General features: G+C 57.9%; 3 protein-coding genes across 14 annotated transcripts in view; all 3 read right to left on the reverse strand.

Annotated features, from left to right (window-relative positions):
- MBD3 (methyl-CpG binding domain protein 3) overlaps positions 1-3997 on the reverse strand; it is a 16029-nt gene extending 12032 nt beyond the window's left edge. For both annotated transcript variants that reach the window (XM_068997199.1, XM_068997198.1), the window contains exon 1: positions 3797-3997. In XM_068997199.1, the coding sequence (XP_068853300.1) occupies positions 3797-3810 (14 nt within the window). In that variant the 5' untranslated portion in view covers positions 3811-3997. The remainder of the gene's footprint in view (positions 1-3796) is intronic.
- A 5626-nt stretch (positions 3998-9623) lies between these two features.
- UQCR11 (ubiquinol-cytochrome c reductase, complex III subunit XI) lies at positions 9624-12912 on the reverse strand. Its single transcript, XM_068997330.1, has 3 exons — positions 12804-12912; positions 11527-11661; positions 9624-9854 (listed from the first exon to the last, which is right to left on the reverse strand). The coding sequence occupies exons 1-2, from the start codon at positions 12851-12853 to the stop codon at positions 11541-11543; spliced, it is 171 nt and encodes a 56-aa protein (XP_068853431.1). The 5' UTR covers positions 12854-12912; the 3' UTR covers positions 9624-9854; positions 11527-11540.
- Positions 12913-15435: 2523 nt separating this feature from the next.
- TCF3 (transcription factor 3) lies at positions 15436-99675 on the reverse strand. Of its 11 annotated transcripts, none has more exons than XM_068997422.1 (20): positions 99502-99674; positions 97225-97326; positions 90180-90252; positions 56713-56786; positions 55587-55680; positions 46211-46278; positions 43128-43257; positions 41470-41519; positions 35706-35808; positions 35021-35160; positions 34768-34894; positions 33828-33886; positions 33039-33117; positions 31104-31177; positions 30264-30467; positions 28713-28836; positions 27829-27976; positions 26667-26905; positions 22764-22908; positions 15436-21866 (listed from the first exon to the last, which is right to left on the reverse strand). In XM_068997422.1, exons 2-19 carry the CDS (start codon positions 97297-97299, stop codon positions 22766-22768), a joined length of 2004 nt encoding a protein of 667 aa, XP_068853523.1. In that variant the 5' UTR covers positions 97300-97326; positions 99502-99674; the 3' UTR covers positions 15436-21866; positions 22764-22765. The 11 variants fall into 11 exon arrangements, with proteins under 11 accessions (XP_068853523.1, XP_068853514.1, XP_068853516.1 ...); XM_068997413.1 differs by having other exon boundaries at positions 27814-27976; XM_068997415.1 differs by having other exon boundaries at positions 55587-55683.
- Positions 99676-139836: the final 40161 nt, after the last annotated feature.

A 139836-nucleotide genomic window follows, 5' to 3' on the forward strand; every position in this document is an offset into this window, starting at 1 on the left:
GGCTCTCTGGGACAACAGCAGATCAGGGAGCAAAGCTATGACCAAAAGGTGACAGAAAAAGGAAGGGGTGGGGTGCCCTGGAGCTCCTGGGGACCCCCTGGCAGGACCATGCAGGACATTGGGGCACCCACACACACCTGGGAGGGTCAGAGGTGTGGGGGGAGCCAGAGGAACCCAAACCTCGAGCAGGATTCCTGCTGCACACCAGGACACACAGAAACTCCCCCGACATCACGGAACTCTGAGCCCTGTTAAGGCGCCCTTTAAATGTCACAAAACACAGAATTTACCTCCTTCCACTCCTCCTGCACTCCTGGTTTTGCACAGAGATTTTAAAGAGGCCCAGAAACGAGACATATTGGTACAAAGCTGCAAACCCCAACCTCTGCTCTGTAACACCCCCCCAGGCAGCGACGCTTCGAGCCCGGATTGATCCCGGGCTCCCGAATTAGGATCTGTCACAGTTCCCCGAGTGTGAAAGGCAAGGACACGGCCAAGTTGCAAAGGAGTTTACAAGTTGCAAAGGATTTTACATGCTCGTCCATCAGCAGCTCCGGGGCTTTATCGCTCGGCCCGCCTGGCTCCCGCTAACAAAACAGACCTGGCTGCTGGGACCCACCCCGAGCCACCCCCAGCTCTCATTCCCAGACTTCTCCGTGCGGATTAAGCCGCGTTCGGGGCAGCCTATTGAAGGGCCAGGCCTGCCAGGTGCCCCTGCTCTCCATGTGCAGCTCACCCTTTGTTTCCTGCCTTATATCCTTAAGGAGAGAGCGGCTGCCCAGGCCCTCTCCCCTCCTCCCTCATCACAGTCTCCTCCCCTCCGCTCTCCCATTTATCCTGCACAGGATTCTGCACAACTTGGGAAGCAAGGGACAAAAGACAAAAAAAAACCCCGAGCAAACCCAGCCACCGCCTGCCTCGGGAAGAAACGGAGGCAGGAATAACCCAGGGGAAAAGGGTCATGGAAAGCAGACACTCAGAGCCTCGTTTCCTCGCTGGATGGGGCAGGGGAAGAACACAAAGTGATTCTCCTTCTTGCTTTCCATTGCTCCCTCCTCTCACTTCTCTCCCCAGCTCTGTTCCAGGCAAATCCCGGCACGAGGGGTTCCTGGAGGGCTGCAGGACCCCCCGACAGTGCTCCGAGGGAGATGGGGACCCCAGGACACCGCACAACCCACCACTGTCAGTGTCTCTCTCGCAGCATCCTCACGTTATCCCTGGATGCAGCATCCACACCCAGCCCTGCCTCGGGGTCCCACGCTCCAGCTGGGTTATGCTGGGATGGGCTGGCACAGCCATAAAACCATGCCAGACCAGGTGGGCGACACCTCCAGCTGCCACAGCCCACCCCACACCCTCACACATCCACAGCCCCATCCCGGGGCTCCGCTTGGAGCAGCCTCGGGGACCCGACCTGTCCCTTCCCACCGGGGCTGTCCCAAGCACGTGGCAGGGATGACGCTCCCAAGGGATGATGCTCCCTGCCCCGCAGGGCAACAGGGTGCGGGGGTCTTCGTTCAGCAACTTGGACTCCAACCATACCAAAAAAATAACCCCAAAACCCCAAACAAAGCACTTTGAGACACACAGAATCTCCCAAGTTTCCAGAAGCATCACACCCCTAAAGAAGAGCCCAAGTGGCAGCTCTGTAACACAGGGACAAACACAAATACAACCAGAAGATTCTGTAGGGCTCAACTCAGGCATCATGGAATTGTTACGGATGGAAAAGACCTTTAAGATCATCAAATCCAACCATCAGCCCAGCATCACCACCGTGTTCACCACTAAACCACGTCCCCCAGTGCCACATCCACTTGTTTTGTGAACATTTCCAGGGATGATGACTCTACCACTGTCCTGGGCAGCCTGTCCTAATCCTTCCATGAAAAAAAAATCCCTAATACCCAACCTAAACGCCCCCTGGTGCAACTTGAGGCCGTTTCCTTCTCAGGAGAAGAAATCATGAGCTTCCATGCAGGCAAACCAGAGCACCAGAGGAAAAGCAAAGTACAGACTCAGTAAAAGCATTCTGCTCCACAATTTTTTTTGGAAAAGATCAAAATATCCTTGGGGGAGTGTTAAAAACATTCCCTTCCAACTTCTTACATTTGTGCTGCAAAGGTAAGGAATTCTCAACAAAATAAGTTTCACACAAGAGTGTGAAGTTTCCCAGCACAGTGATGTCAACAACCTGAGGCAGAGACAAGCAGCGATCCCAAATTTCTGACACTTGGTCATCAAACCTTCAGGAGAAAAACATTCTGAAGAAAAGAGCCCCACATAGCAGCACTAAATTCTCCTTCCTCCGTGTGGAACCCTGAGTTTGAAGAGAGCCAAAACTCTCTCAAAGACAGCTCTGCCACCTTGACAAAATCCCTGACACGGTTTTCTTCCTGAAATCCTGAATTTTTCCTGCTCACTCCGAATCCAACCCACAGGTCCCACCAAATCAGTCAGAAACCCTCCTAAGGATGAGGTTCGAGGACTGGTTTTAAAAACCTGCCCAGGTACTCACACCTCGAGGAAGGTGTAATTTCCAGCCAGAGACTGGCTCACACACACATCTCACAGGGGGCTTTCCACAAACCCCCCCTGTGTCTGTACATCCCCGGGAGCTGGACAGAACAATCACCCAGGTAAACAACAGGCAGAACTTGCACAGGCATTACTGAACTGCCACACCTGTATTTGCCACTCTGAGGTAATGCAAAATGCAACAGAAACCAAAAACTAGCGCAATAAAGCTCTATTCTACCTTTGATCTCTGTCCAAATTGATACAAAGGGAAAACCCATAATAATTTGGGAATAAAAACATGCTACTTATCCTCTCTCCCCTTTTTTTTTTAAAGTTCAGCTCTGACACTACAACTTTACAAACAAGTTCTGGGAAAAACAGGGATCTTTGAAGCTTTCAGCTGCTGCTGGTGGTGGTCTCATCCTGCCCTCAGCCCCCGAGCTGCAGCAGCAGAATCAGCTTCATGCTCTCGAAGATGGCATTTTCTGGTTCACTCACCCTTTTCTCACAACCATAATCTGATTCTAAAAATGAAACCTGAAGCTAAAGCTGTGGCTGCCCCTGGATCCCTGGCAGTGTCCAAGGCCAGGCTGGACCGGGTTTGGAGCAGCCTGGGACAGTGGAAGGTGTCCCCGCCCATGGCAGGGGGTGGAATGCGATGCCATCCTGTGAGGATTCTGTGACAGATGCAGAAGTTGATGGCATGGATTTTCCCGACAAGCAGGGCCAGGTGAGGACACAGGGACAACTCCTGCTGCGTTCCCAGCTCCCGCTGGACCCGAGTTTCACACCTCAGCCCGCGGGTGCGGGGAGGATCCATATGGCCACCTACAGCCATATGAGCCATGCAGGGCTATAAATAGAAACCCTCCAGCTCCCGGGCCATGTGCTCCCCCACAGCCACACTCCCGGGAAGGCGCATCCCGAGCCCGCCCCGGGGCCACCACCGCGAGCAGCCGACGCTCCCTCCCCAAAATTCCTAAGTACACCCAAAAAGCAGCAGAGCGAGCCCCGAGAAAGAAGAAACACCACCCCGGCTGCTCATTTGAGAATAAAGAACCCAAGGCGTTCGCAGGGCATGAGCCGCTCTGAGGGGACGCGGGGGGCTCCTCACGGCGCTCCCCCATCCCTGAGGGGGAAGCCGAGCATCCCCGACCCCCCCAGCGGCTACGCCGGGGCAGGTCCCCGCTCCCTTCCCCTCCACCTGTGGCTGCAGCCCCGGCCCGGCCTCCCGCGGCCCCCCCGCGCCCGGGGCGGCCCCGCCGAGCGCTCCCACCTCTTCCGCTCCATGGCGGCTCCTCCCGGCCCGCTCCCGCCTGGCTCCGGCCGCCTCCCGCTCTTCCCGGCCGCCGCGCTCTCCTCCCGCCGCCGGCTCTTCCGCGCTCCCGCTGCCCCCGGGAGGCGGCGCCGCGGCCCCGGCTCGTCCCGCTCCCGGTCCCGCTCCCGGTCCCGCTCCCGGTCCCGTTCCCGCGGGCGCCGCCGGACCCTGGCCCCGCTCCCGCCGCCCGGTGCGCGCCGCTCCCTCCGCCCGCCCCCGCCGCTCCGCGCCCGCCCCTTCCACCCACCGAACCGCCTCCCACCGCCCGCCGCGCCCGGATCCCTCCGCCCGCATATAGTCCCTCCCCCCGCCACCCCCACGTGGGACCCCCCCCTTTCTCAGCCCCGCTCCCCCCGGCGAACCCCCGCGGTCCCGGCCTTACCCCAGCGCTGAGCGCCGCGGGCCCCCCCGGTGTCCCGGCAGCGCCGCTTTGGGCATCTTCCCCCGCGCCAGCCTCGGCCGCTCTGGCGGCCCCGCGACCCCCGGCCCCGCCCCGCGCCCCGGGGACGCGGACCCGCCCGGAGCCCCGGGGGAGAACCGGGCCCTCGCCTTGGGGCTGCCCCCGGGGGTCCGCGGGGTTCGTGCCGCGCAACAGCAGCATACCAAAAAAACGCCCCCCCCCCCCCAAAAAAAAAAAAAAAAAAAAAAAAAAAGGAAAATCTGCACACGAGGAGCTGGAGTGAAGACAAAGCAATGAAAAGTTCTTCAGGAAAGCGTGTAAACCAACACCTACTGTAGCTGCAGTGGCCAAATTCCCCACTGTGGTACCGCCAGGAGAGGTGTCTGCCTCCCGCTGCCAAGGAATACCCACCTGGGAACCCCAGCTTTGGGAATGAGGCACCACCCAGCAGCTGAATTCCGGCAGCTCGTGTCCCTCGCCATTCCAGTATCCACATGCTGGAAAACACCAAACACTGCAAGGCAGCCTCCTTCCCAAAGCAAGTCAGAGGAATCAATTTTCCTTTAATGAATGATATGTTAGATTTTTGTTAAGAATCCTGCTTAGAGCAGCAGCCGGGAAGGGATCAGTGTCGGACTTTACAGCAGGGGTGTCCACATAGGAGTGCGTCTGCTCTCTCCAGCCATTGCTGTGGTCTGACATCAAACTTGGTTTGCGTCAATAGCCAGTGATTCCTCCAGTCCTCAGCTGGCAGTAACTTAGAATCCTGGAGTATCCTGAGCGGGAAGGGACCCACAAGGATCATCCAGTCCTGGCCCTGGCCCTGCCCAGACACCCCAACAAGCCCACCCTGGGCATCCCTGAGAGCGCTGTCCAAACGCTCCTGCAGCTCTGGCAGCCTCGGGGCCGGGACCATTCCCTGGGGAGCCTGGGCAGTGCCCAGCAGCCTCGGGGGGAAGAACCTTTCCCTGAGCTCCATGCCCAGCCCTGACCCAGCTCCAGCCGTTCCCTGGGCTCCTGTCCCTGTCCCAGAGCAGAGCTCAGCCCCTGCCCCTCCGCCTCCCCTCGGGAGGAGCTGCAGCCCCCAGGAGCCTCCCCTCAGTCTCCTCTGCTCCAGCTGAACGAGCCAAGTGCCCTCAGCCGCTCCTCAGACCCTTCCCCAGCTCCGTGTCCCTCCTTTGGACACTCTCCAACAGCTTTGGACCCTTCTGATCTTGTGGTGCCCAGAGTGCCCCCAGCACTGGAGGTGAGGCTGCCCCAGTGCAGAGCAGAGCGGGACAATCCCTCCCTGGCCTGGTGCCCCCCAGGACACGGTGGCCCTTTGGGCTGCCAGGACACACCGGGGACTCAGATCCAACTTGGACCGACCAGGACTCCCAGGTCCCTTCCCACGGCGCTGCTCTCCAGCCTCTGATTCCCAGTCTGTCCCTGCATCCAGGGCTGCCCCATCCCAGGGCAGGATCCAGCACTTGCCCTGTTAAACATCGCATGGTTGGTTATCACTTATCACCTTTTTTTTTTTTCCTAAGTCAGGGCTCACTCGTTTCGAACTCCCTCGTTTGGAAAGCAGCAGGAGCTTGAGGGAGGATGTGAGACATGTCACGGATGAGAGGGAAGCCCACACTCCCACAATGGGGTGCAAATTGTCCAAACTTGGGCGTAGAAACTAGAAACAATTTCCAAGAGCCAGGTGTGCCAGTAGGTGCTGGGTTACATTTGCTTTGTTCAGAAAGATTTAAGATCCATGAGGGTGGAGGTGTTGTCTTTAATTTGATCAATGCTGAGCTTTGCCCTGAAGGCATTCCAGCTCCCCAGGGATCTGGTCTGGGGTTTGGTAGTTCATGTTGTCACCTCTGGGCTCACAGGTAGGAAATGTCTCGCTCTGCTACTGCTGTTATTTCCTGCAATCTTGCACAAAGGAGATGGAAAACTTCCAATACCCACTATTGATCAAACCCACACTATTTTCTATAAGTGCACTTCCCTAGTTTTTTTTTTTTTATAAAACACCCCAAACCTCACAACCCAGCTCAACTGATGCTGTTGTAACCAAAAACTTTTACTGACATGGGGCTTTGGAGTGCAAAAGGGAAACTGAAGCACGGTGAAACCTTCAGTGGTTTTATTTCAGAATGAACTGGCAGAACTGGGAGCAAGTGGAGCTGTGGCTTTGGATGTGGAAGGGGGTCCCTGCAATGTCCTCTGGACCTCAAGCTGAGGGTATCAGGAGGTAGAAAATCAGTTTTCACTGGCACCAATTTGTGCAAGGGAAACACTTACTCTGTCCAAGGACTGCGTGAAATGTTTGGGTAGAAATGAACTCTTGAACCCAAGGGAAAATATTCCAGTGTTCCTCTGGGAACACTGCCAAGGTGAGGTATTTGCAGGTATAGCCACCAGCTGAAGGTGGATTCAGCTGCCAGAGACTCCGTGTTGCCCCCCCAGCATGAGCAGATAATCCAAAAAATCACCAAAATCAGTTGTTGTCAGACATGGAAGGAAGCGGAAGGATATCCTGACAGAAAAACTCTTGATTTCACCCTGCAGGTATCCCTGGTTTGAAAATTCCTACTCTGCACTCCCAGAGCCAACAGAGGAGCTTATTCCAGAGCAGGATTTGCCACGGAATTCCCAGGAGCTGGGAGCAGGAGCCCCAGCAGAGGCTCTTCCAGGAGAAGAGACCAACAAGGGCTGTTGCAGGCTCCCAGTGCCGAGTTGGCTGCAGTAAAAAACCCCTGTCCCATCTCCACTTATACATTCCACGGGGAAAGTCAAGGGGGGACCAACAAGAACAAACACTTGGAAGAGGCAGGCAGGAATGCAAAGCCTCTCTTTTCTTAAAGGCTGTTTCAAAGTTACATCATCAACCCAGAGCTTGTTTGATGTCTGTAAATCCAAAGGAACCTCTGTGCCCTCTCCAGGTTTGGAAGGGGAAGCTTTTCCCCCTCTGTCAGGTTGTTGTCTTTTAATTTGCTCCTCTAGCATATGTGCCATTCATAGCTCATTATGAAAATAATTAACTGTTAGAAGAGAGGCAATGCTAGGATATTAAAAATTAGAAAGATCACCCGTGCCACTTGAACAGTAATTATTTGAATTTTAACAGAGTTGCCCAAGAATGCAGAAGGTATTTTCAAGAGTGTTTCTTGCTCTTGTAGCAGGAGAAATATAGCAATTAAATTAGTTATACACTAATCCTAGGGTTAATTAACAATAAATCCATCATTGGAAATGCTGCACGAAGAACAAGCAGCTGAACAATCCCCAAACAAATCCAAGGTCTGTACACTCCTTGCAGTGCTGCCTGTGCACACGGCTGGGATTTTAAATACGTTTTTCTCCTTTCAGTATCTCCCAATCTCACCTGCTGGGCACACCTCTGTCAGCAGGGCTGTGTAAAGGTGACTGCCACCACTGACTGGCAGGTCAGGGACCCCAGGGTCCTCAGAGGGATGGACACCACAGACCCCCAGCTTCAGGCTTCCCAAAGAACTCCAAGCCATGGGAACAGGTCACTCACCCATGGGAACAAGGCAAAACCAGGAATTTCTGAAGCAGATTTACACCCATCCTGTCCAGGTGTGCTACACAGGTAAGAGCAGGGACTGAGCTGTTCAGACCTGAGCTTACAATCCTGCTGCCCTGCAAGGACAGGCTGACAGAAGCTCCACTTTCCAGGCATCTCCACTTTCCAGGCATAATTTGGCTGGAAATGGATCAGTATCAACACCCCAGTGTATGGCAGGGGGCAGCTGTTGACAAACCTACATCCTCAGTATCCTGAGGTTAAGGGGAGGCTTTGGCCTCCTGCGAGTCAGCCAAGAGCACTGCTGGAGCAGGGAGTGGGACAGCCTGAGGAGACAGCGCCGTTATCCCATTATTCCATAAGCTTCTGTCCCATTGGGCTCCCCAGGGAAGCTGCCCCGAGGCTGCCAGAGCTGCAGGAGCGTTTGGACAGCGCTCTCAGGGATGCCCAGGGTGGGGTTGTTGGGGTGTCTGTGCAGGGCCAGGAGCTGCACTGGATGATCCCTGAGGGTCCCTTCCCACTCAGGATATTCCAGGATTCTGTGATTGCATCTTACTGGACACAGCAGAGCAGCAAAGGCAGTTTTTGCATGTGAAAATGATATTCTTTGCCCCCAATTAATTAACAGCGATGTTGCTGAAGGAACACTAAGAAATTTTACTGTTAATTAAGTAGTCCAAGTGTCCTGCATAGTGCCACTGTTTGGGCAGGTTTTCCAACAGTTTTCCATAGAAACATCCCTGAGGGTGACACAGCCCTGACAGCAACACACAGGCAGCACAGCTACAACTCGGATTTTCCCCTGAAGAGATTCAAACCTTGCATTACAGCCAAACATTCTAGCAAGATGAAATTGGGCACGAAGCAGTGAGAAAACAGTGACCCTGTTCTCACACAGAGGAAGTTTGTTTGTAAATTCTGGTCTTTGTGAAAAGGGATGAACTTTTCTTCCCGAGTCTGAGTCATCTGTGACTGAGTGGCAGAGACCAGAGCAAAATAATTCTCACTCTTCCTTTTTCTAACAGCTAAAACCTCTCATGTAAAGGGGTTGTGGGAGGGGTTTTCTAACAGCTAAAAACTCTTGCCTAAAGGGTTGTGTTTGGGGGTTGTTTCATCACTGATTTATGTCCACAAATAAATAGATCTATGAATTGAGGATACAGGTTCTTTTTCTACTCAAACCCCGCCTTAAGAACTGAGCAGCTCTCTGAATCCCTGGTTTTCACCCTGGTACAAAGAAAGACACCCAGGATTTGGGGCCTCCCTTCCTCAAGCCCCTAGATTAAGCCAGAAAAGCTTAAAACCCAGACCATTTAAGGGGTCCATGAATTGATGTTAAAAACCCCAACTCCTTTCTTCAAACTAAATTTCAGGAATCTGTTACCATGAAACTATGCTAGCTATGAAAAGCTAACTGTATCCATGAGGCCACAGCGATCTAGGAATGATGAGCCTAAAATCAACACATCACTAAGAGTAGCTCAAGAGCTGTAATTGATATAAATAAATCATCAAACCCAGCATCCTAGCAGCCAGTGGTTGATTCCCAAGGAACCTGCACAGGAAAAGAGGCAAACACATGGCAGATCTGCCTCAGGACACACAGTCCAACAAGCTGAAGACATAACACTGTGCCCAGAGCAGCTGTGGCTGCCCCTGGATCCCTGGAAGTGTCCAAGGCCAGGCTGGAGGGGGCCTGGAGCAACCTGGGATAGTGGAAGGTGTCCCAACCCAAACCAGTCTGTGATTCCACGGTTCTATAGCCCAAAACCAAACCAGGAGTCTGGTCTTAAGAATGTGGACTAAGAAGGTAACACACAAACACACACACACAGAAAAAACCAACCCAACCCCCCAAAAATCATTCACTTGGTTTATTTTGTACACCAGGTTTATAAATTACTCCCATCAAGGCAAGACGTGCTGGGAAAGTGCTCAGAGGAGGTGGTCAGTGAAGATGAGTTTGTTCATGGGAGAGAGAGACACACACACCACAACTTGCAGAATCTGTATTGGGCATTTCAGGGTCACCCCCAAGCAGGGTCTCAGCGGACGGACGGCTCCAAACACTCCCTCCAGCAATAACATTCCTACAACAAACACAGAGCAGTCATTAAGCAGAGCTTCCTGCACAGTGCCACAGCAGCCAACATGAGAGATTTCAAAAGCCTCCAGTACCCAGGTTAGAAGTTTCTGGTACAGGAGCTGATCCAGGTGCAGGTGTGCAGGCCTGGAATGGCTTTGGAAGGGAGCACAGGCCACCACAGACATTCCCTTTCTCGGCTCCCCTTCCCACAGGGTTGACACAATGTTCTTACTCCACAACAGAAAACACAAACTGTTGGCTCAGGAATAGAGCTGCGTTCCTACTACTGACCATTTTTAAGTAAAGAAAGCCCTTAAAAGGTAATTTAATTGCCTCTACATAACCTGAGAGCTTTTCCACTTGAAAACTTTTCGCCATCCAGGTTGGATGGGGCTTGGAGCAACCTGGGGCAGTGGAAGGTGTCCCTGCCCATGGCAGGGGGTGGAACTGAATGGGCTTTAAGGACCCTTCCCACCCAACCCATTCTGTGATTTTATGGTTCTATGACTTGTCTGTCAACATCCCGATGACCCAAAATGCTTCCAGTTCAGCTGACTTCCATGACAAGTTTCATTCCTCTTTTGGTTACAGAAGGATCTGTGCAATACCAAGTCTACAAACAAATTGTTTAAACTGCAACAACTATTGCTGAAAAAAGACTTTAAAATACTGTTTGTGCTTTCCAAACTGACTGACTTCCCTACAAAATACAGTGAAGCTGGAACACAAATAGCTCACTTTCATTAATCAACATTTAGATGTAACTGTTATTCTTAGCAGAAGAAACAAACATTGAGGTAGACAGTTTCCTCTGGACTCAAGAGTTTTCCCATTAGCATCCTTTAATGACAGGGAAAAATCCTCCTGACTCCCTTCTACCTGCAGCAAGGAATACAGAAATCCAAAGCCTGCCTACTAGAAAAAACATGCAGTTAGAGCCCCAACAGAAAGATTGTCTAATTGCTGCTCCAGCTTTAGGAGGGGTCAGACTTCCAGAACATTCAGAACAGCACTTCTGATACACATCTAAAGAAGGAAAATAACCAAAACCTTGAGAAAGCAAATCTTCCAAGGAATTTGTGGAATACAATAACCAGCTCTGAAAAGTCAGTTTACTTTTAATGCCAGTTACAAGGAGCAGAAAGGAGTCTGAATTTGCCTACTCACAAAACTAATGCTGAGCTCATAGCCCTTCTGCTCAGGAACAGAAGTAAACAGGTATGTCAAATGTTCCAAATAAGCTTGATTTGACCTCTTAAGAACCACATCATGTTGTGGAAAACCCACCACTTGCAAAGTGACCACCTGAAAAACATATGCTAATGAATATTTCATCCTTCTGGTGCTCTGTGAAGCTCCATAAAAAAAAGAAAAAAAAAAAAAGAAAAAAAAATCTGAATAATCAAATTGAGAAGTTTTGGACAAAAAATATGATCATGCCCCAAGCACAGAGGAAACATCCACTGTCACACCAACACAGGGTTATTGTGTTCAAGTGTTCCAAGCCAGGTAGGACAGGGCTTGCAGCAACCTGGCATAGTGGAAGGTGTCCCTGCCCCTCAGGGGCAGGGGGTGAACAGGATGAGCTATAAGGTCCTTCCAACCCAAACCTGTCTGGGATTCTGTGATTTTATGATTCTATTACTTCAGCCAAGAGATGCACAAACAAAACTCACCATTAGAGGGAAGCTCAGTCTTCAGTTTTGTACTTGCCGCCGATGTAGGGAACGTACTGCAAGACCAGCTTCCAGTCTGTGGCCCAGATCACACCAACACCGGCCACACCACCCCATGTCAGGATAGTGGGGGTCCTAAACAAGAGACACACCCAGGTAAACAACAAATTACCACTGTGAAAGGCTTGGTGGATGCTCATGGCTGAGGTACCTGAGAAAGTCACTTCAATCAGAAAAGAGCTTAGAATTCCAGAATATCCTTAGTTGGAAGGAACCCTCAGGGATCATCAGTGCAGCCCCTGGCCCTGCACAGACACCCCAACAAGCCCACCCTGGGCATCCCTGAGAGCGCTGTCCAAACGCTCCTGCAGCTCTGGCAGCCTCGGGGCCGGGACCATTCCCTGGGGAGCCTGGGCAGTGCCCAGCAGCCTCGGGGGGAAGAACCTTTCCCTGAGCTCCATGCCCAGCCCTGACCCAGCTCCAGCCCTTCCCTGGGCTCCTGTCCCTGTCCCAGAGCAGAGCTCAGCCCCTGCCCCTCCGCCTCCCCTCGGGAGGAGCTGCAGCCCCCAGGAGCCTCCCCTCAGTCTCCTCTGCTCCAGCTGAACGAGCCAAGTGCCCTCAGCCACTCCTCAGACCCTTCCCCAGCTCCGTGTCCCTCCTTTGGACACTCTCCAACAGCTTTGGACCCTTCTGATCTTGTGGTGACCGAAGTGGATACAGAAATACTGAAACAACCTCACAGACATGGAACAGCATCAGTCCTCAGGGCAGCCAAGATATTTTACAGGAAAAGAGTCATAGTCTTTTACTTAAAAAGACTACTACTCAACAAAGAGAAGACACACTGCCATACAGTGCTGCAGCCACATCCCCTCGGTTCTGGCCCACCGAACAATTCGTTTTGCCTCTCACAGCCCTGCAAGGGGCACCCACGGGCACTGCTATACTTATAGATGTGAAATACAGCCAGCGCCGGGTGGGCCGGCAGCCCTTTCCCCGGCTCCTCAGCCCCGGCCCGAGGGAGAACGGGGAGGCCGCGGGCAGGGCTTCGGGAAGCCCTTCAGGCTCCCACAGTGCGCGCTGAGGGCGCGGCCGTGCCCCGAGGACGCGGTGAGGGGAGCGCGGGCCGCTGCACCCCCGGGACCGCGGAGCCCCGGGCCGGACGGACAGACCCGGGCGGAGCGAGCAGAGCCCGGGCGGAGCGGGTAAACCCGGGGTCGGGGCGGGCAGGCCCCAGGCAGCCCCAGGGCTGGGTGGGCAGCCCGGTCCCTCCTCACCAGTTCTGCAGCAGCTGGACGTAGCGCGGCCCCAGCAGTCGGTTCAACATGGCGATGGCACCGCCTCAAAGTGACCCCGAGCGCCGGGGCGGCGGCGGCGGCGGCGGGGCCGCTCCGAGCACGCGCGGGGTGGAGCGGGGCGGGGCTGGGAGCGAACCGGGCCCCGCGCGGTGCTGAGGAGCCGCGGCAGCACGGGCCTGAGGGGATGTGGGGACTGGGGAGACACGAGCCGAGGGGACACCAGCCCTGGTGACACACGGGCCTTGATGGGACACGAGTCTTGAGAGGACGGGCTTGTCTCTATGCTGGAGGGGGGACGCGAGCGCTGAGGGGACACGGGCCGAGGAGACGGGTTGTCCCCACACCGGAGAGGGGACACGAGCCCTGGAGGGACAGTCTGTCCCCACGCTGGGGAGGGACATGAGCCGGGACACGGGCCGAGGAGACGGGTTGTCCCCACACCGGAGAGGGGACACGAGCCCTGGGGGGACAGTCTGTCCCCACGCTGGGGAGGGACATGAGCCCTGACACGAGCCCTGAGGGGACACGGGCCGAGAGTACGGGCTGTCCCCACACCGGAGAGAGGACACCAGCTGCCCTGAGGGAACAGGCTGCCCCTGCCCTGGAGAGGGGACATGAGGCCTGTCTTCGCACCAGAGAGGGAGCACGATCTCTGGCATGAGCCCTGAGGGGACAGGATGTCCCCACCTGGGGAGGGGACACCGGCCCTGAGGGGTGGCATTGTTCCTGCACAGAGCTGGGACTGTTTCTCAGCCTCATGTGCTGGAGGGAAGTGGCCCCTTCCCAAAGTGGTTTCCCCAGAGCCCATCAGTGCCTCCACAAACCCTCCTCTCGTGGCCACTCAGTCTCCCCCAACAGGAGAGGGAGTTTCCAGCCAGATTTTTCAGGAGAGGGTCATAAAATCACCATCAATTCCATAATGTTCTCCAGGTTCTGCTCAAAGCCTGCTCAGCAGAACACCGGAGCAGATATCCCAAGGAAGCTGTGGCTGCCCAATCCCTGGAACTGTCCAAGGCCAGGTTGGACTGGGCTTGGAGCAACCTGGGATAGTGGAAGGGGTCCCTGCCCATGGGATGAGCTTTAACGTCCCTTACAACCCAAACCATTCCATGATTCTGTGATTCTCTGTCCTGCATGACATGGTATTTTCCCACAGGATCTGGTAGTCTCATCCCAGCTCATCTCCAGCTGATAGTGACTCATCTCCAGGGAGGGAGTGCTGGCAGGAACCTCCAGCTCTGCCTCAGTTGGTGGCCGCTGCTCAGGTCTTGGGAAGCTGTATGCTCTCAGCAACTCCTGTGTGCTGCTCCTTGTTCCTGTCCTCACTGGCTCTCCCAGCCCAAGCCTGCTCTGGACACCAGCACTCGCCTGCTTTATTCTCCACTTCGTACAGCTGTTGGGCATCCATCTTCCAGGCTGCTCCCAAGCACACACTTCTCCCTTGTCTGGATCTGAGCTGTAAACTGCTGGCACCAGCTGCCCAGGGCAGTGGTGGAGTCACCATCCCTGGAAGTGTTCAAAAAATGTGTGGATGTGGCTCTTGAGGACATTTTTAGTGGTGAACATGGTGCTGCTGCTGGGTTAATGGTTGGACTGGGTAACCTTCAAAGTCTTTTCCAGTCTTAATGATTGTGATTTTATGATGGAGTCTAAGGAAGGACTGTCATTCCATGCACTCAGAGCAGCTTGGGAAGGGCAGAGCTGGCTCACTGCTGAGAGGGGGAACCCAAGGCTAAGGGAGATTTAACCAACCACTGCCAGAGCCACTTCTCAGTCAGTCTGGACTGTTTGTCCTGCTCTGTGCAGACAAGCCCCGAGCCAGTAAAACACAGGCAGCAATTGCCTGGGGAAGGAAGGCTACTCCAGGCAGATGCCTCATCTCTGGAAGTGTCCAAGGCCAGGTTGGATGGGGCTTGTGGTCCAGTGGAAGGTGTCTCTACTTGTGGCAGGGAGTGGAACGAGATGGGCTTTATGGTCCTTTCCAACCCAAATCAATCTGCAATTCTGTGAAAGTCCTGGGGATCGTTGGAGCCTGAAGGACAGGAAAATGGAGCCGGGTGGGAGTCGGGCTCTGCTCCCAGGGAACAGGGACAGGATGAGAGGAAACGGCCCCAGGTTGTGCCAGGGAAGGTTTAGGTTGGATATTAGGAAAATTTTCTTCCCAAGAAGGGTTGTCAAGTATTGGAACAGGCTGCCTGGGGCAGAGAGGAGCAGTCACCATCCCTGGAAGTGCTCAGCCAATGGATGGGGTGCTTGGGGCATGGGTTAGTGGTGAGCTGACAGTTGGACTTGATCATCTTAAAGGTCTTTTTCAACCGTAACGACTCTGATTTGATGAATTTCTCTCATCACCAGTCTGTGCTGGGCTCCTGAGAGGGGCTGGGGGCATTTAACTGGATTTCCCACTTGTGGCTGCTCCCCAGGGACAGAGGCAAGGAAACAACAGTGATACAGGGGGGCAGGATCCACACCCAGAGCAAGTGTCTGAAAACCTGTCTGGTGTTTTCTTTCTTTTTTTGTTTTTTTAGTACAAGGCAAAGCCTTTATTCCAACTTTTTATTCCTAGGGATACAACATCTGAAGGACACACATGGGGAAAAAAAAAGTAATATTGTTATAAAATGTCACATTTATTGCTACATTACTGTTATATACAGGACAGTTCTCAAAATCTACTTTAAAAAAGTTAGGATTATTTAAAAATTCCAAATAATCCAGCCAGCTGTTTTGACACTTGTATAAAATTATTTAAAAAAATGAAAACAATTCATATCTTGAGGCACTCAGAAACACAATTTCATCCCCCAATTGTGATTCATTTCAAAGAGCAACGCATTTCCCACCCCCAAATACTTTATTTTTTTATTTTTTTTTGCTGGGTTAGGCATATATATATATATATTTACTATATATATAGTTCAAAACTATAATGTGTATCTGATTTAAGAACAAGGATTTCAGCCACTTAAGTACATCTGGATTTACAGGTAGGCAGCATAAACATCAAAAGCAAGGACCATTTTTTATTTTAAAGGCCAAAAACCAAAAACAACCCAAAACTTTCTACAGGGTTAAAAATAACTTCCGGAGGCATCTCCCATCTGCTCTCCCACCCCCCATTCCTACAAAAATATAGAGAAAGAACATCCCAGGAATGCTTTGTTTCCCCGGAGAGCTGGAGCCCTCGGCACCCAACGGGCCATTCCCATGCGTGGGCTTGGGATCCTCCCTGTCCTGCCTCACCAGGTGCCTCTTTCCCCTCTCCTGGCACACGGCTGGTGCGTGGCTTGCCATGGCTCCTTCCCTCCCTAGTGGCTCCATGTTACAAGGTTTGCTCAAAAGCTGGTGGGTTCAAGTGATTTGGGAAGACGTGGGTCCGGGAAGGGGGACCTGCGGTGTTCCCAGCTCTGCTGCCAGGAGCTCCACGGCTCCCCCGGGCACAGCCCAGGGATGCGGGGCACGGGGATGCTCTTTGGCAAAAGGCCTCGGTACCAGGACACCCCCTTTGGAAGCAGAAACCCCTCTGCTCTCCTGAGCTGGTGCTGCAGCCACGCTGAGCCAAGGTGGGAAGGGAGAGCCCTGAGGAGAAGGAGGGGTACAAAACCAGGGGAACAGAGATACCACTGTGGAGGGAGACCCACGGCAGGACTGCCTTTGGCCCTGAGCTGGGCTGCAGATGGACACACAAGGTTTGGCAGAAGGTCACGTGGAGCCTGCACCACCCTCCTAACCAGAGCCCAGCTCGCCGCGGGAGTCCTGCAGGCCAAGGCACAGCAGTGCTGGCTCCCCAGAAGGGCTGAATTGTCCTGGGAATCAAAGTACAGAGCACCAGGTCCCCCGACACCTGCCCCAAAGGCAGGAAGAGGCAGCTGTGCTGTGGGACACTGGCAGCATCCATTCCCAAATCCTCCTGCCTGCACCCCAGCCGAGGGGCAGCTGCTGGCTTGGGCTGCTCCTCTGCAAACAGCTCAGAGATGCTGGCTGGAGAGACTGGGGAGCATGGGAGGAAGGGAAACACTCCTTCAGGCCTGGGGCAGCTGAAGGAAGAGCAGCCCAGCCAAACCTGAAGCTCAGGTGTTAGAACAGAGCAGTCTGGGCAGCAACAAGGTGGGACAGAGCTTCTCCCTTCAGGGGGCTGGGGGGACGAAGGATGCTGGCAGCGCCCCACCAGCATCGAGCAGAAGGCACAGGAGGGTGAAGGGTGCGTGAAGGAGCCCCAGGACCAGGCCTTGCCCCCTCCAGTTCAGTGCTCAGTATGAGCTGGTTGTTCCTACAGTCTCATCTGCCCCCTCCCAGCTCCAGGGCACAGGTCTTGAAATGCTTTTGGAGCTGCTGGGAATGAAGCTGGACCCTGAGGGCAGCACGGAGCAGGAACTCGGCAATCAGGGACAAGAGCAGAGTGAACAGGCTGGGCTGGGATCTGCAGAGCCCCGGGAGAGGGGAGAGGGATAAGATTTGCATAGGATTTAACAGGGCAAAGACCTTGTGCAAGCTCAGGGTACAGAAAACAGGCCTTGCTATTGCTGGTGTCAGGCAGGAATGGGGGAGTCCAGTGGCCAGGGCTTGCTCTGGGTTAGCCAGCACTGCAGGCTAGGGGCTGAAGGCTTGTTCTGGCCCAGCTCCATCCCCAGCTTTGCTTCACCTCCCAAAACCCACGGGTGGAACTGGAGCTGGCCCGGGGTCCCCAGGATAGCACAGCAGGGCCTGCAAGAGGAACTTGGGTTCCACTGGCCCCAAAGTTGGCAGCAAAGCTCAGGGGGTGCAAGGGATCGGGGGTTTCCAAAGCCTCCTGTTTCTCAAGCCCCCACAACTGGAATCACCCAGCAAGGGCCCGAAGGCTCTGCTGGCTTCAGTGGAGACACTGGTGAGAGACAAAGGACCTTGGAGAGCAGTTTCTGCACTGAGTCTGGAATTGCAGCCTCCTGAGGAAACCCCAGCTAGGTTCCATCCTTCCTGCCAACACACCTCTGTGGGACAGCTGTGAAAGCAGGGGAGCAGAGAGCCATCACAGAGGCTGGCTGGGCCTGAACTCCAGGCAGGCTGTGAGTAGGTCTGACAGAGGGTCATGGGCAAACAGCTGGAATTCTGCTCCCTGGGGCTGCCACCACTGCCTGAGCACCAGCCCATGGGAGGCTGCAGCTGCTTTGCTCTGGGACAAAAGCAGGTGAAAAGTGAGAAAGAACAAAAATCTGCAATTTGACTGTTCGTAGACTGGATTCCAGACACTCCCCAGTACTGTGGCATGTACAGCTTGTGTGCAGGGAGGCAGGGGGCTGGCTGAGGGGGGCAAGAGGAGGCCCTTGGGCTGGGGACCCCAGACATAAGAAATGTCCCATGGCAGTGTCCCAGTTCTGCTGCTTCACTGGGATGCAGCCTGGGAAAAGAGGAACTAGAAGCTGCCCAGAAGGGCAGGCAGCCCCCCTGTCTGATGAAGGAAGCTTTGGGGGGGCTCAGTGGCCCCCAAAGAGGAGGGCATGTGTCCCCAGGAGCAGCCATGCAAGCAAAGGCTGAGAGAGGAAAGAGAAAATGGAATAAATGGCACCCTACAGCATGTCACCCACCTGTGACACCTCTCCTGGCACTGGTGTGGGGGACACGCAGACAGGCAGGTTTGGGGATCTGTAAGATCCCAAGTGGAATGGAGCAGAGCTGTGGGCTGGGCAGGGCACAGACCTGGCTCTCACTGACCACAACACCTAAAGACAAGAGTTTCATGGCTACAGAGTGACATTTTGGGGCTGGGCTGGTGCATTTTGGGGACAGCACCCAGCAGTGGTCGTTTTCAGAAAAGCCACTTCCCCTGGCAGGTTACAGGCACCATGTTCACACCGAGCCAAACACGCTGGCAAGACAAAGGAATTTTTCCTTGCTGCTCTTCCCAGTTGTTCCCTGAGCACCTGGAAAGCAGAGATGCCACTGAGGCCACACTGGGCTGGCACACAAAGCTCTCACCCGGTGCCATCGAGGCAGCTCCAGAGACAGCACTGCCACCCCCTACATTGTGCTTTTGAGATGATCTCTCCAAACCCTGGCTCTGAGGGCTTATGCTCAAGGATCTTCACCCAAGCCTTGCCATGGAAGGAAGCTGGCCGGGCTTGCTGTCAAAATAACATCTTAAACCACCTAAATGCAGCTGAAAAGCCCCATTTTTGTTGCAATGCCTGGGGATTTGGGGATGGTGAGAAAGGCTCTGGCTCGTCAGGATTCCCTCCTGGCCTTCAGGACTTGGAGGGGATGAAGAAGTTCAGCAAAATTGTGCACAACTCATAAATCTTCTCAGATTTCCAATTTTGTTGCATTTATGGATTTTTCTTGACTAGTCCCTTTAAGTCCAGTTGTCCATGACTGCCACCTCCAATTCTTGGGGCAAAATCAAAGGGTTTGGGAAGCACTTTTAAATATTTTTTGTAGGGTTTCAAGCTTTCCAGGGCCAGGACACTGCTCCATCCCTCCCAGTCCTGGGGAATTGTTCCATCCCGCCCTGGCCTGGGACACTGCTCCCTCCCTCCTGGCCCTGGGACAGGGGCACTGAGCCAGCCAAAACCCCTGAGCAGTGGGTACTGTGCAGCCCCAGCACGGTCTCACCAGTGCAGCAGGAGCTCTCATGGATGAAACAAAAAGCAGCTGCTGAGCCCTCAGATTTGCACTCCAGAGCATGAATAGGAGTCAAGGCTGTCACACACAGAGGAAAACCTCATCCATCTCCCTGTGCACTGCTTCGGCAGCCAGAAGAACCCAAGGGAGGGAAGTGTCGTAACCTGACGAGCTGATTAGGCCAAAATGTGTCTGATGACACAGGCAAGAAGAACCTGGGCTACTGGAACCACTGAGCTTTGCTGGCCTTCCCAGGGACAGAGCTGGGGCTGCTGAGGTCTCACTCATTGGCAGCAGCAATCTGGGGAAAGCCAGGAGCACCCAAAAGCTTCAGAGCGATGCTTGGATGTTGGGGAGCCCCAGGGCAGGGCCAGGGGCAGCAGGGACAGTCCCATCCTGCCCTGGCACTTGGAGTGGCTCCGTTTGGAGCTGCTCTAGGCGCTGAGGCCACAGTGCCCAGGTGTGGGTGGGAGATAAGCACTGCCCTGAGCACTTCCAGCAGGGTTTGCCAGAGCACAAAGCACTGCCATGAGCATGGAGGAGCACCAGGTTATGCCAAAGCCTGGGGTTGCTGGGAAGTGCCATAGGACCTAATCCTGTTTGCCAGTCCTTCCCTTTCCCCGTGCCAAAGCAACACAGCTTCCCCAGGAGCCCAGGCTGGAGCAGCACAGGGGAGAGACGGACCCTGCAGGGGAGAGGGGGGTCCCCACATCCCCCCAGACCAGCACCCGTGTCCCATGCACCATCCTGCCTGACTGGGCTCTGCAGAGCTGGGAAGAACCAGGCACAAAATGTTTCAGAAGGGGAAGGAGAGGGAAGAAACAAGAGTAGATTCCTGCTGGATGTTTTTCCATGGCCATCTCCAGACAGGCTGCTGCAGCTCAGCACTGCCCAGCACCTCTTCGTTTGCTCCACACCTCTGGGGCACCCAGAGGGGCTGCCAGGGATCCTCCTCCTGCTGAACACACCAGAGTGGTCTGGAGTGACTGGGAATCCCTCGGAGTGAAGGGATGGCTGGCCCAGCTTGGCTGCTGGAGCACATGGTGCGGGACAGGCGCTCCTGCTGCCCTCCTTCTCAGTGCCGAGAGAGAAGCCCACGTGCAGGTGACAGTGGCCACTCACATCCCATGGCACCGTGCTGAGCTCAGTTTGCCTCCAAGGATGCTCGGGAGATGTGACAGCAGGGTGTGAAGCCACCCCTCTCCCGGAGCCAGCATTTTGCATTTCCGAGGGTGGTGGCTCCACTGCGAGGAGGAGGGATCCTGCTGCTGGTCATGGCTTTGCCGAGGGCTGGAGTGAACCAGGTCGCTGCTCCTTTCCTGCCTCCAGCACCCTCAGGTCTGCTGCTGCCCGGCTTCCTGGCCCTGTATCCTGCTGCTGCTGCCGTGCTCCGGCTGCCTCCGCCTCTTGCCAGTGCTCCAGCTTTGTTCAGTTGGTCTTTGTTCAGCGCTGCTCCTGGAAGTGCCTCCGACAGCTCTGGCATGTGGGAAGAGGCTTCCCTCGTGCATCCATTGCTGCTCTGCTCACCTGGAAGCGCCTCAGTCCCTTGGTTCTCCTCCACTCGGGGCCTGATCTCTCCCAGCAGCTTGTCCTCCCCACGGCGACGCTCTGGGACAGCCGTGGCCACGTCCTCTCCCACACGGAACCGCGGGGCCTCGGGATCTCCGGGAGTAAAGCAAACCTCGCCGAGCACCTCGGGCACCACCCGGGAGGAGCACGAGCACTGCTGCCACTTGCTTTGCTGTTTGACTTCCTTTTCCCAAATCAGAAGTGGCCGAAGCAAAGAGATGGTGAATTCAGCACATGAGTTTGTTTGTTTTTTGTCATGGAAGGTACAAGCCAGGCAAGGAAGAACATTCCCTCACTGTGGCTACATTCGCTTTTAGTGGCTTTCCGAGCCGAATCTGAGAATTCCTCTCTTTATATCCAGTCTCTCTTAATACAATTTTAATATTCTGGTTGATCCTAAAGATGCAACGTTAACTATAGAAACAGCAGCAGAAAAGCGGAGGGTACAAGACATGTTTTTATACAAAAAAAAATTTTTCGTTGCTTACAAAACATATGCAAAAGAAGCTAAAAAAAACCAAAAGGCATTGCTATTTGTTCTACATAAAAAATCTCATAACTAATGTTCTTTTTTTTTAAAAAAGAAATATCAAGCTTAGGCACAATTTTGCTGCTGGCTGCTTGTGAACAAGCCAAGAGAACACGCCACCCCCTCCTAACTGAGTGATATGTATTGACTGTTCTGCACTTTATACTTAAGGCAATTTTTTTGTTTCCGTTTTGTTTCTGACAAAGTGTTTTTTCCACCCCTTACGTCACGCCAGGATCCGTCTGCGTGTGTCAGTATGAGCAGTACTACAGTTTATGGTTCAACAAGGTTGCAGGTCACACCGAGGGTTTTCTTCCTACAGATCTCCGTATCCAGAGGAACAAAAAGATCTACAAACAAAATAATAAAAAAAAAAGGAAAGTCCAAATGAGAATAAAACTGTGCTCCTTGCACAGGGGGCCCCAAGGCTCCTGCTGCAGCTTGTCCCTGCAGGGCTGGACAGGGCTGCAGCTGAGCTTTGTTTTGGTCAGGCCATCCCCAGGCACCCACTGGGGCAGGGGACACCAAGGGACTGTGTCCTCTCTGTGCACTCCATGGGATCAGCTCCTGACCTGCCACTCCTGGATCTGCTCAATCCCCCCACCATCTCTGCACTGCTTGGATAAACAGGCTCAGATGCTCCTGGGTTCTCTAAAAACGGGAACAGCCCATCGGAGCCTGTGCCTGCCACAGCCTCCCTGGGGGATTTTCACCTTCTCTGACTCTCTTGGCATTTCTGGGACCTGCCCATTCCCTCTCATAGAGCTGCAAGGAAAAGGAGTTGCTGGTTTTCAGTAGCCAACTGGGGCAGGACTGGGAGGTGCAGAGCAGAGCTGAGCCCACTCAGAGAGCTCCAAAATCCCCCCATCCCAGCAGTGGGGCTGCACCCTCCTGTGGGCCAGAGGCTTTGGGTGTCCATGGGGCACATGACACACAGAGAGAATCATGGAATGGGTTGGAGGAGACCCTGAAGTTCATCTTGTGCCACTCCCTGCCATGGGCAGGGACATCTTCCACTGTCCCAGGCTGCTCCAGGCCCCTCCAACCTGGCCTTGGACACTGCCAGGGATCCAGGGGCAGCCCCAGCTGCTCTGGGCACCCTGTGCCAGGGCCTGCCCACATGCGAGTCATTGATTTCAGGTAAATGAAGCAGGGCTGGTGCTGAGGGAGCGGGCTGAGCAGCCGGAGCAGAGCAGGGCATGTGGGCACAGGGCTGGGGATGTGGCATCACAGGTGGGGAACGGTACCTTTACATGTGTCCAACAGGGTTGTGACCGTCTCCTAGACCAGGATGTGAAGCTGAAAGTGTCATCTGGGGGTCTCCTACCACTCCGGACACTTTCTCCTCTTCCCGACGCTTCAAGCAGGCCGCTTTTGGGTTCAGATTGCGCTCTGTGCCCAAAACAGGAGGCGAGGGGAGAAACCTCAGTGTGGGCAGCAGCACCCCAGAGGGACAGTGGGGACAGAGTCCTGGGCAGGCCCATGGACCGTGTGAGGAGATGAGCTCCGTGCACCGCTCGCTGCTCCCCACAGCGAATCTGGCCAGGCCCCTGCTCGAGCAGAACCCACCCCCACGCCAATTTAAACATGGCATCATGGAATGGTTTGGGTTGGAAGGGATGTTAAAGCCCATCTTGTTCCAACCCCCTGCCATGGGCAGGGACACCTTCCACTATCCCAGGGTGCCCCAAGCCCCCTCCAACCTGGCCTTGGACACTCCCAGGGATCCAGGGGCAGCCACAGCTGCTCTGGGCACCCTGTGCCAGGACATCTCCATGTGCTTGTTACAGGAACCCCCAAGTGCCTCAGCCAGCACTCAGAGCTGAGGACTGAATTTTCCAAAGCTGCTTAATGGGATCCAGGTGCCAAATTCCCATTAAGCATGAGCGGAGAGGGAGAGAGGAGCCTCAAATCCACCCTGGGCCGGGGCTGGGGAGAGATCAGCATCCAGAGGTGCTGCTGGCACTGCAAACACACACCTCACACCGAAAGCAGGAGTCAGGACAGAGAAGCACGAGCATGCAGAGACAGGGGGAGAGACAGGCCCCGAAATGCACCTGCCAGTGGTACCATACCTCGTACTTGCTGCTCCAGGCCCAGAATGACCTGCACCGCTTGCTGTAGGATGATCAGTTTGGTCTGTGCTTTGTCCGTTTTTAAGTGCATCTGGCACATGCGTCCCAGTTCTTTAAAGGCCTCGTTAATGTCCCGCACACGCACCCTTTCCCTGGCGTTATTGGCCATTCTCCTCTCCCGGTCCCTCAGATCTTTGTCCTCCAGTGACAAGGCCTCGTCTGTACTGCTGGGTTTATAGCACCACAGGGGTTAGTCAGGGGGTGGCACCGAGGGGGGCTCTATGTTGCCGTGCTGGGAGTGCTCCGGGTGTCCACTGGAAACGGCCCAAACGGCCTCACTTTGCAAAGCCAATTCCTCCAGGTGCTTCCCAGAGCAGCCCGGGCTGTGTCACCTCTGCGAGCCAGGGGAAGGTGCTGCCAGCACAGGGCCAGGTGCCCAGGGGGCTGGAGGGGGCACTGGGGGCAAGGGCAGGCAGTGATGCAGCATTGCCACCGACACCTTCTACCTTCTGCAAAATTATGCCTTCCAGTTTGTTTTCGACTGAAAACTCACAGTTTAGGGGAGGATCTCCACCAAAACCATAAGGTTTGTCCCCCAAGGAAAGATTTTGGCAGGAAGCAAATCCCTCTTTGTAAGATTTCCTTCCCAGATTCCATCTGCAGCTCCCAGTGCAGGTGTTTGGAGCAGCGGTGGTGCTGCAGCAGCAGGAGCAGCCTGGCCTGGCACCCTCTTAGGGGCTGGGGCAGCATCGAGAGCAGGAGCCAGGGCTGCTCTGAGGATCAGACTCGGATGCAGACACTGAATCCCGATCTTTCCACACAACCAGAAGCCCCCAGAAGGGGTGATTGTCTTTTTCAGGCACAGTCAGAAGCTCTGGGAGAGCCCCACTGCTGACAGCTCCCCAGGGATGCCCAGCATAGGCAGGGATGGGGGGAAACAAAGTTGTGCTGGCAGCATCTTGAACCGTGGCCTTGCCCATTGCCTTGAAACCCCCAATTTAAGCCCAGACGACCTTCTCCCCCAGAGCAAAACTTCTTGCAGGAAGACACCTATCTGAGGAGGGTCCTTGGGTGAGAGCTGGCACTGGGACAGCCTGTGGGGATAAGCCTTTAGCGAAGAGGGGCCGCAGAGTCAGAGCCTTCCTGGAGAGCCTCCAGGAAGTGTAGGGCCGTGTGAAGGGGGAGCAAGGGCTCCCGGGCAGGCACTGGCCTGTGTGGGACAGAGGGCTGCCCACTGTTCCTGCTGCACCCTCTCCTCGCTGCCTTGTCCCTGCCTGTGTCCCCTCCTCGCTGCCCCAGCTGGCACTGCCACCTCCTCTCCTCGCGCCCAGGATGGGCGGGGGGATGGGGCCATCTTGGCACCTGTGCCCCCCACAGCAGGATCCCAGGTCCTTCCTCCAGCACAGGCCAGTGGCTGCAGGTCCTTGCTGGTGGCCACAGTCCTGGCTGGTGGCTCCCCCAGCAGGGACAAGGCTCGGATGTCACAGCTGGGCCGGACAGAGCCGTCTCCCCACCACCAGCACGTACCACCGGCAGCTGGTACTGTGTGAGGAGGGGCTGCTTCGGCTGCCTTGAGCCCCCGGGGGTCACCAACCAGCCTAAAACTCCTCAGTCTCCTCCCTTCCCTTCCTGTAGCTGCTGTGGCAGAGAGAGGATCCTGGCAGCCCTGGCTGGGTGCACAGGGACCTGACGGCCCCGCTCCCACGGCAGTGCTGCCAGAGGGGTGCGAGGGTGGGATTCTCTCCTGGAAAGCAGCACAAACCCACAGAGGGGACACTGCCTGTCTGCACTAACTGCTGAGGGAGCCTGCAGGGCTCAGCCACCTCCCTGGCTGCCTCCAGGAAGGGTTTAAAAAGGGACAAGCGTGGGAGACCAAAGTGAGCACGGTGCCAACTCTGCCTAAGCCCTGCCCCACCCTCGGTCCTGCCTGGCATCAGCGAGCAGCAAGTACAAGGTAGAGTGGGACCACCGAGAGGTCACGGCTGGGGACTGTCTGTAGGAGATCGGAAAGAACAGAACCAAAAAATAAAAACTCAAAAAAAAAAAAAAAAAAAAAATCAAAAGAAAGGGGAAATTAAAAAAGAAGACAGGAAAAAATATACATGTTATGAAAGGCAAAAAATTACAAACTGAAGAGAGGCACAAAGGACTCCAACATCAAGGCACAGCAAGGCCAGCAGAGAGGAGCACAGCCAGGCACAGCCCCCGACGCGTGTTACGACAGCTCTGCAGAGAGAAAGGAGTTATCCTGCCCCGGCACGCCCGCCGCGGGCCGGAGCGGGAGTGGGGGCGGGAGCGGGGGCGGGGACATGCACTGCGGGGTGCGGGACAAAGCAGCCACGTCCTCGGAGCGGGACAGCCGCCCCTCGCTTCCCCTCCCTGGGATGGGCGCACACGCCGTGGGTGCACGCACACCATGGGTGCACACGCGTGTGGAAGGAAGCGAGGGTGCCCTGAGGGTGTCCCGGTGAGGGGCAGAGCCTGCAGGTGCCCGCTGGCAGCTCCGGGCTCGGAATGCACAGTGCCCCCAGCTCGTGTCGGACACCGGCGAGTGCAGGCAGCGAGGGCTGCTCAGCCCAGGGCATCCTGCTGCCCTCACACAGCTCCCATGGTCCCAGGGCTCTGCCAGGTGCCACACTGCGGGGACAGGAGCGTAGAGCCCCGTCAGGCACACAGAGGGGACAGGAACGGGCTCTGTGCTTGGAGCAGCCCTTGGAGACGGCAGAGCTGGACCCCTCTGGGAGATTTCCTGGTGGGGTTTCTGTCACTTTGCTGGCCAAGCACGGAGCGCTCCTGGCTGCAGGGAAGCAGGACGGCACAGGCGTCCCCGCGGGACCGGCATGCAGCACACACAGTGGCAGCGGGGGACAAAGGAGAGAACAGCAGGGATGGATGCAAAAAAGGCAAAAAAAAAAACCAACATAAAAAGGACATCGACAGCCTTGGGTTGGTCCCCAAGGCCACAGGGGAGAGAGACAGTGCGAGGCACCACAGCACGTCACAGGAGACAGACAGACAGACAGCCCCGTGCCGATCAGATACGTAAAATATCACCACTCCGGGACCCTCACTGACCTCTAACTTGTTGCTCCAGGTTCAGTATGACTGATACGGCCTGGTGTAGGATTAGCAGTTTGGTCTGCGGTTTTTCGCTGTTTAGGTGCAGTTGGCACATGCGTCCGAGCTCTTTAAAGGCCTCGTTGATGTCACGAACCCGCAGGCGCTCACGGGCATTATTGGCGACCCTCCTTTCTCTCTCTCTCTCGGCTTTTTGCTCTGGGGGAAGAAGATCGTCCTCCTCATCCTCATCTTGACTAATGGTTTAAAATAAGAACGAGACAGGGACATTCCTCGCGTGCACTCTCAGCACTGGTCAACTCACAGACAAGAAACACACGGTGAGGCACCAAGATGCCGAGCCCCCCACGTGCCCTGCCAGGACCTGCTGGCCTGTGCCACATGCAGGCACATGCAGGGGCTTTGGAGAGAAGCAGTTAAGGCTCTTCTTCTGCCTCTTTTTTGTTGTGTTTTGTTTTTAAACAGCAAAGAAAGAAACCACAATGTGATTAAGGCCTGAGCTTGTTGCCGGGAGAGTGCAGGGCGGCCCAGACAAGGTGAAGGCCAACACTGGAATCCCCAGCTGGAATCTGGGACGACGAAGCCCTCTGCCTCCAGGGCAGGAGTGGGGCTGGTGCTGCCTCTCTGGGCACCATCACCCTGGTGAGGTCTCCGAGCTGGTGGCGAGGCTGCAGAGCAGCTAGCACGCTGAAGGACTCTACCTGAGCCACTGCCACTCCTCTGGCTGGATGTGATAGAGGATGCAGGAGCCCAAAGCAGAGAGCAGAGATGTCCCAAGGCAGGGAAGAGGTCAGACTGTCCCTGTCTGGGGCTGAGCACTTGCTCCTTCCCTGCACGGGGCTGAGCACTCACTCCTTCCCTGCACAGCCTGCAGGTGGGTGCAGGATAAGGTGCCTCCCTCTGCTTTAGGAGCATGAGGATGCCCCGAGGCCACGGGGACAGAAGCCAGCAGGAGGGTGGCAAGGACTCTTCCCCCTGGGGCAGTAGCAGGAGCCCAGGCTGTGTGAGACCACACCAGGCTCCAGGGTGGGCAGGGGCTGGGGGATCTGTGCCCCAGGGTGACCCCAGGCCAAACCGGGCCAAGCCCAGTGCCCCGCGGCCCAAACACCCCTGGCCTGGGGACAGAGAAAGTGAAGGGAGAGACCTGTTCAAAGAGCACCTTGTTCTGTTCCGGGAGGGTTTCAGCTCCTTCTTCTCCTCTTCAGAGTTATCTGCCACCGACGTGTTCTCTTCATCCTCCTTCTCTTCCCTCTTGATCTCGCTCGTTCCTGAGGAGACGCTGCTCCGCCCCAGCCCCCCGGACAAGCCTGCAGAGAGAGCAGAGCCACACCCAGAGCTTGAGGGGCCTGACCTACACAGCAGGCTGGGGGGTCCCCAGGCCCTGCTCCTGCAGTGGCATCCCAAACTCATCCTGCATTGTTGCTCCACACTCAGGGAAGATGGAGGGGTGCTGGCTCTGCCCTGCTGACGCTCCCTGTTCTCCCCCTTACTTCCCAAACCCTCCAACACAGGAACCCAACCTACACAGCAGAGCACTGCAAGCTGTGCACCCACATCTGGCAGGGGGACAGGAAAATACAGGTCAGACATGTAGGGTTAGATGGAATATTGGGCAGGAATTGTTCCCTGGGAGGGTGGGCAGGCCCTGGCACAGGGTGCCCAGAGCAGCTGGGGCTGCCCCTGGATCCCTGGCAGTGTCCAAGGCCAGGCTGGACATTCGGCTTGGAGCAGCCTGGGACAGTGGGAGGTGTCCCTGCCCATTGGCAGGGGGTGGAATGGGATGGGCTTTAATGTCCCTTCCAAGCCAGACCATTCTGGGACTCTGTGAAACCTCTGGAAAAGGCTCCAAGTAGAAACTGCCCCGTGAATGCTGCAAGGAAGCACCAGCCTTGCAGAGACATCCATCTCCTCCCGGGCTGCTGCTGCACAGGGCTGGACCCAAACCCCACAGGTGATCCCTAAGCCTCCCAGCAGGTGACCCTTGGCACAGGTAACCCCTGGCACAGGTGAGCCCCATCCTGCACCCGTGCAGAGCTGCCTTACCACTGTAGGTGTCCTGCTGCCTGCTGAGGTCCGGGAGGGAGCTGGGCTGTGATGGAAGTGTCACATGGTTGTGGAGCAAGCTGGGGTTGCTGGACAACCCATCTTCGGGGTGGCCTCCTCCCACCTGCAGCACAATGAGCAGAGCCGTGTCACGGCCCGTGGGCAGTGGGGACAGATCAGCCCAGCACAGCCACCCAGGGACACCCCGGGGCTCCACAGACTGGGCTGAGGCACAGCTCCCCTCACACTCCCACCCCTGGGGCTTGGGAATGCGGGAGGGAAGAGCCAGCCTGCTCCAGCACAGCTCCCCAAGGACTGTGGTGGGGACACTGCAGCTCCCTGCTCTGAGCAGGAGCCAGACCCAGCCCAGAGCCCCTGTCAGTGCTGTGCCCCCCGAGGAACAGCCCCTCTGTGCCCGCTGCAAGGCAGCACACCAGAGAGGACACGTGTCCTGTCTCCACTGAGCACCACTCTTTCTGCCACCTCCCAAGTGCCCCCAGAGCAAGGGACATCCCAGCAACATAAACTTGGCTCCAAAGGGGCTGGAAGGAAAGGGTGAGGGCCCCTTCTGAGCCCATGGCCCCGAGGCTTTGCTACACAGGCTGGGGATGGACAGGATAGAGCCAGCCCTGCTGACTCCCCAGCTGGCAGCAGCCTACAGAGGACACACATCTCATTCCCAGGTCAGGAGCAGAATCCAGGGAGCCTGGAAGGGGATCACAACTGGTTCTCTGGAGACTGGAGATGTGTCACTGTTTGCTGCAGCAGGTAAACACTTCTGCCAAAAATGTGCTGCTGTGGTCACCAGCCTCTAGACAAGGGGGGGACCCAGGTAACCTAGCACGGGACCCCAGCATCCACGTGCTCAGGGCACCCTGGATCCATCACATTCCCTTGGAGCTGGAATGAGTCCTCACACACCAGCACTCCCCACGGGCACAGAGGGACACGGTGCCTGCCCAAACCATTTAGAGCAGGGAATTCCTGGTGACACCTGGCACTCTTATACCCACTGAATCCCTCTTCTCCTCCCTGCATATCCCAGGGATGCCTTGAAGTTGTTTTGAGGGATTTCCAGTCATGTTGCAGGGAAAGAAGAGCAGCTCTCTCACCACCTCTGCCTGCCCTGAGAAGGGGCACAAACAAGGGAAGTGCACACGGAGCTTGTGCCAAGGGTGTACTCAGTGTCCCCAGAGCAGCTGTGGCTGTCCCATCCCTGGCAGTGTCCAAGGCCAGGCTGGATGGGGCTTGGAGCCACCTGGTCCAGTGGAAGGTGTCCCTGCCCAGGCAGGGGGTGGCACTGGATGAGCTTTGAGGTCCCTTCCAACCCGAACCACTCTGGGATTCCATGACTCAACTCTCTCTGCAGGAACATGGGGAGTGACTTCTGTGCATGTCACCCATGCAATGCTGCCAACACCTGACCCAAGCTGGACCACACTGAGCTATTCCTGCACCAAAGGCAACGTCCCCCTGAATGCCAGGGCACCCCGCACGTGGCACGTGTCCCCAGCGTGTCCCTGCCAGCTGCCACAGTGCTCCCACACTCACCAGACTCGGGTGTCTGTTCCCCAGGGCCATGACCGAGGCAGGGAAGGCCTGGCCCAGGCTGCCCACGGCGGCACTGTGGGGTGGTGCTGAGCCCAGCAGCCCGTGCATGTCCCCGTGGTTGCTGGGCATGGCAGAGGTCTGGCCCACGGCGTGGTTCCTCAGCACGTGGATGGCTTCGTCCAACCTGTCTTCCATTTTGTTTTGCTGGAAGGGCAGGACAGAGACAGGTCTGTGTTAACTGCCCCATCCCTGGAAGTGTCCAGGGTTGGATGGGGCTTGGAGCAGCCTGGTCTAGTAGAAGGTGTCCCTGCCCATAGCAGGGGGTGGAGCTGGATGAGCTTTAAGATCCCTTCCAACCCAAACCATTCCATGATTCCAATCCAATTCCATGACTGTAATCCCATAAAGCCAACAGCCTCCTGCTGCCCTGCACTGCAGAGTGGCTGGTGCTGGTGCCAGTCCTGGACTCAGGTGCCACAGGGCAGGGATGGAGAGAAATAACCCCCCCAGTCAGTGCCATCACCTAAAGGCACGAGGGGCCACACAAGTGGAACTGCTCAGGGCAGGGAGGCAGAAACCTGCCAGGAATTCCTTTGGCTGGGCCAGACCCCGGGATGGGCCTGGGCTGGGGCCAGGGGGAGGGTGCCAGGCTGCCGGGGGACTCCAGGCCAGGCAGGCAGCCCCGGGCTCTGCTCAGCTGCTGCCACCCCAACATCCACCCCTGACCAACCAGCTGATCCCAGGCGTTCAGGGGAGAGGATGTCACCCAAAAACCCTTCACCGCCAGGCCCCGAGGGATGAGAGAGAAAAGGAGAAGCTGGAATTTTTGGTGCCACTCACCAAAGTGTGGAGGCTCCCTTCGTAGCTGGGAGATAAGGCACCCGCTCCACTCGCCCGCGGCCACTGCGACGAGCCTGGGGACAAACGCAGGCTTGGGGACCGGCCACGGCCATGGCGGCCACTAGATGGGGCTGGCAGCTGGGGCACCGCAGCGGCCACCGCACCACGCACGGCACTGCACGGGTACTGCTCGGGCCACACCAGCAGCACACGGGGCTGCACGGGCCACTGTGGCACCACATGGCACTGCACGGGCCACTGTGGCACTGCATGGCACTACATGGATCACCATGGCACCGCATGGGCCACTGCAGCACCTCACGGGCCACCACAGCACTGCACGGGCCACTGTGGCACCACAGGCTCTGCATGGGCCACTACAGCCCCACACCATTCCCTGTGGCAGTGCAGAGGCCACCACAGCACTGCTTGACACCTCACGGGCCACCACAGCACCGCATGGGCCACCAGAGAGCTGTGTGGAATCGCATGGACACTGTGGCACCACATGGACACTGTGGCACTGCGTGGCCACTGTGGCACCACATGGACACTGTGGCACCACATGGACACTGTGGCACCGCATGGACACTGTGGCACTGCATGGCCACTGTGGCACCACATGGCCACTGTGGCACTGCGTGGCACTGCGTGGCCACTGTGGCACCACATGGACACTGTGGCACCACATGGACACTGTGGCACTGCGTGGCACTGCGTGGCCACTGTGGCACCACATGGACACTGTGGCACCACATGGACACTGTGGCACTGCATGGACACTGTGGCACTGCGTGGCCACTGTGGCACCACATGGACACTGTGGCACCACATGGAACTGTGGCACTGCGTGGCCACTGTGGCACCACATGGACACTGTGGCACCACATGGAACTGTGGCACCGCGTGGCCACTGTGGCACCACATGGACACTGTGGCACCACATGGAACTGTGGCACTGCGTGGCCACTGTGGCACCACATGGACACTGTGGCACCACATGGACACTGTGGCACTGCATGGCACCGCGTGGCCACTGTGGCACCACATGGAACTGTGGCACCGCGTGGCCACTGTGGCGCCACATGGACACTGTGGCACCACATGGACACTGTGGCACTGCGTGGCCACTGTGGCACCACATGGACACTGTGGCACTGCATGGCACTGCGTGGCCACTGTGGCACTGCATGGACACTGTGGCACCACATGGAACTGTGGCACTGCGTGGCACTGCGTGGCCACTGTGGCACCACATGGACACTGTGGCACCGCATGGACACTGTGGCACCACATGGACACTGTGGCACTGCATGGACACTGTGGCACTGCATGGACACTGTGGCACCACATGGACACTGTGGCACCACATGGACACTGTGGCACTGCATGGACACTGTGGCACCACATGGAACTGTGGTACTGCGTGGCCACTGTGGCACCACATGGACACTGTGGCACCACATGGACACTGTGGCACTGCATGGACACTGTGGCACTGCGGGCTCTGCTCTGGCTCAGCCCTTCACACCTCAGGAGGTGTCCAGACGTCCCCGGTCTCAGTGACTCGCTGTGACCTCGGGGCCAGGTTATGCTGCACCCCAACCACAGGGGGCCTGGGCACCAGCTCTGCTGGGCACAGCGGGACCTGAGCTGCCCGAGGGGACCAGGAATGGGCTTTCAGCAGGTGCTGAACATGGGTTTGAACCACTTGGTGGCTTCCCAGTTCCTGCTGCGCTTCTCCCATGGGAGGCAAATCCAGCCACAGCCTCTCCAAGATGGGACACTCAGGGACAGGGTCAGGAAGGGCAGGAGAAGGTCCTGGGGTTGCTGCCAGCCCTGGGCTGAGTGCTTGGGGCTGACCTGGGGAATTTGCTGCCTGGGAGCTCCCCAAAGCAAACCCGACCCCCCCTTATCCTTTACGTTGTCACTCACCTGCGAGGCCCTGTGGGGACCCGACCGGGGTGGAGGGGTTGGAGGAGAAGTTATTGCTAGAGTGGTCGGGGGAGTAAATCTGCAGGGACAGAAGGGGGACGGTCAGCAGTGCCACCCTGAGCTAGCTGTCCCCTCCCAGTGGCACCCACCACCCACTGGGACCCCGCTGGCATCTCTCTCCCCAAACCCACAGCCAGCACAAAGGCCGAGCCCAGTTCCCCCCAGTTCCCCCAATAACCCCGGGGTCTCTCTCTGTCCCCACTGTCACCACCCCTGAGTGCAGCCTCTGCTCTTCAGGTCGCCTCTCAGGAGGAAGCAGGAGCTGTCAGGAATTGTTGCAGGGTGCACTGCCAGCACCCCTGTGCCACCATGCAAAGATCACTGAATGGGACAGAGGCAACTCTCTGGTAACCCAGTGAGACCAGTGCCCTCCAGTCTGAACCAGCACATGCAGGGCAAGGACTACTGGGACCTGCAAGTCCTGCCACAAGATCTCTGTAGGGTGGTCTTGGCAGAGCAGCACCAGGCTGGGAGGGCACGAAGCTGGAAATGGGGCTGCAGGGCCACCACAGCCTGCACTGCCTCAGATTCCCCATCAGTGCCTCAGTTTCCCCATCCACCAAAAGGCACCAGGACTGAGAAGGCAGCACACGGAGAGGGGAAAACCCTCCCTCAGAGGCTGCCCTGGATGTGGGGTGCATTCACAGCATGTGTCCATATTCCCTGCTGGGTAGAGGGTCCCTGCAGCAGCAGGACTGGGAGCGGATCAGGACCACCCCAAGCTCTTACCGAGGCCAGAGCCTTCCCAAGCGCGTCTCCGGAGCTCCCGGCTGTGGTTCCTCTGTTACCTGCCAAGAGAGGACACAGATGTCACTGCCGAGGCCCCAGACCCCAGAGGACACAGTACCCTACAAGACTTTCTCTGGAGTCACCTGCTCTGGGGTGGAAGTTTTCTGCTTTTAGTGCTTTGCTTGAAAATTCAATGTTTGTCCAGCTCAGAGCAGCTGGGGCATGGGGCACCTTCTCTTGGCAGCCTTCAGGGGGCTGCAGGGACATCTCTCCAAGCTCTGGGCTGGAGGTGTAGTGCCAACAACAGCAATCAGACATCTCTGCTGCAGTACAGCCATCGCCATGGGGCATCTCAGACCCCCACAAACACCAACGGATGATCCCGGAGGTCTCTTCCAACCTTAATGATACTTTCATTCTGTGAATCCCAAACTTGCTTCTCCATAGAAAAACAAGGGTTTTTCTACAAATCTGTGTTGGGATCCTCATTTCCTGGGGAGCATGAGCTATTTCAGTAACAGGTTTTGTAACATGTTCAGCAGGGTCAGAGATTAAAGCACTCAGGGGTTAACGTGGTATCAAACACAGCACGAACATTCCCGTTCTGGATCCAGGGGAGCAGCTTCACACAGGTGCAAATCCTTCCCGCAACTCATCTAAGCCACAGCACCTCCAGGAGATAAGGCCAGAGCTCCTGGGCTCCTCTCAGACCCACCCCACGAGGTGTAAACCCCCAGACCAGCACCCGGGTGCTCCAGCAGCAAGAACCTCGCTGTGCCTCTTCCCCGGGCAGGGACTGCAGGCACAGGTGACACACGAGGGACCAAAGGTGTCCGGGTGCACTGGATGCCTCAGGCACCAGGTTTGCACAAGCCTTGGTTCTCCAGGTGAGCTGTGCCCGGCCGTGGAGCCAGGGGGTCACTCTGGTGACTGGCCATACCCATCATGTTGTCGGTGCCGCTGATCGGGGGCGTGTGACTGGACACTCCGTACGCCGTGGAGGCTGAGGAGAAGCCGGACACGGAGGGGAGTCCGCCGTTCACCTCTCCTGAATGCAGCTGGTAGTTCTGGCAGGGAGGGGGAGAGCGGTGAGAGGGGCCCTGGGAAAGCTGCGGGGCTTTGGCAGCCAGGGCAGGACCCAGGTGCCAGGGGAGGAGGTGCCAGGGAGGTGCCAGAGCCACGGGACACGTTACCATGCGTTCATGCTGATGTAAACTGTTGAAGCCACTGGACTGCGGGAGCGGGGACGAGGAGCTGCCCAGCATGGCACCGTAACTCGACTGGCTCATGGCACCCGGGGAACTCCACAGGTCAGGCGAGTTATGGAGTCCGTCTGCAAGGAACCCAGAGCTGAGTGGGGCAGGGACACCGGCAGGCAGCCCCCAGCCCCTGGGGGGACACAAATCAGCCTTGGCTGAGGGGCTGGGACTGTCCCCAGCATGTCCTGCCTGTGCTGAGCATCACCCGCTGAGCAAATCAGGACAAACTCTCTGGGACAGGGACAGGAGCCCAGGGAATGGCTGGAGCTGGGTCAGGGCTGGGCATGGAGCTCAGGGAAAGGTTCTTCCCCCCGAGGCTGCTGGGCACTGCCCAGGCTCCCCAGGGAATGGTCCCGGCCCCGAGGCTGCCAGAGCTGCAGGAGCGTTTGGACAGCGCTCTCAGGGATGCCCAGGGTGGGGTTGTTGGGGTGTCTGTGCAGGGCCAGGGGCTGCACTGGATGATCCCTGTGGGTCCCTTCCAGCTTAGGATACTCCAGGATTCCATGATTTTGGGGCTGCAGTGTCTCTCACACACTCCTGCCCTGAGCCCCCTCCATATTGCAATCCCTCCCATGGCCCATAACGAGCAAGGCTGCCCCTGCTCTGAGGAATAACTCACCTGTCATATAAAAGGCTCCAGGATACACAGTGCTGGGAGGTTTCGAGGGAGTATATCCAGCTGGATCCCTGCTGTAGTCATCACCTGAGTTGGATGGATACACCTGTGGGGCAGGAAAGGGATTGAAGAGAAGGGCTTGGTGACTCCACGGCCCCACATCCTCACCATGGCTGCCCCCAACCCTGCACAGCTTAAATTTCTAACCTCAAACTTCAGCAGTGTTTGACCACCTCTCCCACCACAACAGAGCAGCAAGCGCTTCACTCAACTGACCCTTCAAGGGCCTGGAGGGACAGGACCCAGGGAATGGCTTCCCAGTGCCAGAGGGCAGGGCTGGATGGGATCTTGGGCAGGAATTGTTCCCTGTGAGGGTGGGCAGGCCCTGGCACAGGGTGCCCAGAGCAGCTGGGGCTGCCCCTGGATCCCTGGCAGTGCCCAAGGCCAGGCTGGACATTGGGGCTTGGAGCAGCCTGGGACAGTGGGAGGTGTCCCTGCCCATGGCAGGGATGGAACTGGATGGGCTTTAAAGTCCCTTCCACCCCAAACCATCTGATGAGCCCAGGAGCTTTGCTGTTATTCATCCCACAGCAGATCTGGGGGGGGAACTGGAACAGCTCAGCCGAAGTCTTTAGAGGGCACAGCCCTACATGGAGCAGAGCAGAGGGGACAGAGGAGAGGGCACAGAGGACAGGGCAGAGGGCACAGAGGACAGGGCAGAGGGCAGAGGGGACAGGGCAGAGGGCACAGGGCTCCTCTGTGTTCCCGTCACCCTCCGTGGTCCCCAGAACCTGCCCGGCTCCAGCAGAAGTTTCAACTCCGCTCCAGTTCCGTTTTCCATGGTTATAACTTGTTCTGGGTAACCACAAAAGCCACCACTGCTGCAGTGACCCCACACCAGAGGGACAGGCTGGGTAGGGGCAGGGGGCACCTCAGGACCCCCTGTGCCAACCCTGCCATGTGCCAGGCTCCCAAGCACAGCCCCTGCTCCAAGCCCACAGGGAAACCAGGCTGAAGGGAAACTGAGGCACAGGGGGGCTGAGCAGCCCCTCACAGGCATTGTCACAGGGGAGGGGATGACTCTCAGACAGCCCTCGGACAACTCCTGGGACAGATTTCTGCAGCACTGCTCAGCTCTGTGATTTAACAGAACATTAAGCAGAAGAAAAAGCTTTTCCTTCCCTTCTAAATTAACCAAACCCATCCTAGAAAGCCCTGACCGAAAATCAGCTTCTGCCAGGACAAAAACAGACTTTTCTTTTTTTAAAGCAGAAATTCAACACGCAAAGAAACCGAAATGGCATTCAAAGAAACTGAAATAGCACTCAGAATGATGTGAGAACTTTTGTCACAGCTTATTTTCATCCTCTTTGATTCATTCTGAAACCGATAATCATTTTTTTTAAATCCAGCTGAAAGCAGAGGTGGGGCAGGGGCTGGGCTCTGCCTGGCACACACGGTTCTCTTTGGGAAGGAAACTTGCCTGAGTTTCTTTTTCCCCACAGCCAGCTGCTCCCTTCCAGCCCCGGTCCTCACCAGTAAAAAGGGGCAAAATTGATGGTGGGAAATAAAAGTCAGAATCAGAGAATCCTTAAGGTTGGAAGAGACCTTTAAGATCAAGTCCACCCATCAAAGCAGCAGCACCACCACGGTCACCACTAACCCCTGTCCTCAAGTGCCACATCCACACGTTTTTAGAACAATTCCAGGATGGTGACTCCACCACGGCCCTGGGCAGCCGGTGCCAGGCTTCTTCTTGTTTAAAAAAACTACCCCAAAGCCCCCCCAGAAATCCAACGAGGGACAACGGAGCTGGGAAGGGGCTGGAGTGGCTGAGGGAGCTGGAAAGGGGCTCAGCCTGGAGCAAAGGAGGCTCAGGGGGGACCTTGTGGCTCTGCACAAGTCCCTGACAGGAGGGGGCAGCCGGGGGGGTCGGGCTCTGCTGGCAGGGAACAGGGACAGGAGGAGAGGGAACGGCCTCAGGCTGGGCCAGGGGAGGTTTGGGCTGGATATTGGGAAAATTTCTTCACTGAAAGGTTTGTCAGGCATTGGAAGGGGCTGTCCAGGGCAGTGGTGGAGTCACCACCCCTGGAAGTGTTCAAACAATGTGTGAATGTGGCACGTGGGGACGTGGGTCAGTGGTGGCCTTGGCAGTGCTGGGGAACAGTTGGACTCTGTGACCTTTAGAGGGCTTTTCCAACCTTAATGACTCTGTGATTCTACAGGGAGCTTGTAAAATAAAGACCAAAAAAAAAAAAAAAAAAAGAGAGAGAGAGGGGGAAGGGCAAATCCTGACACACTGGCAGCTGCCCTTTGTGCCTCGCTCAAAAAAGAGAATTCCAGGCCCTGGTCCAGGCTGCTGCCGGGTGCTGTGGGCAGAGGGAGCCACGCGTGGGCTGGGGGGGATGGGGGAGGCAGCGGAGAACGGGAATCCAGCAAATTGACTTTTCCTATAATTTGATTAAATAGCGGGAGCCGGGACAGGGAATGGAGTGCAGCACGTCTGAGAGCCCCGCGCCATCTGGCAGGGGCTGGCTCGGGGCCAGGCGCCCGGCAGCTGCACCAACAGCCAAGCCAGGAACCCACCGAGAAAACAAGGGGGGTAAAATCGCAGGGATGGAGGGACCAGGGGTGCAAAGCAGAGCAGGGGGGAGGGAATTCACCTTGCCGTGTATCCACCCTGCTCCACCACCCCCACAACATCTCCTGCTGGATCCTGGGGGCCAAGTTGCACCACAATCCTGGCCCTGACCCCTGCTAATTTTTCCTTTTGCTGCCCAGCGCAGGGGAGGCTGTGAAACGCCAGCTCCATCCTTCTCTGCACGGAGCCGTGTGCGGGGCCGGGCCGGGCCGGGCCGGGCCGGGCCGGGCCGGGCCGGGCACTGCAGGCCGCTGGAAATGAGGGCCGGGCCCGTGCCCCAGCCCGGCCCCGGCCCGGCCCCGGCCCTCACGCCGCCGCCGGCCTCGGGGACCTCCAGGTGAGGTCATTTCCTCCGGTTAAAATCTGCCAGCGCGGCCGGCGAGAGCCGCTCCAACAGCCCCAGCGCTGGGATTCGCAGCGCTTTGTGGTCTTGGGTTGTTTTCTCCTCCCTGTTTTTCTTGCTTAAATGCAGGAGCTGGGGTGGGACTTTGGGCAGACTGAGGCTAAACAGAGCGGTGACCAGACTGGGAATGCACAGCCTGAAACAGCTCCCAGGCAGTGAACTCACTGTGGCAACAAAACCCTGCAGGAACCGACTTGCACAAAATCCCTGCCTGGGTTCCTCTGGCACCGACACCGATGTGGGGCCACGTCCAGCCCTGGATCCTGTGCCCAGACACAGCAGCCCACGGCCAGGAGCTCCAGAGCTGCAGGAAGGCTCCCAGGGGCTCCATGCCCTGAGGGTAGCCCCAACCCAGCACCTACTGCACAGAATTGTGGAATGGTTTGGGTTGGAAGGGACCTCAAAGCCCATCCAGTGCCACCCCTGCCATGGGCAGGGACACCTCCCACTGTCCCAGGCTGCTCCAAGCCCCAGTGTCCAGCCTGGCCTTGGGCACTGCCAGGGATCCAGGGGCAGCCCCAGCTGCTCTGGGCACCCTGTGCCAGGGCCTGCCCACCCTCCCAGGGAACAATTCCTGCCTCCCAATCTCCCATCCAGCCCTGCCCTCTGGCTCCTGGAGCCCCTTTAGGCCCTGCAAGGGGCTCTGAGCTCTCCCTGGAGCCTTCTCCTCTCCAGGTGAACATCCCCAGCTCTCCCAGCCTGGCTCCAGAGCAGAGGGGCTCCAGCCCTTGGAGCATCTCCGTGGCCTCCTCGGGACAAAAGCCCTGAGCCCAAAGGTCCTGGGTTCCCAGCGCAGGCACCTCTGTGCCTGTCCCTGCCTGGCATCGCTGCTCACAGCCCCTGCACCCCCTCACGCTGCTGGTGCCTCTCGATGCCTTTGGCATCACTCCCTGCTCACCCACCCACCCTCAGCTCCTGCAGCCGCTGACCTCGGCGAGTTTTCAAAGCAGCTTGGGAATTACAGATTAAAGCACTTCATTTTAATAAGATGCTGATTAACCTATTTATTTTGCACGGGGTCCAGCGATAACACGGGGCGGGCTCCTGCATGGGCGAGTAAGACAAGAAAGAGCCTTTGATCTGCTGCCTTTGAGGCCACTCCTTCTGCTTCACACTTCTCCTGCCGCCTCGGCACGGATCTGTCTCCCCAGGTGTGGAAGTTCAAAAACAAACCAGGAAGCCGGAGCTCCCAGCACAGGGAGGGTGAGGGAAAGAGGCAGAACCAGCCCGTGCTCTGAAAATTGGAGCTTTGGCATCAAGGGCCAGCCAAGGCAACAGCCAGGGCAGAGAGGGAGATTTAGGTTGGATGTTGGGGAAAAAATCCTCCCTGGGAGGGTGGGCAGGCCCTGGCACAGGGTGCCCAGAGCAGCTGGGGCTGCCCCTGGATCCCTGGCAGTGTCCAAGGCCAGGCTGGATGGGGCTTGGAGGAATCTGGGATAGTGGGAGGTGTCCCTGCCCATGGCAGGGGTGGCACTGGATGGGCTTTGAGGTCCCTTCCAACCCAAACCATTCCATGATCCTATGAAAGGCTGTGCAGGTGTCACTCAGACACGGGGAAGGGGCTGAGCTGTGGCAAATGCCAAGCAGCTCCTCCTGTGGGAATCAGGGCCCTCCAGGGCTCTGCCAGGAGGACGGGCCAAGCCCCAGCACTTTGAAATCCGAGGCCAATAAAGGCCATTTGTCGGGGGCAATGTTTTCCCCACATGTCGACTGGGGTTTAACACTCCAAATTTCACACAGAAACTCGAGGCAGCGACATGGATTGTGACTCGAGCAGGTTTTCCCTGTAAAAACACAGACTCTTGGTGCAACTGGAGCTGGTTTCTGCCTCATGCGGATCCACACGGACCCTCCAACACCCCCAGGACTGCGAGCCCAACCTGGCAAGCCCTCAGTACCCTCCTCTCCCTCTATCCTCCAAACCCAGCACCTCGGGGTCCAATTCCAAAGGCAGAGCCTGTGCTGGAGGTTACAGCTCTGCTCGAGTAGTCAGGGAATGCCACAGCACGGGGCTTCCCCCACGGATGGGGCGTTCCCTGGGAATGGGAGAGAGTCACAGCAGCTTTGGCAGGGAGTGAGGGCATATCCCCAGCACAGCCCTGGTCTGGGGACAGAGCCCAATGGGACAGAGCCCAATGGGACAGAGCCCAATGGGACAGAGCTCAATGGGACAGCACCGTCCCCCTCCAAGCACGCAAACATTCCAGCCAGGAATGCAGCCCCGGCCGCCAGACAGCTCCCGTGTTCCTGCAGGAACCCTCCAGCCCACCCCAATTAGCTTTCCTGGAGATCCCATTACTCCCAGCCACAAAGACATTGTTCAGTTCACTCCCCGAACAGCCGCGGGAGCGGGGACAGCGTATTCCTGCAGGCTGCTCAGCTTTCCTGCAAAGCAGCGCACACCTGCAGCGGGCTCAGCTGCCTGCCCCCGGCACAACTGCGCTGCTTCCCCTTCCCCTGCTGCAGGACACCCGAGCCCCGGGCTCGCCTTTCACTTGTGACATGACGTCAAACCCAGCCCGGGCTGCGGGGCACGAGGCCATGGCCCCGGGCTTCTTCCCCACTGAGCTCTCCCAAAGCTTCCCCGCTCTCCCACACGGGAAACCCTTCCCCGTCCCACTAAAAGCCCAGCCCTCGATGTTTGGGGTTGCAGCGCTGTGGCACAGGGAGCAGGGATGGCTCCCAGGGGATGGGGAAACAGGGAAGGAGCTGCTGCCACTTACCGAGGAGGGGAGTCCAGGAGGCACCTTCCGAACCTTTTTGGGCTGTCCATCTGTGTTAGAGAAGAGAGGATCTGAGTTTTCAGAGGGGTTACAGGGAGGGGAAACGAGCTGCAGCAAAAGTCTCTGGGGTTGGAAGCTGCAGGTACTGACAGGGCTGAGATCCCAAATGTCCCGTGGCCAAGGAAGCATCAACAGTGAAAATGTTCAAGGATGAGCCCCTCCAAATCTCGTCTGCACCTTTTGGGGACAGGTTTCACAGCCACACAGAGATCCCAGGACAGCAAGGGTTTGTTGGGAGAGACTGAGCCCATAAATGTAATAACGTTTAGTGTTATAACCCCTCATTGGGGTTTTTTGGGAAACACTTTAACTTGAAGTGGGTTTGCAGAGAGAGGATGCAGAAAGGGAACACGTGTAGGGCTGGGCTGTATTTTCATTTGCTCCCTATACAGGGATATACTTGGGAAAGCTTCACTGCTGCAGGAGGCAGGGATGTGCTTCCCAGGGACAGACCCCAGCCCCTCCCTCCTGTTCCAGCTCTGGAGGGGGACACAGTGTCCTGGGGGAAGGGGACAATTCTGGGAGGTGGTGGGGAAGCATCCAGGAGTGGCTCAAGGTGAAGCACAGGCTAAATTTTTTTAGAATTCAATTTTTCCTAATTATTATTTTTATAACTATTTTAATTATTTTTTTTTCATAATTATTTTTTATTATTTTTCATAATTAAGGAAAGCCCTGGCTGGGGGGTGCAGGGTGCTAACACAGCAACCTGCCAAGCCAGGGACTCAGCTGGGATGTACCTCCAGAGCAGGAATTCACCCCACAGAATGCTAAAGAATCATTTTCCAGGCTGAAGTGGCAGCACCACAGTAGGTGCCTTTTTCTGAAAAGCACTGAAAAATGCACCCATCGCTGGGTCACTTCTGGTTTCACTTGTTGGGGAAAGCCCGAAATAGCAGCAGGAAAGTGGCTCTGGAGGCTGCAGGGGGAACTGTGACGAGAAACACAAGTTCTGGGGAAGTGGAGCTTGTCTTCCCTCCGAAGCTAAACTCACACCTGACCCCAGCCTGTGGTAAAAGTTACTCCCAGGTCGATCTAGACATGGGCAAGTCCTGCTTAGGAACCCCGGAGCAGGCAGGGAGAGCTCCTGGAGCAAACATTCCCTGAGTCCCAGGGCACAGTGCCCGGACCTCCCGCTGCCTCCTACACCCTGCTCCTGCCAGTCCTGCCCGCTGCAGCTCCAGGAGGGCCACCAGCCACGGAAACAGCCTCCGAGGCAGCCCAAGGTTTTCCAGGAAGGACGAGTGATGTGCAGTGTGGCTGGAGGTGTTTTTAGAAGAACCTCAAGCTTTGCTGCTTTCAGCTAATCCGGCATTTTCCAGAAAGAGGGAAACTGCACCTGCCTCTGAGCACCCCTTTCTTGAAGTCAGATATCTCTATATAGGTAAGAGGTATTTATATGCATTCCCTCCCCAACAAAGAGCAAATGCCAAATTCATGCCAGGTGCACCTATGGCAACATCAGTCCCTCGTTCCCAACATCAACGCCCTCATTCCCAGCATCAGCTCCTCATTCCCAAAGGCAGAGCTGACGAGGGCACCTGCCCAGGTGACAACCCTGTGGCGTGGTGGCACCCGGGGGACACGCAGCCACTCACCTATGCTGCTCTCAGCACCTCTCCTGCGAGGATTGTTGGGGTAAGAAAAATACTGAGACCCCCCTTTGCCCCCGGTGGGGGAAAGCGTGCTGGGGCTGGCGATTCCCATCTCGCTGGGCAGGAAACCGGGCTGCAAACAAGGAGAGAGAAAAGCCCTTCCATGGAATTACACTGGAAAACGACTCACTGGGAGAGAACAGAGCTGCTTTGAGTCACCTTCACACCAATTCAGCTGAGGGGAAAAATAAACACGAGCCAAGGGGCCAGGAGGGAAAGCAAATCCGTAAATATGGGGGTGGAGGTGGGGGAATAGGTGTCGGGGAACAAAAGGGCCTTTCAACTTGTGCTTTCCTGCTGGACCCCAGTGAGGAACCTCTGCAAACCAGGGATGCAAACCAGCAGGTGCCATGGGGGGGGGACAGTGTGGTCCCATGGTCACCTTGATGTCCAGGAGGGCAGGATGAGCCCCATGTCACCAGCCCACATCATGACCAGAGCCATGGAACGGTGCTGCCGCTGCCCAGGGTGGTTTTCTCCTGAGTTTTATCAGGGAGAAGCCAAATCCCTCTTTCTAAAGCCAGGAAACTCCTCCCCTCGTGTTTATCCCGGCTGACCTTGGGCACGCTGGGAAGCAGCAGAGCTGGGGGAGCCGGAGCCTGGGGTGCTCCCTCCTGGGATGGAGCCTCTCCTCCAGCACTGCCCCTCTCAGCTCAGAGGAAGTTCAGTGTATTTACATGGAATTGCACAGGGCTGGCAAAGGGCCCTGAAGGCCCAAAAGCTCAGCTTTGACCCATCTTCCGAGGGCAACACATGGAAATAAAGGAGGATTTTAAGCTTTTGAGAAACTGGAAAGAAAAATCTTTGCTTCCAAACTCCATCTCCTCCAGAAAGGGGTCAGGGAGGGAAAGAGGAGCTCGTGTGTTCACAGCTGGTGACATTCCTGCAATCTGTTCCACTGCTCAGGTTTCCTTCGCTCCGGACCCGCTCTGTGCCCGGCCAAGGAAAGCACCCGGAGGGACCCCAGGAGCTGCTGCCCTGCTCCTCCTGCAGGCAGGGGAGGCACTGGGATTTTGAGGCAGTTTCCCAGAGAAAGGGGTTTTCTTCCCGTTTCCTCTCCCTGGGGATGCCCCAAGAGATGGTTCAGGGTTAAACAAGGGGGAAGCCGCAGCTCTGCCCCAGAGCAGGGCATTTTTGGGGAAGAACCTGATCCCCATCCAGGGCATCTCCACCAGACAATTCTTCATCTTTTCGAAAACAAATAAAAAAAAAGTCGACACTCCTCACTCCCCCAAACTGGAGCCAGAAGCAACAACTGCTCTGGGGACCACAGGCTCTGCTGGCCTCCCCCCACCCCCACAAGGGGGTTTTGTCTCCTCTCCGCATCAAGTGGGATTTGCCACCCGATCCCGAGCCCTGTGCCCGCCTCTCCCGGGGCCTCTCCCGGCCATTTGCCCCCCCATTTCTGTTACCTTATATTCCCCCTCCTCCACGAAAGCCCAGCAAAAGCACCACATCCAAAAGCAACACTTGGCACCGGGCCCGGTTTTCTTTGAGCAGCTTCAGTGGTAAATGAAATCCACTCTGGCACAGCCAGCACAGCTGCTCCAGCAAAGGAAACATCCTCACTTCAGAGAGGAGGAAATTATGACAAATTTGTGTAAAATTAAAACATGTAATATGTGTGTGTGTACATGGATAAAACAAAAGCTGTCCGGCCAAAACTCCTCCCTTGGCTCCGGTGCCGGGACTGCTTCCCCAGGACCACGCCGGGCACCGAGGGGGCACTTGGAGCCACACATCAAAGGGAGGTGCTCACTCCTTCCCAAAAAGCTATTTCTGGATGCTGGAGGCAGCAGGGAAGGTTATCCAGGGCTGCTCCACTGCGCTCCGGGCTCGGATTGACGCCTGTGGTATTCCCCACAGGAAGCACCGTTGCTCCCCCCAGCACAGCCCCGGGGTTCATGTGGGGTGACCCAACAGGGCTGGGCTGTGTCTGCAAGAGGTGGCTCTGCTGTGCCAGGTCCCCTCCTGGACTGTGGAGATCATGGAACCCCAGGGTGGTCTGGGTTGGGAGGGACCTCAAAGCCCATCCAGTGCCACCCCTGCCATGGGCAGGGACACCTCCCACTGTCCCAGGCTGCTCCAGCCTGGCCTTGGACACTTCCAGGGATCATGGGGCAGCCACAGCTGTGCCAGGGCCTGCCCACCCTCCCAGGGAACAATTCCTGCCCAAGATCCCATCCAGCCCTGCCCTCTGGCACTGGGAAGCCATTCCCTGGGTCCTGTCCCTCCATGCCTTGTCCCCAGTCCCTCTGCAGCTCTCCTGGATCCCCTTTAGGCCCTGCAAGGGGCTCTGAGCTCTCCCTGGAGCCTTCTCCTCTCCAGGTGAGCACCCCCAGCTCTCCCAGCCTGGCTCCGTAGGGGCTCCAGGCCTTGGGGCATCTCCGTGGCCTCCTCTGGAGTGGCTCCAGCAGCTCCATGTGCTCCTGATGTTGTTCCCCAGAGCTGCACAGAGAGCTCCTGCTGCAGGTCCCACAGCAACAGCCCCACGATGAAGCCAAAGCTGCACAGGACAGTCACTGACAGGAGCCACCCCACAGAGCCTCCCTGCCCAGGGAACTGGGAGATGCTGCTGGAGAGGGAGAGGGAAAGCCCAGGGCACACAGGGCAGGGGGAAGAAGCCGCCTGGAACGCTCCCCTGCCCAGGGCCAGCCTGGCACAGGGAAGGTGTTGCTTGGATCTGACTCCCTGGAACTCCCCAGCGAGGCAGCGTGGCTGGGTCATGGCTGATCAAACACAAACCAGGAGTAACAACAACAAAACCAGTGAGACTGGAGAAGTTTGGGAAAGAAGCGAGAGGCTGCTACAACCAACATTTTCTAACCTCTGACAACTCTTTGGAGCCAGCAACACACACCAGCATGAACCCCCAACACTCCACAGAGGTTTTGGAGCAGAGCAGAGGCTTTCCAGGACCCCGTGCATGGAGCTGGGATGTAAATCCAGCCTGGTTTTCAGGACCAGACTCTCACTTTCGGGAGCCAGTAAATGAAGCAGAAAATCTCACTGCATTTTATCATTACCTGGTTTAGTCCTGGCATCCCTGTGTCTCTTCCAAATGTGGAGTATGAGGCTCTTTCACTGCTCTTCCCTGCAGAAGGAGAAGAGAAAAAACAAAGTTTGGGGTAAGAGGGAGGTGGAGGGGGTGGACAAATCCTGTTCCCATGAGGCAGCACCTCTGCCCTCCATGAAGGGACAGCCTGGAAAAGCTCCTGCTGAAACAGGAGCTGCTGGGGGAGCTGGTCCATAAACACCAAAAGCCTGGAGCTGCAGCGGTGCAGGGAAGTGCTTGTGGCCATGGAAACTGGCAGGGTCAGCCCCGAGCCAAAACCTCCCCGCAGACAGCGGAGACCCGGCCAGCTGCACTTGGCAGAGGCAGGGCCGGAGCAGACCAAGGGCCAGGACGAGGGACCAGACTGTGGGAGCGCTTTGAGACAACAGGAAATGCAATCCCAGCGCACGAGAGCTGAGCTCTGCCCCACACCAGGCCCGGGGCACCTTCCTCCCCTCTCCTGCGGGAGATTCGACTTCCCAAAACCTGCGGGTTCCTCACAGCCGGGGCATCGCTGCCCGCTGGGATCGGTGTGGGAACAGCCCCGTGCCAGCGGTGCCCATGTGCCCCTGGGAACTTCAGGAGAATCAGAGTGGTTTGGGTTAAAAGGGACCTTAAAGCCCATCCAGTGCCACCCCTGCCATGGGCAGGGACACCTCCCACTGTCCCAGGCTGCTCCAGCCCCAGTGTCCAGCCTGGCCTTGGACACTGCCAGGGATCCAGGGGCAGCCCCAGCTGCTCTGGGCACCCTGTGCCAGGGCCTGCCCACCCTCCCAGGGAACAATTCCTGCCCAAGATCCCATCCAGCCCTGCCCTCTGGCACTGGGAAGCCATTCCCCCTTGTCCTGGCACTCAGCATCAACAAGGGCTTCTCTCACACCCACCTCACCCTGCACATACGCAGCTGAAAATAAAGTTTTGAAGGGCCAAAAAAATGAGCCCAGCCCCCTGGTGGGATGCTCCCTCCCCAAAACATCCTGGCACTCTCCTGCCTCATGGTCACTGCCCTGGGCACAGCATGGCCTCAGCCAGCAGCACCCAGAGGTGCCAGGACAGCAAAGGACACAGGGCTGGGAGAAAGGGAATGGTTCTGTGCTGTGCCCAGAGCAGCCGCAGGCACAACAGCGTCCTTTGGGATTCTCTCCATCCCCCTAAAGCAAAGCCAGACATTCTTCCAGTGGGGAACAGGCACTCCAGCAGCCCCCACCCCCAAACCCTTCCCGAAAAGGGGATCACAGATCACATCCTGCCTCTGGTCTGGCTTAGTGAGCAAAATTGGGAGGGGCAGGATTTTGCCAATCTGCTTAGCCTAAAGCCAGCCCTGAGGCCACTAAGATGCAGGTTAATGCACTGGGGCGACGAAGGGGCTGGCAGGACCCTCCCCACACCACTAAGAGGTTTTGGGGAGCAGATGAAGAGGGGAGGGGAAACAAAATGCCTCAAACCAGCCCCCTTGAAGCACAGGGCCAAGGGATCAGAGAATGCCTGAGTGGTTTGGGTTGGAAGGGGCATTAAAGCCCATCCAGTGCCACCCCTGCCACGGGCAGGGACACCTCCCACTGTCCCAGGCTGCTCCAAGCCCTGTCCAGCCTGGCCTTGGGCACTGCCAGGGATCCAGGGGCAGCCCCAGCTGCTCTGGGCACCCTGTGCCAGATGGGGAGAGAGAGGAGGCTGCTCATTTTAAAACCTTACCATGGAGGCCTTGAACTCAACCCAAATATTTTAGAGTGGATTCCCCCAGTACAACCCCCAAGCCCCAGAGCTTCCCTGATGGGAAGGTCCTGGCACGGTGCAGCCTCCCCCTCCCTCACCTCCAGCGACAGCCGGAGGCTCTGGGCGCTGCTGCCATTTCCTTTCAGAGGCTTAAACGTTAAGTAAACAAAGGTCAGAATGTCAGGGGATGGATCTCCTAAATGACCTAATTTCTAAAAGAGCTTAAGAGCTCGATCTGCTGCAGCACCGGCCACAGGCACAAAGGACTCAGCAGGTTGTGGCATCAGGCAGCTCCTGATTGCTCCTAAAGCACAGGAGAGGCAGGGTAATGCCACGGGGGTTTGGCTGGACAGCAGCAGCCAGGTCTCCTGTCTGATAACACACTGCTGCTTCCATGTGTCACTGGCGTGGGGAATCACGGAATCCCAGGATGGTTTGGGTTGGAAGGGACCCTAAAGCTCATCCAGTTCCAGCCCTGCCATGGGCAGGGACACCTTCCACCATCCCAGGCTGCTCCAGACCCCGTCCAGCAGCCTCTGACATCACCTGAGAACTCGGGCTGAACCAGGGGGCCCCCAGATATTTGTGGAAGTGTGAAGGGACACTGGGCAATCCCCAACCATGTGATGTTTAACAGGGCAAGTGCTGGATCCTGCCCTGGGATGGGGCAGCCCAGGATGCAGGGACAGACTGGGAACGAGAGGCTGGAGAGCAGCGCCGTGGGAAGGGACCTGGGGGTCCTGGTCAGTCCAAGTTGGATCTGAGTCCCCGGTGTGTCCTGGCAGCCCAAAGGGCCACCGTGTCCTGGGGGGCACCAGGCCAGGGAGGGATTGTCCCGCTCTGCTCTGCACTGGGGCAGCCTCACCTCCAGTGCTGGGGGCACTCTGGGCACCAAGAGATCAGAAGGATCCAAAGCTGTTGGAGAGTGTCCAAAGGAGGGACACGGAGCTGGGGAAGGGTCTGAGGAGCGGCTGAGGGCACTTGGCTCGTTCAGCTGGAGCAGAGGAGACCGAGGGGAGGCTCCTGGGGGCTGCAGCTCCTCCCGAGGGGAGGCGGAGGGGCAGGGGCTGAGCTCTGCTCTGGGACAGGGACAGGAGCCCAGGGAAGGGCTGGAGCTGGGTCAGGGCTGGGCATGGAGCTCAGGGAAAGGTTCTTCCCCCCGAGGCTGCTGGGCACTGCCCAGGCTCCCCAGGGAATGGTCCCGGCCCCGAGGCTGCCAGAGCTGCAGGAGCGTTTGGACAGCGCTCTCAGGGATGCCCAGGGTGGGGTTGTTGGGGTGTCTGGGCAGGGCCAGGGGCTGGATCAATGATCCCTGAGGGTTCCTTCCAGCTCAGGATTTTCCAGGATTCTCTGAACTCAGTGCCAGCTCTGCTCCAAACCCACAACCTTCCCTGGATGTCTCTCATTTCTCACTCAGCATCTGCTGCACCCTTGGGTCTGCGGGTGCCTCATGGGATGGGGGACACTGGGAAAGAGAGAGCAGCCCTGGCCAGCCCCAGCTCCTGCACCCTCCATCATCACATAACAAGGGAAAAAAGCAGTAAAAACTCAGCAGAAGAAATTTTACATTCAATTGTCTACGAAAACAAGGCAGTAGAAAGAATGGCAAACTTTTCTGGATTGGAATGTACCTAAGCCCGCTGAGATTCAAAAGGTGCACAAGGAAAGGCTGAACCTGCCAGCAGAAGGAGCTGTTTCTGTGGGCAAGGAGATGGCACAGGTGGCAAACCCAGATCCACCCGTCACCCCCTGGCAGCCACAGCCCAGGGCACCAACCAGGAAAGGTGGCAAAGCCCCAGGAAGAAGGCAAGGACCAGGGTGGGAAAAAACCACCAGGAATCTCCCCAGACGCCATCTTGCCGCCAAGAGAATTACTGAAATCCTGCAGATGGGCATGGAGGGATCTTGTGGGAGGAGGAGAAGGAGGAGAAGATAGTGGGAATAAATCCCTTGGAGAGGAAGAGGGTTTCCTTTGGAAAGGATGTGAAGCACAGCAGAGGCACCTCGAGTCAGTGCCCCCAGACACTGGCTGAGAGCATTCAGCATTTCCAGCTCTTTCTGGCATCCCCCTCCTGCCCTTCCCCCCGCCAGCTCCTTCTCCTGCCCCTCACCTGGCTGCCTCCAGCCATGCTAAGAAGCCCTTTCCAGCCTCTCTCCTCTCCCAGCATGTTCCCTCTTGCAGGATCTGGCTGCGTGGGGCTCTGGGAAGCCTTCCCCAGGCCCTGCCTTCACCCAGGGCTTTTCCAGAGAAACCCCCCACGCCGTGTGTGTGACTCCTCCCAACGGCACAGCTGCCCTGAGCTCGGGGGGAACGAGGTGGAAAAATAAAAACTGCTCTTCCCAGAGGTTCCCACCAGCTCTGGCAGTGTCAGGGGTTGGCTTTGGCACCCTGGATCACGGCAGCATCTCACCTCCACCGCAGCAAACTGCTTTTAAATAAACTCATGGCTTTGCCATTTCTCTCACAGACCACAGAGTCATGGAACAGCCTGAGCTGGAAGGGATCCACAGGGATCATCCAAGTCCAACTCCTGGCCGTGCACTTGACAGCCCGAGAAAAAGTATTAAAATGCTGCCTGCAAGTTTTTCCAGCACCCACTGGCAAAACCAGTGCCCCCACATCACCCCAGCCCCAGCACAGCCACCACCCACCGTGCACCTCCCCCGGCCCCACATTGCTAATTCCATTAGAATTCCATTAGAATTCCGGCCTGGGGGAAAAGGGGAGGCAAAACACAGCCAGGGATTAAAAACGGGGAGGAAAAAAAGAAGTTAAAAAACCAGGAGCAGCAACAAGCCCCTGATTAAACCCATTGTCCAGGAAGACCCCAATCTACAGGCGCTGACAATACCCACCCGATTAGGAACGCTGCTCTGAAAGGCAGCTAATTACTGAAATAATTACTAGAAAGAAATCTGTTATGGCTTATCAGTTTCCTCGCTGTTTCACCACCCCCCTCCCTGCCTGTCCCTGCTGAAGATGAATGGTAAATTGTGAAATTGGTGACTTCAAACAGACAGAAAAGCCCTCCTCACCCTGCTGACCCTCTGGGATGAGCCGGTTTGTCACCGTGCTGTGTCCCGGCACCACCCCAGGACAGCCAGGGACCTCTCCCCACCCCAGGCTGGGAAGATCAGAACTCCCCAGGACATTCCCTGTCCTCCAGGAGCAGCACCAAAGGCTCAAAGCTGGAAAACTCAAGAGGAGGGAGCGATGGAGGGCTCAGACATTGGTTCTGCACTTGCTCACCTGGTTCAAAGAGCCCCCCCAGCAGCCTGGGATGCTTCTCATTCAGAGCACTGGTGGTGTTTCCATCCAGGGGTTTACAATCATGGAATCCTGGAAAATCCTGAGCTGGAAGGGACCCACAAGGATCATCCAGTCCTGGCCCTGGCCCTGCACAGACACCCCAACAACCCCACCCTGGGCATCCCTGAGAGCGCTGTCCAAACGCTCCTGCAGCTCTGGCAGCCTCGGGGCCGGGACCATTCCCTGGGGAGCCTGGGCAGTGCCCAGCAGCCTCGGGGGGAAGAACCTTGCCCTGAGCTCCATGCCCAGCCCTGACCCAGCTCCAGCCGTTCCCTGGGCTCCTGTCCCTGTCCCAGAGCAGAGCTCAGCCCCTGCCCCTCCGCCTCCCCTCGGGAGGAGCTGCAGCCCCCAGGAGCCTCCCCTCAGTCTCCTCTGCTCCAGCTGAACGAGCCAAGTGCCCTCAGCCGCTCCTCAGACCCTTCCCCAGCTCCGTGTCCCTCCTTTGGACACTTTCTAATTGATTTTCTTCTTCTTTTGACAAATTTATGTTATTCCATCCAGTGCAACACAGCCCAGAGCTCCCTGCCCAGTCAGTCCTGCAGAGAGCTCTGGTTTTCCCCATCACCTTGAGGAGCTGAAGCTGTGGCAGAGGGAAGTGACTGAAGATTCCCCTCATGCTGTCCCCTTAATGAGAGCAGGGAGGGCATCCCCCACAGCCCTGGGGGAGCCCTGGGTAGGGGGAGCACCCCCCAGGTGCTGTGCCAGTGCAGCCCCTCTGGGCTCCGTGCTGAAGGTGCCTCCCAAAGCCAAGCTTTGCTCATCCAAAGAACATCCGTGAGCCCAAAGTCAACTGCTGAACAGAAATCAGTGCTTTTCCCTTCAAACTGCTTTTGGATGAGGTGTGCACCCTGAGAGCCACAAGGTCACCACCCTGAGACTGGGCTGGATTGGGGTGAGGAGCAGTGACCATCCCTCTGGCTGCTGTTCCTGCTCTGGGGCCATTGCAGGGAAAAACAGGGACTAAATCAGAGCTTTGTACTCGCCCAGCTCCACCCCAGGGGCTGCGCAGCCCCCTCCTCACTGCCCCTGGGATGGGGACCCTGGGCAGGGGAGGAGAGCTCAGGCTGGGGTGACACCAAAGGGCCCAACCAGGAGAGGAACAGGAGGCAGGGATGCAGCCTGGAGGGGATTTCAGGGATGTGCTGGCAGTGTCCTGCTCCCCCCTAACTCAGACTGGCTTTCCTTCTGTCCCGGGCCAGGCAAATCCCTCCAGCCCTGCCTTTCCCACGGAGTTTGCTGCTCATGGAGTTTGTGGCAGCAGCTCCCAGCACAGGGACACGCTGGGCAGAGATCTGGATGGACACATTTCACTGCTCCCTTATCCAGAGGGCCACTCCACCCTGCAGCTTCCCAGCCTCTCTCCTTGCTCCCTGCTCCTGCCAGATCACTCGGAGTGGTGACAGGGCTCGTGCAGGAGGGGGAGCACCAGCTGTACCCGGGATCCCCCTTGGGATCTCTAGAGCCCCAAAATGCCACCAGCCTGCAGGGATAGGGGAAGGCTCCACCTTGGAAGGGATGCGACCCCTGCTTCAAAGCTCAGGCTGGCAGGAGCTCCTCAGCCCACCAAAGACTGGTCAGAGCACAGCCTCCTTTTCCATGTGGAAAATTGAGGCAAAAAATCACCATTTGCTCCGTTTCTCCACCAAGTGCTGCCAGCCTGCGGTGTCCCTCTGCTGTGGGAAGGTGCCTGCTGTCCCTAAAGCCCATCCTCAGAGGACAAGGGGCTGCAGCCTGGCCCTGGGACATGCACGGACTCCAGGAACACAGAATCCAGAGGATGGGGGTCCCAGGAGGAGCCATCACCACCCTGACTGCTCAGAGTCAATGCTGACTTTGGGGGGCCCTTTCAGCTCAGCCTCCCCCTCTCCTGGCCCAACCCACCACTGCCACCACAGAGCATCCATGCTGCTCCCAAAATGGTTCTTCCCGCAGGTCCTGATCCTCCTTGAAGAAACAGAGGTCGAATGGGAAAGAGATGAAAATTCTGATCATGGAGAAGGGCTTAGATGTCTCAGACACCTTTCATTCATCAGCTACCACAACATGTTCATCCTCATCTGCTCCCTCCACCTCCTCAAATTTTAAAATTCCCTGGTTCCACTCAACTGCCCCATTAACATGAACTTCCTGCCCTGAGGGGCACCCTGCTGGCAACCAGGGCCTGGCACCAAGGGGACACATTTCCCAAACTCTCCTTTCCCTCCCATTTTTCCTCTGCTTTTACAGAAGCATTATTTCATTTTCATGCCCTTTCCCTTTGCATTTTGCCACTCTCAAAGTCTTCAGAAGCAGCTTGGAGAAGAGGAAGAGAAAATCCCACCCCTGCTCTTCCCCTGTGTCCTTCCTTTCCAGCACATGAACAAAGAGGAAGGGTTAGATGGGACACTGGGAAGGAATTGTTCCCTGGGAGGGTGGGCAGGCCCTGGCACAGGGTGCCCAGAGCAGCTGGGGCTGCCCCTGGATCCCTGGCAGTGCCCAAGGCCAGGCTGGACATTGAGGCTTGGAGCAGCCTGGGACAGTGGGAGGTGTCCCTGCCCATGGCAGGGGTGGCACTGGATGGGCTTTGAGGTCCCTTCTACCCCAAACCACTCCAGGATTCTTTGATTCTACAATGAAAACTGATTTATGTATTTTGGAACCTGCTCCCAGAATCGATGCTTTCTACTTAAACCACGTTCAATTTTAGGAACAAAAGGGCCTTGGAAATGTGAGAAACCCTTTTCCCCCCCTGACTGTTCCCTGTTTCAGTGGTGGAGCTCCTGGTGCTGCCCCTGACCCCCCTGGGGAGACGCAGCCTCTTGAGCCTGGGGCCAGAGTGTGGCCACTGTCCTGCTGGCCACGGGGCCACCGCTCACCCTCAGCTCCAGAGCCACTGGGAATCGCCCACGGGGGCTCCACGTGCCGGGGACCGGCCGGGCCTGCAGGGAGAGCCGCGGTGGCTGCCAGGGACTGGGAGCCCTGGCTTTGAGAGGGAGCCAAAGGCATTTGCCCTGCACACATCAAAGGGGAAACCTCCGTGCTCCTCCCCAGGCAGCTCCTTCTCAGCTGGAAACTCTCAAGGCTGCCTTGGCCCCAGGGCTGGGCTGGGCTGGGTCCCCCCCACGCACATCCCCTCCAAACCCCGCTGGGCTGCAGCAGGGCTCCCCTGTCCCACCCAAAACCTTCTCTGTGCTCCACTGACATCCTCTTGGGGCAGAGAAGGAGAAGGAAGATCCTCCCCTGCAGAGGGACAGGGGGAGCTGCTCAGAAAGGCTCCTCCCCTGCACACAATCTCCAAGGGACACCCAAGCACTGTCCCCAACAGCACAAGGGGTGAAAGGGGGGAGCAGAGCTCACAGCGAGCCCTGAGCCAGGCCAGGAGGGGCCAACGTGTGGCTGCTCCTGTCCCAGCACGACCCTGCTCTGCTCTTCCCCTTTGCCACCAAGTCCACAGGGGGGATTTTGTGCTGGGGGGATTTTCTGTTTCAAACACGATTCCCTCTTCTTACCCCTCCCTTCCGACCACGAGCGAGCCCTGCCCCGGCCCCGCTCCTCCCGCATGGGCTGGAGTGCTTTAACCACCCCTTTGTGGGCAAAGGTGGGGGGGACTAACCCCAATTCCTGACCTAATGCCATTAGAGCTCTCTAAGCCCTCCAGGAGGGATATTTTCTGCTCTTATCTCTCCTCCCACTCCCGGGCTGGCAGAGGCATCTGGGTGAACGGTCACTCGCATCCGGTCACGCAGGATCACCGTCCCCAGGCAGTCCCTGTGAGCTCCTCACGCTGCCTGCCTGGAGCTGGGGATGGAGGAGCCAGGCAAGGCTGCTGGAGCCTGGCAGGATATGGGAAGAGGCCCCTCCAAACGCCACTGCAGCAAAGGGAGCATCCCCAGCGCTCTGGGACACGGCCAGCAGCCCCTCGCAGGTCACAGTCACCCAGCGGGTCTGGTTGGAAGTGACCACAGTGGGGTCAGCTGCTGCCATCTCCCCACTCAAGCAGGGTCATGCCAAGTCCTTAATAAACCGTTAATAATGAGCATCTCTCCCTCCCTGATTCCCAGCTCCCAGGAGCACACTCAGCCCATCCTGGCAGGCATCGATCCCTGCTACTGCCTCGAGCTGCCACCATAAAGCAGGGGAATAACCACACACACAAAACAGCTGGCACAGCTGGCACTGACGGAACCCTCTGGACACCACCCCCCTGGACCACAGCTTGGAGAACACCTGGAGCAGCTCCAGCACAGGGAACAGCAATGCTGTCCCAACGCTCCCCCCAGCACGGGCCAGCCAGTGCCACGAGTCCCCTGCCCCGGGGAGCTGGCAGGCAGCTGCAGGCACTCACCCACGAGTCCAGCTCCCAGGAACGGTGACGAGGAGATGCTGTTATGGGATGGCAGATCCCGGTGCTCGCCGTAGTGGGGGCCTTCGCCATAGCTCTGCTGGGAAAACAAGGAACAGTCACAGGGAGCGTGGGGATGCTGAGCCCAGTCCCGAAACACGAGGCTGCCAGGGCCAGCCTCTCCCAGGAAGGGGCAAAGCCAAAGGCTCCTTGTAAAAAGGGCATGGGAAGGATTTTATCCTCATGCTGAGGGAGAGGTGGGCAGTGCAGAGGCTGTGGTGTTGGGAGGGGACATGGCACCATGTCCTGGCAGCTCTTGGGCAGCACCCACCAGGCAAGAGCCAGGCAGCCCCTCCCTGAACCAGGGGGGTGAAGGGGCGAGGAAAAGGCTGGATAAATATAAATGTGTATTTTTAGATACATTTATATAAAGATATAAATTCTAAATATACAAATGAGAGTTGACACCACAGCCCCAGCAACGCCGCTGACCGGAGGGGAGGGAAAGGTGCCATTGCAAAAACAAATCACACAAACCCGTTAAAACAAAAATAACCCCATTTCCATGAAGTTCATGGTGTTTCTCTCTTCCCATACTCAGGCCCCAGTCATGAGGTGTTGCAGCCTCAACTCCTTCCCTGCAAAACTCTTCCCAAGTTCTCCATCCCCACCAAGGGCTGGACAGGGTGATGGACTGCAGGGATTCCCTCCTCAAGTTCCCAAAGTCTTGGGGGGAGGGTGCCCAGGAAGCTTTGCCATCAGATGAGATCCCTCAACCTACTCAGATCCCTCAACCCACCCACCCGTGTCTCCTCTGGGGACCTGTCCCACCCCCTGAGCCCCCTCTTCCCACGCCAACACCGGGTGCAGGGAAGGAGATGCCTGAGCAGCCACAGAAGCCCTTCCTAGTGCAGGTCTGGCAGAGGTTTTTGGAGGAGGAACCTCAAGGAGACCTCAAGGCAGGAACGCCTGGGGAGATGGGGATGGAGGAAACCCTACAGACTTCCCAGGATGCACGTCCAAAATGGGGCAAGGAAAGCTGTTGCAGGGTTAGGCCCAACGCTCTGAAAGGCCCAGGAAAGCCCCCGCTTGCTTTGGTTGGAGCTGGGTGTTTGTGCTTCGTCCTTACCCTTCCTTGGTCAAACGTGGAGCTGTTTTGATCTCCCGTTCCCCAGGAACCTGATCCCGGCCTTTCATCCAAGCCTACCGAAAAACAGGAAGAACAAAGGTTACTCTTTGCTTTATCAGCAAAGCCTCAAAGGTGTTCTCGTAAAATTAACTCTTCCTTCTACAAACAAAACAATATTTTCATTAATAAACCACTTCCACTTGGCGTGACTGAGCCTCCCCTCTGCCTCCTCACCTTCCCACTCCCGCTGGGAGTTACTCCACAAACTTCAAAGCAAATCCCACCACAGGCTGGAAATGGTTCAAAACGTGGGACAGTGGGAAGAGGAGCAACAAGTATTTTAACTCCTTTACTCCAGAGAGCACCCACGAACCTCCTTCACCCACGGTGAAAGGGACTAAACTATGAACCAAAACCACATCGCATCCATTTGGATGCTCCAGCAGGACTTGAAGTTTGCCCATGGTGCTGCAAGATCACAACCAAACCCTGTTCAGCATTGCCCCTGAGCACAGAGTGCCCAGAGGTGAAATCCTCAGGTGGGAAGTGCTGGGGGTCCAACGCTCCAGAGCCACCTGTCCAGGGGTGCTCCTGCAGCCCCCCGAGGTCCCCCTGAGGAGGTGGGGCCAGCACAGCACGCTCCCGGCCTTGCCAGCTTTAGCCCTCCCAAGAATATCCTCAGCAAGAAGGGATCCAGCCCAAACCGGCAGAGGAGCGGGCAGAAGGATTTGTGATGTTTCTGCACAGGCTGCGGTGGGAAATCGGCTCCTTTCATCCCCTGCCAAGGCCACGCAGGCAGCAGCTCCTGGGCTGCACGAGGCACCCGAGGAGCCAGGGAATCCCGGAATGGTTTGGGCTGGAAGGGACCTTACTCAGCTCATCCCACCCCCTGCCATGGGCAGGGACACCTCCCACTGTCCCAGGCTGCTCCAAGCCCCAATGTCCAGCCTGGCCTTGGGCACTGCCAGGGATCCAGGGGCAGCCCCAGCTGCTCTGGGCACCCTGTGCCAGGGCCTGCCCACCCTCACAGGGAACAATTCCTGCCCAATCTCCCATCCAGCCCTGCCCTCTGGCACTGGGAACCCATTCCCTGTGTCCTGTCCCTCCATGCCCTTGTCCCCAGTCCCTCTGCAGCTCTCCTGGAGCCCCTTCAGTGGGATGGGAACATCCAGCATGACACAAAAGCCCGGGATGCTGCATCAGCGCAGCTCCCACAGTTCCAGCTGATACCACAACCACACGGAAGGAACCTTCCCTGGAAAACAGCCTCGACCTGACTCAGCTGCAGGATCTCTGACTGTGCTGCTCCATCTCCTGCTCCAGGGGCTGACCAGGGGCTGGTGAGCAGCAGTTGGTGCTCAAAGGGGGTAAATCCAGGGATTTGAGAGGGGCTGAGCAGGGTGGGGGTCCATCATCTCTGGAGGTGCTGCACAAACCCTGTGAGCTCTGCTGAGCTGGACAGGGAGAAATCCCAGATGTGCAGAAGGCCGAGGGTGAGGATGGCACCAGCCATGGACACTTCCCAACCCATGGACACCCCCCAGCCCCACACCAGGGGCCGCAGTGGCCGGGGAGTGACACCAGAACCTCCCCGTGGCAGCACCAGGGCCCTGTGGCTCTCCGGGGACCCGTCCTGTGCTGGTTCTCCCAGCAGGGACGGCACTTCCAGGTGCCCCAGGATGCCCTTTCGGGAGCAGGGAGCTGAGTGGCAGCAAGGACACGGGGGCAGGGGGCCAGGGCTCACTCCCATTTTGCTTGGCAAGGCTGATTATTATGGCAAACATGCCTCGGATTTGTCTCCTCCGCTCCCCTCACTGTTCATTTAACCAGAAACTTCTTTCAAATTACATCCTTCTATTTCTGTGCCTTTGTGTTAATCATTTCCCCAGAGAATTGGTGTTTAATTGCTGTCTAATTTGCATAATTATGCATATTAATCTCCACACCTAATGAATATTCATAATTCTCATTTAGATTTTGTTTTCTAATCAAAAATTTCCAATGTGATTACTGTGCAGAGCAGGGATAAGCCTCTAATAATACCTTGGATACTAGGGAGAATTACTGCCAATTCTCCCACCTCCTACTTCCTAGAATAAACTTTTGCTTTGCTAATGTGTTTTTCCAAAGCAATTCATCTGCAATCCCTGCGAAGCCCGGCGAGGCAGGAGGCAGAAACGCTCCTTTGAGTCATTTTGCTGTCATGGGTGCTTTTAAAGCTCCCCAAGGGTCGGGGAGAAGACATGAGCAGGATCAGCAGCCTTGGACATCCTTGGACAAGTGGTCCCTTCGGGCTGGAAGGACAAGGACTGCAGCACCACAGTCCCCAGGAGGAGCCCCAGGAGCCTCAGAGGCAGAGGGGAAGCCAAGGCGTGGGGGTCCCGAGCCTCACACCCACCCTGCCCCACGCAGGACGGGCTTTGGGGGGCCTGGGCCACCCTGGCTCACCCTGAGCTCTCACAGAGCCCTTGGTCCTGCCACCACCCCACCCACAGCAGAGCAGCATTCCCAGGCCAGGATATGCCTGGAGAGCTGGGGTGCCTGGAAGTCCAGGGAAATTCTCCTCAGGCTGTTGAGTCTCCCTCCCTCGAACGTCCCTGCAGATCTGCTCCTGAGTTATGCCAGAACAGTCTGGACACAACCCTGTGCCCTGTGCTCTGGGATGCCCCTGCTTGAGCAGGGAGGTGAGGCCACATGAGCCACTGTGGTCCTTCCAACCTGACCCATTCTGGGACTCTGTGCCAAAATTCCTGAGAAATAGAAGTAAATCCTTGCCCCGTCTCCCTGAGGAAGGAGGGAGAGGAGACAGCGAGTGGCACGGGCAGCAAAGGCTGAGGCTGAGGGTCACACATGCCCTGGACAAGGACAAACCCCTGGCATGAGCTGCTGCACCCTGTGGTGCCACCAGCATGGCAGAGACCTTGCTGAGGGGCCAAACCCCTGGGAGCTCCAACAGCGGCTGCCGAGGATGAGCCACTCGTCCGGAGCATGTCCAGGTCCCAGACCCCCTCCTTGGCCCCTTTGGGACCCCAAGTGGGGTCACAGCAAACCAACCCTTTCTTTTTCAGGAAGGAATTGTTCCCTGGGAGGGTGGGCAGGCCCTGGCACAGGGTGCCCAGAGCAGCTGGGGCTGCCCCTGGATCCCTGGCAGTGCCCAAGGCCAGGCTGGACACTGGGGCTTGGAGCAGCCTGGGACAGTGGGAGGTGTCCCTGCCATGGCAGGGGTGGAATGGGATGGGCTTCAAGACCCTCCAACCCAAACCAGCCTGGGATTCTGGGATTCTGTAACCCCTGGGGAAACCCAAAAAGTCTCCTGTACCTCCAGGTAGCTCCTGTGGCTGCCAAGGTGAAGTGAGGTTCCATTCTCCCACCAAAGCAGGAAAGAGCACCCCAAGGCTCTGGAAGCACCTCTGAAGGTGCCCATGCCAGCTCTGTCCGATGTCTCTTGGAAAATAAAGCCTTGCACCTTCCCCAAGCTGCAGCCACTGGCTTGAAAGGCACCAGCAAAAAATCTCCCTATTTTCAGCCTGCAGGTGTTTTAGGAACTCAGGGATTTCTGGGATGAAGCCAGGAAAAAGCAGACTGCCCTCTTTCAACGTCTGGCATGTGTCCTACATTCCCTGCCAGCCCACTCCTCCCTCCCTTCGTATTCCTAAGGAGCTACAATTTGGCAGCCAATGCCCTCGGCCAACCCTGCAAAACCCCAACGTTTGGCCGAGGACAGGTGTGTCAGGAGAAGCTCCCATCAGCAGGATTTGCTCCACTCAAGGCACAAAGCCCCGGCCACGGCGTCACCCCATGCACGGTCACACCCCAGCTCTGTGGCTGGACATGAGAGGAGGGAGAGGAAGGGCAAGGGGAGAACCAGAGGGAAGCTGGGGTGGGAAGGACACAGCTCAGCAACCCTGGGGATCATCCAAAGGCACCCCAGCAGCTGTGGAGGTGAGCCAGGTGCCCAGGGAAGGGTCAGAGGCACCTTGGGGCACCTGGGAATGCGTTTCCTGCCTCTGGGCATCGCCCAGGAGCTGCCCCAGGTGAGACGGAGATCCCCGGGGAATCCTCCGCACCCCAACTGTGCCATCCTTGTGCACAGACCTGCCCTAAAGCACCCACAGTGCTGGCAAAAAGACCCTAAAACCAAGGAAATGAGGGGAGATCGTGTCCAAAGAGCCACGGAGGTGCTGCAGGGCTGGAGCCCCTCTGCTCTGGAGCCAGGCTGGGAGAGCTGGGGGTGCTCACCTGGAGAGGAGAAGGCTCCAGGGAGAGCTCAGAGCCCCTTGCAGGGCCTAAAGGGGCTCCAGGAGAGCTGCAGAGGGACTGGGGACAAGGCATGGAGGGACAGGACCCAGGGAATGGCTTCCCAGTGCCAGAGGGCAGGGCTGGATGGGAGATTGGGAGGCAGGAATTGTTCCCTGGGAGGGTGGGCAGGCCCTGGCACAGGGTGCCCAGAGCAGCTGGGGCTGCCCCTGGATCCCTGGCAGTGCCCAAGGCCAGGCTGGACACTGGGGCTTGGAGCAGCCTGGGACAGTGGGAGGTGTCCCTGCCCCTGGCAAGGGTGGCACTGGATGGGCTTTGAGGTCTCTCCCAACCCAGACCATTGTGGGATTTTGTGATTCTGTGACTGAGAACTCCCATGGCACTGGGCTGAATTCTGTCTGCACGAACAGAACAGTGCTCGGCTCTGCCACCCTTCCAGTGCTCCCACCGTGAGCTCTGCCAGTTTCGGAGACGCCCGCGTGCCCACGCTGCTGGCAGGAGCCAACTTGATTTTAAAATAACCCCATTTCCCAACTCCCCAAGTTAAGGCACACTTTCCAATTGAGAAAAGACAAAAATAGGAACTACCTCCTCTCGCCATTAATACAGTTATTAAACCGCGTACAGATTAATTGTGCATTTTAATAACCCTGAGCATGAATATTCATAACACATTTCTTGCTCATGTTCTAATTAAAACATACTAATAGAATAAGATGTAGCTGTCAGACAGTCATTTTTTTTCCCTCACGGTTTTCCTGCCGCAGCCAAGAAGAGCTGATAGACAAGAGCTGTCCTAAGCTTCAGCAGGGATAAAAATAATTTAACCACATTTCGGCTCAGAAAAGCCATCCTTGGTGCAGTACTGAACCCCAGAAAGGGCTCTGGACAAGTGTCCAGTGACACAGAGCAATGAGAGCCAACCCCATCCAGGAGGAACGGAACCACTTTGGACACACGACTCCAACAAAAAACACGGGCAGAGAATGATAGGAAAGGAAAAGGGAACTGCTTTACCTAAAGGAGGACAGATTTAATTCAGATATTAGGAAGGAATTGCTCCCTGGGAGGGTGGGCAGGCCCTGGCACAGGGTGCCCAGAGCAGCTGGGGCTGCCCCTGGATCCCTGGCAGTGCCCAAGGCCAGGCTGGACATTGGGGCTTGGAGCAGCCTGGGACAGTGGAAGGTGTCCCTGCCCATGGCAGGGGTGGCACTGGATGATCTCCAAGGTCCCTTCCAACCCAGTTCTGGGATTCTGTGAGTCAGTGATTTCCCTGCTCCCGAAAGGGCATCCTGGGGCACCTGGAAGTGCCGTCCCTGCTGGGAGAACCAGCACAGGACGGGTCCCCGGAGAGCCACAGGGCCCTGGTGCTGCCACGGGGAGGTTCTGGTGTCACTCCCTGGCCACTGCGGCCCCTGGTGTGGGGCTGGGGGGTGTCCATGGGTTGGGAAGTGTCCATGGCTGGTGCCATCCTCACCCTCGGCCTTCTGCACATCTGGGATTTCTCCCTGTCCAGCTCAGCAGAGCTCACAGGGTTTGTGCAGCACCTCCAGAGATGATGGACCCACGTGACCCAGCAAACCACTCTGGGATTCTGTGTAAAGGCATTAAAAGGGGGCAGGGTTTTGTGATCCATCCCACACCCCACATCCTCCTGCTCAGTTCCCAGCCTGTACCTCCAGCTACCACCCACGGGAGCTGGAAATGCCACACCAAGAGAGGCTGCCCTGGTTTCAACAGCCAGAGCCCCCAAACCCAGCTGGGCACAGGTGCTGGTCCTGGAGCCCTGAGCTCTGAACAGCCTGAGCACAGCACCTGGATATGGTGTGGGAGGGAATGTGGCTCTGGAGTCAGCTCTGAGCACAGCCAAGAGCCCCAGGGCACACGGCCTTTGTGTGAAGAGGATGAGGCTGGGAGCTGGGCTCGAGGCTGGGAGCTGGGCTCAAGGCTGGGAGCTGGGCTCAAGGCTGGGAGCTGGGCTCGAGGCTGGGAGCTGGGCTCTAGGCTGGGAGCTGGGCTCAGGGGTCCCCGTGTGTCCCTCCCAACTCGGGACATCCCAGGAGCTGTGAAAGGTCTTTTAAAACAAGCTCAGTCCCTGACAGCTGCTTTGCTCAAAGCCAAGCTCAAGGGGTGTGCAGCCATCTCTCCGGATCCAGAGGACACGCAGGGATGGAGAACAGGATGTTTTACTCCTGAGCCCTCTCAGACACCATTTGTAAAGCAAATACAGAGTTTTTGCTCTTAAATCCTGTTCCAAGGGGTACCCTGAGGACAGCGTGCACTGCTGGAAAGCTGCAGCCCCAAATCACGGATTGGTTGGGGTTGGAAGGGACCTCAAAGCCCATCCAGTGCCACCCCTGCCATGGGCAGGGACACCTCCCACTGTCCCAGGCTGCTCCAAGCCCCAATGTCCAGCCTGGCCTTGGGCACTGCCAGGGATCCAGGGGCAGCCCCAGCTGCTCTGGGCACCCTGTGCCAGGGCCTGCCCACCCTCACAGGGAGGAATTGCTGGAATTTCTTCCTATGACTCGAAATGTCCCAAAGGCACCCCGTTTTCACTGTCAGGAGGAGGAGGAGGCAGCCAGGGACCCTCAATGGACCCTCACAGCAGCCCTGGGGGTGACGCTGGGGGACACTGCTGGGGTTTCTGTGCTGCTGGAGCTGTGACTGAGCTGGGCTGAGCCTCTCCCTCCCTCCGGCCTCCACAATCTGCCCTCCCTAATCTGATTCCCAGCAAAACGACTGGGCCAAGCTTTTTTATTTTAAATTTTATTAAAAATATTTAGGCCAAATCCCTCCTGTGGCTGGAGGAGGTCTGGAAGCAGCTGTAGCTGCCACGAAGGTACATCCTCCATCCTCAAGAGAGACCACACAGTGCCCGTGGTGGGGATTTGAGGGCCAGGAGGGAAATTCCAGCTCTGCAGCCACAGCAGCGCCTGAGGGTTGGAGCAGGAGAAGGATGTGGCAGCAGCTGGAAGTAAAAACCCCACAGCCAGCAGCTTTTCAAGCTCATGGAATATTCAGGTCCATGGAATGGTTTGGGTTGGAAGGAGCCTTAAAGATCATCTAGTTCCAAGCCCCCTGCCATGGTTATTCAAGCCAGAGAAGCCTTGCTCCCCACCTGCCTCCCTCGGGGGTGGGATGGCTCGAGCCACCACAGGCAGGGCCACCGGAGGCCCCGTGCTTTGACTGGAAGCAGAGGTGACAGAAGGCTGCTCGATAAACACTTCCAAATTAAGCGGCTTTGTGTGCTAATCGCTCTGGTGATCAGCCCCACAGCAAAATCTCTGCTAAAAGGGATTGGAAATCAATAAAATTAGTCGGCCAGTAATTAGCTTTAGTCCCAGGAAAACCAGCAAAGTTGTTTTTCCTGACAAGAGTTGGCTCCACTTGGTGAGGAACGACCCAGCTGGGCACCCCTTGGGAAAGGCCCTGAGGTGCTGGCACAGGCCCCTCGAGGGAAAAGGGGGTGCTGGAAGCAGCTCCCAGAATTCCTGTTTATTTACCAGCCCCATCCACCCCCAAATAGGAAAAAACAGCTGTGAGTGGACGGCAGCCGGGAGCTGTTTACAGGACGTCGATTGTGGACGGGACCATACAATTCCTTCACTTCCTTTTCCCGGCGCACGACAAAACAATTAAAATAAAAATAAGGCGGGGGAGGGGGGGGGTAAAAAACTCACCCTGAACACCTGGAGGGCAGCACGAGGTCCCTGGCACTGCCACCCTGCAGGGCTCTGCTCATGGGGCAGGTCAGGGGAGGTTTTGTCCCCTTCGCTGCCTTGAAATTTGAGGTTGGACCAAAACTGACTGGTTGGGACCGTGAGGCTCAGCTGTTCTGCTGCCCTGCAGTGCCCAAGGCCAGGCTGGACAATGGGGCTTGGAGCAACCTGGGACAGTGGAAGGTGTCCCTGCCCATGGCAGAGGGTGGAATGTGCTGCCACTTCCTGACCTGTCCAGGGGCATCAAGTGGGCCAGGTGGCATTTCCCTCAAGGACAGGGACCCAGGGAACGGCTGGAGCTGGGTCAGGGCTGGGCATGGAGCTCAGGGAAAGGTTCTTCCCCCCGAGGCTGCTGGGCACTGCCCAGGCTCCCCAGGGAATGGTCCCGGCCCCGAGGCTGCCAGAGCTGCAGGAGCGTTTGGACAGCGCTCTCAGGGATGCCCAGGGTGGGGTTGTTGGGGTGTCTGTGCAGGGCCAGGGGCTGCACTGATGATCCCTGAGGGTCCCTTCCAGCTCAGGATATTCCAGGATTCCACAAACAGATGCTGTGGACCAGGACAGCCCAGTGACACCATCCCCCAAACGGGACACACAACAGCACCCACGTTAAACCCACAGATCCCTGCACGATTTCTGGGCAGATTCTGCCCCTTTATCTTTGTGATGGTGAATGAACCCAGAACCCAAAGCCAGGACAGACCCCCACACCCCCCTGATCCAGGGAAGCACCTGCTGCTGCTGCCCCCTCCCCAAATGTGCACTCAGGGATAATTTTTGACTTCAAAAAGCTGATGCCACCACTTTGGTGATTGTTAATTCCTCTGCTCAGCATCTGCTCGGCATCTCCTGCACTATATTCCAGTTCAGCAGTTTCTGCACACACACAGATGGGTTTTAGGAAATGTTTGGGGCTGGGGAAAAATGGGAGAGAACCAGGGAAGGAGTGGGGAAAAATGATCCATCCCCCATCGGCTTTCCATGAGGGATAACTATGGGGGGAAATTAAAACTACACCAAAATCAAACAAAGCCAGAAAGAGGAGAAAGAGCCAAAGAAGTACTTCAGTAACTCTTGGTCTTCTGGAAGATGCTCTGATATCACTGAAACTGCTCTTGGAGGACAGGGCAGGTTCCAAGGCAGCCCCCGGGCAGGTTTTGGGGGTGCTGGTGTGGTACCCCAGAAACAGAATCCTGAAATGTCCTGAGCTGGAAGGGACCCACAAGGATCACTGAGTCCAACTCCTGTCCCTGCACAGGACACCCCAGCAATCCCACCCTGTGCATAAACAATAATAATTGTATGCAACAATAAATGTACAAAGCAGGGGTGAGGAAGTTTTAGAAAAAAACAACAAAACCCAACCAGCAAATTCAGCCATCCCTCACTTCAGACATGAATCGCATTTGCAGCTGTAGAGGAAGGTCCCCACTGCATTCTAGGGAGTGTTTTTATGGTAATCAAAATAAAAACTTGCCTTTAAGTCATCATTAAGGAAATTAATCACTTGGGCCAGCCCAAGCCTCATCAAGGCCTTGCAAAACGACTGCACAGGGTGCCCATGGTGGTACCGGGACACAGCCACCACCCCCCGTGTCCAGAGCATGGCCAAGGACCCGACCCAGGGTGCCAATGTTCACACCAGCAGTGAATTGTTGGGCTGTGCCCCTCCCGGAGGATGGGATGGATGGGAGCAGTCCTGGGGAGAAGGACTTGGGGGTGTTGGTGGGTGAGAGGCTCAACCTGCCCCAGCCATGGGCACTGAGCCCAGAAACCCCCCCTGTGCTGGGCTGAGCCCCCAGCGTGGGCAGCAGGGGAGGGGGGATTCTGCCCCTCTGCCCCGCTCAGCTGAGACCCCACCTGCAGAGCTGCCCCAGCCCTGGGGAACAACAGCAGGAGCACGTGGAGCTGCTGGAGCCACTCCAGAGGAGGCCACGGAGATGCCCCAAGGGCTGGAGCCCCTCTGCTCTGGAGCCAGGCTGGGAGAGCTGGGGGTGCTCACCTGGAGAGGAGAAGGCTCCAGGGAGAGCTCAGAGCCCCCTCCAGGGCCTAAAGGGGCTCCAGGAGAGCTGCAGAGGGACTGGGGACAAGGCATGGAGGGACAGGACGCAGGGAATGGCTTCCCAGTGCCAGAGGACAGGGCTGGATGGGAGATTGGGCAGGAATTGTTCCCTGGGAGGGTGGGCAGGCCCTGGCACAGGGTGCCCAGAGCAGCTGGGGCTGCCCCTGGATCCCTGGCAGTGCCCAAGGCCAGGCTGGACATTGGGGCTTGGAGCAGCCTGGGACAGTGGAAGGTGTCCCTGCCCATGGCAGGGGTGGCACTGGATGGGCTTTGAGGTCTCTCCCAACCCAAACCTTTCTGGGATCCTGTGATAGAAACCCAGTGAGAGAAGTGAAGGCAGGGAGGCCTTTGGGCCTCCCAAACACAGGGAGGATCCGCTCCCTGCAGCAGGAACGCCCCGAGAGCAGCAGCCAGCCCCTCTCCCAGCCCCTGGGAGAGCCAGCAAGATGCCACACGGAGAAAGAAAACAAACCTGTGACGACAACCAGAGGGAAGAAAATAAACTTTAAAGCTCAAAACACTTCCCCCAGCTGTAAAAACAAAGGCCAGCAGTGACCAAACACGAGCACAAAGGAGCGGCAGGAGAAGGGGATGGAGGATAACGCAGGCAGGGCTTTCTAAAGGTCATCAGTCTGTGGGATGAACCCACCGTGCCCCTGGTCTCCAGCCTCTCCAGGACAAACCTACCCATGTCCCTCATGCCCAGGCTCCATCCAGGCCTGACGGCCCTGCAAGAAGCAGGAGGACAAGGAGGGTCCAAGGGAAACAGACCAAGAATAACACCGGGCTGAGTCAGCCCCACAACAGGTGTCAGAGGAGTCGCTTTTCTCTGCTGTCTCTCAGATCAGCCATGCTTTGGAGGGGCAGCTCTGCTCCCTCTGCCCAAAGGGAAACAGAGACCCAGGGTGAGGTGACAGTGGGAACCCCACAGCCAGGCCGGACAGCCCTGCGGTGCCACTGCTTTGTGACAGGGACCACGGAGGCTGGGAGAGCACAAGGGGATGTCCCAAACCTCTGGAAGCAGCTTGGGATAAACCCAACCCTGCAGAACAACAAGGAGGTGGCCCAGACCTGACCCTGTGGTACCCCCTTTATGGGAGGGTGTCACAGCACAATGTCTGTCACAGAATCATGGAGAGGTCTGGGTTGGGAGAGAACTCAAAGCCCATCCAGTGCCACCCCTGCCATGGGCAGGGACACCTCCCACTGTCCCAGGCTGCTCCAAGCCCCAATGTCCAACCTGGCCTTGGACACTGCCAGGGATCCAGGGGCAGCCCCAGCTGCTCTGGGCACCCTGTGCCAGGGCCTGCCCACCCTCCCAGGGAACAATTCCTTCCCAATCTCCCATCCAGCCCTGCCCTCTGGCACTGGGAAGCCATTCCCTGGGTCCTGTCCCTCCAGGCCTTGTCCCCAGTCCCTCTGCAGCTCTCCTGGAGCCCCTTTAGGCCCTGCAAGGGGCTCTGAGCTCTCCCTGGAGCCTTCTCCTCTCCCAGCCTGGCTCCAGAGCAGAGGGGCTCCAGCCCTTGGGGCATCTCCGTGGCCTCCTCTGGAGTGGCTCCAGCAGCTCCACGTGCTCCTGATGTTGCTCCCCAGGGCTGGGGCAGCTCTGCAGGTGGGGTCTCAGCTGAGCGGGGCAGAGGGGCAGAATCCCCCCTCCCCTGCTGCCCACGCTGGGGGCTCAGCCCAGCACAGGGGGGGTTTCTGGGCTCAGTGCCCATGGCCGGGGCAGGTTGAGCCTCTCACCCACCAGCACCCCCAAGTCCTTCTCCCCAGGGCTGCTCTCCATCCATTCTGCCCTAAAAGCCCAGACAGCCCCTTGGAGAACCTTCCCTGGTTCCGCCTCTCGTGCATTCAACAACATCAACACATTTGCCACCGCAAGACTACTGAAATTCCGTAGATATGGGGTCATTCCCAAAGCCAGGGGTTATATTCCATTAAACAGAACAGAAAGCTTCAGGGAGAAGACTGAGCATAAATCCACAGCCTGGTTTTCCCGGGTCATTTATTGTACCACAGAGCTGCACAGCCACGAGAGCTGCAGACGCTCCACACTCACACGTGGATTGCTGTCCAAAGGGACAAACTCGTTCTGCTGAGTGAACCAGGGAACTCAGCAGCCTGAAGCCAGCGAGGACTGAAACACAGCAGCTCCCCTGGGACACTCTCGGTGACCTCCCGTGCTCCTCGGGCCATGGGGTGTTTTGCACACCCCCACAGATGCACGGAGGAGCTGCAACACCCCCACTTAGCAGCACCCACCTCTATTTCCGCCCTGATTTGCATCTTTCCAAGTATTGTTTAATTTGCAATGTAAAATCAAATTACAGCCTCAGAGATGCAACCGGAACACTGGGGAACAGAAATCTTCTCCCACTTGGTTTCCATTACTCACCAAGGAAGATGAACGGGGACAGAGGCTTGTTTACTTACAAGTGACCAAAAAAAACCCCCACAAGTTCGCCAGAGGGGCATTTGAGATCAAACAGGCAGGCAGTGCCAGCTGTGTGTACGTGAGCCCTCCCAGCCCTGCACCGCTGCAGCCCTGCAGGTACGGAGGCCAGGGGCTGTTAAAAATTACACAAATTAAGGATGGCTTCCAAAAAAATGTGGAAATTGCGTGGGGAAGTGGCCAAACACACGTACACCCCGCCGGGGTGGCCTTGGCAGTTTGCTTGTGAGCCTCCTCTCAGCGAGGAGAGGGATGGTGGGGAATGACTTGTGCACTAAGGCACGAGTCCCTGCGAGCTTCCTTGGGAAAAGCAGACCCCAAAGGGGTGAGGGAGACAGCCAGGGGTGGTGATTCCAAGCCCAGGGGTGTGGTCCTGCGGGGTGCTGGGCCCCTGTGGATGCCCCAAGGGCGCAGGATTCGGCCGCAGGGCCCGAGAGCCAGCGCTGGCCCAGACGATGATTCAGCCCACAGGAAGGATCATCTCAGAAGAATTGTTGGACACAATGAGGAAAACTTTCCCAAACAAAGCGTTCTCACCACCACCTGCCTCCCTCCCTCAGCCCCGGCTCCTGCTCGAGAGTAACCTCCAGGCTCCGGTCACCACAACAAACGTCGGTGTTTTTGTGTTCCCCTTTCCCAAGGTGAGCATTCCCGGGGCACAGCGGGCTCAGGATTCCATCCTGGCTCCCGAGAGCAACACAGAAGCTGTCAACAAAGCCCCTGGCCATGTCCAGTTACAGCCAGCAACCTCAGGGCTGCAAACTTCAGGAGCTGGATACACCCAAAATATACAAGCCAGGCTTCCTAAGGCATCCCTAAAGCAAATCCATGGGTCAGAGCACACCAGGTGCAGAGTTTTGGGGATAACTGCATGTACAGCCGAGGAGCTCTCCCTCCCAGACAGCAGCTCTCACAGAATCTGGTCCATGTGACACCACACAGTGAGGTATTTACCTGAAGAACAATTTAAAGACAGATGTGACCTATTTAGAGCTCTGCCAAATATTTCTGTAATTGAATAGACCATCGATTATTTAAATTGCATTAAAAAGGGCTGAATTCAATTCACTTGCTCCTACAAAGCACCATTTCCATGAACCACAACTCTTTTCTCCCCCCTCTTCAAATATAAACACTTCAAGATGTTCACTTGTCCCTTGCCCTGAAAGGGCATACCACCATACAAAGTACAACCATACCCCACGGCCCAAATTCCCCTTGTAGCCCTAAAGCCAAAAGGACAAGTCACAGGAAGAGTTGACCTGAAGACAAATCCAAACCCATCAGCTTTAAGGCCACCAAGGCTCATGGTGTGTATGGGGCAGGGCCAGCAGCTCTTGTGAGCCTGGCAGGAGTCACTGATGCATTGCTGTGGGTTCAGGCTGTCAGTCAGCCCCTGAGACCTTGTCTGCCACACACTGGTCAGGGGACACCAGAAAGTTGCTCCAGCCCCTCAGACCCTCATCCCCTTGTCCCTAAATCCAGCTCCCAACACACGTCTCCAAGCAGTGCCCAAACACTGGTGGAGAGATTAAGGCACTGAGCTGGTGGGAAGGATGGGTTTTACAAACCTAAACGTGCCACCTGCTTTGGGATGCAGAGGAGAGCCTGGGGCAGCTCCAGGGAGAGGACAGGACGGAGCCAAGGGCAGCCTGGATCCCATCTGTGTGTGATGGATGGGTCGTGGTGACACCAGCTCTGGCTGGGACGTGCCACCCTCGGCAGGGGCTGCGAGGAGCAAGGAGGGCACGGCTGAGGGAGAGAAGGGAGCCCACCCTCACCACCCCCTCAGGCTGGGCACCCACTGTCCCCCGCCTTCACCCGCTCCGTCCCCGGGCAAACGGTGGCACGGGTGAGGTGCCAGTAGATGGCACTCAATGAGTAGCACGGATCCTCCTCTTTCCCAGGACTCACCAGCACCTTTCTCCTGCCTGCACATCTCAAACCATTTCCTGGGTGCAACTTTGGCATCACCCAACAGCGGCTGGTGGGGGCTGCTGCTCCTTGGTCTCATCCCTTGTGCTGGGCAGCAAAAAGAGCCCTGAAAAAACCCCACTGCCCAGTGCTCCAGAAGCCCCACAGAGATCTCAGGAAAGCAGATTTTATTATTGTTATTGACATCTTTCACGTTACCCTGGGCACGCACTGACTGTTGTTTGGGGTGTGGATGGGTGGCCCTGGGAAGGTGGGAGGAGGTTTCCCCTCCCTGCTCCATCAGCCTGGCCTCACAGCCCATCCCAGCCCTCCCAGGGCTCACACATCAGGGCTCTGTGCTGCCCAGAACAAGCTGGAGACAAAAAGAGACCCATTCGATTATCTCATCTGTGTCTCCTCTCTCTACATGAGGGTTCGATCTCTGGTGCTTTTGTCAAGCCAAGCACTAATGCTCCTTATCAGGAATCCCAATACAGCTGTCCAGGAAAATTGACCATCAACAAGCTCCTCTGATATTTTGCTCAAAGCTTGCTTTCTTTCAACTATGAGAAGCTCAATGGAATGTTTTCCTCCATGAAGAAAAGAGCTGCAGCAGTTAAAAACCTGGAGCTGCAGTTTGCTGGGATGCTGAGAGCTGAGCTCACCACTGAGGAGGAGAAGCTGCTGTCTTGAAGGAAAGTGGCTGCATTTTCAAATGCAAGTTCGAAATAAAAAATAATTAAAATTCTACGTATAAAAATGAGAAGGGGGGAAAAAAAAAGCCATTCCCAGCCTAGTGCTGCAAGGAAAACAAGGACCAAAGTCATCTCTAGATGCCTGGACTGCATACAGCACGTGAGCTCTGCTGGCAGCTCCCACCTCTGCTCCAGGGACACCCAGGGCCACGCTGGCCCCTGGCAAAGCTCCCTCCAGATCCTCGCTGCCCCAGGTTCAGGAGTGGCTCAGGGCACGGCAGCATGGGCTGCTGTGGCAGGAAAGGGCCCTTCTCACCCTGCATTTTTCTTGAGTGAGTTCTGGGCTTGCTGGACTTTCCAGGGGCTGCTGAACATGTAAGACAGCAGGAAACCCAAAGAAAATCGGTTCCCCATTTGGAGCACAACGTGCCCCAGAAGCCCCCAAGATGGGGCAGGCCAGGATGGACGGGAAGAGGAAGATCTCAGCTGGCAGCTGGTTTGCAAAACCACAGCCTCACACCTTCGCCTCTCAGAGCCCCAGCACTGCTGCCACCTCGGGCACAGGGAGCAGGGACAGGCTGGAGGGGACAAACTGCCCTGGCTGCTCCACCAGACCCCTCATTTCCCAACAGAATCAAGGGGAAACAAGCTGTTATCAATCTCTCTAGTGCCCAGGATCCACCACACTCTGGGGCTGCACATCCAGCTCCTGCCCACACTGCTGTGGTCAGGGTGAGGAGCTCACACCAACCTCTGCTCACCTTGGGCACAGAGCTTTAACTCTCTTGAGAGCCCCAGAATTGTTTGGGTTGGAAGGGACCTTACAGTTCATCTTGTTCCACTCCTGCCACGGGCAGGGACACCTTCCATGGGCAGGGACACCTTCCACTGTCCCAGGGTGCTCACGGGAACGTGCTCCTGGGCTTGCACCGTTCTGTCCACCCCACAGTTCCCCCTGATCCTGCAGCATCCCAAAGCCTCAGCTGCTCCCTGGCATCCCAGAGAGAGCCCAGTCTGCACCCAGGATGATGCCTCACCTACACACAAGCCCATGTTTATTTAAAACCCAGAGGTGCAGGTTTCCCAAGGTGTCCTGAAGCCCACCTCAGCTCAAAGCAGGCACCACGTGCAGCAGTTCAGACAAAACAATTCCTCTTAAATTACAACTCCACACACACAAGCCACTCCAATCAAAGCCAGACCACCTCCAGGGAGCTGTGCCTTGTTTGATTCATATCTAAAACCACCTGAAATAAAAACCATCCCACGAGCCCCTTGTAGGGCAAGGAAATCCCACACCCAGGCCATGTCACCACAGCAATTAACAATACAGCAATTAACTGCGCCAGCGACGGGCTCGCGGCGTGGGGACCACGGGTGACCCTACACAGGACACCCTCAGCTGGCACCTGAACTTTGTGGCGTGTCCCCAACCTGCAGACCCCTCTCCTCCTGCAGCCCTGCCCTCGCCACAGCTGTGACAGGTTTAGGGGACTTGGGCACATGCAGTGCGGAGGCAGCAGACAAAGCCGGGCTGTTCCTGCTCCCACAGCAGGGTTGGGTGTCCTCAAGCAGCTTTAAGGCTCTCAATTCCCACCTGACAGCACTGAAAAGTACTGGGAATGTGAGGAAGAAGATCCCTGCACAATTTCAGCCTGACCCTCCAGCCCACCCAATCCCTCGAGAAACTCCCGACCGACCCCACTACAAATTACCCCTTCACACTCCATCCTCCCACCCTTTACCAAAAAACCGTGCCAGGTGTGTGGCAGGAGCACGTACCCCTGGACAGCTCGTTCTGGGCTGCCATGGCCCGGCAGTGCTGGCAGTGAGGAGCCCGGGGCCCTGTGCCCAGCCCAGGTCCCTGTGCTGAGCCCGAGAGCTCCAGAGCTCCAGCCCAGCCCCGGGGAGGGAGGAGCAGCTCCCGGTGCCTCTGGCCTGTCCTGCCCACCACTGCCTGCCTTTGTTTGGGGACTGCAGAGAGTTCGCTGCAGGGACAGGCAGAGGCAGCGAAAGGAAAGTTCATGAAGTTTATGGGGTGGATCTGGTTTACCAGGGAGTTTGTGAAGCCCTGTCTGAAGAGCAAATGGACAGAGTCTCTTCCAGGTCAGGATTGCTCCCAGGGAGCCCTGGAAAAAATCACCCAAGTGCCTCAGTCATGCTCTGATCTACAGATGAGGATGGGCAGGCCCTGGCACAGGGTGCCCAGAGCAGCTGGGGCTGCCCTTGGATCCCTGGCAGTGCCCAAGGCCAGGCTGGACACTGGGGCTTGGAGCAGCCTGGGACAGTGGGAGGTGTCCCTGCCCATGGCAGGGGGTGGCACTGGACGATCCCTAAAGTCTCTTCCAGCCCAAAGCACTCTGTGACTCCATGATGTTATCTTCTTGTTAGCTCCTTGCCAGGAGCCCTTTAAAGGCCAGGTCAGCACCAGCGCTGCAGCTGGAGCAGTTTCTGCCTTCTCACAAAAGCCACCTCCACCCAATCCTGCACAGCTTTGCCATGGTGATCCAGGGGACTCCTTTGGCACAGCCCTGGGCACTGGTTATTGTTTGGCTTCCCTTTATCTGCAGATCTCAAAACATTTTGTAAATGTTAAACCTCGAAGCCTCTCCAGGGAAGAAAACTCTTTCTGCGATTGTACAGATGGAGAGACTTGCCCAAAAATGAGGGCAGAGCTAGGGAGGCAGCAGGGCCCAGAGCTGAGCCAGCTCAGCTTTCCATGGGCACAAAGTGCAGCGACACAGATTATCCCTGGAAGAAGCTGAGTGGACAAACACAGCTCCTGGGAGCAGCACTCATTCTCCAGGTGGGAAAGCCTGGCACGCTGGAGCACCCAAAAATTTATTTACAACTGGTGCTCCAAACCACAACGTCTCACCCATCTTTCAGTTTTCTTCTTTGGGTAAAAAAAAAACCCCATCCAGTTCTACAGTTTCAACTTTTTAGAAAATTATTTAAAGAAAACAGAACAAAAAACCACAATGATTTTAAAAATACAAAGCAAGCTGGGGGAGAAGGGCTCTTCTCTATTTCTGAGCTGACCCAGGAAGGCTGGGCAGGGCAGGGAGCTGGGGGAGATGCTCCTGCCTGGCTCTCAGCTCCTGCTGCCCATGGGCACCGTGGGGAGCTCCCCCATCTTTTCACTCAGCTTTATTTCCCATGCACTTCAATTTAAAGGAGCCTGAGGGCCAGCAGGAATCGGGAATTCAGAGCCACCCAGCATGGCTTTGCCCAGTGCTCCAGGGCACTGCTGCAGTGAGCCAGACGGGATGGGATTGTACCAGCACTTCACTCAGGACATCACTCAGTGCCTGCAGGCTCCAGCTAAGGGAGAAACCCCAAATGCCTGAGTGCCTGGGATGGGAAGGAGCCAGCACAAGGGTGCCCTGGCAGCTGGAAAACCTCACAGGAATGAGGACAAGCAGCAGCAGGAGCAGCCCAGCACAGGCATCCCCTAGGATGCACAAACCTGCTCCGCTCGGGCTGGGGAGGTGTTGGGAGCGACTCTCGCAGGAAGCAAGCGAAGTGCCAGGCCTAAGGAACCTCCAGTTTTGACTAAAACAAGCAACCAAAGAGAACTGCAGAAGTTTGTTGTGAGCTTGTGACTCCAGACACCACTTCTCTGATATGCCTCAATTCCCAGGCCCTTCTCAGGCATCACCTCTCCCCCAAGCCCAGGATCTCAGGTGACAGACACTCCTCCGGGTTCTGACCCACACCTGGTGCTCTGCACCACAGGAAACCTGGAAGAGCAAAACTGGCTATGAAGAAGGCATGGAGGGACAGGACACAGGGAATGGGTTCCACTGCCAGAGGGCAGGGCTGGATGGGAGATTGGGCAGGAATTGTTCCCTGGGAGAGTGGGCAGGCCCTGGCACAGGGTGCCCAGAGCAGCTGGGGCTGCCCCTGGATCCCTGGCAGTGCCCAAGGCCAGGCTGGACATTGGGGCTTGGAGCAGCCTGGGACAGTGGGAGGTGTCCCTGCCCATGGCAGGGGTGGCACTGGATGGGCTTTGAGGTCCCTTTCAGCCCAAACCAGTCTGGGATTCTGTGAAGAGCATGTAAAAACCCCACAGGACAGAACTCAGGACTCATTTTCCACTCCAAGCCGCTCACATCCAAGTGGTGTTTCCAGCATGACAGAACTCCACTTGGACCAACCTCACGCTTCCCTGTGGAGCCAGGCAGTTCCTGGAAAGCCAGTGCAGGGACAGCAGCACCTCAGTGCCACGAGCCCTGGAAAGGGGGAGCACCACAACTTCAGCCCCTTCCATGGCTCCCCTGCAGCTCGGGAGGGAGCCAGAGCCGGAGGGGACACGAGGCAGCTCTTGGTGACCGATGGGGAGAGGCCGGGCAGAGGCATCCAGGCACCTCGGCCAGAAACAGCAGCCTAACATTCAAGGAGCCCCAGGTTTTGAGTTTTGAACTAATGGAAACCGAGAGCACCTGAGCAGGGTCTCTGCTGCCCGCAAGGCAGCCCAGGCTCCTTCCCCTTCAGCTGTTTCGCCCCCGGTCGCCTCTGCAGCCGCCCCAACCTCAGGCTGCTCGTTACATCAGGGCCAGGCAGCAGATCATGAAGGAAACACAGCTGGGACGGGCACCCCTGAGGCTCCACACTCGCCCAAAAGGGAATTGGACTCAGCCAAACCCAAATCAGGAGTCTCAGGCGTGAAGGCCAAGCAAGAAGGTGCAAAGTGGAGCTGTTGGGTGAGGAGAAGCTGAGGACGGCAGCCTCGGGGCGCTGGGGGATGCTCCCCAAGGAAGCTCAACCTGCAGGTCCCCTCCAAGGGCTCAGATCAGCTCAGTTGGCCAAACCCACCCTGCCCCTTCTCTCCATCCTGCACCTTCCCTCCCCACTGATTTCTTAATTAATTAATTAAAGTGGTGACAGCTGCTGGGCTTCATGATACCAACAGTGAATCAACAGCAGGTGGGTGGGCAGAGAGAAAGGGGCAAAAACCAGGAGAGCTCCAGGGTTTGGGTCCAACAGTGCCCCGATGGCCATCGGGAGAGCAGCCACACAGCCAGGACAGGAGCTCAGGACCCACTCCTTCCACGCCCACCAGTGCCACGTCCCCAGGGCTGGCTGTGCCAGGATGGAAATGGCTTTTGCTCCGTGCATCCCTGGGCTCAGGGATACCTTTGGATTGTCCCAAGTGACCCTTCAGACAGGCAGAGACAACAAGGCTGACCCAGAGCTCGATGGTGCAATCCCAGACCAGACCAACCCTGCTCCTGGGATGCACCTCCCACCCCAAAGCATCCACAGGGTGCAGAGGTGAGAGTCTACCCATTGATGGCAATGTCAGAGCCTCCTGCCTCAGTCCCCAGTCACCTGCGAGGTCAGAGAGCCCCTCGTGCCACGGGAAGGTGCCCCAGCCCTCCTGGGGCACAGCCCCCAGCCTTTCCTGGGAGAGAGTTTAGAGTTAAAGCAACACCGGTAGTGGGATTGTCAGCAGCACAAATGCACAATCAGGAGGGGAAGATGTGGGGGGAAAGCATCCAACTGGCGAATATAATACTTGGAAGGAAAAGCAGATTTTTAAAAAAATAAAAAATGAGGGGGTGGCAAAAAAAAAAAAATCTCAGGAAGTCATCTAGTCATTCCTGCTCTTTGCAGAAACAATAGACTCGGGATGCTGGCTAAGTTATAAATAATCCCGCTGGCTACACAACACAAATCCAAGACAGGAGCAGGGTAACTATCAGCTCCATGGAAAGTGAGTCACTACCTTCTTACAGCATTCCCAAAAAGGGAAAACACCACGGCCCCACTCCTGCTCTGCTCCACTGGCCAGGACCCCATCCCGGGGGGGCAGGAGCAGCTCGGTGACACAACGTGGCTCTGGGACACGGACATCCCGAGCCACAGCGAGCTCCAGCAGCCGTGAGGCTGATTCCAGAGCAAAGCAGGACACACAGCCTGACACAGAATCACAGAATCCCAGAATATCCTGAGCTGGAAGGGACCCTCAGGGATCATCAGTGCAGCCCCTGGCCCTGCACAGACACCCCAACAAGCCCACCCTGGGCATCCCTGAGAGCGCTGTCCAAACGCTCCTGCAGCTCTGGCAGCCTCGGGGCCGGGACCATTCCCTGGGGAGCCTGGGCAGTGCCCAGCAGCCTCGGGGGGAAGAACCTTTCCCTGAGCTCCATGCCCAGCCCTGACCCAGCTCCAGCCCTTCCCTGGGCTCCTGTCCCTGTCCCAGAGCAGAGCTCAGCCCCTGCCCCTCCGCCTCCCCTCAGGAGGAGCTGCAGCCCCCAGGAGCCTCCCCTCAGTCTCCTCTGCTCCAGCTGAACGAGCCAAGTGCCCTCAGCCGCTCCTCAGACCCTTCCCCAGCTCCGTGTCCCTCCTTTGGACACTCTCCAATAGCTTTGGATCCCTCTGATACTGCAGACACTGCGGGACCAGTGGCAAGAAAGCTCAAATTGGGGAAAATAATGGGAAGCCACCAACTCCACAACATCCTTCTCTTTTTAGAGAGGAAGTTGCCATTGTGAGATGCTTTGGCTGAGCTGTTTTCCAGATCCCTCCTCTGAACCTGAGAGCAAGCACAGAGATGAGACGAGCAAAGCACACGTGCCTCAAGATGCTGGTGAGACTGCCCCAGGCAGGGTGGGTGTGCTGGGGCCTCTGCCCCAAACACAGCCCTGCAGGAGGGACACGGCCCCTCTGGCCTGGCAGCTCGCAGGGCAAAGGGAAGATGCATCTTTTTGGGCACCCAGAACATCTTTGTGGCTTCTCTGTGTTTGTGGCTGACCAGGACACGGAGCACAAAGTGCAGCACCCAGGGCTGGGGTGTCCCTGCACGGCCACAGCCCCAGAAGGTCAGAACACGGAATCATGGAATGGTTTGGGTGGGAAGGGACCTCAAAGCCCACCCCATTCCACCCCCTGCCATGGGCAGAGACACCTTCCACTGCTCCAGGCTGTTCCAAGCCCCTGGCCTTGGACATTTCCAGGGATGGAGAGTCCCCAGCCTGTCTGAGTAACTGATAAAGGGAAAGAGCTTCCCAACTGGAGACTTGGAAGTGACATAAGTTCTCCTTTTTCTTTTTTTTTTTTTTTTTAAAAAAAAAAGCTTCCTGACTTGTTATTCCATTACCCAAATCTGGAAATGTAATCATATTAGTTCAGCTGCATTAACACAACAAAAAATCCCAACAAAAACTGTCTTAAAGATTGAATTGATCTCCAAGGAGTGAAGAGAAAGGAGAACAAAAGTCAGAAACCCGGAGCAAACAGCTCCCTCCCCTTGTGAGCACCATGGCCAGCCCAGCACCCAAGCCACTCTCCAATGACAGATTCACAGAGGATGTGAAATAATCAGGATGTGAAGTGATTTTTAAGAGCTTTTTCTGCCAGGCAGGTGAGGTAAAAGGTCACTAAGAGCCATGTGAGCTCACCCAGCTCAGCAACGTAATGCCGACTTTGTCACAGAGCTTAACTCAGCTTAAACAGACCTCAGACAAGGGGAAAACCCAGCCTCGAGCCAAGTGGGAAGTCCAGGCAGCTCGGAGGGACTGTGGGGGTGTGCAGTGCGGGCTCAGCAAGGCGATGGCTCCCAAAACCTCCAGCAGCCCAGGCAGCAGCAAAGCCTCTGCGCCTGCTCCCCGGGGAGCACTGCCCAAAGCACACCCGGTGTGGGAAGGGGCCTGGAGCAGCCACTGCTCCAGCCCAAGTGAAAAACCAAAAAGCCTCAACCCCCAGCCTGGGAGCTGTGGCTGGGGCCCTTCCAGGGAGCACCAGGAGCAACGGGAGGGGCTCCTGATGGGCTGGGAAATGTAGTGAATCCAGAGTGGTGTGAGCTGGAAGGGACCTCAAAGCCCATCCAGTGCCACCCCTGCCATGGGCAGGGACACCTCCCGCTGTCCCAGGCTGCTCCAAGCCCCAATGTCCAGCCTGGTCTTGGGCACTGCCAGGGATCCAGGGGCAGCCCCAGCTGCTCTGGGCACCCTGTGCCAGGGCCTGCCCACCCTCCCAGGGAGCAATTCCTTCCCAATCTCCCATCCAGCCCTGCCCTCTGGCACTGGGAAGCCATTCCCTGGGTCCTGTCCCTCCAGCCTGTGTCCCCAGTCCCTCTGCAGCTCTCCTGGAGCCCCTTTAGGCCCTGCAAGGGGCTCTGAGCTCTCCCTGGAGCCTTCTCCTCTCCAGGTGAGCACCCCCAGCTCTCCTAGCCTGGCTCCAGAGCAGAGGGGCTCCAGCCCTTGGGGCATCTCCGTGGCCTCCTCTGGAGTGGCTCCAGCAGCTCCACGTGCTCCTGATGTTGTTCCCCAGGGCTGGGGCAGCTCTGCAGGTGGGGTCTCAGCTGAGTGGGGCAGAGGGGCAGAATCCCCCCTCCCCTGCTGCCCACACTGGGGGCTCAACCCAGGGCACAGCCAGGAGTGGAGCTGCCACCAAAAACGAGTTGTTAGGATTAAATCTAATCCCTCTCCCTCGTGGAGCTGGAGCTCCTGCACCTCACAAGCCTTGGAATGACCACGCAGCCAGACAAACCCAGTTTGGGAGGAAAGGTGTGAACACTTTGAACCATGGACAAGAAATGAAGGAACCCTGCTTTAAATTTTTTTCTTCAAAAAGGAAAAAAAAACCCAACCCACCAACCAACCAACCATATGTGATGGGGAGGCACATCCACCTTCCCACAGCTTCTCGGGCCATTCATCATTTGGATAAAATCCAGTTTCACATTGAAATTCAGCTGGACTTTCAAATGCAAATCCGAGGAGAAGAGCAACATATGGTAGAGGTTAGTGCGTATTTTTCCTAATTAGATGGCAAACTGCTGCTTTGTATAACAATGTTAGCAGGGCAGGAGGAGCCTTTGCAAGGGACACCACATCGCTTCAGAATAAAATGTCCCAGAAAGCAGCAGGGGCCCAGGCCAGCCCCGCTCTCTGAGGAAAGGTCACGCACTCGCCGCCACCAGGATGGGTTTGTCACTTGCCAAAAGTGAGATTTGTCCCCCCCCAGCTTGGGCAGGACGAGGCAGAAAGGTAAGAGAGAGGATTGGCAACACCAGTGACCCCAAGGCTTGTCCTGAAGGACTTTGGCTTCTTCCAGGTCAGGTTGTCCCCTGGGACACCCCTGGATGCCACACACACACACCCACCTGGGAGGGCTTTTGGAGGGGGAAAACCTTACTGATTCCTCACCCCAGGGGCCAGGGATGAGGAAGGATGGGCAGAAGATGCTTCAGAGCTCCTTGAGAAGGGGAGGAACAGCTCTGCTTCAAGCAGTGCCCAGCAGCCACCACCAAACCTGCTGCCACCAGTCCCTAGGAGAGGCAGGTGCCACGGCCAGAGGTGACCCCAGAGCTTGCTGGCCACATCCAGTGCCCTCAGACAGCACCACCCACTTTCCTGGCAGGTTATTCCCAGCTAGGACAAGCCAAGGCTTATAGATGACTGTGCCTTGCCCTGCTTGCTCCAAAAAAAGCCACCTGCCCACGTCCCTTTGTGCTGGAGGCTGCCCTCCCTCCCAGCCCTGGCCCCAGAGGCTCTGATATGAAGCTCATTTATTTATTTTCAGTCCCTGTCTAACCAGGCAAACTCCCCTGCTAGAAAAAGCTTATGCCACATTAACTTCACCTCCTTCTTACTCCTGACGCAATCCCCAGCTAAATTTAGAGGAAGACGTTGCCTGAGGTCACTTTGGAGGTGGGGATGTGCTTCCCAGGGTTCACAGGCAGATGGACAGTGTTTTTTAGATTTTTCTCCCCGCTGGCTTTGGAGCTGGGCTACCTGGCGAGTTAATTGAAAAATTCAGGATTAAAAAATGAGGGCAGATGTCCTAGACTGCCTCTTTCCCTTCTTTACTGAGGGAGTGAGGCACTGGGGGCAACGTCCCTCCAGAAACATTAATCAGGGCAGGGAGAAGAGCATCCAAACAGCCACTGCAGAAACCCTCAAAAGCTGAACCAAGAAATCTCCCCTCACGGCTCAGATTTTCCCTTTCTGATGTTCGTTCAGATGTACTTGCACCCTGCAAGACAGAGACAGACAGACCAAGATCTCAAAGCTGCCATCCCTTCCCCAAACCAGAGCCAAACCCCTGTTTGGATGGCAGAGACAGAACAGCCCCAGTGAGGACACACCTGGGGACCCTGCCACCAGTCTGAGCCTTGCCCAGGAGCTGGATCCTCTGGCAGAAAAACCCCAAACAGTGACAAACCTGTGGGCACAGTGACATCTTTGGGCACTGCTTTGCTGCCATGGGGGGGCTCTGTCCCCTGTCTGTCCCCCCAAATGGGCTCTCTGTTGTTGCACAGCCCCGTTCAGGGGCCACGAGAGTTCCATGCCTGGCTCGCCTCAGGTGATCCCCAATCCTCAGCTGTGCTCCCAGGCCCCTGCACAATTACACATTCAGCACCACAATGTATTTCAGACTGTATTTCATGCCTCATTTGGCAACAAAATTAATTAAACTCTAAGTCACCAGTGAAGGAGTGCAGCACCTCTTCCCTCCGTGGGCGTATAACTCAATTTGTTTAAGCCAACGTGCTAATCAAGGCTTGCCAAGTATTTGGGGACCTCCTGGCAGAGGTGGCTCTGAGGTGTGCATGGGGTGGGCTCTGCTTGGAGGGGACCAGGCACCGACTGTCCCAGCACAGGGCAGCCTCTGAAAAAGCTCTGATTTCCTAAAATGCAATCCCTCCTCCATCAGCACCCACACATCATGCCAGGGCTGTGTGGGTCTGGGAGCTGCCCACTAGGTGGAAATCACAGAATCCTGGAATATCCTGAGCTGGAAGGGACCCTCAGGGATCATTGATCCAACCCCACACAGACACCCCAACAACCCCACCCTGGGCATCCCTGAGAGCGCTGTCCAAACGCTCCTGCAGCTCTGGCAGCCTCGGGGCCGGGACCATTCCCTGGGGAGCCTGGGCAGTGCCCAGCAGCCTCGGGGGGAAGAACCTTTCCCTGAGCTCCATGCCCAGCCCTGACCCAGCTCCAGCCGTTCCCTGGGCTCCTGTCCCTGTCCCAGAGCAGAGCTCAGCCCCTGCCCCTCCGCCTCCCCTTGGGAGGAGGGGCACCAAGAGGATCATTGCCCATCCTGGCTTCCCAAGCTGATCAGGTTGAGGCCCCTGCATGTATCCAGCTGGGCTGGTGGCTTGGGGATGTGCCAGGGAAGCCCCAGCACCCGGTCCTGACACTGCCCAGGTCCCTTGTCCTGGCCCCACAGGGACTGGTGGGCGACTCAGTGCCCCTGCTCCCAGCTTTTTGGAGGGGCTGGGAGAGCGCAGGATATCCCAGCTCAAACAGATGGGAATCCAACAGGCAGATAGACCCACGGAATGATTAGAGTTGGAAGGGACCTTAAAGCTCATTCCCACCCCCTGCCATGGACAGGGACCCCTCCCACTGTCCCAGGCTGCTCCAAGCCCCAATGTCCAGCCTGGCCTTGGGCACTGCCAGGGATCCAGGGGCAGCCCCAGCTGCTCTGGGCACCCTGTGCCAGGGCCTGCCCACCCTCCCAGGGAACAATTCCTGCCCAATATCTAAGCTAAACTTACTCTCTTTGCTTACTAATTGCTCCCCCCAGCTCCTCTTGTTACAGACAAGGCAGTGCTGGAGCTTGTCCCTGTTCTTGTGACACTGAAGGTGCACACCAAGCCCAGCTTCCCCTCAGCCCCTCCGATTTTTCCATCGGACCCACAGATCCCATCAGAGCCCCTGGAGCAGGCACAGCCTCCCTGGTATGGAATTGCCTCATCCAGGGAAGGAAAGAGCCCTGCTGGGAAGAGAGCCCTGCACTGCTTCAGCAATTCTGGCAAAGTTAAAACTGTGCTTAAACAAGGTCTGTGGCAAATTGGCAGTTTCTAAACAAAAGCTGTCACTTATCTCAGTACAGCTTTGGCTCTGGCACCCCCAGCATTCTCTGCTCTCCTTCCCAGTTCAAAATCTCAAATCCAGTCAGGAGGATTCTTCTCCAGGGTGGGAGATGAACAAAAAACCCCAAAAGAACCCCCAAAAACCTTCCCTTGAAAACATGCACCCTTCATCCCCCAAGTTAAACACACACACCAAGACAGGGACTGGGTTACATTTGCCTCTCCCCATCTGCCAGAGGAGCCCTGAGCTGCTGCCAGAGCATCCTCACAGCACTGTCACCATGTCCCTGCTCTTCCCAGACTCGCTCCTGCTGTGTCCACTAGAAACCAGCTGTGCCTCTGGCAGGACAGGAAACCCTCACTCCCAGTAATGAAATAGAATCCAAGGGGAAAAAATTAATTGCAAGGAAGAGAGAGCCCTTCGTATTTCAAGGCCAGGTTGGACGGGGCTTGGAGCAACCTGGGACAGTGAAAGGTGCCCCTGCCCATGGCAGGGGTGGGATGGGATGGGCCCAAACCATTCTGGGATTCTGTTTCAACCTCTCTGCAAAGGCACTGGAGAAATATCTGTGCAGGTGGGGAAGCCCTGGGAGCAGGACCGTGCACTCCAGGACACGAGGATCAGGGATGGGGTGTGACCCTGGATTAAGGGACACAGGTGTGAAGGTCTCCCCCTGCCATTTGTTCCCCCAAACATGTTATTTCCTGCACTCCCTGCCAACCTTTTCTTCCAGACCCTGCTTCCCATGTCCTGGGAAATGGGATACAGCCCATGGGAAAAACCGGGAGCAGGATGGGGAGGGAAAGGAGAACAGGAGCTTTCCAAGGGCAAAGACAGAAGCAAAGCAGAAAGCCCGACTGGCATGGAGGAGATGAACCTCAGTGAGAGTGTCCAGGCTCTGCAGCACACGGGTGTGTCCCTGTCACTCCTGGAGCATCCTCCTGCATCCCAGAGCGGGCTCTGCCAGCAGCAGCAGTGGAGAGGCTGCAGAGCAGTGGAGAGCAGGGGGTGCAGGGACTGTACTTGAGACCTCACAGCTCTGCAAGCTGGACCTGGCCATGGCAAGGCTCTTCACAGAATCCCAGAATGGGTTTTGGGTTAGAAGGGACCTCAAAGTTCATCTCCTTCCAAACACCTGCCATGGGCAGGGACACCTTCCACTGTCCCAGGCTGCTCCAAGCCCCAATGTCCAGCCTGGCCTTGGACACTGCCAGGGATCCAGGGGCAGCCCCAGCTGCTCTGGGCACCCTGTGCCAGGGCCTGCCCGCCCTCCCAGGGAACAATTCCTGCCCAATCTCCCATCCAGCCCTGCCCTCTGGCACTGGGAAGACATTCCCTGGGTCCTGGCCCTCCAGGCCTTGTCCCCAGTCCCTCTGCAGCTCTCCTGGAGCCCCTTTAGGCCCTGCAAGGGGCTCTGAGCTCTCCCTGGAGCCTTCTCCTCTCCAGGTGAGCACCCCCAGCTCTCCTTTGTCTTCCTTTGATAATGGCTAAACAGCAACATTTACTGTGAAACAAATGGTCACAGCAATGGGCTGGCAAGCGAATTCTTCTGCTTTGCCTTTTTCTGTCGTGGTGGCTCTGTGTTTGGCCTGCTTGGTGACAGTTTGCAGGGGCACGCCACAACAACACGCAGCCCGGATCCCAAACTCGAACGGCAAGTGCCAGTTCTAAATATCAAGCCCCATATTGCACACCTCATGTCTGCCTTTCATCATCCATCAAAATAGCAAGCGGAGCCCAGCACTCCCACTTCAGCATAAGCAAAACATGTGGGAACTCGAGGCAGTGAGTAGGAAAACGTGATACAGCCTTGCTAATAAAAGCTCCTGCTTTCCTCACTACGGAGAACAGTTGCAAATGGGTTTCTGCAGCCTGGGACTCGACTGCTGACAGCACGGTGACACAAACGCTGTGCTTGGCTCTTCCCAGCCCTGCAGCCGTGGTGTCCCTGCAAACCACGGGGCAGAGGGGAGCCCAGCACCATCCTGCTGCTCCAGACCGTGCCCATCCCGCTTGGAGCTTCCCAACCCCGGGCTGCCTGAGCACTCGAAATAATTAAACCTTCAAACAGCTCCCCCACAGCACCAATTAAAGAGACAACCCCAGCTTTCAGAGAATTTATGACTCTCAGTGCTGTTGCCACAGGTATCCACGTTTGTGCGTTGTTTAAAGCGGGTTTCAAAGGGGATCCGGGCTCGCCTCCCTCCAGGGAGAATCCATTTGCTTTGTTCACCAGACTATAACTTAAAATTTGTTACATGCACCAGCTTGTAACCCTTTGAAAAACTCCCTCCTTCACCAGCTTCAAATGGACTTGATGAACTTCCCCCGATCAAAGCAATTCCCTCACAGGGAGCCTCAGCTCACCAGCAAGGAAGCACCCAACGAATTTTGGGGGTGGGAACCACAGCACGGGCCAGGAGGGGACTCACCCTTCCCAACCCACCCGAGAGCCCAAGCAAAGAGCCCAACCCACTCCAGCACAAAGAAGGAAAAGGCACTTAATGCTGAATTAGCTTATTTTAGAGGGGAGAACAAGGAAAACCATTAGCAGAGGTTTTCCTTGTTGAGAGCAGAATAATTTGTCAGCAGGAGACCCCTGGGCTCCCATCCCAACAGGACGCAGTCCTGGCACCCCACACCATTTGGGATGGGAAGGGAGATGGTTGCACACCCTCCACATTACCCACAGGTGGAAGTGCTGCTCGTGTGCTGCTCCAGGAGATGTTTCACCTCGCATGGCCACGTGCCTTGGGTTTATCTCCCTGCTCTGCGGAGCCCAAACCCCTTTGCTGGAGCAAAGGTGCAGCCAGCACGCACCAAGCCTGCAGAAAACTCAGCAGCCACGAGGTCACAGCACAACTCTGCTGCCTGCGGCCACTCCCACTGCCTTGATGTCAATTAAAATGGTCATTTCCATGTGAAATTCAGCCCCAGTGGTTTCCTGCTCGAGGCAGGGCTCGGTGAGGCGCTGGGAGGGAGCTTGCTGCAGCTCAGATTAGTCATTTGTGAACTGTGATACGACGGGGGACGCGCTTCGGGATGTTTTGCTGCTGCAAGTAACAAACACTTTTTGGGGAGGGGATGGTGAAACCCTCTGAGGAGCAGGACCACAGGCACGGGCTGAGCACCGTGGCTAAAATAAAACCCTGGCAGCAAACAGCCCATGCTGGAAAACACTGGTTGCAGCTCCCTGCCCCAGGAAGACCAACTTCCCGCGGTGACCTATATGTGCTATAAATGCTGCAGCCACGGCCTGGGTGACGTCAGCTCCATCCTTGTGGCAATTGTTGGGTCTCTCCTTGCCAAGAAAAGGCAAAGCGGAGGTGCTGGATTGTCCATGCGGCAGGGGAGCGAAGCCAGTTCCTCCCCGGAGCATTTGAGGACAGAAACGAGGGAAACGGTGGCAGGGCTTAAAATAAAAGCAGGAGACAAAGAGGAAAGCAAAGGGATCTCAACGCTGGAGGGTTTGCATGAAGACTTTGAATTTTTCTGGCCTCGGGGAAAAAAAGGGGTTCCCGTGGTAAAGGGGCCACAGCTTGGCCAGGGCAGTTATCAGAAACATGGAATTTTTCAGGTTGGAAAAGATCTTTGAGATGTTCAAGTCCGACTGTCAGCCCAGCACCATGTTCACCACTAAAGCACGTCCTCAAGTGCCACATCAACACCTGCTCTGAACACTTCCAGGGATGGTGATTCCATCACTGCCCTGGGCAGCCTGTGCCAGTGGTTAACAACACTTCTGGGTACAGAAATGTTGAATTTGAAAAGGATTTGAATTTGGGGCAATTTTATCACTGGGATTCCCTGTTTCAAATGGCTCTGCTCCTTTATTTGCCAGCTGGACTTGGGAAGCAACAATCTCATTTTGGCCCAGACTGATCAGTCAGTGCTTTGCTCCCTTCCCTCAGCCCAGGAAAGAGCCTGGAGGTAACAGCTCCTCTGGAGGGGAAGAAGAATAAAAGCTGCACACTGCCCCAGCATTTCCACAAGGAGATCGGATGAGGGGGATCATGAATTCCCATGTCCAAGCCAACTACACCAACCCAGGGACAGGTTCCCATCCTGGGTGGGCAGAAGGATAGAACACCAATATTTCTGGCACACGAGACAAGAGCAGTTTGTTATCCTGAGGTGACCACAAGAAGCCCAAATAAAGAGATCCTGGCACTGTGGTGCACAGCACAGAGCTAAGACTCAGACAAATCAGGGTTTGCTTCTCCTTTGCAGGCAGAGGGGAAATGCTGCACTGCCTTCAGTGCTGGTCCAGGCCCCGGACTGAGAAGTGCTTGGAACACATGTGGCACATTAAAGATGATGCCCAGGCCTTCCTGCGTGGCAAGATTTAGGGTGATCACCTCCAGGTGCAGGTTATGGTGTGGCTGTGAGGTGCTCTGCTCCCCCAGCAAGTCCAGATCCCCAAATCCAAGGACCATCTGCTCTCCACCCTCTGACCACATCAGGGTTAATGATGGTTCCACTTCAAATCAAAGTTTGAGCTGGATGGCTGCCTCTGTCTTGGGGGATGAACAACCCTGGGGGTTGAACTACCTTGGGGGATGATCAAGGCCAGGCTGGCCGGGGTTTGGAGCACCCTGGGATAGCGGAAGGTGTCCCTGCCCATGGCAAGGGGGTGGAAAAAGATGAACTTTAAGGTCCCTCCCAACCCAAAGCGCTCCATGACTACAATTCTAACTAGTACCTGATTGCACCCTGCTGTCAGTCAGTGAATAAAGCTAAACCAACACCAACAAACTGTGAGAACAACCCCTTGCCATGTTCTAGGACCTTGTTTAGACACCCTGGATCCTTCTAGCAGGCAGAGCACAGCCCTGTGCATGGCACAGCTCGCTGATGCCTTACTGCAATTATCCACCCCTCCAGCAAAAAGCCAAAGATTCAGGAGCAGGGAGAAGTCCCAAAGCTGAGTCTCAGATGAAATTTGTCCCCTGATCTCCAGGTGAGGCCAAAGGGCTGACCAAGGGATAACTGTGCTGCTGGAGCAAAGCTCCTGCCCCACACCCAGCCCTGAGCTGCATTCCCAAGCCAGGATGGCCATGGCAGGATGAGGGAGCCTCTGCAGCGTCCGAGGCTGGGACAGCAGGGATTGTGCAGGGTCCCTCAGAGCAGTTGTATAACACCAGTGCTCTGTTTTCATGAACTGCTCCCAGTCAGGCTCAGAGCAGCCCAGAGGAAGGGTGGTGTCAATGTTACCTTTCACTCACCCGAAAGAAAAGAAGGGCTGGGGGAAGAATCAAAGATTCGGTGTCGTGTGGGCTGCAGGGGGGTCCGGCTGAGCCGCAGGGCCCCGCTCCAGCCCCTGCTCCTGGCCAGCACCACGGACCCGGCAGCCAAGGCAGGCTCTGAGCAGGAAATGGATTAATGGGAGCTCCTGCACTGCTCCTCTCTCCCCAGCGTGGAGCACGTCTTTTGTGGATTATTTTAACAGCACAAGGAACACTCTCTGCAAAGATCAGCTTCCATCTGGGTTAACCCGAACGTTTTCTCCCCTCCAGTTTCCTCCAGCGCCCACTCAACAGCTTCCCTCCCTGCAAAAGTGTTTGCTCCAAACCATCCTGACATGCAGCTGAACAGCTCAGTCTGAGAGCATCACGTTTCCCTGGTCCAGAGGGCAGGAGCAGGGCAGGGCAGACTGCCCATCCCGCTGCTGCAGCTTCCCCAGTGCCCCACTGGGGCATCAAAGCTGCTCTCCAGAAATCCCAGCCCAGTCTCTGGGATGCCTCCCAGTGTCACAGCACAGCCAGGAGTTTCCCTGCACCACTGGAGCCAGCCCAGGGTAAGGAAAGTCGAGTTTGAACCATTCACAAAGTGTTCAGCAAAAAGGGCAGATTAGCTGAACTTCCCTCACACCAGGGGCTGTGCAAGCCCTGCATAGAGCAGCTTCCCTGGGCATTCCAATCCTGGCACAGCACTGCCCAGGAATTCCCCACCTGAGCCTCAAACCAACCAGCACATTTTCAGTCTCCAATTGCAGGCACATCTCCAGCCCACTCCTCCCCACCACCCTGCTCCCAAAGCCCTCAGATGTCAGCATCCCTGGTCCCCTCTTGGCACCCTGCAGGGCTTTGCAGATCCCCTTGGGAATGCTGAGATCCCACCCAAGAGCAGGGAGCTGCTGGAGGGGCTGCATGGAGCACACCCCCAAACTGCACCAGGAACGAGCCACCACCACCCCCTCTTCAGAGGGGAACAGCAGAAGTCTTCCAGGGCAGTGCAGACACATCTGAGCAGCTTAGAGAACAGCCCTGTCTGCTCCCAGGCTCCTGGAGCAGTGGGACAACAACCTCCAGCTCGGGCAGCAGCTTCTTAATGGGAGCCAGATCAGCTTTGCCCACCCAGAGACACGTGGAGCAACACGGAAACCATGCAGAGAAACAGCAGCAGAGCACCACCAGAAAAACACATCACCAAAGAACAGAACCCCCTCTGCTACGGCGTCTCTGGAACCAAACACAGATTTATTGCAAGAAACATTCTGGTATAAGGGGAAAAAAAAAAAGATGACAGTACCTGATCCTCCAAACTGAGTGCTCGCAAGGGTCGTGGGTCTGTTTTTTCCATTAGCCACTGGCAAGGGAAACATCTAGAAAAACAAGGAGATGAGAGAGAAGGGAAGAGAAAAGAGATTTCAGTGTGTTGGTTTTACTGTGCTGCTGCAAAGGGGTCACGCTGGGGGAGGGGAGGGGGAGAGCAGCCCTTTATTGATGCAAAAAACTTTCCTGGTGTCCCTGCTCCATCGCTCAGGAAGGGCAGGAGGGAGGCACAGCCCTGCTCTGACACACACACCCCCACCTGCACAGCCCCTGGCTCCTCAGGGCAGCTGGAAACCAGCCAAGGAGCATCCCTGCTGTGGTCCAAACCAACAGTTTCATCCCTAAATTGCTCACCCCGGCTACAGGTGAGCCCTGGGGAAAGGCCGACTCCATTCATAAACAGCCAGCAGGATAATGACAGCAAAGCTCCTTTTATCCCTCACTCTCCCAGCTCCCATCCCACACCTCCAGCCACATGCAGGGCCTGGGCAGGACAAGGGCTGCCCATGGGTCTGGCTGGCACGGGCAGGGAGGGCTTGGGATGACCCCCAGCCTCATGGAGCAGCTCCTACCCTGCTGCTTTGGGGGCTGCAGCAGCACCAGGAGCTGACACAGCCCTGGGGCCTGGGGGGAGAAGCTGCTCCAAGGGCAAAGGCAGTTACTCATGATTTAAAAAATTAATGTATTTCACAGAATCGGTCGCTCTGGGGACTTGTTTGCTCTGTCGCTGCAGCTTCATTATCACAACTGAGCCTCTCCTGCCAGGAGCTTCCTCAAAAATACTGCACACCTCGTCACCTAACCTGTATAAATATTTTTAATAAAAGTTGGGAGAGTTTCAGAGGCTGCTATTTAATAATTTACATGCACCTGCGTGCAGCAGAAAAGAAAACTAATTCTCCTCCACACAAATGGAGCTCCAGCCAATAAAACAACTGGTGGGAAAACGTTCAGTGAATTAACATTTTAATATCCTTTTTCTACTCAAGATACTTTCACCACCAAGTCATTTGAATTTTTATTATTTTTAGCTTTGTAATGTCTGAGTAACTTAAAAGTTTAATGCTTTGAAGATTAAACAATGTAATGGCACAAGAGCCTACAGAAAGGCAGCGTTTCATGCCCTGACATAGCTGATGTCTGGCCGTGGTCAGAAACATTCCTTTGTACAGAACTGTCTGCCCAGCTTTGTTTTCACAAATGCTGGGGAGAAAAAAAAAAACCAAAACAACAACAAAAACCAGTTAAATGTGGTAGAGATGCAAAGAGAGCAGTTAAGGAACCAAGTGCCATTCATAAAGAGCACAAATTTGGGATGGTGTACGTGCGTGCGCGGGGTGTAGATGTTTTATACACCGATTTAAATGAAGGTGTAAACAGTGTTTAGTGCTCACCCCAGCTGCCTGCACACACCTGCCCTCACCTGCCTGCCCACAGCCCCCTGGCATGTGCCCCGAGGCTGCTGCTCACCCCAGGGGCTCCCGAGGTGTTTGGGGTGGCCCAGCAGCCCCACCATCGGATGAGCTTTGTTTCCTCAGGAAGTTGGGCTAGAAAATACAAACAAACCCCAAAGATTGCAGCTCCCGCTCCTCTGCACCGCTGCAGGCCAGGGGGGGGGTTCTGCAAACGTCTCCAGAAGTGCTGAAATTGGAACTGAGGTGGCTGATCCCACCCTGCCCGTGCTCACTCCCTCTTGTTCAGGTGGGGAAGGAGATTAAGATTAAACTCCCGAGGGGCAGGTCTGTGTGTGTGAGCAGGGGGGAAGGGATGCACCGTGAACAGACCGGCAGGGAGCACACACACACACACACACACAAAAAACAAACAAAAAATTAAAACAACCGCACTGCCGGCTCTTTTCAGGAGCGTTTCTGCTCAGCACTTGCTGAGGCTGAAAAACCCAAGGTTTGAGCAGCAAATGTGAGTGGAGAAAATGAACAGCCTTGTTCCATTGTGCACCCAGCACCTTCTGCTTCTGCAGAACAGGAGTGTCCCCCCCCAGGGCAGCGATGCCCAGCACCCCCAAAACACCCCCACACCCCTCTCAGCCCTGGGAACCCCTCCCCTCCTCCACCTGCTTGGAGAGAGATTTTGAGGATGATGCAACACCTTCCTGCTCTCCCTCCCCAGGGGATTTAGGAGTCATGGACCCCTTCCTGCAGCAGGGCAAGTGGGGATGCTAAAGCACAGAATCCTGGAATATCCTGAGCTGGAAGGGACCCTCAGGGATCATCAGTGCAGCCCCTGGCCCTGCACAGACACCCCAACAACCCCACCCTGGGCATCCCTGAGAGCGCTGTCCAAACGCTCCTGCAGCTCTGGCAGCCTCGGGGCCGGGACCATTCCCTGGGGAGCCTGGGCAGTGCCCAGCAGCCTCGGGGGGAAGAACCTTTCCCTGAGCTCCATGCCCAGCCCTGACACAACCTCATGTTGTCAAAGAAGGGTGATGGAGAGGGGGGAACCCCGGGTTACCCCTCCACACTTATGACTTGCCAACCCCAGGAGGTGCTTTGGGCTTTTTTCTTGCTCCCAGCCTCTTTTTCCACTGAGGTGTGGGCTGAGGCTGCCCCGAGGAGCCTGGCACAAGTCATACATGAAGTGCCTTCGCTGGCGTGTGTCGCTCACAGGCAAAGTTCATCCACCCACTGCAAATTTCCTTTCTGCTTTTAAATGCTGCTTTAAAAATAAACTGGGGGGAGGGAGGAGATGAACCGGAGCTGGCACCTACCGAGGGACCCAGGCATTGAGGAGGGACCCAGGCATGAGCTCTCAAGGGTTGTAATTGGGTCATTACTCGGCCTTTGTTAGATTTGAATAATGTAGATTTAAACGGTTATGTAAAATCCCCCACCTTAAGTCGCTGTATTTGGTTTTTCAAGTCCTACCTCCAGCCTCCCTGAGAGCTGACAACGACTTCTGCATTCCCTCCTAGCTCGATTTCCACCCCTCCTAAAGAATTTATTCTCCCTCTGTTTCTCCCAGAGTAAAAGAGGCAAATCCAGAGCACAGGAAGATCCAAATGCCTGCATGCTCCCCTGAGGAGGTTATAGCCAAGAGACCCCACACTTCATACAGCAAACTCCTAAGGAAGAAAGGGAATTTGCCAGAAACAGGGAACATCGAGCAGCATTTCATTGATTGTGCACATCTAGAAGTGCATCGCTTCTCAAATGAAATCAGTGCTCACTCTCTCCCCTCTCCCACCTGATGAACTCCAGGCTGAACCAACCTCAGGCCTGAACTCCAAACCTGAAATCTTATTTTGCAGCATGGAAAGTATCCAGCTGTTAATTCGGGGAGAAGAGGGAATTTGACTCAAAATACATTGCCAGCAGGACATTTTATACACGCTCACTTAAGACAGACCTTCCTGACTACAGCCCCAAACGCCCACTGCGGTGTGAAGTCAAACTTTAAACTCTACAACTGCTTCGCTCTGAGCAAAACTCAAGAGTTTTATCATGGAAATGCAGGTGCTGGGCCTTGGCCGGAGCAGGGCACGGCTTCAGCATCCTCCAGCAGAGCAGCAGGAGCTGCTCCAGCCCTGCCTGCTGCCAGCAGTTCGGCTCCCACCCCCGGATCCGGGGCCGGGGCCGCGGCGCAGCGGGAGCAGCAGGTCCCGTGTGACTGCTCAAGCCCCTGCCCACCCTGCGGCGAGCCAGAAAGCCCCTCTGCCAGGCAGCTCCCCGCAGCATATGGTTAATACTCTGCTAATAATCACGGCTGTTAACAGCACCTCGCTCCTGCCAGAGCCCCGGCTGGCACTGGCACGCGCCCGCTCCCGGCTCGGCTGGCACTCGGCGGCACCAACACACCCGGGGCTGCTCCGCTCCCCTGTCCCCTGCCCGGGGTGTCCCTGCCCCTCAGAGCAGCTCAGCCCAGCCAGGACACCCGTGTGGCACCCACTGCACACCAACGCTGGCACAGGCGAGACACTGCCTGGGGTAACCAGTAACCACAAAATGTCCGAGAATCCTGGAATATCCTGAGCTGGAAGGGGCCCTCAGGGATCATGGATCCAACCCCGCACAGACACCCCAACAACCCCACCCTGGGCATCCCTGAGAGCGCTGTCCAAACGCTCCTGCAGCTCTGGCAGCCTCGGGGCCGGGACCATTCCCTGGGGAGCCTGGGCAGTGCCCAGCAGCCTTGGGGGGAAGAACCTTTTCCTCATATCCAGGTTCTTGTGATTGAGCATCTCCCGACAGCACAGGCCAAGGGCAGCTCCCCCCATACACAGCCTGTGCTCATCAGGCTGAGCTGCAAAGCCTGGCAGCCACCAAAGCCCAGCCTAATCAATAGGCTGAGCTGCCCACTCGGGTCTATAGGCAGGATGCTTTCTCGAAAGCTCCTCTCCAGATCTGCCAGCCCATCTGGGCCTGCTGCCAGGCAGCAGTGGTGAAGGCAAGCTTACAAATTACCTGCACTTTGGGGCAATTAGAAAAGGCAATTTATTTGGGGGTAGAGGTAAGTGTGCTACCATGCACACCCCAAAGCATCACTGGGCCTTTCCTTTGACTCCTGCTCACTTACAGATTCCTTCGATTTCTGCCCTTTTTGGCAAATTACAGTGGCACAAAGCTTTTGGTGAGTGCTTTGGAGCCCAATATCTACCCAATGGATTTATTTACTAAAGAGGGGATGAGTCTCTTCTTTCAGGAGTGCAGGCCCAGTTTGCAGCATCTCGCACAACTCTGTCATTGACTGACCCCAGGAACTCATGGCAGGCCATGCCACCCCCTTAGGGCCTTAAAATTCCTTCCCTGCACAGCAAAACCCAGTACAGGACTGGACCACAGACTGCTGGGGCTGAACACATTTTCCCTAGAAAAAAGGAATCAAAACACTGATCTGGAGCAAACGCTTCCAGCTGCTCTGAGTATCTCTACTTTTCCTTCCCCTCTACTCTGCTGGAGAGGATTACTGAACCAATGCTCCACTCCTGTTTATTCAAAGAAAAATATAAATACACTTGAAAGAGCAAGCTTTGTGGTCAAAAATCCTGTATCCCAAGGACACAGGGAGAACAAGCCACGGAGCACCTCTTCAACAGACCCATCTCCTGTCTAGGAAGCTTTTCCATTTCAGCTCCTCATCCTCGAGGAGAGATGTTAATATTCCCTTTATGCACAGCGAGGAGATGGGTGTGCGGGGATGAGGGTTTGTGAAACAGAGCTGGCTCCGGTCCAGGCTGCGCCGGAGCCCATCGGCCAGTGGATTCTGGAGGGAATGTCTTCGAGTCATTTGCTGGCAAATGACATTTGCAGGCCCTGATGCTGTGAGCAGCTACCCCCAGCACCTCTACACCAGCCTTGGAGGAGCACAGGATGAGTTCTGGTCCTTCCCAGAATCGTACCATGGAAAAGCATCGAATCCGAACCCAAATTGAACCTTTTTGGTGGGGATTCACCTCCAGGGATGGAAACATTTGTGTACAGAGGGACCAGGTCAGGACTCCTGCAGGGAATACAGCTCTAGGCATGCAAATGAGGATGGGTGGTTAAATTGGAAAAGAAGGCCTTGGGGGTTTTTTTAAAGCTCTACATGGGGAGTGGGATTTGATTTTTTTTTTCCAAGGAGGAGAAAAAATGAAGCGGGAGCTGCTGCAGCCCCCATCAGGGAGCAGATTCTGGGTTACTGACCCAAAGTGCAGTTGATGGAAAGCCCCAGGGCTCCTGCCAACCTGCAGGACCTCTGAGAGGGACAAATAACCACAGCAAGCCCTGAGCAGATTCCAGGTTTTACGGGGATACCACCACTGCAGGCCCTGTACCCACTGTAACGTGTTCTACTGGAAAAGCCCATCACCAGCAACGTTAACAGAACCAGCCTCCCAAGAAAAGTGTGAAACTGGGAGAACTGGGCCTCTCCTGCAGGAGAGCTGCTCTTGAGGGGCTGAGAGACCTCCCTCCCCCGTGCCCCTCTCCAGCACAGAGCCCTGCCAGCACAGGTACAACCCCCAGCTGCAGCAAAGGTTTATTTCCCAGGGCTGAACCTCAGCATGTGGAGGCAGAAAAGCGGATGAGCCTCAGCACACCCACAGGTGCCACAGCCACCGGGACAGCAGGTGACCCTAGCTCTGCCCTGCCACCCCTTTTTGTCCCTTCTCCTCCAAGGGGCAGGAACATCAGCCTGGCAGGGTGATGTGGGCTGGGTGACCCAGGCTGGGGTGACTCTCACGGCCATTCCCCCTGCTGGAGCTGTTGTTTCTATCTCTGCAGCACGTTTGCTTATCTCGACAGCAAGACACACGCTCCGAGTGCCATGAGGGTGCAGCACACAACAGAGGAACCCCACAGACAGTTATTTGCCTTTGAACACCAGCTCTGCCCTCCATGAGTCACCTGCCAAGGAGAGGCGGCACCGCTGGCAGTGCCACGGTGGGATGTGCCAGGGACTAACCCCGCTCTGCTGTGACTAAAGGGACTTCTCCTCCCTCCGAGCTGTGCACACCCTTCGGGGGGAACTCTTAGGTCCTGTTTCTTTGAAAATAAACAGCTCCTAAATGCAGCTCAAGGTTTCCAGGATACAGAAGAGCAGAGCATGGGGAGCACAAGTGTCCAACTCCTGCAAAAATAACGTGCTGGAGAGCTTGGACATGTTTCAAACTGTGACAAAATAACCTGTGGGAGCAAAAGTTTAATAGTCTGGATCGAGGGAGAGGAAAAAAGCTTGATTAATCAGCTACTGAAGTTACATCTCTGCAGGGCTGCAGAAACAGTCACCCAGCGAGCATTTAAACAGAGAATACACAACTCTGTTAATTCCCCCAAAATTTCCCATCCAGAAAAGAAACCTCTCCGTCCTCCCTGCGAGGGAACAACACACGTCTGAGGGGAAGAGGGGGAGAGGAGGGGCAGAGGCTTTGCTTTAACTTGAAAATAAACAAGTTGCAGCACATGTGCACGCACACAAACACGGCACATCTGAAACCCATCATGTCCAATTTACGGGCTCACATTTCCTCCCCTGTGCAGCTCCCAGCCCCGGGGCTGTGCAGCCCCCCGGCCGCGCTCGCTCACCATACTGAAGTCCAGCAGGTCACTGAGCTCTTTGTCTGTCCCAACTGCAGCCATTCTCTGCTGCTGCTGATTCATATTCCCACAGACTCAACAGTGGCAGTCCTGGAGAAAGCGAGGGGGAGGGGAGAGAGATATTTTAATGACTACAGCAAACTACCCACCCCATTGATGAATATTTGAAAAAGACAGAGCGGAGGGGCGAGAAAAGAAAAACCCTGAGCGCGTCTGCAGCGTCCAACTCCGGGGCCAGAGCACAGTCGGAGTCCTCACACAGCACCCAGCGGCACGAACAAGCGCTCCATTGACCAGACACACTTGTATGTTAGTTTTTTGCTGCCAATTCCACTAGTTCGGGCCAATTCTGTTCCTGGCGTGTGGCGAATGAAGGGGGGGAAAGGGAAAAAAAAAAAAAAAGGGGAAAGAAAAAAAAAAAAGAGTCAACTCATTTATCAAAGGGTTCAGGCAAGTTATCACTCAGGCGCTTGTCTGGCTCGGCTCGCCCCCTCGCCTTCCCCCACGCTTGCTCCCCGCAGGAGGCTCTCTTGTCCTTGCTGAGTTTTGTTTTAAAAAAAAAAAAAAAAGTGAAAAAAAAAAAAATAAAAAGTCTGATGTTACAGCTCTTTCCTTCGGGTCGTCGAGCACCTGCAGCTGCTTTTTCAGGGGCTGTGTTTGGGGATGCCCAGCCAGGCTGTGCTCAGTGAGAACTGAACCTCTCCACTCCCAAAAGGGACTGGAAACAAAAAAATTTTGTTTTCGGAGTGTTTTTGCAAAAATAAAGCCCTCCAGGCAACCTTGCAAGATAGGTAAATATTATTCTTCCTAATTTTGCAGATTATTTTTTTTCAAAAGGGAGATTGATCTTTTTGGCCAGCTTGCTATGATAGAAAAATATTTCTTTGGGAGGGAAGAAGAGAGGCCTGGGATGAGATAAAAGATTCCTTTTTTTTTTTCAGCCTTTTTTTTTTTTTAAGGAACTCATTCATGGTTACAAAGGGCAGCTGGCCAATAAATTTAACTCATTAATCATAAGGTTAAAAAAAAAAAAAAAAGAAGTAAAAAAAAAAAAAAGAAAACTCCACACGATCCAAAGTGTTTGTAGGCTCAGCCACTACATTTCAATGAAGTTTCATAAAAAAAGGCTGAAATCAGCCCAGCGTGTAAAAAGCCTTCACCACTATAAAAAACAGCCAGGGAATTTTCTTTTTTTTTTTTTTTTTCTTCTCCTTCTTTTCATTTTCTTTGAAAAGCCTTTTTCAAAGTGTCATCAGTGCATCTGGTCAGTGTTTTTAAAGCCACTTTCCCAACCTTCTGCCCCGGTGCCTCAAGTGTGGCTGGGGGAGAAGAAACCCCGGAGAACGCGTGGAAGGAGGGAGGGGGGCACATCACTTCCCAGCCCCCCCAAAACCCTGCACCCCCGAGGCACCCGGGGACAACGTGAACAAAACCCGTGGCCGCCCCAAAGCCAGGCTGGGGGGGGGTTATTTTTATTTATTCCGCGCACACTTTCTGACCCCAGAGCAGCCCGCGGGGCCGGGGCGCTGGGCCGGGTCCCCCTCCCAGACGTCCCCGTGCCCCCGGGGTCCCTCCCCGGCCCGGACAAAGGCTCGGCGGCCGCGGGACAGGCGCGGGCCGGGGCTGGGGGTGAAGTTGTTCGCTGCCCCCCACCCGCGACCCCCGCGCCGTAGGGAGGGGGTCCCGGCGGGCAGCCCCCAGCCCCCGCCCAGACCGGACCGGAGAGCGCAGGGGGGCGAAGCGGCCCCCACGGGCCCCCTCCCAGCCGCGGGGCGAAGCCGAAGCAGCCACCCCCGCGCTGGGTCCCGCGGCTCCCGCAGCCCCCCGCGCCGGGAAGGGGCTCAGGGACCCCCGGGGGGGCTGCGGCGGGCCGGGGGCGGCCGGCGGGCTGCGCTCGGCTGAAGTTCGCAGCAGGACCGAGCGCGGGCCCCCCCTCCCCGGCGGGGACCCGCGCACCCCCTCCCAGCCGCCCCGCACGCCCCCCGAGCCCGCCCCGCCGCTGCCGCCCCCCCTTTCCCCGGCCCCGGCAAACTTTGCCGAGGGGACAATAGCGCCGAGCCCGTCCCGTCCCGCTCCGCGCCCGCAGCCGCGGGCGCACCGAGCGAGGGGGCCGCGCTCCGAGCCCCGCCACACCGGCACCCCCAGCTCCGGCACCCCCCGCGCCCGCAGCGCCGGGACCCCCGCTCCGCGCAGCCCCGGGGCGGCGCGGCCGGGTTGGCTCGGTTATTATTTTACTATTTATATATAATTATTTTTTTTTTTTACCTGTTCCAGGCCCGGCGCGCCCGGGGCAGGGGAAGCGCATGAAGGGTGTCGGGGGTCGCGGCGGGGGCGGGGGCGGCCGCGGCGCCCAGGCCCGGGGGCGGCGGCGGCGCCTATTGTTCTCCGCCGCCGGCGGATACAATGTAGCGAAGCGGCGCGATCGCCCCGCACCGGGCGGCGCGTGCGCCCCGGACCGCCCCGCGGCCCCGCCCCGCGCCGGGCCGGGCCCTAACGCTGCTGCTGCCGCCGCCGGGGCCGCCGCTGCCGCCGCCGCTCCGCCTCCCGCCGCTGTCCCGCCCGCCCGCCCCGCGGCCCCCGCATGGTTCCCCCCGCGGCGGCGGCAGCGACGGCGTCTCCCCCCCGCAACCCCCCCGCGCCCGCCTCTGCCGCCTCCCCCCGCACGCCCGCCCGACCCGCTGCCGCACGCCCCGCCCCCGGCGTATCCCTCCGCTGCCCGTACGAGCAGCGGGGAGCGGGGGGATGATGCCGCCCCGCGCGCGCCCCGGGGGCACCGGCACACGCGTGGCCGCACCGGGGGCGGCGGGATGGGGCCGCGGCGGCGCGGCGGGGGCACCGCCGTGGTGGGGACTATGTTTCCTAGCGGAGGGGGACGGTCAGCTGCGAGTGCAGCGACGGTGACGACACGGGAGCTCCGCGAGATGGACTGATAAGACAGGGGGGCTCCGACCAATGGAAAGGCTCTGCTGGTCTGATTGGCAGGTGATGCGGCCAACCAGAGCGCGGGTTGCCGCGGTCCCCGCCCACCGAGCGCGGGGGCGGGGCGGCGGGGACCGGGGGCGGCCGCAGGTTGTCGTCGCCGCCCGCAGCTCCCCCCGCGCCGCCGACGGGGCCCCTGGCGGGGCAGGGCGGGCAGGGCCGGGGTCCCCGGGGGTCCCGCCGCAAGAGCCCCCGCCCGGCAGCTGCTGCTTCGCAGCCGCCGCCCCCCGGGTGCCTCCCCGAGGGGCCGGAGGGGCCCGGCGGGACCTGTGTGACGGCCGCAGCCCGGCTGCGCCGCCCCCCCGGGAGGCCCCCGGGGGCACCTTCCGCGGCCCCTCGGCACAGCGCAGGCCCCGGGGCAGGTGGGGCCGGGGCAGCCCCGCTGTGGGTTCTGGGGTCACCCGGGAGCGCTGAGGCCTGGACGGGCCTGCGCGGTTGCGACCCGGCCCCGGATGGACCCTGCAGTGCAGCGGGGCTGGGATGGAGAGTCCGTGTGTGACATCCTGGAGTCACCTCGGAGCGGGTTGGGTGAGGAGGGGCCTCAGAGTTCGTCTCGTTCCATCTCCGACCATGGACGGGGACACCTTCTACTATCCTAGGGCGCTCCAAGCCCCAATGTCCAGCCTGGCCTTGGGCACTGCCAGGGATCCAGGGGCAGCCCCAGCTGCTCTGGGCACCCTGTGCCAGGGCCTGCCCACCCTCCCAGGGAACAATTCCTTCCCAATCTCCCATCCAGCCCTGCCCTCTGGCACTGGGAAGCCATTCCCTGCGTCCTGTCCCTCCAGGCCTTGTCCCCAGTCCCTCTGCAGCTCTCCTGGAGCCCCTTTAGGCCCTGCAAGGGGCTCTGAGCTCTCCCTGGAGCCTTCTCCTCTCCAGGTGAGCACCCCCAGCTCTCCCAGCCTGGCTCCAGAGCAGAGGGGCTCCAGCCCTTGGGGCATCTCCGTGGCCTCCTCTGGAGTGGCTCCAGCAGCTCCACGTGCTCCTGCTGTTGTTCCCCAGGGCTGGGGCAGCTCTGCAGGTGGGGTCTCAGCTGAGCGGGGCAGAGGGGCAGAATCCCCCTCCCCTGCTGCCCATGCTGGGGGCTCAGCCCAGCACAGGGGGGGTTTCTGGGCTCAGTGCCCATGGCCGGGGCAGGTTGAGCCTCTCACCCACCAACACCCCCAAGTCCTTCTCCCCAGGGCTGCTCCTGATCCGTTCTTTATCCAGCCTGTACTTTTGCTTGGGATTGCTGTGATCCCTGTGCAGGACCTTACACTTGGACTTGTTGAGCTTCATGAGTTTGGCACAATTCCACCTCTCCAGCCTGTCCAGGTCCCTGTGGTTCCCCATCCCTTCTCTCCAGCGTGTGACCCCACCACACAGCTCTGTGTCACCAAGTGCCCTCAATCCCACTGTCCATGTCATGGATAGGCCTCCACACCTCCCTGCCCATTTCCCTGCCCACTTTGCCATTGCAGCCGGTGCCGGCACTCAGAAGCAGCCGGCAGGTGCCAACAGGACCGTGGAACGTTTGTCAGCTTGGCTCTTTGGGGTCAGGGAGTTTGTATCATTCCCTGGGGTCCTGGGAGCTTCCCCTGCCTCTTCTCCAGTGGGTTTTTAGAGGAGCTGGGAGTGGGGGTGGCGAGATGGTGCTTTGTCCAGTTACACTTGGTTCAGGAGATGCAGGAGCAGAGGCACAAACACATGGGTGCAGCAGGTGTGGGCAGGGGTGCACCTCATCTCCCTGAATCCACCCTGGATCCCAACACAGGGATCATGGAGGAGCTGGGCTGCTCTCCCTGGCAAAAGCTGCTTCTCCTGCCCTGCCCAGGCAGCTCCAAGCTCATCGGTCAGCAAAGCTGGGTTGGCTTTCCCTGTGCCTGACCCTTCTGCAGCCAGATCTGGGGCCAGCTGTCACCTGCAGCTTTGGGCCATTTGGCTTTTATTTTCTTTTTTTTTTAAAGTGGAAAGAATTTCCTGCATTTAGATGGGGTCACTGAGCAAAGTCATCTCCTGTCATCAGGATGGATCATCCCAGGGGTGAGGATGGCACCCGCCCCAATTCAGCGAGGATGGGGCTGTGGGCTGGCAGAGAGGTGCTGGTCCAAGGCACATGGAATCACAAAATCATGGAACAGTTTGGTTTGGGAGGGACCTTAAACTTCATCTTGTTCCATCCTCATGCCATGGGCAGGGACACCTCCCACTGTCCCAGGCTGCTCCAAGCTGCTCCAGGCTGGTCCAGCCTGGCCTTGGGCACTGCCAGGGATCCAGGGGCAGCCCCAGCTGCTCTGGGCACCCTGTGCCAGGGCCTGCCCACCCTGCCAGGGAACAATTCCTGATCAATCTCCCATCCAGCCCTGCCCTCTGGCACTGGGAAGCCATTCCCTGGGTCCTGTCCCTCCAGGCCTTGTCCCCAGTCCCTCTCCAGCTCTGGGTGAAGGAAGGCGAGTGTTGCCTTGTTGCTGCTGCTCTGTGAAGAGGAGCCATTCACCACCTGCTGCTGCATTTTCTCTGTGCCCAGTGGCCCTTGGGACTGGGGTCACCCCCAGCACCCCGAGCCCAGCCACTCCTCCACTGTGAGGCCTCCTGCCAACATCTTCCCTCTCCTGCTGCTCCCCCTCCGCCTTCCGCTCCTGGGGATGACAGGGAGAAGATGAAACATTTCCCTAACACAATTATGTTCTAATTTTGTGTGTGTGGCCATAATTTCCCTGTCAGCAATTGTAATTAAACCTCCGAGCTTTGCTCTCCCGCTGCTGGTGGCTGGGCAAAGCCAAGTGATGGAGAGGTGGGATGGGATGGGCAGGAGCTGGCATGAGCCTCGCTGGTTTTCCACAGGCGTCCATGGCCAGGACAGTGTGGGATGAAAGCAGTGAGGAGATTTTCCTGCTCCGAGCTGTTTTGCTCACTTGGTCTATGTTGAAAATGGAATTTGCATTTCACAGGATGGTTGGGGTTAGAGGGGACCTCTGGAGATCATCCAGTTCAACTCCCTGCCAAGGCAGGGTCACCCAGAGCAGGTGACACAGGAACATGTCCAGGTGGGTTTTGGAGTCTCCCTCACTTGGACAGAGACTCCACAGCCTCTTGGTGCAGCCTGTTCCAGGGCTCTGCCATCCTCATGGATAGAAGTTCTTCCTCATGTTGGGGTGGGACTTCTGGTGGTTTAGTTTATGGCCACTGCTCCTTGTCCTGTTGCTGGGCACCACTGAACAGAGTCTGGCTCCATCCTCTGACACCCCTCGGAGACACTTGTATGGATTGGTGAGATCCCCTCTGTCTTCTCTGGACTAACCAGGCCCAGCTCCCACCAGGCTCTCCTCACCACAGAGATGCTCCAGACCCCAAATCATCTTTGGGGCCTCTGCTGGACCCTCTCCAGTAGTTCCTTGTCCTTCTTGTCCCAGAACTGGACACAGCACCCCCGATGTGCCTCACTACGGCCGAGTAGAGGAGCAGCATCGCTCCCTGCCCCGCCGGCCACTCTTCCCGATGCCCCCCAGGGTCCCATTGTCCCCCCTGGCCCCAGGACACGCTGCTGCCTCAGGGACAGCTCATCATCCACCAGGACCCCCAGGTCCTTCTCTGCAGAGCTGCTCTCCAGTGGGTCACCCCCAGCCTGTGCTGGCACTTGGGGTTATCCCTCCCCGGGTGCAGGACCCTACACTCGCCCTTGTTGAACCTCCTCAGGTTTCTCCCCACCCGGCTCTGCAGCCTATAATTAATTACCCTGTGATTAATAATGCCTCCTTCCTGGTGGGCGCCAGCATCATGGCAAAAAGTGTGTCCCCAGGCCTGCTCATAGGGAACCAGGAGGGCTTCAAACTCCTCTGACATCGTGGGGGTTTTTTTGGAAGCTGAGAAGTTCCCCCTTCCAGTTCTCAGCGTGGCCCCCTCAGTTTCCCATTTCAGGCTATTTTGGTAGGGCAGGAGGAAGCAGAGGGGATGGGGGATGCACCAAGGGTCACCACGAGGATGCTGTGCAGACACATCCACCCAGAGGTGACACCAGAGGGGCTCCAGTGACGTTCCCCACCTGGAGAGGTGCTGGAGCCTCAGGCTCAGGGGCAACCTCAACATCCCCTGGGCACCTTGTGAGGTGGGGTAGGGGCATAAAACACATCATGGGCAACGTAGAACCCCAGAACCCTGGGACCTCCTGAGTGGGAAGGGACCCACAAGGATCATCAGAGCCCAGCTCCTGGCCCTGCACAGGGCAGCCCCAAGAACCATCAAGATTCTCCCAAGAACATCTCAATTCTCATTGTTTCCATCCCCTGAACCTTTGGGATGGGGATAACAGTTTTCACCCTCTTCACAATTGGTCGTGCTGATGACAAACAACTGCTAAATAAGAAAATAATGCCGAGGTTGTGTCCAGGTGCTGGGAGCCGTGGCTTAAATGAAGCAGCTTCAGTGACTCTTGCAATGCTCAGAGCTGGCGATGCCAAGGGAGAAAAGCGTAGTGGAGGCTGCAAAGGCAGCACTGTGCAAAGGAAGGCGTGGACAGCTTCCCCCACAGGTGGGTCATCCTCCAGGGTGTCATCCTCAGCTCTGCTGCCCAGAGCAGCTGGGGCTGCCCCTGGATCCCTGGCAGTGTCCAAGGCCAGGCTGGACAGGGCTTGGAGCATCCTGGGACAGTGGAAGGTGTCCCTGCCCGTGGCAGGAGGTGGCACTGGATGAGCTTTAAGGTCCCTTCCAACCCAAACTATCCCATGACTCTGTGATGTCCCCTGGAAGAGAAGCACTTCCTCTGGCTGGGTTTTTATCTCTGTCCCTGGTCTCTGTGCCTCAGTTTCCCTCTGTGTGATGACCTCAGGGCCACACTCTGCTCATGTGGAACCCTTGGAGACCTTTGTAGGCTCTGTTGGGTGTGAGCCCACACCACCATCCCTGGGCAGGGGAGCCCTGAACAAGGCCCGAGGCAGAACCTGCCTGACCCAGGGGGGCCAAATGAGGTGTCCTGGCCCCATTCCCAGAGCCAAAAACCAGCCAAGGTCACTGAGATCACTGAGGAGGGGCAGGGCCCACTTCGGGGCTGCCGGTGCAAAAGGAAAGGCTGAGACCTGAAGCTGGATGGATGGATGGATGGATGGATGGATGGATGGATGGATGGATGGAGGGATGGAGGGATGGATGGAGGGAGGGAGGGAGGGATGGATGGAGGGAGGGAGGGAGGCATGGATGGATGGAAGGATGGATGGATGGATGGAGGGAGGGATGGATGGAGGCATGGATGGATGGAGGGAGGGATGGAGGGATGGATGGATGGATGGATGGATGGATGGATGGATGGATGGATGGATGGATGGATGGATGGATGGATTGCTCAAAGGCAGCTTTGGGGCAGCTTGTTCTGCCTCTGAACCCTCACCCTGGCCTGTCAATGTCCCCACAGCACGTTCCAGTGGTTCATGAGGGTCTGGGGAAGGCTTGCTGCAGTCCTTGGCCAGGAGAGCTTGGAAATGCTGGCCTGGTCCAACCTCTGTACAGTGGAAACGGGTGGGGGAGGCTCTGTCCCCAGTGGGGGCTGTGGGACACTTGCCACTGCCCTCAGAGCCTCCCACCCGCTCTTACAAAACTGGAAATGAATAAAGTACAAGTCAGTGCTGGGCAACAAAATAGGCTGTAAAAAAAAATAAAGATTATATATGTACTGCAGAAAAGTTCCCATTTCCCTGGAATTTCCTTTGAGCTGGGCTGGGTTTCCACCCTGTGATTCCCTGGGCATGGCGCTGCCCCTTCCAGGTACCCAGATCCTTTTCCTTTCTGTGACTGACTGGGGACACTGTGACAGCCACCCACAGCCATGACCTGATGCCCGGTCCAGAGGGGATGGATGGGCCAGGACCACCCGGCGAGGCTGGAGGCTGCACTGAGCCCCCCTGCCCTAAACACCAGGACAGCCCGAGGAGGTCCCCTGGGTGTGGGGACAGTGAGGGGCACAAACAGGTGAGCACATCCCCCCCAGAGCCGGGGTCTGGCAGCCCCATCCTGCCCCAGGCTCCCTCTCATCCCAGCTCAGGGAGGTGAATCCGAGCGGGACGTGCCGAGCATTGCTCGCTGCAGGTGCCCGTCCTGGAGCCACTGAGACGTGGCCAGTGTCTGGCCAGGCTGGGCCACTGGCAAGGGGCCTGTGGGGGCTCGGGGCTCCTCGCTGGATCCCGAGGACTTTAAGGAGCAGGTTTGAGCTCATATTTGCATTTAGTCACAGTGTGAGTCAGACATTCCAGCCCCGGCTGCCGAAATGCCTCAGCTCTGACTTCTGATTTCCCACTGTGACCTTGGGTTGGTTTTTGATTTTCTTTTTGTTTGTTTGTTTGGGTTTTTTTCCCCTTTTCTCTTTACCTTTCCCTTTCTCTTCTTTTTCTTCCCCTTCTCTGCCCCTTCTGGGCAGCCCCATTCCAAAGGCAGGTCAGTGGCACCGGGCACAGGTGGATGGGGCAGAGGGATGGGCACGGGCATCCCAGAGAGTTTATTCTTCCCTGTAGCAGCGGGAAGCTGAGGGAGAGTTAAACCCTACCAGGTGGAGGGGGTTGAGCCAGGGAGCCCCCACACCCCTCCCGCAGCGGTGGGGGCACACAGGGGGTGGCACTGAAGCCACCAGCAGCTTTTGGCTCCCCTGGCCATTGCGGAGAGGTCCCAGGGCAGGGCAAAACTGGGGGGAGGAGTGGGAGGAAATGGGACAAACTGCCAGGACAAGCCCACCAGCCCCTCCCCTCTGCTCCGGGGTACGTGTCGGGCTTGTGCAGGTTTGTTTGTCCTCAGCAAAACGCCAGTTCTTGATTTGTAAAGTTTTTAATTAGAACTGACCTGGAGCTCAGCAGGCTCGGAGCAGGAGCTGCCTCTCCCTGGTGTCCTCCCCTTGCACCCAGAGCCGGGTCCCACGGGGACTTCGGGGTGTCCAGCCCAGACGTGGGGGCTGCGGGACCCCCGCGCCGGGGGCCGGGGGCAGGAGCTGTGCCGAGCGCTTGGCCAGAAAGGCGATTTTTTTCTGGTTTCCTGGATGATGCATTCCACATGGCGTTGCATCACGCACAGCTGTTACATCACTTTAGCCAGGAAATTTAAAACAAGTGGCCTGGGCTGGAAATGGTGGTTTAATTATTATTTATGGATAACAACAACAACAGCGAGAGAGAAGAAAGGCCTCAAAACTCGTTCCTTTTTTTTTTTTTTTCCCTCCTCTGTTTAAATCCCGCCCATCTCTCACATTACATCGACTTTGTCCCCAGCTCCCTCCCAGCCCTGCGGTGGGGAGCAGCTCCCGGGATGGGCTCCCAGCGGGGGCGACTTTTGGGCTTGGCTGGGCTGCTTTGGGTCCCTCCGAGGGTGCCCCCTCCTTCCTGGCCACCCCTGCACAGCTGGGACACCCTCTGGCACCCACAGGGACACTTCCTGCACCAAAGGGTGACACGTGCCACCAGCAGCTCCCTGGGAGCATCCTTGGCTTTGCTTGCTGTCCTCCCTTCGGGTCCCATTTGACACCAGCAGCCCCCGCCGCTGTCCCGACCCTGCCAGCTGAATTGTGACAGTCACTATCCCCCCAGGGGACAGTCTGGGGACAGATCCCGGTTCATCTCTGCCTGCTGGGGCTGCCCCACAGGGCATTTGAGGGACATTGGTGACAGCGATGGATCCCTTCCTCCAACCTATTTTGCTCCTTCCAGCCGTGGGGACAGAAGTGATGCCGAGAGCATTGTCATCCTCATTGTCCTCCCTGCCAGGAGGCACCAGGGACCCTCTTCTTCCTCTCTTCCTTTGGGCACAGCGTGGCCCCGGGACATCGGTGGCTCTGCTCCCCCGCTGCCACCACCCCGGGGGTCCCTGTCACCGGCATTCCGGGGAGGACACAGCTCCATCGGGCTCTGCCCCTGGCTGGGTGTGACTGACGGCTGCGCACGGCCAGGGCCGTGGGTGTCCCCAGGGCTGTGGGTGTCCCCAGGGCTGTGGGTGTGTCCCCCAAGCCCACGTGTGTCCCCAGGGCCACAAGTATCCCCAGGGCCATGTGTGTGTCCTCAGGACTGTGGGTGTCCCCAGGGCTGTGGGTGTCCCCAGGACCGTGTGTGTCCCCAGGGCCGTGGGTGTCCCCAGGGCTGTGGGTGTCCCCAGGGCTGTGGGTGTGTCCCCAAGCCCACGTGTGTCCCCAGGGCCATGTGTGTGTCCCAAGGGCTGTGTGTGTGTCCCCAGGGCCACCTGTGTGTCCCCAGGGCCGTGGGTGTCCCCAGGGCCACGTGCGTGTCCCCAGGACCGTGTGTGTCCCCAGGGCCGTGGGTGCCCCAGGGCTGTGGGTGTCCCCAGGGCTGTGGGTGTCCCCAGGGCCATGGGTGTCCTCAGGGCCACCTGTGTGTCCCCAGGGCTGTGGGTGTCCCCAGGGCCCCGGGGCTGGCAGGGGACAGCCCTGGTGTGAACTGCCTGGGGGTTTGCACAGCCCCCAGCCCCATTTGCAGCTGGCACAGGAGAGGACACTGGGATGGCCACCGAGCATCCACAGGCACCTGCCAGGCAGGGCCACGTCCCTGTGGAGCAGCCATGGGACGGAGGGGACACAGCAGCGCTGGGGGAGGCCCTGGGGGGACAGGCCTGGAATCCTCATTTGGGACCCACAGGAGGGACCCAGCCCCAGCCTGAGCAGAGCTGGAATGGAAACTCCTCAAGCCCACGTCAGAGAGCCTCGGGGCAGCTCCTTGGGAAGGTCACCGGGGAATTCTGAGTGCAACCCCCGTGTTTTGTGCAGAGTGTTGAAAACTGCAAAAGCGCTCCATGGCAGCGCTGCTTCGCTGGTGACAAAACCCCTCTGGCCCCTTCCCGTGGTCACCTCTCATGGTCACCTCCCACGGCCACCCCCCAGGGCCACCACGGTGCTGCTCACCCTCGTCACACCCATCACAATCATCCCTCACCCCTTCCTCTGCAGGCTGCTGCTGGGACCTCGGGGGATCGCGCCCCAGCCCTGAGCACTCTCACAGGGCTCAGGAGAGAGAGTGGCCCCCAAATTGTCACGTTCAGATGATCTGGTTGTGCAGAAATTGCACCCTGGGCGAGCCAGGTGAGGAGCAGGTCCTTCTGCTCCATATTCCCTCGGCAGTGGGGTATCATCCCACACAGGCACAGGGGATCCTCGGGGATCCTTGGGGAGTTTGATCCTGCCTGGGGGGCTTGGAAAACGGCCTTAAAATCGACAAAGAAATGAGCTGGGGTGATGAGAGCGCCCTGGGAATGGTGTGGAGGAGGAGGAAACGCGGCATCCCCGGCCCCAGGTGGGGTCCCCCGGCGGCTGCAGCCCAAGATAGAATCCGCCCACGGGCAGGAAACCCTCAGTGCGTGTTCACGGGGCGGGGGAATCTCCTCTGAATGGAAAGAAAAGCCGCCCCCGCCCCCAGAAACCATCTCAGCCCCTCCCCCGAGGCCAGGGGATCTCCAGGGGTGCCCCGGGGAGCCTGGTGGGACCGTGTTCCCCCACCGGGGCGTGGGGTGAGGGGTGGCTGGGGCAGCTCATGGTGGGAGAAACTTTAAAAGGGGTGTGAGAACCTGCTGAGGGAGCCTGGTGTGGGCAGGGCACAGGCAGGAGGCTCTGGAAAAGGGGATAGGGACAGGGGGGAGGAGAGGAGGGAAGGAGGGAGATGGAAAGTGAGAGATGGAGGAAAGGAGACAGCTGTCACTGGAGTCAGACACGGAGCAGGGGACAGGGACAGGAGCCTTGCCCACAGAGGCTGTCCAAGATGCCAAATGGGGCATCCGGCACCTTCACAGGTGAAAACAGCAGGGCCTGAGGGCAGCTGAGGGTAAATATTGTCCATGGAGAAGGAAGGGGGCAGCACCCAGGACTGCTAGGAAAAGTCCCAAAGCAGGGGTGGGTGCCCCACGGTGAGGAAGGGACAGGAGGAGGTGGAAAGGTTTTGCCTGGCTGAGTTGGAGTTTTGGATGTCACTGGGATGTGAATGGGCCATTCTTGGGGCACTTTTCCTGATTGTTCAAGCTCGGGGAATCCGTCCTTTCCGTGGGAGAGGATCGGGAAGTTTCAGTGCCCTGAAGTGGGGCTGATGCAAGCGCTGGGACGCTGGGGCCACGGCGGCCTTCGTGCCTTTGCTTCAGGGGGAAGGAGAGGACACGTGGTGCCTCTTTGGAACCCAACGGGGGATTTCCCTTCCCTCCCCAGATTTCTCCCCTTAGTGGGTTTTGTGATCTAATGTCAAGTTTCAGCTTCATTTGAGGAGTAACAGAAACCTCACAGTGAGGTGAGTCCCTGCTCCAGGCTCTGTCCCCATCCATGGCAGAGGCTCCCAGATCCTGGTGACAGCTCTGCTGCAGGAGGAGAGGGCTCAGCCAGGAGAGAGGAGCCCAATTTTCCATCTCAGCCCCATTTTCCATCCCCCTTTCTCGTGATCTCAGCCCAGGGGTGGTTTGGGCACCGCCTGCCCCGTCTGCCTTCCCACTGCTGGATCCAGCCCTGCTGGCACTGGGAACATCCACTTTGTCCTGTTCCACACTGCCCCGTGTCCTCGTCCCACTGCGTGTGACTGGCATGGATGGAATCCTGGAGTATCCCGAGTTAGAATGGACCCTCAGGGATCATTGGTCCAGCCCTGGCCCTGCCCAGACAGCCCAACAACCCCACCCTGGGCATCCCTGAGAGCGCTGTCCAAACGCTCCTGCAGCTCTGGCAGCCTCGGGGCCGGGACCATTCCCTGGGGAGCCTGGGCAGTGCCCAGCACTCTCGGGGGGAAGAACCTTCAGTGCTGAAAACTCCCCCGGTGTGACCCCTGAGTGACCTAAATTCACAGCTCCTCTCCCCAGCGAGGGGCAAGGGGCTGGCTGTGCCTCTCCTGAGGACACAACCCCACATCACCTCATCCCAGAGGGTGCTGGGGGCTGCAGCCGCAGGACAGCCCCGATTCCAGCCCTCTCTGCCGGGAAGGGCCGGGCACAGGGATGCTGTGGGTGTTCCAGCTCTTGCCCATCCTCACCACAGCTGCAGATGCGTCTCTGCCGTGTCCTCCCACCATGGCACCGCTCCTCTCTCACTTCCCCAGGCCGAGATCTTGCGTGGGGGGAACCAACCTCAGCAATCCTGGTAAAACCAGAGGCCGGCACCCCCGGGAGCTCCCGTCACTGGGAGAGGAAGGAGCAGCAGGAGCTCCTGGCAGGGCTGAGCTGCCGTGGCCAAGGGGAGCGGAGCAGCCTCCCCGAGCTGTGCCGTGCCCCCAGGGCAGGCAATGGGGCTGCTGCCAGGGCAGTGGCACAGGGCACTGGGGCAGCAGCCTGGCCCTGCGTGTCTGTTCCCTGGCTGAAGCTGTCTGGTCCCCTCCCTGGCATTTTGCAGGGCGCTGCCCCTCCCCTACGTTCAGGATTTTGGGGACGAGGGGGGCACAGAGGGGACATGGGATGGAATCCAAAGGTAGGGCAAGGGACACTGAAGGAGGAAGAGGAGGAGGCTGAAGAGATGCTCAGCCCTGGGCATGCGAAAGGACACAGCAGCACATCCCCTCTGCACCCAGCTGTGGCCAGGAGTTTGTCAGTGGGGGGGTCAGGAGGGGCCACGGGCACCCCAGGGCTGGGCTTTGGGCTGCACCCAAGGCTCAGGGGACGTTTGGGACAGAGGAGGGTGCTGTGGCCCTGGCCACGGGCTGGTGGGTTCCCAGCAGCCCTGCCAAAGGCTGGGGAACACCCGATGGCCCCGTTGCACTGCGACCCTCAGCCTGCGTCCCCACAGGGCCCTGGCACCCCCGGCCTGGCAGTGGGGAGCCCCGGGCTGCAGGGAGGTGGGCTGGGGGAGGGTGCAGGAAGCAGATTAACGGCAGCCACTCGTGAAATGTAGGGCAGCCCCATCTGTCAGGCGGCTCCGTTCGAATCCGGCTGCGATGCCTCCCCCACCCCCTGCAACCCCTCCCCACCCTGCTCCCTGCAAACCCACATCCGGGGGGGCTGTGGGAGCACCCTCCGATGGGGAGAGGAGGCCGTGGGGTGTCAAAGGGGCTTTTGCCTTTGTTAAACCCTGGATGTGCCTCTCGTTCCCACAGGCAGCCCCTGGCCTGGGCGCCCCCCTCGCCTTCAGCCCAGGATTTTCACACCCAGGAGTTTTTTCCTCTTTGGAGGGCTCCCAAAAGCTCCAGCTCAAGGATCCAGGGGGTTTCATGACAGTTTTATTTAAAATCAGGAGCTTAAGGGAGAAAAAAGTGCATTTGGGGATGGGAGAGGAAGGGGCAGGAAGGTGACTCTGGCTGCCCACACGTGTGGCCGAGACCCAGCGCTGCCATTCCTGGACTGGCCTTGGGAGCTGCTTCCAAAGCTTTCCATGCCTGGCAGCACTGGAGAATGCGCAGGAGCTGCTGGGGACAGATCTGCCAGCCCTGCCAGCCCCAGGAGGTGCCAGGGGTGCCACTGGCTGGAGCACGGAGGAACCGGGACAGGCTGGGAGCTGCCCTGACAGCCCAGCCCCTCCCCAGCCCCAGGGAAAGCCCTCAACCCCTCGCTGAAACTGTGAAATACAAAAATCCTGCCTGCCCCGGGAGCCGCCCCTCTCTCACAGAGCACCTTGCTCAGATTTTGAGCAAAACCAGGCAAAAAGGAGCTTGGAACCCCCTGGCCCTGCCATCAGCTCTGCTCAACACTTGGCACTGTGGGAAAAGGTGCCACTTTATCACACCAGGAGGTGAGTGAAGGGACAAAAGTCTGCCTAAAATGAAAATAAACACCTGGATGTTGCCCAGAGATGCACAGTGCTCAGAGAAGCTGTGGCTGCCCCATCCCTAGAAGTGCTGGAGAGGTTGGACGGGGCTTGGAGCAACTTGGGACAGTGGAAGATGTCGGGGGTGGAACTGGATGGGCTTTAATGTCCCCTCCAGCCCAAACCAGTCTGGGGTTCTGTGTGTGTAACCTGGGGCTGTGGGGACACGTTCACCTGCTGGGGTTTGCAGTGACCTCGGTTTACCTTGGCAGCCTCAGACACCTTATCTTATCTTATCTTATCTCTGCATCGAGCTGTGCTGCAGTGAGGCGAGTGCCAAGAGCCTCGACTTCCCCTGCTGCTGCCTGCCAGGGCAGCCGCAGCACCCCTGGGACACCCAAATGCCCCCTGTAGGACACCCAGATCACCCCCGTGGAACACCCACACCACCCTTGTGGGGCACCCACACCACCCCTGCCAGGACACCCTCACCACCCCTGCCAGGACACCCACACCACCCTTGTGGGGCACCCACACCACCCCTGCCAGGACACCCTCACCACCCCTGCCAGGACACCCACACCACCCCTGCCAGGACACCCACACCACCCTTGTGGGGCACCCACACCACCCCTGCCAGGACACCCACACCACCCTTGTGGGGCACCCACACCACCCCTGTGGGGCACCCACACCACCCCTGCCAGGACACCCACACCACCCCTGCCAGGACGCCCACACCACCCCTGCCAGGACACCCACAGCACCCCTGTGGGGCACCTGCACCACTCAGGCACAGCCCCGTGAGCTCATCACAGGAGTGGGACACACGTGGGGGGAGCATCTGCTCCGTACAGCACAACAGGGAGCGCTCCCAGCGCTCCAGTCCCTCCTCCAGCCCCCAGCATCCCAGGAAGCAGAGGCTGAGCTGCCTGGCACCATCCTTGCCTCTGTTTCCCCGCATTTCTCTGGTTTCTGGCTGTGCTGGAGCTCTGCAGGTGCCCAGGCCCTGTGGGTGCCGTGCTGTGGGGCAGCCAGGGTGGGCTGTGGGGCACAGCCGCGTGTTCAGCCCTAATCCTGCCCCCACACACGCTTCCAGAATAAAGCCCTGGTGCAAAAGGCTTCAGCTGCTCCAAGCCTCTCCTCGGCAGGATGTCACTGCGATCCAGACCTTGCTGTTTTCCTTGCCTGGTAGTTTATAAACCCAAATACTGGCATGGTTTTCCCCAGAACAGTGGAAGGAGACAGGGATGGGGTGCTCAGGAAAGGAATCTGTGAGCCCTCCACCCCACAAACCGTGCAAGGAGGGTGGGGGGTCACTGCACTGCAGATTTGCCGTTTTCCCGGGTGCAGCCGGAGCTGGGCAGGGGGACCTGCACCCCCAGCCCTGCCTCCGCTGCCTCTGCGGTTCCAGGGCCCCCCGGGGCAGGGTGCCAGCGACATGCAGAAGGCAGGATGTCACCTCAAACCTCAAGAGGAGCTGCTGCCGAGGGGGAGGGTGGCCGGGATGCTGGAGGGGGTTTCGAGGCACCCAATGTAAACACGGGTGCTCCTCTCCCAGCCGGCTCCTTCCACAGCCCCCCCGTCGTGCTGAGCATCTCTTGTGTCCCCACCGGGACAGGGAATGGCCGGCGGGGTGGGGACACGACCCTTTGCAGGGCTGTGTTTGGTCCGTGACTGGAGAAAGTGCCCTGATGCCCTCAGGGGTCCTTCTCGGGTGGTGGCATGAGGGTGTCCCCCTCTCTCGGGTCTGCACAGCACCCCGATCCCTCGAATCCACCGGGAGATGGATTTGGCAGCTTTGGGACAAGGGGTGGGGACCCTGCAGCCCCCTAAGGTCATGGGGGAGGGGGCTCTGTCCTCAGGCCGGGGAGGTAAATGGGGCAGGTCTGCCCTCAGCCCTCTCCGTCTCTGGGCTCTTCAAGAGCTGGTTTGAAACCAATTTACTGCCCATCACCACCACAAATCCCTTCTGCTCACCCATAATCCACGAGTTCCTCCCCAGCCCACCTGGGGCACAGGAACCCTGAAAGCTGGACCCAGGACCCTCAACCACATCAGGCTCTGCGACCCCCTGGGTGTGGGGCTGGGATCCAGCAAGGAGGGGGGCCATGAGCCGTTCCTAAATTCCTAAAACACCCCCAGAGCCTTGCTGGCACCCCCTGACCCTAATAGGGCTCAGGAGGGTGCTGGGGAGGGGACAGCCGGGGGAGGCAGCGCCTGCTGTGGTCCCACAGCTCCGATGCTCCTCGGTGGAGGTGGCACCCACCTGTGAGGTGCCCCCTGAGCACCCACCTGCCCAGGGATGGGGCATCCTGGCTTTGAGCTTCCCTTGGGAAGAGGCTGCGATTTCCCCCTGCTCCACACCGAGAGGAGAGCACGGGGAGGAGGAATCGGGGTACCCCCATCCTGCCCCCCCCCCGCCCCCCGTGCCCCGGCTCCAGCGGGAGGGGAAGGTTTGCGGCTCCGCAGGTGCGCGGTGGGGCTGGGTGGGGGGAGAGGGGTGTGGGGCACGGGGACCAAGGGGTGCCAAGGCTCAGCCACCCCGGGCAGGGGCACCCAGCTGAGCATGAGGATGATCCTGTTGGGGACAGCTCCGCCTGCCCCGTGTCCCCTGCCCCCCGAACCCCGTGCAGGGCAGGGAGGGCCGATCCCTCTGAGTGAGCCAAGGCGATGCCCCGGGATGGGGATGAGCTCAGCTCCGGCTCCCTGGATCCTCAACCAGCCAGCGAGGCTCCAGCCTCCGGCCGCAGGTGCCCGGCCACCCTCGGCCCCACGGCATGGGGCAGGGGGACCACGGGAGGGGGTCCCGAGCCTGCGACCAACAACTTCTGCGGCTTTGAAAGCAAAAACAGAGCTCTGCATCCCCAGGAGCAGCTGCTGCTGTTTGCCCGTCTCCTTCCCTGCTTTTATTCCCTTTTTTCTTTAATCGTCTCCCCTCGCCTCGACCGCACCGACGCTAAGATGGAGCCGCTTCCCTCCCACCCACCGCAGCTCCCTGCGCCTCCCCCAGCCCGCTCCTCACCTCGGAGGTGACAATGACAGCTGCAAGGGTGCCGGGTGTCCCTTCCCCCTCTCCCGCACCCCTTCCCGTCCCCCTCCTGTCCCCAGCCCCCCGCCGGTGCCGAGCCCCCCGAGCCGGGCGGCCCCGCAGCCTTTTGCCGTGACATTTGAAAAATGCCAGGCTGAGCCGGAGCCGGCAGCTGCAGGGTGGCACGCGGCCAACTATTTCGTTTTGGGTGGGTTTCGGTTTGTTTTCCGTGGCGGACGCCGCTGGCGGGAATGAAAGGGGAAGGCTGAGCCCCAGCCCTCGCCCGCCAGGTCTGGGGGCTGCCCGGGGGCACCCATGGGTGGCTCAGGGGACGGGGCTGACCCCGCAGATGGACCCTGACCCCATGGCCAAGGACTGGTGGCTCTGGGGCTGGGGCATCACCTGCGTGGCTCAGAGGTCTGGCTGGCAGCACCCCAGATCCTGGGGATACCCATGGGTCGTCCCCCGAGCTTGGAGCTGCCACCTTCCTGGTGTCCAAGTGTCCCCTGTGTCCCCAGTGCCAGCCCTGGCCGGGTCCTGGCCCCCAGTGCACTCATGGGGCGGGAAGAGAGGAATGCACCAGGTGATGATCCAGCTCTCACGGGAGCAGGACGAGAGGATCCTGGTGTGTTCAGACCCCGGCTCCTCGCAGAGATGTCTCACTGGCCAGCCCAGGGTGTCACTGGCCAGCCCAGGGTGTCCCTGGGAGAGCCCCATCACGTTGGGACCCCGCAGGGAAGAGTCACCTCCCAGCTTGGGTGTCCCCAGTCCCTCTGTGGCTCCCGGGGAACCGGCATGGCCCTGGCACAGGTCTCGTTGGGGGTTTGCCGGGGGCTGTGGCACGGAGGGAAGGGAAGGGAAGGGAAGGAAGGAGTTGTTTTCCCCCTGCCCTGTTGAAGGTACCCAAGTCCCCGGCTGCTGCTGTGCCTCGGTGACGGGCGGTGCCAGTCGGGATGGCACAAGGGATGGACACCTCCTCAGTGCCCTGTGCCCTCCTCGGCTGGGGCAGGGGACAGCAGCCGGCGGCAAGGACACCACTTGGATACTCATATTTTTTATTCATGTAAGCACCATAAATCTGCCTGGCTGCTCTTTCCCTGACAATAGAATTCATTATGATGGAAATATCCTCCGGAGGACTGCAGCTTAATTACCTCCTCATTTGCATTTTTGCATATTAATGACTGCAGAGCTGCTAATTTTGCTGCATTATTTTAAAGGCAAAGCAGCCCCGCTCCTCCGTTGTCTCTCCTGCCATTTTCTGTTCCCTCACTTTCTCCCCGTCAGGGCCGGAGGCGGCTCAGCCCGGGCTGGGCGGGTGCCCCCGGTGCGATGGCCCCGCTCTGTCCGTCCCAGTGCCACCCTCGGGAATTCCAGCCCTTCCTCACGGCGCCTCGGTCACCCCTTTGGGCCACCCAGCCCCGTGGGTGGGGTGTCCCTCGGGTGGGATGCCAGGTGCCCGTACAGGGAGTCCTCAGGATGTCCCCGGCTCCTTGGCGAGCGTTGGGGGCGGCGTGGCCGCCTGCGTCCCCCGCGCTCCCGCCCATTGTTCTGGTGGCGGTTTTTGGGCAGCGGTGTCACCGCCTGTTACTTCCACTCCACGGCTCCAACCGCAGCGCTCCGGGCAGAGCGGGGGGGAGTTTGCCTCGCTCGGTCCCCAGCCCCGCGCATCCCTGTTCCCGCTGGCACCGGGCGGGATGTGCAGGTGTCGCTTCCCGAAATATCTGATGGCAACAGGGAGGCTTCAGGGGATGAGGGATGCTGAGCCCTCTCCTGCCTCTCCACGCGGTGTTTTGTCCCTGCTCCAGCTGCCCCTCTGTCACTGTCCCGGGCTGTGTCCAGGGGCCCGTCCCGGCTGTCGGGATCCGGCTGAACCCCAGCGGGTCCCCAGATGTGCCCTGACCCCAGCCCGTGGCGGGGGTGGGGCTCCGCTCCCTTCCCTCGGCTCACCCTCGTCAGAGGGGCAGAAGCAGAACCAGGAATTTCCCGTCCCCGGCCGAAGCCCGAGGTGTGGCCGCGTGTCCCGACCGTCGGGTGACCCAGGTGCCGCCGAGCCGGGGCTGCCCAGCGCGACTCAGCCTGGCCGGTGCCACCAAGGGCGGGTGCGGAGAGGGGCTGGGGGTGTGACCCCCCTGCGGAATGCTGAGCACCAGCCCAGCGTCAGGAGGCGGCGTGGGCAGGGACGGAGCTGGGGACAGGGACAAAGACAGGGCAGGGGCTGGACATAGGGACAGGGCTGAGGACAGGGCTGCAGTCAGGAACAGGGCTGGAGACGGGACTGGGGACAGGGGAAGGGACGGAAATGGGCTCAGGGACGGGGACAGAACAGGGATAGGGCTGGGAACAGGCTTGGAGATGGGGCTGGGGACAGGGCTGAAGACAGGGACAGGGCTGGAAACAGGGCTGGGGACGGGGCTGGGGACCGGAACAGGGATCGGGTGGGGGCTGAAAACAGGGACGCGTTCAGGACAGGGCGCAGGGACAGAACCGGGGTCGGGTACAGGGCTGGGGACGGGACAGAATCGTCTCTGGGGACAGAGACAGGGGCAGGGCTGGGGGATAGAGCAGGGCTGGTGACAGGGACAGGGACGGTTACAGAACGGGGACGGGACACAGGGACAGGCACACAGACACAGGAGCCAGGACACAGGGACAGGACAGGGACGGACACAGGGACAGGACAGGGACGGACACAGGGACAGGGCACAGTCGGGGCTGGTCCCGCTCCGGTCCCGCCGCCGCCGGGGAGGGCTCGTGGCGTCACCTGGCGGCCTCTGCGGGCACTGCAGGGCCGCGGGTCCGGGGGTCGGGGGGACCCGGTGGGACCGGGAGGGACACAGGGAACCCCGGCGGTGACCCGCGGGTCCCGCACGGAGCATCCCCCGAGGGCGGGCTGCGTGGCTTTAACCCCAGACCCGCCCGCAGCTGCCCCCATCCCCTTCACCCCGGGGACCTGTCCCCGCCGTGTCCCCCCGGGGGACGGCAGTGGCCCCACGCGGGATCCTGGGGACCGGGCGGAGGCGGCTCCGGGACCTCCAGGAGAGGGGACAAGGGGACAGCGCGGGGACGGCGCAGCGGGGAGGGGCGGGATCTGCCCGCTAGAGGGCAGCGGAGCCCAGGGATTGGGGTCCCGGGGCAGGACCTTCATCCTGCAGCCCTCACCTTGTACCCCTCCCCTTGTACCGCTCACCCTGCACCTCTCACCCCACCCCGGCCCTGCCCCCACAACCCCTCACACTTCGCTTCTCCATCCTGACCTTCCCTCCGCACCCTTCATCCTCCACCCCACCACTCCTCACCCTGCCCCTTGCCCACACCCCACAACCTCTCACACTGCACCCCTGCACCCCCATCCTGCCCTGCACCCCTCCACTTTTCACCCTGCACTCCCCACCCAAGCCTCCACCCTTGACCTCTCCCCGCTTCCACCGCTCTCCACACCCCCTGCCTGCCTTTCCCTCTCCCCAGCCTTTCTTCCCTCTCCCCACCAGCTCCCATCACTCCTGGGTTCCTGCTGTGCCACCCGGCGGCCCTCTATGCCTCAGTTTCCCCAGAGAACACACCACGCCCAGCCTCACAGGTGATCTGGCACCCCCTGGCACCCCGTGTCCTGCTCCCCTTGGAAGGGACCTGCCCCCGGGTCCCACCCGGGCTGGGAATTTAACCCTCACCCTCCCCAAACCAGCAGCATCTCACTAACGCAGCAGCCTTGACACTCTGACCTGCCCCGGCAGCCCCCTGCATCCCAGAGCCCCCCATCCATCCCTAGGGACCACTGGTGTCACCGTGGCAACCAGTGATGGTCAGCAGCCGGTGACCTGGGTGCCCTGGAGGGAGCCCAGGCCCTGGCTGGGGTCAGTGGGGTCAATCAATCTCATTGCTATGCACAGGGCCCTTCGTTACCTCCATAACGAGTGCCAGGGCTGGCAGGCCTGGGAAAGGCGAGGGAAAAGGGATAAAACTGGGGGGAAATGATAGAAAAGCAACTCAGAGTTTTGTTCCCAAAGCCTGTGCCAGCATCCCCCAAGATGGGTCCCTCCAGGGCTCTGCAGGGACCTCAGGACAGGGGGATGTGCTGGGGTGGGGGTCCCTGGGCAGGATGGGGGTCTGGGTGCCCAGGGTTGGGTGGGGGGGCTTCCAATTGCCAAATCCCGCTGCCCATGGGGGTGACCCCCACTCCCACCAACCTCCCCACAACCTGCCAGACGATGTCAGGAAGGGGTGGGGGGCCAGGGGGCTTTGCTGCACCCCAGCAGCCCCATCCTGCCCTGGAGGGGAGGGGGGCAGAGAGTCCTGCGGCCCCCCAAAATGGGGAAGCCCCCTGGGAGGGCTCGGGGGGCTCTGCTTGCTGAATAGGGGAGCTGATGGCAACCTTCCCCCATTCCCCCTGCTCTGAGCCTGCCTCACCTTCCTCCATCCCCTCCTGTGCTCTGAGCCTTCCTCACCCTCCTGGCACCCCTGGTCCGGGCTGGAGCCGCGGCTGCGGCCCCTCCTGGCCTGGCTGAGGCCCAGCAGACTCATCTCCCAGTGGATCCCTGCCCGCAGCTCCTGCCGGGCACTCGGCTGGGTTCGATCGGCGGCCGCCGGCCCCGGGCTGTGCTGGGACGGGGCCGGGCAGCAGAGCCCCTCCCGGGCAGGGAGAGGGGGTGAGGCACCGAAATCTTCCCCCAGCGGGAACACCCCGGGCTGGCAGGGCAGAGCGGGACACCCCTCAGGCTGTCCGGGAACCCCGACTTCCCGTGCAATTCCCATCTCGGGATGCTCCGTGGCTCAGGGGGGCAGCCGCCTCGGGGTGCAGCCACCCGCGGACGAGGTCCCAGCCCAAAAAGCCGCCAGGTCCCAGCAGAGGCTGCTCAGGACCTTCACTGCCACCTCCTGTCCCCCAAATCGACCCCCCGAGGGACAGCCGGCGCTGGGGGATGGCTTTGGGGTGGGGGCAGCGGCTGTCCCCATAACTCTGCCGCTGCTCCCCGGGCCCCGCACTGCCCCCAGCGCTGCTCGGGAGCTGGAGCCTGCGGAGCACAGACTCGGTGTCTCCAGCACAACCACACTGCCCCGGGGAGGGGAGGGGGCTGCTCGGAAGAGGCTTCCCCCGCCACGCAGGGCATTGCCGGCATTTACCGGTACTGGGCCGCCAGCATCGTCTCGGGGCCTTCCCAGTTCCCCCAGTCCCTCCCCGGTGAGGCAGCGGCTTCGAGCCCGCTGGGGTCCCGTTTCCTCGGTGCGGTGACACCCCAGTCCCTCAATGCCCCCGGGGTCCCCCCGTCCCCCCGCGTGACGAACGCACGCCCAGGGGGGCACCGGCTGCTCCTTTTCCCCCCGGACACGGCCCCAAGTTCCCATTTTGGCTCCAGCCCCGGTGGGCACCCCGGGGACCCCCCCAGGACCAGCGGTGCCGGGATGCTCCCGTTCCTGCTCCCCGCACCCCCCACATCCCGCCCGGAGCCGCACGTGGCCGGGCCTGACGGCGGATTGCAGCTGACGGCTGGAAGATGGATTTATTGCAATGATGCAAAAATTAGTTTATAGAATATATATAAATAAAGATTTCCTTCCTTGATGGGCAAACTCAGCACAGCAGCAGCTCTTCTGGCAGGATTTATTAATCACCCCGGCGCTGCCTGTGCGGTGGCAACAGTTTCCCGGGGCAAACTGGGCCGGCGGTGCTCTGAGAGAGGGCAAAACCCCCTCAATTTTAGCTTCTCCTCGGTCCAGAACCAGTTATTGCTGCCGTGGACGGGCCTGGCAGAACAGGGCATTCCCTAACCCTGAAACTGGCTGGAAGGGGAACGCCCCTCCAGCTTCCTTGGGCACCCAGTGACAGGACAAGGGGGAAAGGCTTTAAGCTGAAGGGAAGTAGAATTAGATGGGATCTTGGGAAGGAATTGTTCCCTGGGAGGGTGGGCAGGCCCTGGCACAGGGTGCCCAGAGCAGCTGGGGCTGCCCCTGGATCCCTGGCAGTGCCCAAGGCCAGGCTGGACATTGGGGCTTGGAGCAGCCTGGGACAGTGGAAAGGGTGGAACGAGAAGGGCTTTAACCCATCAACCCCGGGCACCCAAATAACGCTGGAATTCCGGGATTCGCCCTGCTGGTTAAACATGGGGAAACTGAGGCACGGCTGCAGCGTGACTTGGCTGAAGCTGAGGAGAACCAAAGGGAGGACGCTGGAGCCTGCGCTGGCTGGAGCATCAGAGGGGGCTGAGCTTCCTCTTGGGTCTGGGGGGAGGAGGCAGCGATCCCGGCGGGACCCTCCCCTGCCCCTTCCCGAGGTGAAACACCCCTTCCCGGCAGGAAACCCCCCGGGACGGCCGCCCCCTGTCACCAGCATCCCGCGGGGGGCTGTGGCACGCAGGGGGGTGTGGCGGGGTGGCAGCGGGACCCCCCGGCCCCCGGGGCGCCGGGCAGCGGCGGGGCACGGGCTGCTGCTCTCTGTGTCTCCTTGCTGGGCGGTCGATCCCCAGACAGACTCCTCGCCTTGCTGCGTGTGCTCTTTCGAGCCCATTGATTTCCCTGAGTAAGTGAGTTTGTATGGATCATGCAGCATGCAGGCTGGGCTGCCCAGCGGTGCAGCAGCCGGCGGGGGGGAGGGCTGCGAGGGGGGGCACCGGGGAGAGAGCAGAGCCGATCAATATGGACAGTGTGAAGTGAATTAATGGAAGACGTAGAGCCTGGCTGACAGCGCTGCCGGGGCCGCGCTGCCCTTCGGGGGCTGCTGGAAGGCAGCTGGCCATGCCGAGAGGGGTCCCCGGGGGCCCCGGCTCCAGCCCTGCCCGGGGGCCGGGGATGCCGCTGGGGCAGGGGGCGGCTGCAGGGACCTTGTGGCTCTGGAGCTTCTCCCCGACTCGAGGTTTGGTTCCTGAGGCTGTGCCCAAGGGTTCCCCCGTGGGATGCCAGCTCGGCGAGGTCATCGGTGCCCACAGCCAGGCGTCTCGGGGGTAGAAATGTGGCAAACGCAGAGCTGTCAGGGAGGGCGCTCGGTCAGGGTTTCCACGAAAACGTTTTGGGGGCGTGATGAAAAGAAGGGGAGAAAAATCCCCAGTTTGCCATGAAAATCTGTGGGCTTTTCTTGCAAGAGGACTCCTCGTGCTCACAGGAGCGGGGTGCAACCAGACCCTGCCTACACCCAGCTCACAGCTCCAGCATCTCCTTTGCCTTTGCAGTGTGTTTTGTTGTGAGCCTGGAAAAAAGCAAAACCTTAAAATCGCCCCCAAAGTGTTTCCCGTGGCGCTGAGGGGGCAGGAGCAGCCCGGGACAGCCGCCGGCAGCGGCAGCAGCAGCTTCGGTTCATTCCTTGGGCGTGGAATGCTCAGCCCGGGGTGCAGGGGGGAGATTCCGAATTCTGGCGACGCCAATCAAACAGGAGCACGTGGTCAGCGCAGAAACCTCCCAAACTCCACCCAAAATGAGGCACTTTGCAGCCCGTGCCGCTTGCTCATTAGGATCTTATTAATTGTCACAGAATCCCAGAATGGTTTGGGTTGGAAGAGGCCTTTAAGAACCTCTTGTTCCACCCCTGCCATGGGCAGGGACACCTCCCACTGTCCCAGGCTGCTCCAAGCCCCAATGTCCAACCTGGCCTTGGGCACTGCCAGGGATCCAGGGGCAGCCCCAGCTGCTCTGGGCACCCTGTGCCCCCTCACAGCCAAGACTTTTTTCCTGGCATCTGATCTAAACCCACTCTCTCCGTGTGAACTCATTCCCCTTTTCCTGTCACTCCAGTTCCTGATGAAGATCCCCTCTCCAGCTCCCTCGTAATTATTCTTCCCCTCCCTGGCTTGTCTTTGCTGGAATTGAGACATAGAGGAGGCGCCCTTGGCTGGCACGGCTGGGTTTCGGTGTTGGAGGATCCACGAACGGGAGCGCTCCCTGCAGGGCTCGCCCGGGGCTGTGGGGCTCGTTTTGCTCGGCTCCAGGCGCTGCCACTTCTTTGTCACCTTTATAGAGGGATCTCGAGTGCCTGAGGGGAGGAGGGCACAGCTTCGGGTCTGGAAATCCGGGATGCGGGATGGGTTTGTACGGGATGCCTGGAGCGCAGAGCAGCTTTTGGGACGCTTTTCCTGCAGCGGGGTGAAATCCAGGGAGGCTGCAGGGAGGCCATGGCCGCTCCGGGGGCTTTTGGAGCTTCCCCCTCCTTGGATTTCGAGCAGGAGGAGAAGCTCCTGCCAGCGGTGCTTTGGGAGCCAGGCTGGGAACGCACTCCAGGTGCTCCCGGGAGCTTTGGGGCAGCACCCTGGGGGTTTGCCCAAGGGCAGGGACTGGCCCGGAGCCGAGGTCCCCGTCCCCAGCTCACAGTGACAGGGGCAGGGAGCTGCTGGGCAGGGCATCCTCTGCTCCCGGGAGCCTGGAGAATCCTGCTGAGTGGCTGGGATGAGGCAGCTTGGGGGTGCTGAGGAGGGGAAAGCTGCGCCCAGATGGAGCTGCAGAGCAGGGAGGGAGCTGCTGGTGGTGGCAGAGACGTGCCCTGGGGGTGGCACCCACGCGTCCCTCACGCTGTGACACAGGGACGTGGCACGGAGGGCATGTGATGGGTGAAGGGTGTCACCACCAGCCTGGTGTCGTGCCCTGCCTGGCAGGTGAGACCTGGGGACACGAGGCTCCTCTGGGCTGTGACACGAGGCAGATGGGCCTGGGGAGGGGGAGGAAGAGGAGCGCTGGCCCTTTAAGAGAATAATTTCGGAGCTGGCCTACTGAGTTATTGATTGGCGCTATGGTAACGTATATTAGATTATGTATGGCTGGAAATGTGTTGTGGACTGGGAGGCTTGTTTGGGAAGCCAGCACTCCTCTTCTTGTAAACCAGCTCCCTGCAGAGGTTTGGGCTGTGCAGGGCCTGTGGAGTGGCAGCTGAGCACAGGCAGCGCTCGGTGCACCTGTGACACCGAGGGATCCCTGGGATTCTCACCCTGGGGGCTCCTCTGGGGCACAGGGATGGACCTGGAGGGTCCACAAGGGTGTTCTCAGATAGATGGGAATACCTGTGGAACTGGTCAGAAGCGGTACAAGCCCACGGCAAAACCTTTCCTCCCAAAGCAGCCACAGCGATTCCCACCTCTGGTCTTCCCTGGGAAGGCAAAACACGCGGGGAAGGACCCAGCCCCATGAAACAGGGCAGGTGAAACGTCTGGGTTCACCCCAGGCTCTCCATCTGCCAGGGCTTTGCCTTCGGAGCTGGCCACACACAGCTTTTCCCTGTGGCTGTGGCACAGGGAGGGCAGGGGGCTCTGGGGAGGGGTGTGGGTTTGCCAAAATCCTTTTCCAGCCAGCTGCTGCTGATCCTGGCCGTTTGGCGAGTCCGAGCCCTGCAGCTCCATGCCCTAGGTGCACTCTGGCATTGCGGGGGAGGCTCCTGCCAGCCCCGCTCCTGGGTTTGCACAGACCCCAGGAACAAGGCGAGGAGCTGGGCTTCAACCAAAACCCCTCTCCAGGAGTGCCAGGAGGGAGCAGCTCCCGTCTGGGCAGATAAATCTCCCCAATCCCACAAATCCCATCCCTCTGCGCCCGTTCCCTCACCAGCAGGGAAGGGATGGGACGTGGCTCATCCTGCTCCTGCTGCGTTCTCCTCTCCAGGAGAGCCCGGTGGGAATCCCGACCACCCCGACACACATCTGGGGGATGAAGGCTCCACGTGGATCCCGGTCTCTCCCCCAGCCCTGGGGCAGCCTCGGGAGGCACCGGAGCGCGGCCGGGGGCATTGTGCCGGAGTAATTGGGCTTGGAAAATGAGAGACTTCGGGATCGTTTGGGAGTGGGGAGGGAGGGGAAGGCGGCAGGGCTGCTGGAGGGGCTGAGGGAAGCAGGGTCGGCCCAGGGGAGGTCACGAGCTGCCAGAGAGGGGTGGGATGCACTTTGGGGTGTCTCCACAGCAGCCTTGGGGGGAAGCTGTGCCTGCTCCCTGCTCCACTCTTTTCCCTCCCTCTTTGCCCTGGAGCCACTCTGGATCCTGGTGCTGCTGGATCGGGGGGAGCAGCTGCCCCACGAGGAGCCCCGACAGGGTGGGGGTCCCCAAACACCCCCACTGGGACAGATGGTGCCGTGTTTGGGGTCAGAGCAGCAAACCCAGGCCCTGGCTGGGATGCACTGGGGACAGGGAGCCAAGGGAAGGGGACAGGACTCTTGGTGGTGTCCGTGAGCAATGCTGGGGCAGTGGGAGACTGGTTGGAGATGGGACAAGGGAATTTGGGGGAGAACACAAAGTTATTTGTTGCATCTTGCAGGGCATCCTTTACATCTGGCCCCAGTGCTCCCAGCTGGAGATTCACGGCTGAGATGGGACCCCTGGGACCCACCAGGGCTGGAGATGCTGCACTCCAGGCACTTCCCAGCCCCTGCTCCAGTGCCAAACACTCCATCTGCTCCTCCGTGCTCTCCTCCCTCCCTTTCCCGTTTATTTTTACCTTCCTCCTCCCAGTGTAAGATCAAATCCTATCGATCCCTCAGCCGGGCGCTCCGAGCCTGTGCATGGTGGGAGAGGGATGGATCCCAAAACACCAGGGGCTGAGGCACTTGTGCCACCTCCCCCTGGGATGCCCGGCAGCACCTCCCAGCCCTCTGTGGGACAGGCAGGGGTGCCCTGGGGCAGAGCCGTGGAGCTGCAGGGCTGGAGCTCCAGGCTGGGGCCGAGGTCGGGGGAGTCCTGAGCTGCTCCGGGAGCTGAGGCTGCTTGGACAGACATTGCCTATGGCCAGGCTGGGGGGTGCTTTTTAAAGCCTCAGGCCCTGAATTTTGGGAGGCTTTTAAGTGCATTTCTGGTTTTCCAAGCAGTTGCTTGAAGGCCTGGAGGCTCTGAGGAAGCCCCTCCGTGGGTTCTGGAGCTCTGATGGGTCCTGGGCAGCCCAACCACGGCAGTGCCGGGTGTGGGAAACCCCCAGGCCCCAGCTCCTCACCAGGCTGGCGGCTCTGGAGGCTCTGAGTGAGTCTCTTGGAACTCCAGACAAAGTGGGGATCCCTGCCTGTCCCCCCTTTCTCTTCCTCTTCCTTTTTCATGTGTTAATTCTTGTTCCTGCTGGCTCCAAGGGCTGGAAGAGAATTAAAATAAATTGTTGCACTTCTGCTCTGGAGCCAGGCTGGGAGAGCTGGGGGTGCTCACCTGGAGAGGAGAAGGCTCCAGGGAGAGCTCAGAGCCCCCTCCAGGGCCTAAAGGGGCTCCAGGAGAGCTGCAGAGGGACTGGGGACAAGGCATGGAGGGACAGGACCCAAGGAATGGCTTCCCAGTGCCAGAGGGCAGGGCTGGATGGGAGATTGGGCAGGAATTGTTCCCTGAGAGGGTGGGCAGGCCCTGGCACAGGGTGCCCAGAGCAGCTGGGGCTGCCCCTGGATCCCTGGCAGTGTCCAAGGCCAGGCTGGACATTGGGGCTGGGAGCAGCCTGGGACAGTGGGAGGTGTCCCTGCCCATGGCAGGGGTGGCACTGGATGAAGTTTAAGGTCCCTTCCAAACCAAACCCTTCTGAGATTCTGTGAAAATAGGAAATGACACAGAATGATCAAAATCCCATCCTTGTTGTTCCCTGGTGGATGCACACGGATGCTCTGCCCCAAACCCCTGCAGATCCTGGGAAAGGGTCTGGGCTTTGGGCTGGGATTTTGGGTTCTGCTGGTTTGATTTTCCCTTCCAGCTGCCTTGAACTGCTGCAGGGAAGGATGCCCAGTGCCAGGAGAGGGGCTGGCAGTGGCAGAGCCCCTCAGAGAGCAGCAGGCACTGCTTGGGCTGGGGAGAGGAGAGGAGAGGAGAGGAGAGGAGAGGAGAGGAGAGGAGAGGAGAGGAGAGGAGAGGAGAGGAGAGGAGAGGAGAGGAGAGGAGAGGAGAGGAGAGGAGAGGAGAGGAGAGGAGAGGAGAGGAGAGGAGAGGAGAGGAGAGGAGAGGAGAGGAGAGGAGAGGAGAGGAGAGGAGAGGAGAGGAGAGGAGAGGAGAGGAGAGGAGAGGAGAGGAGAGGAGAGGAGAGGAGAGGAGAGGAGAGGAGAGGAGAGGAGAGGAGAGGAGAGGAGAGGAGAGGACGGCACCGGGGTAGTGGATGGAGCGGGGAGACAGCACTTGGCTCCCCAGCCTACCCGGGATGTGCAGCTTGGAGCACTCCCAATCCATGGATCCAATGCTCCCTTTGGATCTATTTAAGGAGTCTGGATGCCTGGGAGAAGCTGCTGTAACTTCCCTTCCCTTCCCTTCCCTTCCCTTCCCTTCCCTTCCCTTCCCTTCCCTTCCCTTCCCTTCCCTTCCCTTCCCTTCCCTTCCCTTCCCTTCCCTTCCCTTCCCTTCCCTTCCCTTCCCTTCCCTTCCCTTCCCTTCCCTTCCCTTCCCTTCCCTTCCCTTCCCTTCCCTTCCCTTCCCTTCCCTTCCCTTCCCTTCCCTTCCCTGATTTCTGCTGCTTTTTTACTCCTTTTTCGTTTTCCCTCCTTTATTTCCCTTTCCTCCCTTTTTTTCTCTTCCCCTCTTTTTCCTTTCCCCCTCTTCCCCCCCTTCCTTTCTTTTTCTCTCTCCCCATTTTTTCTCTTCCCTCCTTTTTTTTCCTTTCCCCCCTTTTTCTCCCCATGCTTTTTCATTTTTGGCATTCCTGAGAGGAGCTGGCAGTTCCAGACCACGGCCACCTCCGGGTGCACACCGGTCCCATCCCGGCTCCGGGATGGCTCCCACCGAGGGAGGGGGGCAGGATCAGGCGCTCGCCGCGTTGCCTTGCCATGGGTTTTAAATTTAGAATTTGTTCAGATTTGTACTTTGGGAAAAAAAAAAAAAAAAAAAAAAAAGCACTTTGGACATCAGGGAAAACAAATGGGCGGGAGGGGAGAGGGAGAAGCCGCGCCCAGGCTGCGTTTGTCAGAGCCGTGTCGGCGTGTGGCCCATCCCTCAGCAGCCCCGTTAGCCCCGGGGACAGGAGCGGGGGAACGCCGGCAGGGACGAGAGGGGAGAGGAAGAGGAGGGGGAAGGAGAGGGAGCGGGTGCTCGGGGCCATGCCGGTGACAGCCGGATGGGGCTGAGGGAAGGATCTGTCCCCTGGGAGCGGAGCCTTCTGCTGGGAGGATCCAAGGACACTCCCCTGGCTCCCAAACACAGCAGAGCAGCTTCCGTCCATCCCGCATCCCACAGGGATCCAGCGCGGATCCCGCCCCGGGCTGGAGAGGCTGGAAGTGAGATCGTTTCTGCGGGGGTGGGAATGTGGCAGCGCTGCCCTGCACCCGGAGCTGGTGGCACTGGGGTGGCCGTGTCGGGAGGCAGCAGCAGGTGCCAGCAGGGCTGATCCCAGGTGCCATAAATGCCATAACAAGAGGGGGGGTGACAGTCCTGCTGGCTCCTCACGGCATGGAGTGCAGCCAGGGGTGCCACCAACCTGCCCTTGGTGGCATAAATGCGAAAGGAGCAGGGGGAGGGAGGTGCTGGGGGGTGCAGGGGGGTCCCATCGGTGTTTGTCCAGATTTTCCATCCCTGGAAGTGCTCAGGGCCAGGCTGGATGGAGCTCTGAGCTCTGGTCTAGTGGGAGGTGTGCTTGCCCATGACAGGGGGCATTTATCAGGAGCCTTAAGGTCTCTTCCAGCCTAAATCATTCCGGGATTCTGTGATTTTCAGCCCAGACCTGCGGAGGAGGATGGGGGATGTCTGCTGAGCATCGAACCTCCCTGGGAGCGGGGTGCTCTGTCCTGGGGCTCCCCTCTCACTCGCCCACCCCAGGGAGAGGAGGACAAACCCTCCCCTCTCAGGGCAGAGTGACCACTGCGGCCATTCTCCCCCTGCTCTGCAGTTCGGGGACAAACACAGAGGAGGGGACACAAGAGCAATGGGGCTTTTCAATCCTTCTTTGGCTTTAAATGCTGCTGGGGGTCACCCATGGCTGCACGGGCTCGATGTCCCCAAGGTGGGCGCAGACCTGCACCCGAGAGCCTCCGAGGAGCCCCGTCCTCCCACCTCTCCCTGGCACAGCTCCAGCTCCCCTCTCCTGATCCCCTCATTAGCTGCAACACGGAAAGTGTTTTGAAACCTTTGCAGAGGGGTCTGTCTCCCCCCCTCCCCTCCCCCTGCCTCGGCCACTTTTCCCGTCACGCTCATTAGAGCCCTGAGTATCAATCAGGGGGAGATGAAAGCCAGCTGGGGATACATTACAACACCTTGGGAAGGGATGAAAGCGCCTCTTTAGTCCTAACAAACCTCTCCAAGCCCGATTGCATATGGATGCGAGCCTGGCGCTCTCGCTGCCTTTCATCTCAGCTTTTGCCTTTTGGGCTCTTTGGCTTCTGTCCCCACAGCAGCGACCCAGTGACACCACGAGTGTGACCAGCACGGTGGCCTGGGGACCCTGGTGTGGGTGGCACAGCCTGCTGGACACACCAGAAGGATTATTAGGAGGTTTTAGAGGTCTCACTTTGTCCCCTTTGATACCTGAGGGCTGAGAGGACGACTCAAAACACCCCCAGCAGGAGTTTCCATGGACACCTCTGGGTGCACATCGGTCCCATCCCGGCTCCGGGATGGCTCCCACTGAGGGAGGGGGGCAGGATCAGGCCCTCGCCGCGTTGCAATAGATTTTAAATTTAGAAATTGTTCAGATTTGTACTTTGGAAAAAAAAAAAAAAAAATCCATGGGGCATTAAATATTTACAGAAAATCAGCAGCTGCGTAAATAATAGAAAAATCCAATATTCGGCGAGTGGACCGGTTTTCAATAAATTTGAAAATTTTATGATATTGTTATTATTATTTATTGCCTATTTTATTTGCCGGTGTCTCTCCTCGCAGGCCGCATGGATCTGGGTGTTTGACCACCTCGTGCCAGGCCAGGGGTCAAACTCCTCCTGCCCGGAGCTCTGCCTGCCGAGTCCGCCCCATTCGCTGCACGCAGGGGATGTGCCTGCAGCAGCAGCCGGGGACGGGATCCCTCTGCCACTCCCTGCCCTGCTGATGCCCACCCTGGCACGGCCCCACAGTGTCACCGGGGGTCCCGCAGGGCCACGGGAGCCCCGTGGGAGCAGAGGGCTGTGGAGGGTGACGGCGACGTAGCACCTCCTCTAATGGGATCCTCTCCACAAGTAATTAAGCTCCGGCTAATGCTAACCGTAATGTGATGTATGTATGCCTTTAACTAATCATTTATTAGCCTCGTTGATGGTTTGTCAATATTAATTCATTTATTTAAACAACTCCGAGCTGTAATGAAGATGTTTGCTTTAAGGGGGGAAAAAAAAAAAAGAGATGGAGCTGCCAGGAGATTTTTTTGTTGACTCGATGTGTGTCGCCCTGCCCCGGGTGACGGGGCTCGCCGGGACGAGGAGCTGCTGCCACTGCTCAGCCCGGGGCTAGTGGCCTGTCCTGGGGTGGGTGGGGAGCTGTCACTGGTGGAACTGGGAAGCAGGGGGAGCACAGGGAGCTCCAGGCTTCCTGCAGCACCCAGGGCAGCAGGATCAGGCCCCGTTTCCTGCCCCAGGGTGATGGGAGCGTCCCAGGGAGTGTCGGGCTCTGGCACAGCCCAGTTGTGCCAGCTCACGTCAGAGCAGCTCCAGCTCCAGTTTCTCCACCAGAGAAACTTTGGAAGAATTTCCCTTGGTTTGACCTTAAAATGATCGAGCTGTGCCTCAAAGCCTGAAATCAAACCCAAACGTGCTGCCTGACCCAGAACTATCGGGTTTTGCTTGACTATCGATTTGTTAATGATTTCGGACCAGTTTTCATTTCAAATCAAAGTACTTCTATTTTTTTTTTTTTTGAGCTGGGGAGTGGTAAACTGCCGATAAACTGAAAAAAAAGTACTTTTGGTCCTGTTTAATAAGCCCAGGCTGGATCAGATTTGGTCTCTGTTTTGTGCCTTCTGGGTGTTGCAGCAGGTGGAATGCAGGAGCAGGGAATGTCGTGGGAAGCATCCCAGGGCAGAAGGGTCCTGCCCTGGCTCTGGGCTGAGCAGATCCTGAAGCAGAGCCTCTGGCCAGGAGTTGGATCAGCTGCTTCCAGCTCTCCTTGGCAGCTTCTTAATATCAACTGGATCACTGTATTAAAGTTAACTTTCTCTTAAACAGGCTTAATTAGCATCTTTCAGACAAACATAAATTAATCCTGGGTTGCTCAGGAGGATGCGGAGTTTCCCCGTGATTGATCGCCAGTCCCGGCTGGAGAGAAACTCCTTGGAAAGCTGGGGCTGGCGTTCGGCGTCCCTAAGGCTGCACCCAGGAGCTGTGAGCTGGCGGCTCCTCATGTCCTGCTCCAGGCTGTGGGCACAGAGACCTGGCTCCGGATGTCACCACTGCCACGTGGGACAGTGTGTGACCGTGTGTGACCGTGTGTGACCGTGTGTGACCATTCACTGTCGGGCAGGACAAGGTGTGACCACGCACAGGCACACCTGAGCATTCCTGACCGTTCCTCACCATCCGTGACCGCACACAACCACACACAACCCAATATTACCGTGTCTGACCACTCACCATCGTGTGTGACCTTGTACAACTGTGGATGACCATGCATGACCATTCACCAGCAGACACGACCACACACGACTATGTACGACCAAATATTACCATGCACAACTGTGTATGACCACACATGACCAGTCACCACCATGGATGACCGTGTACCACCACGGGTGACCACGCATGACCATTTCTCACCATCCATGACCACACACAACATTCTACAACCAAATATTACCTTGAACAACCATGTATGACCACACACAACCACTTGCCACCGTGGCTGACCATGTACAACCATGGATGACCATGTGGAACCATGGATGACCACACACCACCATTCACCGCCATCCATGACCATGCACAACCACTCGCCACCATCTGTGACCACACACAACCACCCATGACCACACGCAACCCTATGTTACCATGAATGACCACACATGACTACTCACCACCATGGATGACCATATACAACCATGGATGACCACACATGACCATTCCCCACCATCCATGACCACACATGACCACTCACCACCATCCATGACCATGCACAGCCACTCACCACCATCTGTGACCACACACAACCACATGTGACTACACATGACCACACACGACCACACACAACCCTTTATCACCACATATGACCACATGTGACCACTCACCACCATCCATGACCATGTGCAGCCATGGATGACCACGCACGACCATTCCCCAGCATCCATGACCGCATACAGCCACACCCAACATCGTACAACCAAATACTACATTGAACAGCCATGTATGACCACACACAACCACTTGCCACCATGGCTGACCATGTACAACCACAGGTGACCATGCATGACCATTCACCACCGTCCACGACCAGACAAAACCACACATGATCACGGACGCTTCTATATTCCCCTGCACAACTCTGTATGACCACACACGACCACTCACCGCCATCCATGACAGTGCACAAGCACTCACCAGCACCTGTGATCACACACAACCACACGTGACCACCCATGACCGCACACAACCCTGTATTACCATGTATGACCACTCACTATCATGCATGACCACGAACAATCATGGATGGTCACACACGACCACTCACCACCATCCATGACCACACACAACCACACACAATCATGCATGACCGTGTACAAGCAAATATTACCATGCACAACTGTGTATGACCACACATGACCATGCACAACCATGGATGACCATGCACGACCATTCACCACCATCCATGACTGCACACAACCACAGATGACCACAGACAACCCTGTATCACTGTGCCCAACTGTGTATGACCACATATGACCGCTCACCACCACCCATGACCATGCCCAGTTGTGGATGACCACATATGACCACTCACCACCACCCATGACCATGCCCAGTTGTGGATGACCACATATGACCATGTGTGGCTCTGAAATGTCCCCCTACTGCAGATGTAGCCCCAGCTACTCCCTCAGCCCCCAGGTGGAGGGTTGGTTTCTTGGCTGTGCATGGCCATGGATAGTTTGTCTCCCATGAAAATATTTGTTCCTGACCAGCCTTGCAGTGTCTGCAGCATCTTGCTGTTGCAGAGGACATGTCCATGGAGAAGGACCTTCTCCTGCATGGTTTGATCCTGCTGCCTGCTCTTTTCATTTGGTGCTCTTCATTCTGCCCAAGAAGGACCAGAAAGCAGGCTCCTCCTCTAGGGAAAAACAGGGAAAAGAAAGATGGAGGTTTGATAGGAGGTCAAAGTAACCTGGGGGTGAAAATCATCGTGTTTTGGGAAACTGCTGAAAGGTTTCCAGCTCAGCAGGAGCCTGCATGGATCCCTCAGAAAACAGGGATGGAAGAAACCAGGTTAATTCAGCTTAAATCCCTGGTGGCATTTGCCTGTGTTGATAAAAGCAGTGCCCAGAGATACTTGAGACTTCAGTGGCCTTCTGTCCAGAATCCTGCAGGAAAAGGCGGTGGGGGTGCTTTGCTTTGGAGGTAGGGAAACTGAGGCACGGAGGGTTTGACAGCCTTTTTGGGGTGCCACACCCATCTCAGCCCCAAAGTCCTTGTGCAATGGGCTCAGAGCCTTGAAATTCCCCCAGGCCAGAGCAGGATTTTCCCTTGGGAATCCCACAGAGCAGCTCCGGGTGGCTCAGCACCCCCAGCAGGGGGGAGGCGATGGGGAGATAAAGGACCCATGGGGGGATAAAGGACCCATGGGGGGACATGGGGGCCGGGTCCCCTCAGGGTGAAGGTGCACAGGGAGCCAGGGACCCCATCCCAGCTGCCAGGATGAGCAGGGGGTGGCCGGAGCAGGGGGGCTGCCCAGCCTGACACTGGGTCACGGAGCCGGGCGCGGGGCGAGGTGCCGAAGGGATCAATAGCAATTCTAATATCATACGAGTCAATTCTGACCTGTCATGGGCAGCGCGGCAGGCTGACTCCAGAGCTGCAGGACCTGATAAATGGGCTCTCAAAACCATATTTATAGCAAGAAAAAGCTCATAAAATGGAAACAGGGGCAGGGCGAGGGAGGAGGACGCTGCAGCCTCACTGTGCTCCAGCCATAATGCTGGCTGCGGGAAGGGGAAAGGGATGTGGGAAGCTGCCCATCCTAGGGGGCTGTTTAGGGGCTGGGATTTGGTGCTGGAGGGGTTGTGGGGTGGAGACCCTGCCCATGGGGCAGGGGAGCACCAAATGATGGCCTGGGTGGGGGACAGGCGTGAGCATGGAGGGACACAGGGCTGGGGGCAGGGGGGTTGGGTGGTTAACCCCAGCAAACTCCTGCCCCCAGTCCTCTACAAGCCCCTGTCACCCACACACCCCAGGGACACGACTGTGGGAGGGCTCTGGGGCCACCTCAAACCCCGCTGTGGGGTCCTGACCTATTTCTGGGGGACGCACATGAGGAAGGTGCTGTTCCCCCTTATCCCTCCCTAGGCAAAAGGAGACCTGCAGCCACTCATCCCTGCTCCCCTCTGGTCCCATCCTGTCCCAGCCTGTCCCATCCTGTCCCTCCTGCTTCCCCACCCTGAAGAGCAAACCCTGCCTGACATTTCCAGGAGCAGTCGTTTTCCTCCAGGCCTTGAAGAGGAAAGAGAAAAATTGGGGAAAGAATGAAGAGGGACAGGTGGGCGTGGGCAGGGGCATCAGCTCATCTGTGCCCCAAAGAGGTTTGTCCCCACTCCTCCGTCCCAGCCAGCAGGACACCCAGGGGTGACTCCTCGTGCCAGGAGAGGTGTGAAGGGCCACAGTCCCTGTGTGGTTCCCCTGCCTTGATTTGCTCCTTCACCCCTCTCCTGCCTCTTTGTCCTCCTCCCTATGGATCAAACCCCACACAATGCTGCGCTGTTTCCCTTCTCCACATTTTGGGGCATTTTTCCTGCTGTAAATCCTCCCCAAATATTGCTCCCTCTTAACCAGGGAGATTTATCGCCCCCAAAGGCCCCTCCCAGGAGGTGGGCAGGGGGAGGTGAGCACCTCTCCATTCTCCCTGTGCCTTCCCAGCTCCTGTGGATGCCTGTGGGCACTCAAGGAAAACCAAACCACCCAGACACGGTGTCTTGTGATTTATTCCATGCCCTCCTGTGGATTTAACAGGAGCCCACCTGTGTTACAGGTGTGATGAGTTTGCTGGGCTCAGCTTGGGTCCTCTGCAGGGGAGTCTGTAAAGGAGGGCTTGGGAAGAGGAGGAGAAGGTGCTGAGGGAGAGTGTGACATGAACAGGGGTTGGATTTGGCATCCAAGGTGCCCCCATAGCTGAGACTGATCCTCTGAGCTGTGGTCTCCGTGTGACTTGTGACATTTTTGGGATGCTCCACACTGGCACTAGGATGGATCTGCCAGGAATTGGGGATCTGTTATTTTGCCTTCATCTAGAGCAATAGAAGGGACAGGAAAACTCCCACCTCCAGTTTTCCCAGTCTTGTTATTTTCTTCCCTTCGGAGCTTCTCTCCCCCTCCCCTGTGCAGCAAATACAAAGTCCTGATCACACCCGGATCGATGCAACCTGAGCCAATCACGCTGACAGGAACCTGCTGGAAACCCAGCCCTGTCCCCTGCTGGAAACCCAGCCCCGTTCCCTGCTGCTCCTTCCTCCTTTCCCTCCTCACCCTCCTCCTCCCAGCAGCCCCACACTCTCCTCCTGCTCCCTTGGCAGTGGCCTGGGGTGGCTTTGTCCCCTGATTGTGTGACAGAGCAGTGCTGCTGTTCCATGGACATGTTCTGCCAGGGCTCAGCTCCAGCTGCTGAGTGCAGGGGGACTGTGGGGTGAGGAGGGGATGCACCCCCAGGCTGGTGCCGTATCACAAAATCCCAGAACGGTTTGGGTTGGAAGGGACCTTTAAGAACCTCTTGTTCCACCCCCTGCCATGGGCAGGGACACCTCCCACTGTCCCAGGCTGCTCCAAGCCCCAATATCCAGCCTGGCCTTGGACACTGCCAGGGATCCAGGGGCAGCCCCAGCTGCTCTGGGCACCCTGTGCCAGGGCCTGCCCACCCTCCCAGGGAACAATTCCTTCTCAATCTCCCATCCAGCCCTGCCCTCTGGCACTGGGAAGCCATTCCCTGGGTCCTGTCCCTCCAGGCCTTGTCCCCAGTCCCTCTGCAGCTCTCCTGGAGCCCCTTTAGGCCCTGCAAGGGGCTCTGAGCTCTCCCTGGAGCCTTCTCCTCTCCAGGTGAGCACCCCCAGCTCTCCCAGCCTGGCTCCAGAGCAGAGGGGCTCCAGCCCTTGGGGCATCTCCGTGGCCTCCTCTGGAGTGGCTCCAGCAGCTCCACGTGCTCCTGCTGTTGTTCCCCAGGGCTGGGGCAGCTCTGCAGGTGGGGTCTCAGCTGAGCGGGGCAGAGGGGCAGAATCCCCCCTCCCCTGCTGCCCACGCTGGGGGCTCAGCCCAGCACAGGGGGGGTTTCTGGGCTCAGTGCCCATGGCCGGGGCAGGTTGAGCCTCTCACCCACCAACACCCCCAAGTCCTTCTCCCCAGGGCTGCCAATGGTTTGAGAATCCTGGGGACCTGCTCCCCTGCTCTGTGCCCGGGTTCCTCTCATGGCTCAGGAGGACAATGGAATTTCTTTCCTTGCAACCTGCCCTGGGACAAGGCTGGACTCTGCTGCGCCGGGGTAAAATCCCCCCCAGCGGCATCCCCAGGGAATTGCTGCTCCAGGGGCAGCACAGGAAGCTGACATTCACCTGGGACTGGTCCAGGAAGATTTCACATGAACCAGCAGCTGACACCAAACAGGTCGAGTCCAGAATGAATAAAATAACCCCAAAATCAGAGGGATTTCTGGCGGAGGCGGGGACTGACTCGCTGCTGCCGCTGCGCTCCCGCTTCTGTCCAGGAGGAGGGCTGGAAGCTCACGTGGGCAGCAGCGGCCGGGAGGAAGGAATCAAATCTTTGCTCGGGTTTTGCTTCAGGTATTCTCACCAAATGTGACATTTTCTGCTTCAGAAAGGAGAGGAGAAAAGAAAGATCAGTGTGTTGGAACCGACAATTCCACTCCCGTCTTCCTCCTGTCTTTCCAAGCAAATCTGCTGGTTTATTTATGAGTTAGGCTCGCAAAAACCTTTGAGCATCTGGTTGGTTTTTATTTTTGGGTTAAAAAATGCAGCATTTCCCCAAAAAGTTTCATATATGGATTTTTATTTTTAAAATAAATATCTATGGAAAAACCAAAATGCCTTTGAAGCCCCACTTCTCACCATGGGGGGGAGTTTATCAAGCACGTTGGTTTGCAGGGATCTCGGCGAGGGTGAGACATTTTTCCCAAGCTCCCCGCTGGCAACAGTCAGGGAAAGGGATTTCCAAAGGCAGCCGTGCTGGGAGCAGCCTTTTGGGATGGAGTGAGGTGGGAAGCAGGGTACAGGACTGGATGTAAGCGTTTGGTCCTGCTCAGGGTGTTTATTGCTCTGCAAAAGCCTTCTCTGCTCCGTGGATGGGGAAGATAAAGTCACAGAGTCATGGAATTGTTAAGGTTGGGAAAGACCTCCAAGGTCATTGAATGCAACCATTAACCCAGCACTGTTTCTCCACTGAACCAGTCCTCAAGTGCCACGTCCACATGGCTTTGAACACTTCCAGGGATGGTGACTCCACCACTGCCCCGGGCAGCCTGTGCCAGTGCCTGAGCACATTTTCAGTGAAGAAATTTTTCATAATATCCAATCTGAATTTCCCCTGGTGGAAGGACTTTCCAGGGGCTCAATTGCCACACACCCTTTTGCAGGGGGAGCTCTGGAACTCTGGTTTTTCCCTCTGGTGAGGACCTCAGGAAGGCACCTGAGCAGAAGTTGGGCCGTTTCCTCTTGGTGGGCCCCTTAAGGACCTGGAAGAGGCAGCCTGGCTGGGTGGGATATGGAGGATTTCCACCCCTCTGCTGTTGGGCATCAAGAGCCTCACAGAAATCAGGAACCTGAGGCCACCAAGAGCTGCCAACATGCAGGGACCAGTTGCTGGCCATGTCCTGCCTTGCCTTCTCCACATGGCTACCACTGACATGACCCGAAGGCTCCCAACAGCCCTGCTCCATTCCCATCTTCATGGTCCCATCTTCCTCACATCCCAAATTCATCCTGCCCCAGCTTCACCCTGCCCCATGTGCTTTCCTGATGTCAGGAAGGGTATTTTCAGATGGGACAGAAAGAAGGCAGGAAATACCAGTTTGGAGCTGGTGTCTGGAGAGCCACCACTGTGGTGGGAAGTGAACTCATGATCAGCATCTGCTGGTCCTGGTTGGAGCAGAACAGCTCCTGGGTGACCCCTATTTCTGTGCTCATGGGCACTTTTGGGCATTCATGTGGTGGTGGTGGTGGGCAGGGGTAACACCAGTGGGCAGTGGTGACCCTGTGTTCACCACCAGCGGCACCATCTCCTGCCTAAAGGGTCTCCAGCAGCATCAGCTGCCACCGCCCCAAGGACTGAGCACCTCAGCTCAGCTCCTGTCCCCAGGGATGGACACACAAAGCCCAAGGCAGACAATGGCCAGGAAAATGTTTTCTGCAGTGCTGAGAAGCTGAGCCCAAGCTCCTGAGACGAGCTTGGGGCACATTCCCTTGCTGATGGAGACAGATGTGTCCCAGAGGTTCTGCTCCATCCCTTCTTCTCCTTGGCCACCTGGGAGAGCCTCTCCTCGGGTACAGACCGGTGCTCTAGCCCAGCCCGTTGGACACAACCCAACCACTGCCATCCCAGGCCTACCTCCTCCATGAGGCCCATTTCCCAGGCCTCCATTTCCTCCACCGCCCATTTCTGGGCCAACGTGCCTCTGGAAAAACAGGCTGGTTGTGTGGAGAACCCAAGCGTGGCAAACAGCGATGAGCACTGGGAGAGGACACCTCCCCATCCATCTCCTCTGCCAGGCCTTATCTCGGAGGGAAGGCGCATCCGGAGGGAACGAGGAAGAGCTGAAGGGGACATCTGGCTGCTCGAACCCTTGGCCCCCATCTCCATGTACCCAGTGAAGATCCTGGCGTCCTCTTGACGGAAGCTAGGCTGCATCCCCGGCCTTCCTATCTCCTTGCAGAGCATGGCAGTTCCTGAATTGCCTGCCCGTGGCGGGCCCTAATGGCCCAGAG

This window comes from Aphelocoma coerulescens, chromosome 28, assembly GCF_041296385.1.
Source record: "Aphelocoma coerulescens isolate FSJ_1873_10779 chromosome 28, UR_Acoe_1.0, whole genome shotgun sequence".
Classification (NCBI taxonomy): Eukaryota; Metazoa; Chordata; class Aves; order Passeriformes; family Corvidae; genus Aphelocoma; species Aphelocoma coerulescens.

Bases quoted from the DNA above. Each gene is read 5' to 3' on its own strand.
- UQCR11 (XM_068997330.1), bottom strand. From the start codon at position 12,853: ATGTTGAACCGACTGCTGGGGCCGCGCTACGTCCAGCTGCTGCAGAAC. The intron at 11,662-12,803 runs GTGAGGAGGGAC...TCTCTTGTTTAG, and splicing joins GTCCAGCTGCTGCAGAACTG to GACCCCCACTATCCTGACAT.
- TCF3 (XM_068997412.1), bottom strand. From the start codon at position 97,299: ATGAATCAGCAGCAGCAGAGAATGGCTGCAGTTGGGACAGACAAAGAG. The intron at 31,178-33,038 runs GTGAGTGACAAC...GTTTGTCCCCAG, and splicing joins GTCCCCACAGGGCCTCGCAG to GCTCGTCGCAGTGGCCGCGG. The intron at 28,837-30,263 runs GTGAGTGTGGGA...ATTGTGCTGCAG, and splicing joins GGAACAGACACCCGAGTCTG to GTGGGAGGAGGCCACCCCGA.